Genomic DNA, 126,876 nt, shown 5'->3' with positions numbered 1-126,876 from the left:
GCTTGCTGGAGGTGTGCAGTCCCCACAGTCAGAGAAGAGGAGCAGAACTTCAGCACAGAGGAGATGGGGGAGTGAGAGGAGCAAGCAGGAGCATGAACCATACCACCCTGGGGGAGAAATGATGGACAGCAGCTTCCCCAGTACACAACCATCAATGAGCAGCTTGTTCTTTTTGTAGCAATGGGATGGCAGTGAGGAAAAGGTGTCCTAGGCTCTCACAGTGTGGTGTGTGCAGCCTTGGGTTTATTTATATATAAATATAAATGAATACTGCTCCTCAGCCCATCCTGCTGCAGCACAGCAGTGGCACATTGCAAGGGCAGAGGCCAATGCTGAACTCTGGTGCATCTGCCTGAGCCCCAGGCTTTCCCTTTGCATTATAAACTCTTGCAGAAATGGTTTCTGAGGCTCTGTCCCAATGTATTTCTTGGGCCTGGGGGATTCAGTGTGCAGCACCATACCTAAAAGCTGTGTTTTGCAGCTAAATCTGTGATCCTCTGTGTTTACTGTGGTGATGCCAATATGCATATTGGAACACAAGACTGAATCACACATGATAAGTCATTTCCCACACTATTGCTCTTCTGAAATATGGGGTATGTTTGCTATCTAGCAGGTAGGTTGTGTTTTTTCCTTAATGTAAATAGTGGGCTTTTTGTATATAAAATACCCAAAGTCATCATGGGAAAGGAGAGGTGAAGAAAGGTGGATGGGACATGAATACCAATGTTCTGCTTAACCTTCTTCCTCCTTCTGAAAAAAATATCAATGCATTTTTTTTCTCAGGAATGGTGCCATTTGCTTCTTTATACCAGGAGAGGCATTGTGTTAAATCCATTATGGAACAGGGCAGCATAATGGCAGCTTCCAAAGACCCTCTTTTTCATAGCTGCCAGGTTGATGCTGAATTAAAGTACCTTCAGAATGGCAGTATTATTTCTTTCTTACCTTTATATCTTTCCTTTTTTTTTTTTTTTTTCTTTTTTAATGCCCATCTCTTTGTGGCTGTTAATGGCCTTGGGAATGAAGACATTCAAAGTATTCCATAAGCCAAAATCAGAACTGGAAGTCAGAGTTGTTTATCCTGGCAAACACAGACCCTGAATTCTCTTCAGAACTTATCCAGAATCAGCTCTGAGCACTGTGACAAACCTCTCACCACAGATCTCCTGCTCAACAGGGTGACATTTACTTCTGACTGCAGAAGGTGTATCTGCCTCCACTCTCCTTCCAAAATATCCCCAAAATGCGAGTTTTTAAGGTAACTGGTATTACATTGTAAAATTCTTCATTGCTGGCAGCCTGAGAGACTGTCTTCCATCTCTGGTTTCTGCTGAGGGACACTGATGCATCTACAGCATTTCTGCAATCACCACTGATCCTGGGGGGCTGAGGGTGCACTGAACTGTGAAGAGACCCAATCCTTGGCATCTCTAATTTAGACTGTTCTATGCTTGGCTTCAGGATGTGTTTCTGTATAAACTGATCTGTGTAATAGCTACAGGTGAGAAGTCTTGTACAGTCCTCCTTGTGCTGTAGGTCACTGCAATATCTGTTCCAATACTGGTGTAAATTGTCCTGTGCTAGGTTGCTGCCATGTCTGACTGTGCTGTGAGACAGAGCAAACACAGAGCTGGTGCCATTTGCCCATCAGGGTTAAAAGGAGAAATTAACAAAAATTAATGTGCTGGAAAGGAGAGAAGGGATGTGTATGTATGAACCTGCAAAGGAAAAGCTCCTAATCTGTGATCAGATATGGTATGGTGTGAAGCTGATGTGTCAAGGGAGATAATGGAAAAATCTGGTAGAGGAAGCAAAAATCAAACTGTATTTGTCAAAATCGTCTGAAAACATGCAGGCTGCTGGGGCTCCATAAGCTTCTTTAATAAAACCAGTCACTACTTCCAAAATGCAGCCAGCTTGATTCCCATACTGAAAGGTGCTAGGTAGGATCCTGACAGCCTTTTGTCAGGCTGGGGTTTCCTCCAGAGAGCAGGAAATTCTGTTTCAATGCTAACTAAAAATAATTCTGTAGGAAGCCTAAAAGAAAATAATAGATAAAAATGAACAGGACTCTTTAAAAAGAGATTGATCTCCTGCAGTATATATAGATGTATGCTGCTTGAAACTACATTAGTGAGAAATTTGGCTCCACAGAACTGGCATTTGTCTTTTGAGCTTGAAAAATTGAGGACTTACTCTGAAGAACATTGAGTAGGAGGACCTACAGACCTCACCATTACTTTTGAAGCAAGACTGTGCCATAACACTCACTTTGAAATCCCTGGGTCTGTATTGCAGCAGAGAATCTGACCCACAGACTCATCCTCTGCCCAAGAAACATGTTCTGTGTCTCACATTAGCCAAGCAAGAGAAAATCTACTTATAGTGCTGAGCTGACAGCTCTGCTGGTAGAGCCAGAGGCAGGACAAAATCCAGCTCATTCCCCTCTGCTAGCTGCTTCATTAGTAAAGATAAGATTTACAAAAGTACATAGAACAGATAAACTGAGCAAGAATCCCTTCTGTAAACTCAGAATTCTGGCTTGCTTTTTAAGGTGTTTCCAGCAAACTTTGTTTCCAGAGTTCAGAGGAGATGCTGTCAAAACATTCTGTGTTTATTGTATTGCTCAGGCAGTGTGGAGAAGGTGAGGCCAGTGTTTTCCACAGCATTGTCATGGGCAGACTGGAGCTGCAGCATCATGACTGAATCTCTCAGTGAGGGTGAAAACTGGCTGGCAGCTGGTATTTGTATCAAGATGGAAATTATCCTCTCATTTCTTTTCATGTGTCACATTCTGAAATCTGAGCTCAGCCAGAAACACCTGGACAGTGTACAAGAGGTGTGAAGTGTAAAGGAGGTTCACTGCAAGGAGCACAAAGGTCTCTGTGCATTGACCCATTTCTGACTCAGCAGTGCTGCCTTGCTGGCAGGGGCTTGGTTTCCTCACTTGGGTGCACTGGAACAATTGAAGGTTTTTTGCCCACTGCCGTGCTAAACTGGGTTTGAGATTGAATTGGAACTCTGGATCATGCCTGTGTGCACTTAGAAGCTGAATTTGAGAATGAACTCTCAATCCAGGAACCTCCTCTAGGGCAGATTAATTATTCTAATGGCACAGAGTGAACTTCACAGGGTAAGAGCTCAGGAGAGTGTCTCTTCAAGAGCACAGGTGGTGCAGCCACTGTCCCTGGAGGCCTTCAAGGAAAGCACTCAGGGCCATGGTCCAATTGTATTTGGTCACAGGCTGGGCTCTGTCTCTGAGGTTTTCCCAACCTGAGTGATTCTGTGAAAGGCTCTTCACCCTGGCCATGAGAACTCAGGAGCCAGCAGGTCTCATTCTAACCTGACTCAAATGTGAGAATCCTTTGCACATCAGGTACCTCTTTGTTTGCATCAGTGACCAGCTATGCTGTCTCTGTCCCACTCCTGAGTTTTATTTACTGCCTCAAAATTCCATCCCTTCTAAATGACCAACTGAAGCACTTGAATTTTCTTCTCTTTCAAATCCAGCAGCTCCACTTGACCCTTTGAAGCACAGACACTGAACCAGTGTTTAAACTAAATGCCATTTCCAAGCAAACACCCACAAAGTTATTAGGCATTTGCTCAGCAGAGTACATCCAAGTTACATTAAAAGGACCAAGCTGAGACCCATCTGCTTTTTAAATATTAATTGGCTCAATCCTCAAAACCAAAAGTGCTATTTTTATTTTTTTTAAGTTGAGGGCTGTGATTGTCTTCTGAGAGATTTTACAAAAGAAGATAAATTAATCTCTCTAGCAGTACTTGGCATGACCCACAGCTGTTTCTAATGTGGCTGCCTGGCTAGGAGAATGTGTTTTTACAAGTACTCTAAAGTGCAGGTAGTAATAATACAGAGAGGATTATTTTGCTTTTACAGGATCAGGTTTGTTCTCCTAATAGAAGGAAAAAAAAGCTCTGCTCAAATTTGGGTAAACTTGGGAGATGATGTGGCTTTCTGTGGGAAGGACCTTACACAAAAGGTGAATAAAACTTAAAAATTAGTCAGTGTCTTTAAAGCAAAGAAGAAATTGAACAGCTTCAAAATGAAAACTGCCTTGTGGTATTTTCATATTATCAGGAGTTGTTTTAGAAATTGTGAGAATGGTTCATTTTTAACATTATCAAATGGAATTTCATTTTAAAAATGGTCATTATTAGCTTAAATTTTGGAGTTGGGAAAACAAATGCTTTTAGAAAAGCATCTTTACAAAATCCTCCTCCAAGTCACAACCCTGTAAAAATCTTTACATTTTGTTTTTCATGAATGAACTCTACTGAACAGTCCTGAGGAAAATGTTTGAGGAGCATCTGTGTGTAGGTGAAAAGAGCAGAGCTGAATTCAATAACTTAGTACCTGCATCTTTGTTAAGGAAAACAAAACTGCAATATTACAGAACAATACATTTTACTTGGACAATGAAATGTGATTCTCTTTAGAGCTAATGGTGGGTTTGCTGTTACTGCAGTAAATCCAGTATTCTTTTTAAGAGATGACAGGCATATGCAAGAACTTTTCAGACTCAAAAGTCCAGTAATTTGGTCTAAATGTGTATATTTTTAAATAGCCTTCCATTTTGGATGAACCTGTGACCCACCACATTCCTAAGGAGGTAATTCTTAGTCTGTTCTGAACTTGGATAGTTGTCCTTGTGAGGTACCTCTCATTCATTGCTTCTTTCCTTTCAAAGCAATAATGGGGATGTAACTTTGGAAGTTTTACCTCAAAAAAGTAACTTAAAAAATCCACAAAAATCCTGCAAAAGATGTCATAAAGATTGAAACTACCAGTGTTCAAGTGGCAGCTTTTAATTGTACAGGACTGTTCTAGGGAAAAAGACTCTACCAATATTTTTCAACCATTGTAGACATACTGCTCATTGGTTTGATACCCTCATGGAGTTCTCAGAGGAAGACAAATTATTCATGTTCCCAAGAAGATTGCACAATGCAAGGAAAGCAGCTGACCAGGCTGTTCTCCTAACTTTTCACAGAGATTTTCAGGAATTGTGCCACTTCATTGCAATATCAGATTAAAACCACAAGGAAAGGCAATCTCAAAAACTAGAAGAGAATCAGAAAATTTAGCAGCAACATCTGATGAAGGAGTTAGTAAATAGCCTGTCACTGAGTATTTTTGCTTTTACTGAGTATTGTATTCATTACAAAACAAGAAGCATGTACCAGGACTTTTAGGGGTGGAGATAATGGATATTAAACTGATGTTTTTGTCAGCAGTAAATTTAAAAATTTACTGCTTTTTCTAGGCACCAGTTTGTCATACTTCACACAGGAACATCAGAAAGGCCACATTTGCTCAGAGTAAAGGTCCATCTGGCTCTGGCATCCTGTCCCTGGGCAGTGGCCAAGAAATTATGCCTAGGGGTGAGCATGAGAACACAGAAAATCAGCAGTGATTCTTCAGGATATGTCTCCAGCCATGAGCTGCCAGTGACTTGTGAACTTCCAGTTTTCTCAGTGCATTTTCCAAGACTAACAGAATCCCATTTTGTGTCTGATGGAAAGAAAAAGTGGATTTTGTAGATCCTGAGACGTGTCCATGGGGTGCTCAAAGAAGAGGAGCTGCTTATGTTCCCCAGCCAGCCTGTGTAACTCAAGGACAGCAGTGGTTCCCATTCATTCTCCATCTTATCCCTTTCCACAGTTTCCTGGTCATATATGAGCTGCCTCTGTTCAGGAACAGGATACATTGCCAATTTTTTCTATTCTTCCCTCGCCATCCCTTGGCTCTCCCCTGTTCACTCGTCAGGCAAAAATAACCATTTCCCCACTGCACACACCTCCAGGTTGGCTGTAATGTGTGACAAGGGAGGATAAAACCAGCTCCCATCACAGGATTTCCAGCAAGAACAGGAGCAGGCTCCCCAGGGACCTCTGCACAGGCCTGATGATCTCCCCAAGGCTGGAAGACTGAAGCTGGGAGATTTATCTGCCTGCTGCTAAATTAGTCCAGGGAAAAGTATCAGTGTTTGTGAGCACATCTCTCAGCACAGAGTTTTCCTGTAAAGCCTTTGACTGTATAAAGTCTGTGCTGAAGTCTGAGCCAGTTTGATCCAGGACACTACATCAGCAAGATTAGTGGCAATCAAAACCTTGTAGGTGAGAAAAGCAAATGCTCAATCAAATATAAAGTAACTCATCTGGAAGGCATATCCTGTGGTGTAGTCTTAAATTAACAGCCTTTTTTTCAATTTGCTGTAGACAGCAGACTGTGAAGCTCTGAATGCAGACCCCTCTATAATCTAAGATTTGCAGGTGCACTGTCTTTCTAAAGACAAATTGAAATGTTTCAAAAGTTGATGCAGCTTACAGATGCAGCAAAGGAACATGTAACTGGAGTGAGAGAATGCATCCAGCAGAAAAATTCTCATCTGTGGTGTTAATGGGCTGTTAAAATGGGAATAATATATTAGAGAACTTTCCCTGTTAGTACCTTATCAGGGGCAAATTAAAGGGGTGTAGCACACACAGTGGGAGCCTGGAACAATCTGCAGTGTGGCTCGAGTTTGATCCAGATCACTGCAATGCTCTCCCTTGTGTCAGCAGGGCTTGAAATTTGAATTTGAAATTGAATTTGGGTTAGAAATTGAATTTTCCCCTCCAAAGACTTGTGCAAGAGCCATGTGTACCATGCTGGTGTAGGGTCTTGCTTCTCCACACAGCTGAGAGCACATGGGTGAGCACACCCTCAGAGGGCACTGGTGCTGCCCATAGACATCTGCCAAGAACTGGACTGAGATCCTACAACCTCTCCATATCAACTGCTGAACAGATGGTGAGTCATCCTCCTTGTTATTTTTCGTTCCAGACTCGTGGAGAGATGTGAGCTGGCAACTTCTTTTTCTCAGCTTGGGACCAACAGATCTTTAGAAGTCAAAACATTATTATTATCCTATTAATTTCTAGAGAACTGTTAAGATTTGGGTGCCTCATTCTAAGTACATAGACAGGATAGAGGCTAGGAATGATTCCCAAACAGTTTGAGTCAGTATGGATCAAATTTTGGCATAAACATGCAAGATATACCCAAATTTCCTTTTTGCCAATCCCAAGACCATGTTTTGCTGAAGGGGGCATTGTTTGGGTGTGATCATATGGATGAAAAGTTACTCTGCCTGCTCCCAGCTTCTTCTGGCAATAACTGTTCATGGCACACTCCTGATTTTTGTGGTGACCTGCTGCAAGTGCCTCACACATACTAATTTTCTGTCACAGTATGTGTGTGCTTGCACTGTGAGCATCTCTTTTAAAACCCTAAATGTGATATCAAGCATTCATCTGACAGCACCATTCAAGTCAGATGGGTACCAAAGTAAATAAAAATATTTTGGTGAGCAATTCATGGTGCCAAGGCTGAGCTGAGAAGCTAAAACCACAAGCATTGTCTCTGTTAGACAACGAGGCAACAGAAGCTACGACAAACCGTTCTTACATAACCAAGCAATTATGTTTTCTCAGTCTCACAAGTTTTTGACAACACAGCTTTCTCAGGCTTTTCACTGATAACACTTTGAGGCTCTTCAGGGAAAGTATGATAAATAAGCAGTCACTATTCCAAGTGTGGTTTTCATCACCAATTTTTGCTGAAGAAATATCTTACGTTTTACGTCTACGCCGATACATTCTCACACCTGGAAAAAGCCACGTGGCTGTCACTGAGGGAAGTAACAAGTCAATAAGGGAAGATTCCTTATGGAATAAAAACCAAAAGCAACCAAAACAAACAACAAAAAAAAACCCCCAACAACAAAAAAAGCAAAACCAAAAAGCCATTGCACCCATGGGAGGGAAGCAAGAAGCCTGGGTTAACTTTCATGCTTAGAAACAGAACTAAGTGATTAAACTGCCATAGAGTTCCTACAAGCCATTTTTTATCCTAATCTTCCTGAAATATTAAATTACATGAGCTGCAGTAGCAAACTCCCCAGATAAAACTGTACTACACATACAAATTAAAAATAAACTATAAATGGCTCTGTACATGAAAATGTAATTCTTCCCATCAAAGCATTGAATGGACCAGGGAGAACAGTCTCTTAGGGTTATAGAAACACTTAGAGGAGGCTACCATTTGTTGTTCCAAAGCAATAAAAATTAATATTTGTGGCTGAATTTTGCAACAAAGGCAACTGGGACTAGGCAACTAGGATTCAAACTAATAATGTGGAAAAATAAAGATGGTGCTTAAACCCAGATTCCAGGTGGGAAAAGGGTGTAGTGTGGGCGTTTTTGAGATGGAGACATAAAATTGCACATGTTAATTTGGCAGCTCAAGCATACCTCTGTGCTAAGAGCAGGGGCCCCAAGGACTCAGCCCATTTTCAGAATGCACCATAACTTCAAACCCTGGGAATGCCAGGAGAAACTGAGCACTGGATGCACCAGCAGCCCTTTAGGTGTGCAAGTGTGGATTTCTTTCTGAAGGCACATTCTCCTGGTCTTAATTGCTCTCAGAGGGGGAGAAGGAGCTCAGAGTGTCCTGCAGTGCTCAGCTGCTTCCAGAGCTCACACTCCTTTGGGGCCAGATTCAGAGGTGCATCAAGCACCTGCAGCTCTCTTCCACATTCTCTGGAGATTCCAGGAGGCTGCTGGGTGGGTCAGCAGTTGATTCTCTTGTAATAGCTGTTATTCCCAAGTGCCTGGGAAAAATAAAACCTTGTAGGTTTGGTATTGTTGCAGGCAGACAAAATTACTGAATCCAAGTGCAATTGCTGGCAGGATTTTCTAGGATAAAGTACTGTCTGCTACCTGTGAAAAATACCAATAGTTTTCTTCTTTGTGGAGTAATAATTTTGAGCTCTTTAATGACCACAGATGGTAAGGACTCTCTCTGAATGTATTTTGAATGGTAATAACTATAATAACTCTCAGCAAAGAGCCTCAGCCACCTAGCTGAACTCCTGCTGTAGGAATGACTCAGGGGCAAGACTGATGATTCAGAAGGTGAAATATAACTTCACATGGCATGTGGGTGCTCTTCTAAGGTTTCCATCCAAGGATCCACCTGGTTTGGTTTATGAGATCTGACAAGACCTCACAGCCATCACTGGCAGACTGTAATACTGCACTAATTCAGAGGTGTCAGGTCTGCCACCTGAGATAAAATACACAGGTACCATTCAAATTCCTTATTAAGCCCTCAGCCTTTTCTGTAGGAATAATTTAAATAGGTGAAGGAAGAATAAATTCAAGTTAGATATAGGAAATGCTGCTGAAAATAGCCTAGGAAAACCAATGTTAGTAAATAACCACGTGAAGTACTATGTGAAGGTCTATTAAAATAATCACATTTACACACATATCACATTTAGTCTCAAAGCACCTCATAAACATTAGGTTACCTCTTGTGCTGTAGAAGTACAGCACCAATTCCTCTGTTTTACAGAGTTACATAAGACTTCCAAGGAAGAGTTCATACATTCAGAAAGCACCAAAAATGACTTTGTTAATATTAAAAGGCCACTTGTTCATGGATATTTTTTAACATGATGGCCATATTCTAGTGTCTCAAAGAAATAATTCAGTGTTTCCACAGCAAGTTCTTCTGCAGGAGCAGCCAACACCCTGAGCTACCTGCCAGGCTCAGGCTGTGACCCTGGAGCCTTGATGACCTTTGTCCATCTGGAAAAGGTTAGGACTCCCTAGAAAACAGATAGTATCCTGGTTTGAAGGTGTCTGCCAATAAAGGCAGAAGCTTCTCTTTGAAATGGAGAATGTAAACCCCCTCCCTCCTAATTATTATTATAATTTTGAAATTAAGGGGCTCTCAGGCAAGGATATGGGAATTAGAAATAACAATTCTTTACTAGGAAAATTAAAATGGAAATACAGTATTACAAAGAACAAACCCAAAACACTGACAGAGTCAGAATACAACCTGACACCCCATCAGTCAGTCAGGGTGTTGGCAGCAGTCCCATTAAATGGTGGCTGCATCCTCCTGCAGTGGCAGATGTGGTTCAGCTGAAGCAGTGCTCCTGTAGAAGGTGCAGTTTTCCTCTGAAGGTCCAGGCATGATGTGGAAATGTCTGATGTTCCTCTGGAATCCAGTGGAAAGAAGGTACCTTGCTGTCCAAAATCTCAGTTTTTATCTAGGTAGGAAAGGTTTGGCTCCTCCCCCTGGCTGGAGCATCTCCCAGTGGGATGATGTAATTTTATCAGTCACACAGTGGGACTCAATGGGCCAGCAGCAGATGATATCTTCCTGGAGGGAGGATGGGCTGTGGAAAAGATAAAGATGATTGCCCCAGCTGGTTTAAAGATGGCCCATTAGCAGATGGTATGTGCCATGGAGATAAGGAATCACTGCCCCACCCGGCTTCACCAGACGGTGACAGAACACACATTTCTGGCCACATCAACCCAACATAGATAGAAAGATCCCTATCACAGCAGCTCTGCAGCAAATGTGGTTCTTGCTCCAGCTACATCCCATGATCACCACAGAGAATGAACAGACATTGCTGGGAAATCCCTCTTTCCCAAGAAAAGGAGGAGCAAGGCAGTTCTGGGCTCCTGTTTGCAGGTTGCTGTGGATTCCAGCCACGTGCCCATGGCAGTGCCACCTTGCAGTGTCACCCCTGGCAGGCTGTGGCTGTTCCCTGCCTGTGAAGTTGTCCCTCAAACAAGGGATGGGTGCCTGGATGAGGAGCCTGACAGGTAGCTCAGGGTGTTGGGTGCTCCTGCAGAAGAGCTTGCTGTGGAAACACTGAATAATTTCTTTGAGATGCTAGAATATGGCCCTCATCATGTTAGGAAATATCCATGAAATATAGGAGATGTGTTTTTAATATTAACAAACTCATCAGGCACAAGGGCATAAATTCAGGATTAGGGCTGAGTACATAAGGAACACAGGGAGATGGGCTTGGAAGAGCAGCATTATAGATCTCTAAGGGTAACTGGCTTTTTCAGGATCTGCTTGGAATCAGCTGAGCCCAGTTCCTGGCTAAGTTTGTTGAGTAGGGGGCTGGAGAAAGGGAAGGGTCAGAACATGTGGAGGGCACTTAGGAGGGCAGCTTCCCATCAATGATCTAACAGCTGCCAGATAGGGAAGGGAATGCTCTTCCCTCAACCCCTGCAGGGTCCTGTAGCTTTCCTTTTACCAGCTCTGGCATTTGTTTGGCCACAGAGAAATTAAGTTCAGGTAGCAAAGCCAGCAGAAACCAGCACCATGGAGGAGGAGGAAGAGATTTTCACTGATTAACAGTGGAAGCAGGCTGGGAAAAGGAATGGAGCAAGGCCAGCTCTGAGCTGAGACCAGTTGTGAGAGAGGCTGTGATTTCAGTTCCCATTTGGATTATCTTTGTATTTCACTTTATTTTGCTTTTGGAGTTTTCTTTCTTAATTTCTTTTTCTAATAAAAAATACTTTATGTCACTCAAATTGTCAAACACTTTGCTTTAACAGAAGTGAATGTCAGATCCTGTGAATAACTACTGACTTACCTGTGAAAGCCTTTTACTTCCCCTAGCAGCTCTGTATAAAGAGAGCTGTGCTGGAAATATGCTTTGAAAATTCATTTTCAGGAGAATAAAGTCTGATGGAAACATGCAGCTCCTGAATGAGTGTCCTTTTGTTATGCTAAGATTGCCTACAGAAATGCTCACAGAAAGCCTTCAACTGCCACTGTGTTTGTAGGGAAGGAACAATTTAATTGCAATAATAACAAGGTGATTCTGAAAGGATAAATCATGTCTGCAGCAAGCCATGCCTTAAGTGTGGATCACTGCTGCAGTGACATCTCCAAACAATTACTCATCACAGGAGAAGTCAGCATGGACTATGAAACTCAGTGACCCAGCAGTGGGAATGTGCTGGAACAGTTTTCCTCTTATGTTTCCTACCCTGACTTTTTCCCAGGAGTGAGGGAGGAATGATGCTATGGGAGCTGAGATTATTTGCATGAGGTTCTCACAAGCAAAATGGCCTTTTCTGGATGAGCTGGACAATTCCTGGGGAACGGGAAGAGCCTAATGAAAACAGCTGTTATGTGTGACTGGGAATGGGACTTGAGTTTTCCTGCTGACAGACTGCCAGCTTGGAGCAGCAGCCACTGTAACCCTTCATCTTCTGAGACCTAAGGGATAGCTCTGGCAAAGTGAGCCTGAGCCTCCTGAATCAGCATAATGGGAAAAGAAAATGGAGACATAGATATGGAAACATTCACTCTCTTCATAGTGCGCTGTGGGCAAGTGAAATGAGGCATTAATTTACCTTTTTTTTTTTTCTAATTGGATAGACAATTAAAATAAATAACTCAAACTGCACTTGAATGCAATGGTAACACATATTTCTGGAAAGAGTTAGTCACTTCTGGGAAGTACAGGTAAAAGCTGGAAAATCAGGAAAGATTTCATTATGTAGTTTGGTGTAATTATACAGTTGGTTTCTTAAGGCACATCTCACCTTCTACATAAGCCTAGCTTTTCCTTCCTGCCTATGATTGATTGATTGATTTTATTAATTTCTTTATTATTGGTGTATATTATGTGTGTGAATATTGTCCAGTATGATTTGTGAACACCAGGTAAATTGTCAGCTCTGAATTTCAGAGACCAGAGTTGATAGAACATGGTGGTCCAAGGGCAGAATCACAGAATTGGAAAGGTTGGAAAGGACCTCTAGGACCATCAGGTCCCAGCTGTTAACCCAGCACCACCAAACCATCTTCTCAAGTGCCATGGCCACACACACATTTTTAACACTTTCAGAGATGGTGAACTCAACTGCTTCTCTGGGTAGTCCATTTTAATGTTTTCTATGAATAATCTTTTCTTAATATCCAGTCTAAATCTCCCCTGGGACAATCTGAGGCTGTGTCCACTCATCCTGTCACTTGTCAGCTGGGAGAAGAGACTGACCCCACCTGGCTACACCCTCCTTTCAGGCAGCTGTGGAGAGTGACAAGGTCTCCCCTGAGCCTCCTTTTCTCCAGGCTAAACAACCTCACCTCCCTCAGACACTCCTCTTAAGGCTTCTTCTCTTCCATCAGCTTTGTTGCCCTTCTCTGGACATGCTCCAGCATCTCAATGTCTTTCTTGTAGTGAGCAGTCCAAAACGGAGCCAAATATTCTAGGTGTGGCCTCACCAGTGCTGAACACAGGGGTAATTCTGTTCCATTTTTGTTGATCATGGAATTCATGTATTTGGCCTGGGTCTGATTGACTTGGATGAGTTAATTTAAACCCTATTGTGCCTGTGCAAGCATATATCAAGAATTTCATTTGCTTGAACACCAAGAAGTGAATGAAAAATGAATGAACAGAGCCAAAACCATTCACTTCTTAATTCAGGCAAATACCCAGGTAATATAATTGGGCAAATGACTGAGCTAAGCATGTGTCTGGGGACTAATAATCATAGATTCTGCTCTTACTCTGCCAGGTGCATAGAGCACCATATATACTCTGAATAACCAACAGGGACATGTACTACATGCACTGAAATTAAATACAGTTGCAATCATGCTGCTTCCATCAGCTGCTGCAGCTTATTTACATAAAGTGAAAAAACCTTTGGAAACTATTTCCTTTCCTACAGAACTGAGAGAACCAGCCCCTCCAAAACATATATATATACATACATATATATCAGCCAGTCTAAATAAACCAAAGCAGACCTGAAATTCCTGAAATTCTGTGTTTGGATTCACATATGATCCTGACCTTGGGCCTGTCTTGGTTAAGTAAGCCAGTACAAAGTCACTGACTTGGAAAGCAGGAGAGTTCAACACTGAGTTATTACAGTAGAATGCAGACTAGACCTTGCTGTTTTCTTTCCTTATAGCAATGAGATTTTTTTTTTTTTTTTTTTTTTTTTTTTTTTTTTTTTTTTTTGTAGTTCTGAGTACTACTTTGCCATGACTTTAACCTGGTGGGAATCAGATCACAATGGGAAATGGAAAGAGCCCCTTGTCTCTCTGTGCCATGGCTCCTTGGGAGCCCCTGGGATGGAGAGCAGTGCAGACTGCCTTCACTAAGAAGTTGTGAGGATAATGGAATTAAGGCATGAAGGGATTAAGTTAATTGGTGACAGTTGCCTGAGACAGATATCAAAATATAACTTCCTTTTGTCTCACCTCTCCTTGTTACACGAAGCATTTGAAAGAACTTTATTATTCTGTGTATTACACTGGAATATAATTTATAGCATTTGTCAGTAGAAAATGACAGAAAAGCTACTGCAGCAACAGGCTGCTGAAGAAAAGTTTGATCCTTTACTTTCTCATATTAATTCCTGCTGATTTCCTTCTATGTTGAATCCAATGTTTGCCTTTTCACTCAGATATTATTTTGTCAGACATGCTTCAGTAAACAGACATCCAGGAAGATATCAGAGTGATTTAAAAGATATTCCTCCCCATGAACAATGCTAAAGCAAAGGTGCAGCAGAGGCTTCTGCATGCCCAGTATTCTGCAAGATGAAACATCTAAAACTCCACCTCCAATTTTATGCTTTCTTTTCCTCATACTTTGTAAAAACCACATTTTCTAATAAAACAAGGTGTTCTGCCCTGACAAGTCTTTCTGCTGCAGGATTTGGCTGAACTCTGGCACTGTGAGCTGGGGTACAGTGCCTTGGCCAGATGACAGTGCTGTCTCCAATAGACACCACTCTAATCTTCAGTCTCAATTCATTGTGTGATTACTTCTTGCTGCTCTGTGCTCTTGTTTTGATAATTCAGAAGGAAATATCTTCATCAAGCATAGTGTGGTCAAATGCTGGTGTAGGGGTTTTTGTGGCGGCTTTTTTTTCCCTTTCAATTCAAACTTAATTCTTCTCTTTTGTAAGATCAAGGGTGAAGATCTGCAATGGCCCAGGTCATTCCCTGTCACTTCACTAGGAGTGTGCCTGCTAATCAAATGTGGGTCTATCTTCACCTATTGCAATTCCTGCTGCTTTCTTTTCACACATACACACCTCCTTGCATCCCCTCAATTGCTCTGCAACTCCAATCACTTCTGATGCATTTCTGTGTTTTATGGCTCCTCCTGCTGCAGCCCCTGGGATCCAAGAACGAACTACAGGATTTGGGACCACAGGAGGCTGGATGGAAGCACTTTCCCTGGGGCAGGGGTGTTTTGTCCCTGCATCAGTGGTGTGAGAGGGCACTATAAAACACCAAGACTTTAGTTGTTGCTGTGAGGTTCACAGGAAGACTTTAGTCAGGTAAGCACCTAAAATTCAGTGCAGAAACTCCTTATGCAGCCCTTAGTCCATGTGCCAGCCTCTTCAGGGAGGGATGTGCCAGCCCTTTGCAGATCTTTGAGGTCTCTCCAGTCCTTCAGGGTGGCACAAATGTCCCACCTGGTCCCTTCCACAAAGACAAGTGAGTGAATGAGCTCTCAGGTTTAATCTGAGCCATCAGCTCTAATAAAAACCAATGTTAATGAAAGAAAACTCATCCTTGTTCAGGATGAGGCAAATGCTGGTTCATTTGCAGGATTAATCATTCCAGGGGCAGACTGGCATTTCCCTTTCTCTCTTGGCATGGGTGGAAACCACCTACTTGTTTGTAGCTTCCAGCTCCCTCCTGCTGCTTTATGGCACAAAGGGGCACATTTGTCACTCTCTGGGCACCAACCATATGAAACTGTTTTGTTTGCTCAGTCATTTCCAGAGGGTGGCTGGTTTGTGCTTGGGAAAGCCAGCTGGTATTGGGTGGCTGCTCTAACAATTAGGAGAGTGCTGTTACTGCTGTCTCTGTGGGTGGAGAGGGTTATCCATCAAATGCAGTAAACATCTTTTCACCCTCCAAAAATGACCATCCCCACGTGCAAGGAGCTAGGAACAACTTCTGTCCTGGTTTGGAGGGCAGGTGTCTGCCAATAAAGGCAGAAGCTTCTCCTTGAAATGGAGAATGTAAACCCCCTCCCTCCAAATTATTATTATAATTTTGAAATTAAGGGGCTCTCAGGCAAAGATATGGGAATTAGGAATAACAGTTCTTTACTAGGAAAATTAAAATAGAAATGCAGTATTACAAAGAAACCCAAAACACTGACAGAGTCAGAATACAACCTGACACCCTGTCAGTCAGTCAGGGTGTTGGTAGCAGTCCCATTAAATGGTGGCTGCATCCTCCTGCAGTGGCAGATGTGGTTCAGCTGAAGCAGTGCTCCTGTGGAAGGTGCAGTTTTCCTCTGAAGGTCCAGAGATGATGTGGAAAGGTCTGGTGTTCCTCTGGAATCCAGTGGAAAATGGCTGCTTTGGGGTTCCAAAATCTCATTTTTTATCAAGTTAGGAAAGGCTTGGCTCCTCCCCCTGGCTGGAGCATCTCCCAGTGGGATGATGTAATTTTATCAGTCACACAGTGGGACTGAATGGGCCAGCAGCAGATGATATCTTCCTGGAGGGAGGATGGGTTGTGGAAAAGATAAAGATGATTGCCCCAGCTGGTTTAAAGATGGCCCATTAGCAGATGGTATGTGCCACAGAGATAAGGAATCACTGCCCCACCCGGCTTCAACAGGTGGTGACAGAACACACATTTCTGGCCACATCCTGTACTGCAACCCAAAACACCTTCCCAGCTCACTACAAAGGAAGTTAGGGCCAGTGCAATGAGCTACAAAGAACCACAAACACTGAATCTCCTTGGGAGCACAAATGTGGAGGGGACAGAAACTGAAGCATGAAAGGGTTTTCCTTTCTCTTGTGATAAATTATTAAGTGCTAACCTTGATTACAAGATTAGTCTAAAATCCCTGTGTCCAGAAACCCTACAATTAGCAGTTCTCCAGCTTTTCCAGTGGTGCCATCTTTGAGCCTCAGGTCCCAGCAAAGATAGTTGTAGCCCCATTTTCCTCCTGTTCACCTCATCCCCTTGGGCTCAAATTTAATGTTCTCCAAGCCACTGCCAAAGAGAGCTTTTATCAAAAAAGAGAGAGAGGGAAGAGGTGAGAAAACAGGACCCAAGGTTGCTCCAGCCCTGATGGGACTTGATAAATTCCTGTGACACCTGTGAACAGCAATACCTAGTTGGGTAAAATTGGTTCCTATCCAAGAAAAAGAGCAGCTGGCAGCTGTGAGAGGAGCCCTTTGGGGAAGGAAGATTTGTCAGTCTCTACTGGCAAGTGGTGGAAAATAACTTAAAAGGGCAGGTGTTTTCAGGTACAGGGAATTTTGGGGCATTTTGTCAGCTAGTGAAGGGAAAGAGTAGTCAGCTGACAAAGCTTCAGCCCGAGGCTGCACTGCAAGGGACCCTAAAAAACACAAAAGGGAGAGTGAGGATTTTGTTTTCTGGTTGGGCTTGTCCATTGTTGGTTTTTAATGGCAAAATCTCTGATACATTTCACATGGACTCTTCCTTAGGGGAGTTAGATGGATATCTGGGTGGATCAGAGGCAGGGACTTCATTTGGACCATAAGTGGCTGTGATGGCTTTGAGGAGGTACCCCAGCTCCCAGGGAGCAAGCACTGGAGGTGCCTGAGGGATGGGGATGGGGCCAGGACAGCCAGGGCTGAGCAAACAGCCCTCTCTCCTGTTTTAAGAAATGTGCACTAAATCTGTTCTCTAGTGGGGACAAAGGGAGGCATTCTGGGGTAGAACAATAGTCAGGACTGCTGGAAACTGAAAGAAAAAGTGACTGAGGCACAGAGAGGCAGTAAATGCATTTGTCCTGTTAAGAGCATCTTCACAGCATGAGGACTAGGATTAAAAGAGTTGTCTGCTGTCTTCTGTCTGTCTTTCCACTGCCTCACCCCATACCCACCTGTTTTACCCCACCCTGATGTGGTGTGCTCATTGTCTGGGCACCAAGCTGAAATGTCACTGCCCTCCTGTAAAGAGGGAAGGGTGACACTGTTCAAGCTTTTCCCTGCAGTGCTTGAGCCCTGACCCCATCAGAGCCTTCCAGGAGGGCTTCAGGTGCATTCACCAAATGAAATTTTCCCCTTCCTGCAGAGATTGTAGCTTAATCAACACAGCCTAAACACAGAGCAGCCTACACTGCTTTCTGTGCTGCTGCTTTGGCCAGGAGCAGGACAGCCCTGTGTTGTAAACTCTGTGGTCCCACAAGCCTGGAAGGGGAAAGAAAATAAAATCCAAGTGTGGACATGATAGTGGATAGCTTTTTTCTTCTGCCTTCACTCAGAGTCAGGATTGAATGCTCAAGAGACAGATTTCTTGTTCAGACTTGGTTGTTCAATAAATCTTACCTAAAGTACAGAGAGTTCTGCAACACTTCTAGCTATCAAGCCAAAAGAGAGAAAATGGAGGTGAACCCAGCTCATTACAAGGTCTTTTAAAGACTCACTATCTAATTAAGAGCTAACATCTGTATTATTTATACTTGTGACCCAATAACTAAACACCTGTGACCTGCACTGTGGTACTGACTATTCAATCCAAAAACTACTACCTGAAATCATGAAAAAGGAACAAGAAGGAAGAGAAAACACCCAAGAACCTCCATCATGTCCCATATCTGTTACTATATTCTAAAACCCCAAATTCAAAACCCTTCACCATGTGATATTACACACTTTATTCAAACTGCACACTAGTGATTCTAAGTCCATCACTCAAATTTGGAAGCTTTCCCTAGGGCCTCAAGTCAAAAGCAGTGTTCTCCTGAGGGTCAGGGTCAGAAAGCACTGAAAGTTCAAAACTCCCAGGCTTCAGGGTTCCAACAGGGACACAGAAGGGAAGTGAGGCCTGCCATTAAAACCAAGTAAAAAACACTAGCAGTGCAATTGAAGGCACTCCAGGGCTTCCTTCTGATCCACTGGATAGTTTGGAACAGAATATATAATCTCCAGTTGGCTTCTTATCTAAGAGAGATTGATTACTGTGAGAGTGGTGGTGAGCCATGGGCATTTGAGAATCCCCATTTTAGAACTTCATGTTAGCCTTCAGCCAGTGCTAATCAGAATCTGATTTAAGCTTCAAGATTTTTTTAGGCTATGCCTGGTCATGCTCAAGTTTTATTTGATCTTTATGCATCCTTTTCCAAGTAACCAATGTGTCTTTGGCCATTTCTTACCAGCCCAAACACAAAAGGTCTCACCAGCTGGACAGAAGTGTCAGGATATTTTCTACATGTCTGACTTGCAGCCTCCTCTGTCTTGTAGCAAAGGCAACTCTCCCTTTTATGTTCCCTACAACAGATGGATAAATTAGACTTGCTTTCGCCCATTTGCCAGCAACTGTACTGCAAGATCTCAAGCACTTGATATTAACTGAATTATTATCAGTTAATAACAGCTTTCTGTGCAGTGTAAACTGATATGCTAAGGAAGAGTGGGCCTAATAGTCAAGCATCTTCCATTTACTAAAAGCAAGCAATTGCTGCTAAAAAAAAAAAAAAAAAAAGACAGATTTCATCTTGTTGTGCAAAACGTGCATTTCAACAGCTGCAGGTTTCTCAGAAGGCTTTTTGGAATTAATCAGCAAAAGGGCAAAGAGCAGGCAAAATCTGGGCCAGGAGATTTTCTTGGTGGATTTTCAAGTGCATTAATGACAGCTCAGTCACTGGCAGGGTGGGGGAGCAGATGAGATGTGGGGTAGAACCCCAAGTGCTGGGCTGCTGCAAGGAGTGCTGTGCATCACTCCTGTGATGGCTGAGAGGGCAGAGCAGTCCAACCCCCACACTGGCAAAACCACAGCACCAGGATGTGGCACAAAGCACTGAGCAGCCCCTGGAGAAGCACAAAATCAGGGCCTGTGATGTGTCCAGCCCCAGGGAGCTGCCCAAGGAGCCACTCTCTATCTCAGGACTGCTGTCTCCTTGCTGCCCTGGTTCTCACTCTGCCTTAGCATGGGCTGGGAGGTTTATCTAAATTGTTTTTACTTTGCTGCCTCTCAGAGAAAGGGCATTTGGACCTTCACTTCTCTCACCACACCTGGCTGGGGGGTCAATAGGAGGAGAGGTGCCTGTTGCTGCACAGGGCTCTTGGGAGAGGTTTCCTGAGATATTACCAGCACAGATGTGTCTGGGAATGGCACAGAGGGAAGCTCCTCTGTATCCCTGTGTCCTGGCACAACAGGAATGTGCTGGGACCAGCCCCTTGCAGCTCCCACTCCCTTCAGTCAGCTGCTGCTCTCAAGTTCTGTCACAGAGTCCTGACGTCTGTGCTTGGCTCTTGCTCTGCTGTTTGTGTTGTCAGAGGAATCTGGGAAGAATTTCTCATGCCAGAGTGTGTGCATGCACTCTGGATGTTGCTCCAGGCTGGCTCCTTTTCTCTTCCATAGGTCAGGAAGCCTCCCCTCTGCAGTTAGCAGGGCTGGCACTCACATGCCTGTGTTCCATCCCTCGCTGCTTCCCCTTTGCTCTGTGCTGTTGGCAGGGGCTGGGAGGATGTTCTCCTAATTTTGCAGCACCAAAGCACAGGGAGCAGATGGGCTGAGCTTGTGGTTGAGTCTGCTTCCTCCCCTGGCAGAATATTTGGCAAAGGGGAGGAGATGCTGGAAGCTTGGACTCTTGCTGGACTTCTGTTGGGACCAGACCCTGGCACAAGGTCCACAGCCCAGTCTGCAGGGTGGGCTCAGCCCCATGGATCCCACTGAGGAACAGGGTGAGAGCATGCAGAGTTACACAGATCTGGTTCTGGCTCCTGGGGATGTGTTTGTTAGTGTGAGATCCCTCCTTTCTTGCTCACACCACTGCCCACAGGGGTTATAGGCATAAACCAGCCATGCTACAGCAGCTCAGGTGAGCAAGCAGAATTTTCATGTACCCAGACAAAACTGCTCTCAGGGGTAAGTTGAGCCTTTCAACTGATGAGAAAAGGAGCCTAGTGATGCTAGTCTCCACCTGAAATACTTCAGCTGGATGTCTTGGATGGGATGAATCCCCATGGAGAACCTTACACCAGATGTGTGTTCTCCAAAGCATCTTTCCCCAGCAGTGTTTTCCATGGTGGCTCCTCCAGCACCCTGCAAGTGCTTGGTTTGCCCTACCCACAGCATCCTTGTTCACAAGGTTTATCTGACCCTACAGCATTCACTCTGGCTGCTGTTCAAGGAGTGTGTCCTCCCCTGGGCACTGTATCATTCCTGAGGGCCAGAATGGAGACAGAGGGTAAAATGAGCACCAAATTGCTCAGTGCCATAGCTAAGGTGCACTTCACCAGGCTCTTAGGGGATGAATTCCATAGAGAAATAATGTGCACCTCTGCAGGCAGTGAGGAGTGAGCTTCTGCAAATTTACAACCTGTAGCATCCCTGAACATCAGCTCTGCATCCCAATGGACTGAGCAGGGAGTGGAGTAGGCTGCAGCAAAGTGTCCAGGTTCAGGATCTGGGACAGGGTGGAGGGTCTGGATGCTTGTTAGGGTATTCCTTTCATTCTTATGGTTGTCCGATGTATAAGAAAAATTAAATACATTTTTGTGGTTCCACAGCCAGCCTGGATGTAATTATGTTCCATGCCTGTCAGATTCAGGCAGTCTGTTAAAACTAGAGATGATGGATTTATGGCCCAGAAGGGATTGCTGCAGCATGGAGCAGGCCAGACTTCCCTCTCTGATTCCAGCTTCTCCAGTCCTCTTCTACTCCCTCTGTGCTCTCCCCTGCAGGGACAGGGCTTTCAGGCACAGCCCTAACACAAACAAGGAGGAGCAGTAGCCCAAAGGCTGCTGGTCTGTGCAGACTTGGCCATGTCCACTGTGACAACAATAGTCCCCAGGTGCTATTCCCTTCTGGCCAGAGACAGAAAAACAAATATTTGAAGGTTTGAGAGGGAAGTGAGGACAGGGACAAAGATTTTCACTGTTCTTTTAAAGAAGACAGTGGCTCACAATTTTGACCTCTAGCACCAAGGGTTTTTTTGGAGGGTCAAACTGGGATCAGAACACCATTCCTACAGCCCATTTCCAGCACACTTCCTTTCTTCTTGGACAGAGTTGGGCTTTCCTCCCTTCCTTTAGCAAGATGTGTATCTCAGTATCTCATCTCCCCATGCCACAGCTCTTCCCCAGGCTTTTCTGCTCTACTTTGCACTAAAACTGCGCGTCTACATTTATTTATTTTTTTTTGAGCAGCGTTTCTGCCACAATTCCATGGGATAAGAAACTGATTAAAATGTATCAATGTTATCATCTTTAGTACTTTGAAAAATCCCTGCAGCTGGTGGGTGGCTGTGGGGGAGGGAGTGATTGATGCAAAATGTCCCCTCTCCCCAGGAGATCTTTCTCCCCCACAACCAAAATCCTGCTCCTTCGTACTTACATAACACTGTCATCTCCTACAGCACACATGCAGCTGATTTGTCACCAGGAGGAAGCTCAGCCAGGTGTTGGAGCAAGGGACAGAGGCCTGGGGGGCCCTTACTTCTGTCACTGGCATGCAGTGGGCTCGTGGCTTGTTTTCCTCTCTGCAAAGGAGATCCTGTTGATTTCTGCCTTGCTCAGCTAATGTGAGATGAAGTATGTGTTTACAGGGATGTTTTGAGATCCTTTGATGGAATGTGCTAATTTATTAATGGAATCCTCTCTAACCATCACATTTCTATTGACTAACTAAGGAGGATCCTCTGTGAGGGTGCAGGATGCTGCTCAAAGCCTGACCCTCAGCCAGCTCCCCCAGCCCAGAGAGAGGCAAGGCTGGAGTCCCAAAGGGTGGCAGGACCAGAGCTCTGACACACTGCCAGGCTGCACTGGGGCTCAGCAGCCTGCAGCACGTGGGGTGGCCCTGGAAAGGATGGGAGTTCTCAGGGAGAGGGAATCAGGCAATCTCAGCTGAGGGGAAACACTGAGAGATGCTCCGTGTGTGCATGCGTGATGCATGTGTGTTATTTTAGGAGAGAGCTCATCTGCCTGTCCCCTAAAGCACATGACAGTGTTCCTGAGCTCTGTCAGCCCCCATATGAACTGGGAGAGTTTTATTCAGTCCCAAATACCACAGATGTGCCTGTACTCTTGGCTCAAGGGGGCTGAGAGAGTTGGTCAGCCCAAACACATTTATAAAACGTTTTGCATCCATGTGGCAGAAGTGGGAGTGTTAAATTCCTGGCACCACTGCCATGTGCCTGGGATATGACCAGAAAAGGAAAGGCTGCTACCCTGCCAGAGTGTGGAAGGGGCAGTAGGGGAGGGGGAGAGAATGAGCAGTCACTGTGCAACAATGGGGAGGCAGAGTTAATTTTTGCCTGCTATACAGTTTCAGTGTACCACCACTGAATTATTCTCCCGAGCTTTAATATTTAAATAATGCTGTTTTTTGCATATTAAGTCAGGAGAAGCAGTCCTTGAGGCAGGAGCAGGGATTGTTTGTGTTCCTGCAGCACCCAGGCTGGGTTGTACTCAGCTGTTGTACTCAGCTAGAAACAACAACTATCATTAGGTTTAATTAGTGATCAATGTGTCATTTTAACTAATGTGAGAAAGTTTACCAGGCAGAGTGTAATGGATTTTCTGGGAACAAACAAGGAATATTTCAAGAATCTTTATAATGAGCAGATACTGCTGCTAGGCCAGGCTCATGTTCACTGTGTGGAAGAGTGATGTGTGCAGGGTCAGACTTCGGTCCCTCGCTCCCAAACCTCTTCTGCTACTGCTCAGCAAACTCCCCTGAGAGCTTCCAGACTTCCCTCCTCAATTATCAGGGTTTCTGGCTTTGAAATACATGCTGTTTGTCTGCTCCCTGAAGTTTAGCCCATCACTGCTAGAAACACGTCTCTACAACTTCAGCCAGCTTTTTAGCAGAAATTCCTCCCCAGTAATGCTTCCCCTGCTTTTTCAGAGCCATTTCTGCTGCAGTCCTGCACACAAGGCATGCACTGCATGTGACCCTCGTGGTGGGATGTCTGGGGGGGCAGCAGGAGCAGCTACAGCTGGTCACAGTCCCAGCACTGACAGCACATCCTTTACTCAAAAAGTTCTGACACAGAGAGTGGCTGTGCAGCAGTGTGTCACATCATCACTTCCAGTCTGAGCTTTAGTGAGCCTGGCTTCTTTCTGGCTTTAGGTTCATCAACAGCAGCCTTGTTTATTGCTTTCCCTCTATCCAAACATTGGATCTGCTCTTTATTTATAAGACAATATCTCTTAAAATGGCTTTTTTTTTTTTTTTTGTCCCATAAAACATGGGTGCTCAGCTGGAACTTGTACTGAGTAGAGATAATAATTCCTTTCTTGGTTTATGTAGCATAGATGTTTTGTAAATTGTTTCTTTCTTTTCTCCGAGAGCTTTACTTCTACTTAGATGTTGGGTTGTGATGATATCAAATTTACAAATACACCTGGCAGAAAGAATTATAGTTCATTTTTGAAGGCCACACTATTCATTTGGGCCACTGAGTTTTACTGGTCTGTCTGGAGCTTTTGCTCTTTGCTAGGTCCCACCAAGGACTTTCCAAGAACCTTTGGGAAATAGCACAAGCTGGGGAAACAGCTCCCAGCCTGTGCTTCACACAGAGAATCCAGAATCAATTACATCTTTCTGCCTATAATCCTGTATTTTCTGAGAGGCAGCAAAACAAAATTAAATCTAATTAACAGCCTCTGGGACCTGGTACATTTTGTGTCTCTGGCTGGCAAATTGGAGAAGCCAAGGATGACTTAGGAGTAACTTCAGAAACAGGATTCAGTACTGCAACAGAACTACAGAATGGGTCTGGATTAAAAAACACAGCACTTGCACTTTTTGCACAAGTTCCATCATCCTATGTAGCAGAAACCAGCTGTTTTCAAAGGCTTCCTGCTAATGTTGGTTGAAAATTGCATGCTTCTAACATTTCTAACATTCTACCAAAAAAACCCACAGGGCTGTTTTGATTTTAGATTGGAAATGGGGGTATCGTTAAGACAATTAAGTCTACCCTCTAAAATCCAAAGACTTTCCACATATTTATTAAACTTTATTAGAACCAAAATGTCCCCCACAAAATTTCAGTTGCTGCTTTCTCACAGCCTTTTTCCCTTGCCAATGGAGAATATCCAGCCTGGAGAGGCCAGTAGCTGGCTGCACTTCTCAGCATGTGGGACTTGCTGCTCTTCCTCATTAGCAGATGCCAGCAAGCCACCAGCTTGTCATTCTCCTGGCTTCAGATCCCCAGGCTTGCCAAAGGAACCCAAAGGTTCCCACCTAGTAAGCAACATCTTGCTCACTGTGGCTTAGAACCATGGAATGGTTTGGGCTGGAAGGGACCTTGAAGACCAACCCCTCTGCCATGGGCAGGGACACTACCCAATACAGCAGGGCTGCCCAGTGCTCCATCCAAGCTGGCCTAATAGCCAGACACATGTCCAGAAATTGGGAAACATGCAGATCTGCAAAGAGGAGGCACATGGCTGCCACTGCAGTCACCTTTGCAGACCTGGTGGCTCACCTGCCTCTGAGCTGGGGGACCCAGAGCCCTGTCCCCTGCTGGAGGAAATCCTGAGCAGGGACAAGGCAGTCCCACTCACTCCAGCAGCACACACAGGCAGCAGCATGTCTGCTGAAGTCATACTCAAGCAGTATTTTTAACGTGGCTTGAAAGAACTGCCAGCTCCTCTGCTGCTGAAAATGGGGCTATTTTTAGCGTTTAGCTGTATTCAAATGTTCCTTCCAATCTGCACAGGCAGTAAATGGTTTAGGAGATTACCAGAAAGGATCAGATATTCCCCTAGATAAGAGCAGTGTTTGCTGTGTTAAAAAATGTTAAGTCAGATGGAAATCTTCACACTTCACACCAGCAATTCACACTGAGGCAGGGCTGGGAAAGGGATATCACCTTGGGGCTTCCTGCTGATATTTGTGTGCCCCCATTCTGAGAAAAACTTGACTTTTCAGCTATGTTGCCTGGTTTGTGATAGTGCTTTGCATTACTACAGCTTCTTCCAGCTCAGAATCTGACCTTTCCCTCAATAACATGGAGGTGGACAAGATAATAGGTAGGTGAGTGGGATCTATTCCTACCTGGCAAACTCTTGCTGGTGAATGCAGTCCTCAATAAAATCCATTTGAGTTTCCTGGCATGTGGCAGTCTGTGCCTTCCTGTAAACCATATTGTGATGTTAATAATAACCCTAACAATGATTAAGAATAATGTTTCTCAAACAGGTCTTGCATCAGCCATTAGGCTGATGGGATAGCAGGACATGGCTGTGACCTGGAAATGACATGGACTCCTATGGAATAGGAACAGTGCCTCAGATGGTCCTGATTCTACAAACACTGTCATTGCTTTTTCCCAAAGCTTATTCTTACACTTGAAGTCTGCAGTAGAGCAGTTTAAGCAGAGACACAAAATTAGACAAGTGTTCAACAGATTTGTTATAATTTTAAGTCCTCTGTTTCAGAGGACCTGGCATTCAGTATTGCAATGCAATTTCAATGCCTCTTGCTTGATCTGTAAAGCTGGAGAATTATTTAGATGGGGAAAAGTGTGTAACATTGATTGCATGCAATTGGCAGCTTTCCCTGACTTCTGGACAGGGCAGAGCCACAGGCCTGGCAGATTCAGCATTTCTTTGATGGAGCATGAGGATGCTGGAGGTAGTGGGTGCTGGAGGCAGCTCTCCCATCACTCAGAGCCCCTCAGGAAGGACTGGATGGAAAAAGCTCCTTTTTATAAAATCACCTATGCAATAGGTTAGCAGAGCTACACCAAGACAAATCCTTTCTTCTGCATGGCAGGGAAGGGAGGCAAAGCCTGCATTTTATTTCTCTTGGTGAGACTCTGTGAGTCAAGATTTCCTTTGCAAGCCAGTATGGAAACTTTAATGCTTGACATTAAATATTCTTTTTAAAGCTGTGCTGAACTGGGAAAAAAAAAAAAAAAAAGAAAAAAAAAAAGAAAAAAAAAAAAGAAAAAAAAAAAAAAAAAGAAGTTAATTAGAGCTTCTTGCAAAGGAAATAAAAAAAGTGTATTAGTTAAAGTAGTGACATTTCCTTTTGATAGAAAGCTGGTGTTTCCAAGAGTCTGAGATAAAGGCTAACAGGCAGGCTAATCAAAGAACACAGGAACAAGTCCTTATGCAATACCTCTCCCGTCTGTTCAGTACAAATCCATTTCATCCTTACCATTAGGCAATAGAATTTAGCTTCACATCACAAAAAAAGAATATCTGAGACTACAAGAGAAGAATTGTGTCCAGGCCACAAGCTCTCTGTCTGGGCTCACAGGCATCTTTCTCCAGAGTCAAGTTGCAGTGAGATGTAGAGCTTTCTCTTGACCTGCTGTAAAACCAGCCACAAATGCAGGTCTCAGATCCTGAGGACCCCTCAGAACTCAAGGAGGTACTAGAGCCTGAGCCCCAGACTCAAATCTATTTCTTAGATGTGGGAAAGTGCTACTCTGCAGCCCAGCTCTGGATCTTATATAGTCCTTCATAGTTCTCTTTTCTCTGTGTTTGTCTTCTGTTCATTTTCACCCTCCTCCTGTTTATCCTCTTCCTTATCTGCTAATATATTTCTTTGTAGCATCTTGCTCTTTCACTGCTTCACATTGCCAGCCCCAAAACCCCTACTTCTAAAAGTCAGAAGTGACCATTTCTTACTCCCAAAAGCATTGCATCTAACATAGGAGGGATGCTGTACTAGAACTCAGTTTTGTGTGCAGGATTCACCAGGTGGAGAAGCAGGAGCTCCTGTTTTGATTACACACAGGGCACAGCATCCATAGGGAGAGCATCAGGGCAAGGGTCAGGCTCAGAAGGGCAGAACCATGCTTTCTGCAAGTGTGAGGACTTTTTGTATGTTCTTAAAAGATTAGAGTTCTGCTGTTTGTAAAGCAAGCTGAAGAAGCTGCTTTCAATTTGCTTTCCCCCTCACCCAAGAATGAGATGTCCAAACAAGCATTTGGAAACCTCTGGAGTTGTATCAGGCAGTCCAGTTCCTTCATGCAATGCTGCTCTGATTCTGAGTTCAGGCAATTTCTGCTTCAAATACCCTGTGGATTTTCTTTTCTAATTACACTAATTAGCCTCAATTGAGAATAAAGAACCTGATGCCTCTGGCACTGCATGTTCCTTGACAGAAAAGAGACAAGCTGGTGTTTGTGTCTTTCTCCATGAAGCTGAAAAGTTTGAGTGGGTTTTGAAACCTGGTGTGAAAGCAGGTTTTGCTGTGGAAGTCACTGGAAGTCAGAAAGCCATCCAGAGCAGGGAGGGAAGTGAAGGGAAATGGCTGCAATTTCAGCTTCCCTTCAAAAAGCCACAATGCCACCTTTCTGCAAGGGCTTGCTGGCTTTAGCTATGAAAAGGGAGGGGGTGAAGCACTTTGCACACATCTTTGTCAGGCTCCACCACAGTGCGTATGCTGAGCTGGAAAATTGAGGCATCTACCCCTGCTTGCATTCACTGAACCTGCTGGACATTTTGCCATGCACAGTAGTGTGAAGAGGATCTCATGATGATTCTCTTTCTTAAAAACTGGTTTTACAGAATGATGGACAGCCTCAAATTCCATTAAGCTCAATGTATGTGCTCAGCTACTGATAGGATTTGGTCTCTAGGCTCATATGTGCTTTATGTCTCTTTCTCCTTGGTGGCATATCAAATGCCATATTACCCCCTCAATTCTTCATCAGGAACACAAGAATTGCTGCTTCATAGGAAAAAAACAATAATAATGAAAAATGTGGAAATAATTACTTTTTTTCCCATGTGCTGCTAACAGGCTTCATAACAGAGTCACAGGCTGGGGTGAATGGGAAGGGACCACTGCTGGCCTCTGCTCAAATCTAGCCCAGCAAAAGCAGGATGTCAGGGCCTCATTCAGCTGAACTTTGAATTATCTCCAAGGATGGAGAGCCTCTCTGTTCAATTGCTTGATCACACTCATGATAGTCCTTTTTTCCTCCTGTCAAAACCACAACCTCTTTTTTGTTTCAAGTCTATTGCCTTTTATCCTTCTGCTGTACACCTCTCCAAAGAGTCTGGCTCCATCTTCTCTAAACACTCCCAATTAACAGAGTTTGTGCCACATGAAAAAAGATGGGCAGAGTCGCAGGATGCATATCCAGACTGAGACTTCAGACATTATGACTCCAGCTGGGCTAGTCTGAGCTGGTGGCTCAGATGATTGGTTCACTGAGGATCAAAAATGCCCCAAAATCCTGTTTGATCTGAGAGTCAAGCACTGCTCACAGCTCTGCACAGATCAAGGAATTCAGACCAGATTTGTCACTAGGAGGAGCCAAAGGAAAACCTCTCCTAACAAGTTTCCAAATCATTTATCCAAATTTCTTTTGAAAAACCCTGTAAGTGCCCCAACACTCTGTGGTGGTCAGGTCTGAGATGTCCCTTTGTCCTTCCATTTGATATGAGATGTTAAGTGCCAAGCCCCTCAGGAGTGCAGATCCCCTTTAAAATCGGCAGGTGTGGTTAGTCAAAGCCACATCCAGAGTAAAAGGCTGCAATTCTGTCTCTGTGCTCAGACTTCAAGGGCAGCTCTGAATTTGGCTGCCTGCACTGGTCACCTGATGGCAATGGCAGTAATGTGGGATCAGGAGAGTGATGTCTGTGGAACAGGAAACCCCAAGGAGCTGTGAGTAAGAGGTCTGTTGGGAACTGTGCTCGCCAGGATCTCGAGAGCTGCAGCCAGTGCTCACACTTTGGGTGCTAGAGCCACCTTGGTGAGCAGTGTGTCGTGCAAAGCTAGGAGGGAAATAAGTGCTGCCTGTCAGGTTTAAGGATCCAACAGACTTGTCAAGTGCATGTTTGACTCCAGACAGGCAGAGAAACTCATGCACTTGAGTGAACTCAGTGCTGCATCAGGACTAGGGCAGGCTGTTTCAGCAGCAGGGCCAGGAAGCTCTGACCTCTGAGGTGTCAGGAGGCCAAAAATTGAGATGCAGCATGAAAGCTGTGCTATATCAAAGCTGGTAGAAACCAAAGTGCTGCTACACAATTATTTTCCTTTTTTTTTTTTTTTTTTTCTACTTTGTCTTGAGAAGCAGACAGTGTCATACTCTGGCCTATTTTGATTCCTGGGGACATGAATAGAAATATTACTCATGATAATTCATTAACACTAGTTGCAGAATGACTAAGCTAAACAGGATTTTCCTTTGGGAGGACCACAACTATTTCATGCCCTAGATAATTGATTTTTATATGCTTTCCCTTGGCTAGGAAATGCAAGTTCCTTGCTACACATTCCCTGCTGGTTTTGGTCGCTGAATTCTTGATGTTTAAAAAGGAGATAATGAAAGTTATCACATCCCATTTATTCCTAGAAACTCTCAGTTCAGTGGGGGGTCTGAGCATTTCTTGCCATCAGCAGTAACAATAATGGGTCTCACTTAATGAGCAGCCTCTGAGATAGGCATGCACAGGACAACAAATTAGCAGCTACATGTGCAGCCTTGAGAGAGGGAAGACCACAGGACTCCAGGATCTCTCCCAGAGGTCATTGATTTGCTGGTCCTTTAGCAAGACTGATGGTTGCTGGTTCCTGCAGTTAGCTGATGCTGTGAAGGAGGACAGCTCTTCCCAAAAGCAGTTTGTGAAATGTAACTGCAGCCCATGGGATCAGCAGAGGAGAATGAGAATAGCAATGAGGCCTTGGCCAGAGCTGACCCTGGGGCAGGTGAGAATAACCCCCTTATCCAGGCAGAGCTAAAGCAGGGATGAGACAGCTCCTGTAGACCTGGTGAGCAAACCTGGAGCCTTTGCTTTAGGAAATGCTGAAGGTGGTTTCCCTGCCAAGGAAGGCAAGAGCTGCTTGTCCTCTGCATCACCCTCCACAGCACTGGAGCACAGCCAGCAGTGCTGGGGGGAGTCAGGGGCATTTAAGCTCCCTGTACCTCACTGAAAGTTGATTGTATCTAAAATTAGCTGCCAGCAGCTGAATGTGTGCTAAGCCCTCCCCAGGTGGGTATCAGGTCTCAGTCTCACAGGCAGGGATGTTCCAGCCCCCAGCACTCCTGGCACAGCAGCTCTGGCTGCTCTCAGCAGAGAGGTGCATCCCCTACCACCCCCAAGGGGAGGTCAGTGTGCCCAGAAATAAGATGTGTTAGTGGCAGCACTGGCCTTGTGCTGCCCTTGTGCAGTTTCTTCTCTGGGTGGAAAGAGGACTCCAGTTTCCAGCACTGCTAATCCTCTGTAAAGTTCACTTGGTAGCTGGAGAGACTGCTGCAGCTTTGCTGAAAACAAACATCTTCCTCTGAAATGTGTTGCCTTTGGCCAGGCTGATGTGTTTATCAAGCAGCCACTTTCATCATTGCTTGCTTTATTTTATGCCATCTATTACCAGTGCCCTGTCTGCTTTTGCTCTGTGGTGTGTTTTATGCACTCTCTGCCTACAAACTGTGCAAATACAGTTAATCCAATTGTAGCTGGGTTGCTGTAATTACAGCAAGACTGGAGTGTGGGTCCTTGGTGTTGACATTGTTCTCCAGGAAGAGGAGAGCAGACCCAGGGCTCCTGGGTTTTGCTGCCAGCCTTCCCTCTCTGTGCCATCCATTGTATAAACAGGGTCTTTAGAATTAGAAACCTGAGTAAATGAGAGCTACCTCCATTAGGGACTGAATATTTTGCATATTTGTGAATTCATCAGATGCCCTGAAAAACTGTATTTTTATTAGGACAAAGAAACAAATTACCCTTTAATCAGGATATCCCCTTACAGTAATTAGTCACAAAGGAAAACTAAGATTCCCTGTCATGAATATACAATTAAAAAGAAGACTGCCAGTATCAAATCCACACTCAGAGATACTTATTGTCATGAAGTTTTGTGATTGTAATAGAGCTGAGAAATACTTCAGAAATCAAATTTTATTAGATAAGTGGTCAGTGCTCCTCATTATGGCATTTACAAGCAGTTCAGAGTTTTTTGAAAGTGATGGGTTACAGAAGAGCTAGATGGATTTTTTTTTTGCAAATTATGACTCATTTAAAAATATACAGTACTTCCAAATAGTGCAACCACTGCTGAGCTCTTAGTTAAACCCAGAGGTCTATAGGCAAGAAGTACCTTGCAGATTTTTGGCAATTGGGGAAGGAGGGCATTCACAGCTTCTGGGGCTGGACACATTTCTGTCTGAAGGCAGCTGAGAATGAGAGAGCCTGTAAGGAGAGTGATGAGGACAGGACTGCCCAGTGTAACAGGAAACCTTCTCATCAAGAGGCCAGGGAGATGAATTATGGGGTAGTGTAGCCTCCACTGTCACCACTCACTTGTTGCACTTAATGAATTACTGGAATCAGTCACATAATGGATGCTCAACGACCAGAAAAAAAGTCCTGCTGCTCACCTGGGCAGAGATGCAGAGCAGCCAAACAAATGCCTCAGGCCTTTGCCTGACAAAAGGAGCCAGTGTGGGCACAAGCAAAGTCAAGACTGATTTCAGCTGTGCCAGGAAAGCAAGGTTGCAGCTGTCTGTGTCCATCAAGATCAGACTGGATTTAGATTTTGAATAAATTATGGGGACTAGCTGGGTCCCTAACAGGACATATTTCAATTCCCTGTGCAGTTTCACTGCTCTTTAACAGAATGCTGTAAGAAATCCCCATTTCAAAGGTGGGTTTGTTTCAGAGGCTGTGGTATCTCTGCAGAGGATCTGTACTGCCTCAGCATTGCACAGAGCACCACAGGACAGCAGAAATGTCATTTTCTTCTCTACCCCAATAGCGCAATGCTACTGAGAGTTTCACTGGCTACTCTGTCCCTTTTAGCCCTCTGGCTTTTCTTTATTCATTTTCAAAGACCCAGAGTGGGAACCATATGCAGACTCTCCAGTGGTATCTTGTGCTGCCCAATATGTATTTTGGCAGCTGTTCTGGGCCAGAGGATCCCCAGACTGCTGGCACAGGTAGGGCAGGTGTCTGACACCACAGGGATGTGGCTATCTGCCCTGGAGTGCTCTAGTCAGGAGTCACAGCTTGGCTCCAAGCCTGTGTGGAGACAACATGTATTTGGGATTACAACTTCAGATGGGGAAGCTGCCATCCTTAATTAATCTGCTCCATAAGGGTGTATTTTGGGATTGGCACACACAGATCTCTGAGCATGAACTTTCCAAATCTCTCTCTTTGTTTCTGTTCCTGAATATTTGCAGTTCAAGAAAACTAAAATTGGAGTTGGAAAAGCCTCCTTCCTTTGGCAGCAGAGCCTTTGACAAGTGGCATCCACACAGGCAGGATGATTAACAGCCCCACTGCACTACAAAGGGGAAAGAGAGTGCTTGGGGACACAGGTGGGAGAACGAGCTAATGGGCAGCATCCACACTAAAAAGGCAGCCAGGTAGCCCATGAGGGAGTTTGCCATCATTTCTCATTAATTCCTCCAAAGGCTGACTGAATGGCTGTGGGACTTGCTCAGGATTTTGGAGACTCTGGTTTTTCCTTGGGCATTATTTCTTTTTCTTGTTGGCAGGTAGGAGAAATCAAGAATGGACCACAGCTGCCCATTCAGCAAGTGCTCCTCTCTCCAGCTCACTGGGATGAGCATTTCAAATGAAGGACCCATGGGGAGACTGAAGATCCCCCTGTTATGTTATTGTCACCATAAACTAGGTATGGACTTTATCTCCAAAGCTCACAGTTTCATGTCCTTTTTAACTTGTGCAGTTGGGAGAACTCTAAGCAATTCCTTTCAGCATTACTTTGCCACAACATCTGCCTTTGGCTATAGATTCTAGTTTAATTAACCTGCCATGGAAACAAATTTCCTTTTGCTCTTTTTTAATTTCCCACTCTCTAATTTCATCACATAGTGATTTGTGTCTTGGTTGCCACATGGGGACAGTAAAACAGGGATAATGGCATGGTCTTTCCTACATGGGGATAATGTCAGGGTGAATAACCTCAAAGCCTGGCAAGCACCCAAGTACTAACTGTGGCAGGTACTGCGGCTACACTTAGCTCTGCCACTGGCTTTGGAATATTATCTTCCCCAGACTCAGGATATGTAGTCACACCACTGGATTTACTGAGAAAAGGCTACTCAGTCATGTTCCCAGGCAGCCTGAAATGTTTTTTCTCCTCTATCAAACCCTCCTCCCTTGCCTCTTCCTATATCTACTTTCCTGGGCATCTGGAAAGCTGAAACAGCAGGTTTATTTAAAGGACCTTTCTAAGGAACAGAGGAACCATCAGAGCTGCTTCACAGAGAGCTCTGTGCTGGTCTGTAATGCAAAATTATTTAGGGGGACTGAGAAAGAGGCCAGGTCTGGGCACCAAAACTTCACCTCTGCCCTGCAGAAACACTCTAAATTCAGCCAAAGAGATTGCATATATTAATGACCATTCAGGAGAGAGGAGCCATGGGAAGTCATTAAGTTCTTCAAAACATACCTTAGAACCCTCAGACAGGATGATAAGCCCTCTGATTTGTTCCATGGAAAGAAAAGACAGAAGATGCTCAGTTAGATGGTGGGTGCACGATCTCACATCCCTTTCCCACTGGTGTAGTCTCAGGGATGTCAAGGGGATAATCACTTGCACAAGGAAGAAGGCACAGCTGAGTCTCAGCAGGGGCTGCCTGGATGCAAACAGGGTCATCCCAGCCACACTGGTTATGTGCAGTGGCATGAAAAAAGTGGGTCATCAATTCAGACAGGATAACCTAGCACTGAAGAGGGTTTTGTTACAAAACCCTTGAGCTATCTGATATCAAAGATCAGATAAAATCTCCTGCAGCATCAAATCCAGGCTTGAGCAAGAAGAGTTCTGACTCCCTTATGGGCTGTAAGTGATCATGTTCCCTGTATATGTCCAGCATTTTCTCACCCTTTCTGAGATGCTTAGCAGGGTGGAAATCTTGCAGGGAGACATCTCAAGCATGTGTCAGAAATGGGGTCCAAAGAAAGTCTGGAAGATTTAGTGCTCAGAGTTCTGTCAGCACAATTTGAAGGGAAGCATTTGGTCCTGTGACACCAGAGAGATAATTTGTGTCTTCCAGGAGTTTGACCTACTTCCCTCTGCTTTTTAGAGGAATCGAACACAAAATGGCCCAAAAAAGAAAATATAATTCTTTGTGGTGCCCTGAAGCCACAAGCCAGGCACCTGAATGCTTGACACTGAATTTCCCAGCCTGAGACACTCAAAACTGCCAGAGTTGGGGTTTCTTGGGCCATTCTTTTCTTCTTTACTGTTTCTGTGCAGTTTGTCTCTGGAGAACAGAAATTGCTGAGGGCATCCTAGAGGTGAGATTGCAGAAACAGGGGCTTTAAGAAAATTCCAAACATCCTGACATTTATGACGAAGCCTGCAAATCAGACATTTTGAATACACCCCCTTCCTCACCTACACTCCTGTTGTAGCACAGTGAGTTACAGGATCCCATATGGGAGCCCTTGGGCATGTGTGGGAAATGGGTTGGTTCTCCTGGGAAGCACCACATTGTAAGGACACAGCCAGTTTGGCATCTCAGTGTCATTATATGGAGATAATCAGAACACCTCTAAGGATAGCCATGAGCTCTACTCTACTAACAGAGAGGAAAAACAAACCATTGGGCTCACATGTTGGTGCAGCACTTGTCCTCCAACAGGATCCCAAAGCCATCAGTCCCACAGAGATGGGAATGTTGTTAGAAAGGGATGTGAGGGATCATGAAGATCTTTCCCTCTTTAACTGCCCTTGCTCCTGCTGCATGCAGGCTCTGGCAAAACCCAGCAGCCAAATATGAGTGCTCTTGAAATCCTGTATTTACTTAAAGGGATGATTACCCAGAAAAGTGGCCTTGCAGATGCCACTTCTCTCAGCTCCTGCCAAAGCATTCCCTGTTCTGTAACAAAACTTGGTATCCTCAGTGCTGTTTGTGTTAGCACTGCTCTCCCACTGCCCCAGGAGAGAGGAAGGGATGTACTGTGATCCACATGTCACCCTTGGGAAGACAGAGAGCAAGGCAGCTCTGTTGAGATCAATAGATTTATGGAAGGGACTAATATGATTTGACAACTCTTGACACCACAAATCAGGATGACACTTTGCCTACAGAGGAAATTACACTGCAATAAGAAGAACCATAACAATGTAATTCCTGCCATTTAGACGTAACGGTTTCAAAGCAACACACTGACTGTAGCCAAACTCCTTTGGAACTCTCAAGGTAAAGTGCCCAGAGCTTTGAGCCTGATCCTTTCAAGCAGAACCACCTACCCCTTTCAAAAAACAAAAACCCACTAAACCCCATTTGGAACTAGTATTAATGTAGTATGTTTTCACAACTGAAAAAACAAAGGTTAAGCTTAAGCTTAGAACAGCCATTTGTTACAGTCACTTTCTTTGCTTGTTTTCATGCTTGCAAGCCTGTGAATGTCTGTGTACAGCTCTTCATGACATTTTACAGATCCTCTGCAAGTGTCTAGGCTGCAAGCTGCAGAGCAGCATTTTGGTGTTTGGACAGGGCTGCCTTTCTTAGCAGAGAAAGTGGCCCCAGCCAGAGGAAACACCAACAAGCAGTTATTTCTCTTGCTCAAACACTATAAATAAATAATGTATAAACAAAAGAGGTTTTTCAGAGAAACTGGACAAATTCTTGGAAGAAAAAATCCCCTGGGATGATGGCATGCAGGAAATCCCTGAGCCACAAATCTTGTGAGGCTGGGAAATATTTGGAAGATCAAGCAGTGCTTGTTTGGCCTTTCTTATGTCAGCCTCTGGCAGAGGCAGGATCAGGGTTAAACAGGCCATTGACTACACTTAGATAACTCTTCCAAGTCAACCCTTAATTGTTATTTGCTTTCTCTTGGATGCCCTTGGATGGAGCAGGGTGGTAGCAGTTTTGTTGAACTGGGTGAATAACACTCCACACCTCTCTGCTGGACATCCTCAAACAGGGCAAACCCCTTGGCAAATGTGTCAGGAAGCACCAGGTCAGTCACATGAATTCTTCTGGGATTTCTCCTCATTTTCCCCAGGGTGGGGCCAAATGCACTGATCTGCCTCTGAACCACTGATGTCTGGGCCAGGAGCTCCTGGAAGAAGTAACCAGCAAGAGCAAAGGTTCCGCTGTGTGGGGCAGCTGGCTTTCTGTGTGTTCGCAGCACCATCTAGTGCTTCCTAGAGATTTCTTGTCCTCCTTCCCCGCATCCTCAGCGATGTACCCGGGACCCATCCTCTCCTCCCGGGCTGTTGGGGGCTCGCTGTGATGGCAAACCCCAAACCCTGCCTTTGTTCCCAGCACACGCGTGACAGCCGGGAGAAGGGCAGCACAGGATAAAAGGGGGGTCAACATCTCAGGTGTGCACCTCTGAGTGGCACCTGCGAGCTGCCTGAAGCCCATCCGGGCTGCACATCCTGCCCCAGTGGAACCCTGTTCTCAGAATCTCTATAAAACAAATACTCGGCTACAGTCTGGAGTAACTTCAGAGCTCTCCTTTCCTCCAGGGAAGCTGCAGAGCCAATGCCCTCTGCTGATAATCATCTACTCCAGATTTTTATCGAAGGGCTCTTCTTTGATTTTGTCAGTAGTCCCAGGGGCTGGAGGGAACAGAATCACAGAACTGGGAGGGTTGGCAGGGATCTCCGGAGATCTGGAGCAGGTGACACAGGAACGTGTCCAGTGGGATCTGACTATCTCCAGAGAGGGACTCAAGGACCTCCCCGAGCAGCTGTTCCAGTGCTCTGCCACCCTCATGTGAAGAAGTTGTTCCTCATGTTGGGATGGAACTTCTCACGTTTTGGTGTACGGCCATCGCTCCTCGTCCTGTGGCCGGTCTGGAAGTGGCATCACGAGGCCGGTATTTGCTTGCGGGAGAGCTGCTGAGCTCGGGTTCTCCCCAGACGCGGGATCCCGCTCTGTGTGGGGAACGGGACAGGGATGCCGGGGGACGCGGGGCGGTGGCGGGACTCGAACCCGCGGCCACGGCCGCCCCCCGCTGAGGCGCGGCGCAGGCGCCAGGCGCGCGCAGCCGATCCCCGAGCGGCGGATCGGGCCGGCCGGCGGGCGGGGGCGCGCGCTCGGCGCTCGGCTGGCGCGGCCGCGGGCGGGGCGCGGCGGGCGCGCGGCGCGGCGCGGGGCGGGGGCGCGGCGGGGCGGCGGGAGCGGCGGCGATGGCGGAGGAGGCGGAGAAGCTGTACCGGGCCGAGTATGCCAAGAGCGGCCGCGCCTCCTGCAAGAAGTGCGGCGAGAGCATCGCCAAGGACTCGCTGCGCCTGGCGCTCATGGTGCAGGTACCGCGTGGCGGGGCCGCCGCGGGCGGGGGGCGGGCCGGTCCGCTCGGTACCGCCGGCGGCGGGGCTAGCCCGCGGCTCCGCTCGCTGCACCGTGCGCCGGAGCCGCTCGGCCGCGCCTTTCGCTACTGCGGGGGCGAGCGCAGCCTATTTTTAGCAGAGCCGCCTGCGCTCGGTGCCGTGTCCGCACAGCGCCGGTGCCCGGGGCAGCCCTGCCCGCAGCGCTCCCGGGCGGGGGAGCCGCTTCCCCCGCTCCCCCCGCTCCCCCCGCTGCAGGGACGCTGGGGCCGAGCGGTGCGGAGGTCGCCGTGCGGGGCGGGGGGCGCGCACACGGCGCTTTGTTGCCGTCCGGCGGGCGAGGCGAGCTCCGCGCATCGGCTTTTCCCTACCCCGGGAAGCGAGTGCGCTCGCAGCGCTCGGTCCGGGGACGAGGAGTCCGCGCTCGGGGCATGCTTTAAATACGAGACAGAGGAACTGCGGCCCGAAAGCTGCGAGAGGTGTGGGGCAGCCCCGGGATGGTCCCGCAGAGCTGCTGGCACATGGCAGCGTGCAGCAGCTGAACCGCGGTTGGCGAGCGAAGGCACCGTTCGCTCTGCGCCGCCCTCATGCTGTTATTATTTGTCTTCTGGGGAAGAGACTGCTCCGCTTCCTTTGGGAAGGAAGGGAAAAGCCCGGTCCTGTGCTGGGGGGCTGAGAGCTGTGCGCGGACCCGCATCCCTCCCGGATGCGGGGCAGTCGCTGCTGGCAGGGGAGGGGGTGCTCTGTCCCTCTGTCCCCGCTGGCTGCATCGGGGCAGAGGGGAGGGGGCGCCTGCAGCGTGCTGGGGGCGGGCTGAGCTTGGGGGTGTTGCTGTGAAAGGTAAGCAAAGGCAAGCGTGTGTCTGCGGAAGGCGAGCAAGGACGTGGCGGCGCAGAGCCCTGCGGATGGATGGATGGATGGATGGGTGGATGGATGGACCGAGGGATGCTGGGCACGGCTAGCCGGGGTTGGAGGCAAAGCTGCTGCCCCGGAGGGGAAATTCCTGCCTGTGCCTTTGTTGCCCAGAGCCTCCTTGCCCTGGGAAAGATGCGGGACCATGCGGTGCCGAGCTGCAGCGTTTGCTCGCACGTGTTTGTGCTGCCTCTCCTTTTGTCTGCCCGGCTGCTCTCAGCCGCTGCTGGAGCTGCTCCTCCTCCCCTGCTCCGACTTCCTCACGTTTGTTACCCCTTCCTGTCTTGCCCGGCACTTGAGGCTGATGCGAGGCAGGGTGCCCTTCATCAGCACGGGGACAGGGGTTGTGTTCTGGTTCTCCAGGGTTTGGTTTATGGAGTGAGCTCCTGGGGACCATGACATTCCTCACAGAGCCGCTGCATTTCATTGCCAGACATCTCTGCAGAACTGCCAGTCCTACACCAAGCGCTTGTATTTCATTTATTTTCCCCACAACCTCTTGTATTTGCTTGCTCTTTCCTCTGCCCTCTGCTAGTTCTCGTACCAGCAGAGCACCCTGCTGCTGAGCATCCCACTGTAAATGCTTGAATTTCACCAGAGCACGAGGGTCCCTTGCTTTTTCCTGGGGAAATCCCCTGCAGAGCAGCCTCTGTGTCAGCGTCAGGGCATCGAGCTCTTCTGCAAATTGTGCTGAAGATGTTAAAGGGAGACACAGACCAAGGCCTTACTCGTGTCTGCTGTAACCTCCCTTTTGTTGTGGTTCCTCAAGTGAAGAGCTCTGAGTGACAGTGGGATTCTGGGTGCTTGGCACAGGACAGGCACCCAGGCGCTGCAGGACCAGCACGGCTTTGCATTTTGCTTCCAGCTGGAACTGAGCAGTTTCTGTTATCTGAATGTGCACTATGAAAGTAAATCAGTCTCTTTTTTCCTTAGTTTGTTTAGGAAACTATGGTCTAGAGATAGGTGAGCTGAGAGAAGTTGTGTAAACAAGGCCCAGCTTGCCTAGAGGTTTCATTTTCCACTCAAAGAAAAGAATCTGAAACTCCATGTTGAGGAGATTACTCACTGCTTGTATGGTTGTCTTAAAGACTGAGCCAGCTCTGCTCTCTCTTGTGCACCCCAGTGCCCTGTCCCTCAAAGCCTTTGTGCTGGGAGCAGCCCTGAGGAGTCCTAGAAAACTCTAGATACAAACCCAGAGGTGTCCAAGTTGCAGTGCCAAAATTGCATGTGACTTACAGACACCTTGAGAGCAACTGCAGGGTATCCAATCCTGGCTTGTGGAAAGAGTCCATCTGCAAATAAAAGTGTCCTCTTACAGTTTGGGTAGATGATTGGTTGTAGTTTGGGCTCCCAGCTCTCCTGGTTCCATGTTGTGTTCTTTTAAGCCCTTTCCTTTTCCTTCCTGCTTGTGCACAAAGTCCTGCTGTTGTTTTTGGCTTGGGGATCTCCCTCCTGTTAGTGAATGACACATGGGAGGCTTTCCTAGGTGGTGAGTTCTTTATCATCAGTAATAATAGTTATACAGCCTGAGTATTATTAGTACAGCTGTTGTTTGTGTGTGTTGTTTGGAGCCAAACCACTGTAAGGTTACTTTGCCTGTGGGTAACTGGAGCAATGCCAGGATGGTACCTACTGTGTCTGAGTTTTTAACAGGTGGAGCACTTGCAGAACAAGTGCTTGGTGTGGGGCAGGACACTCTGGAGCTGCACTTCAAGGAGAGTTTGGGTGATGCTTCTGTCCTGATCACAGGATCATGGAATAGTTTGGTCTGAAAGGGACCCTGAAGATCGTCCCATTCCAACCCTCTGCCATGGGCAGGGATGTCCCCCACCAGTTCAGGTTGTGTGGAGCCTGATCCAACCTGGCCTTAAACACTTCCAGGGATGGGGCAGCCACAGCTTCTCTGGAAACTTTTCCTAGTGCCTCACCACCCTATCACTATAAGCCCTTGTGAATCCCTCTCTAGCTTTCTTGTAGGCCCACTTCAGGTATTGGAAAGTGCTATAAGAGATCCCTGGAGCCTTCTCCAGGCTGAACATCCCAAAATCTCTCAGCCTGTCTTCACAGGAGAGGTTCTTCAACCCTCTGATCATCCTGATAGCCTGCTGTCGACCTCTGATGCAGAACTTTGATTGGGCTCTGGTGTTTCCCTTGCATTTTGTCTCTGCCTCCTGCAGGCCACTCAGGAATTTCCTCAGGCCACAATCCTTGGAGCTGCCCTTCTTATCTTGTGCCTGACATGAGTTCTCCAGGATATGGACAGTTTGCTTGTGTCTCTCAAAGGCAGTGAGGCCAGCAGCCTCTTGTGCTGCACAGTCTCACAGGGGCTGGTGCAGCCATGTTGAGGCTGTGACCTTTTTTTTTTTTTTTTTTTTTTTTTTTTTTTCAGTAAAACAGATGGGCTGAGCAGCAGGGTGATGAACTAGTTAAGCTAGCTAAATGCTCCTTCCATGTCTATCCCCTTTGGGAACGTCTTTCCAGCAGCTTGTCTGTCTTACTGGATTTTCTTCTTAGGCTTTGTCCTGATTAATATCCATCTCTTGATATTAAAAAAATGAAAAGAAGAAATCACGTGTGTTTACCCAGATACGCCTTTTTATCTTGGACTTTTTGTTTTGTTTTTCCCCTTGAATTGTTTCATCTTGGCCTAATGTGTTTTTTTGCTAGTCCCCCATGTTTGATGGCAAAGTCCCTCACTGGCACCACTACAGCTGCTTCTGGAAGCGGGCTCGAATTGTGTCCCACACAGACATTGATGGCTTCCCTGAGCTGCGGTGGGAAGATCAGGAGAAAATCAAGAAAGCCATTGAAACTGGAGGTCCTGGAGGAGGTAGGCAGAAGCCTCGTGGTGTTTGGAGGTTCAGCTGGAACTGTGCTCTCTTTTGTTGTGCTGTTATTATGGTGATTTGATGTCCAATTGCTTCAGCAAGTGATGTCAGGAGAGTTGTTGAGGTGTCTCCACGCTCCAGGGTTGGGATGCTGACAGTATCAAGCAGCATCTTAAATCAGTGAGGGGAAAAAGCCAAGGCAGTTGGCAGATATATTGAAAAACATTTCTTGTTACCACGATTGGAGTATTTAATTTTTAGTTCTTTAACATTAAGAGATGCTGTTGCACTATGTTTTTAATGGTACCTTCAGTTCAGTGCGTGGTTATGGTGGCGTTTTGGTGCTTTTGAGCACTGACTGCTTGTCTTGCTCTGTATTCAAAATCTGGACAAATGAGTGGCTGGAGCCCAAGAGGTTTATTAATGCAGACTGCTAACAATCTGGGACAGAGAATAAGAAAATAAGGGAATGTGTATTAAAGCTGAACTTCTGTATTTGCTTTGTTCTCCAGGAAAAGGAGGGGAACAGGAAGGAGGTGGTAAGGCTGAGAAGAGCCTAAATGACTTTGCTGCAGAATATGCCAAGTCTAACAGAAGTACTTGCAAAGGCTGTGAGCAGAAAATAGAAAAGGTGAAAAAGTTCTCCATCTCATGTTTTTTCTCACCAGTTTTAATTCAAACAGTGGCTTTTATAATTGCTTCCTGTCTGTCCTGCATATGGAAAGCACTTGCAGAGCTGCATTTCTGTGTCTGAGGAGCAGCTGTGTCCTGGACAGCTGACAATAGAGGCATCCCTTAGGCATGGTAGCCTGGGCTTCAAGCCTGGTGATCCCTCCTTTCACTTGGAGCAGTCTGGGAACGCTGCTCACCAGCATTTCTGTGCCAGGACAGCCACCACTGACTGCAGCTTTTCCTGCTTGTTGCTGCACTGCAAACCAGCTGTGTGTTGGACATCTGAAAAATAATTTGCAGTAAGACAGGGTAAGATCGTATTAGCATTGATTTGAGTGGTATTGGTTTGAGTGGTAGGGACATAAAGTTAATTTTGAGATGTGCCTTTATGAGGCTTGTTTGTTTGAGTTTTACTTGAGTAAAGCTTACTGGAAGTTGGAGAAAAGACAACAAGGTTATCCAGTTTGAATGGATTTTGTACAGAAAACTACCTTAAAAAGGTGACTTTTTCAACCTAGCAAGAGTAGATGAAAAAGTGGTGGAACTGTAGTGAAAGGCTCTGAACAAAAGTTGCTGACTTTGATAGAGGAACTGTTACTATTTTACGGGTTTTTAGGAGGTATCACTTGGTAACTTGTTAACATCCTGCTCCTTCCAGATTGGCCTAACAATTGCTCTTGTGTCCCTTCAATCTGCCTCAGGGCCAGATCCGGATTTCCAAGAAAATGGTGCATCCCGAGAAGCCTCAGCTGGGAATGATAGATAACTGGTACCACCCGGAGTGCTTTGTGAGCCGCCGGGCAGAGCTGGGCTTCCTCCCAGCCTACGGGGCCACACAGCTCCTGGGCTTCAGCATCCTGAAAGCTGAGGATAAAGAAACTCTGAAGAAGCAGCTCCCAGCTACCAAAAGCGAAGGGTAGGTTGTAGTGTAAGAAATTGTGTTGTCTAAAGGAGCCTTTGGCTTTAAATATGTCTATGGTAAATGTTGTGTGATGTTGTTTCTGTTAAGAATGTTGGTCATAGGAAGGTTTGGTCCTTCCTATTACCTCAGGTGGATGACAACAGACATTCCCTGTCCCTAGGAACATGTAGTCCAGTTGCCTTGAGGAAATGCAGAGACCTGCAGCTGTGACATGGAGGGCTGATGTAGGGCTTTCAACCATAGAATAATGCCTGCATAATACAAATGGGTAGTGGGCTCTGTGCCTCCTTGTGTGATACTGTTATCAGAGATGGTTTCTCTGCTCAAACCACTTGTTAGAGAATTGGTTTGACATGTTTTATCTATGAGCTGCTGATCTGTGACAGGCACTGAATCTGATAATGGTGTTTATTGGCCATGTAGTGCTTACACTTGGATGCTTTTGTTTGCTGAATCTTTCATAGTATGTCTAAAATTCCATTGCCTTGCATTGAGATTTTCAGTGGAGGCTCTTGACGTAGCTTGTACTGACAGAGAAGTGTTTCCAGGTGACTTGTTAGCTTGGTGAATCTTTCTTTGTTAATGAAGGCTTTTGCTACTTGTTCTTGAAATGACTTTGCCTGGAGTCATGCTTCATAACACAAACCAGTGTTGTATTGTCCCTGTGAAGGAAGGTATTCTGGATCCTACAAATAAGAAAGATCTTGTCATTGGAAAACATTGGGTTTCTCTGTGTACATTTTAGACTAAATTCAACTTTGCTTTTGTGAGGATTCACCATTAAAATGTCCAGTGAGGCTGATGTCTCTTCTGAGAAGCTGTGGCCATGTCAAATCTGTGCAGTCTTTGTATTGGCCCTTCAGGTGTGCAGCTGATGTGTGTGGTGTGCAGTTTCTTGGCAAGCCACTGCTCCAGAAGCATTTGGCAGTGGTGTGGGAGCTGTGGGGAGAGTCCTGCAGCACCCCAGGATGGGGGCTTTGGCCAGAGCCATGTCAGGTTCTGTTCTGTTCACCTCACTCAGCTAAACTGGTAGAGACCAAGAGGAGATGTGTGCATCTGTTGTGCAGTCTGCTGTCACTCCATGCAGGGATTTAACCTATGTATGCATTGCTTGGTGTAAGCAGAAGTGCAATATTTTAATGTACTTACAGGTTTTCAAGTAGTCCTTTGCTTTTTGTGCTGACATGTGGGTTCTGCTTTGTCCTAGAACAGTGAGTTTAATAGGGTTATTTGTAGTTTTCTCCCATGTCCTTAGCAAAGCTCTAGAGATTTGCCTGTGTAAGTGCTTCTCTTGTCTGTCCTGACTCTGCTTTTCTGGGCCACTTCTGGAATGCTATGCAAAATATGAAGGCTTTGTAAAGAAAGGCCATGAAGTAGTTTGCCAAGTCACTGTGTAAATAAAGGCCTAGAATTGCAGTGGAAAAAAGTTTGCACTGGTGATGTAGGGTAATGTGAACCAGGACCTCACGCCAGAAAAGCAGCAGGATGTCTCATCTTTCCTGCTTTCTAAGCACTTCTTGAACAAGCCCCTCAGCAGTGATGTTGCTGGCTGGCTCTTATGCTCCACTACCTTCTGCTCTTTGGGCTGTGCTTGAGCCAAGGGTGGTAAGGGTCACTTGGAAAAGTAGTTGTCTGTCAAACAAACTGAATGGGTGTGAGTGTAGATCAGCAGCATCAGTGGAGGGGCGTGGAGTGCAAACTATCTGGTGGTTTTGCTGCCAAGAAAGCACAGGAGTTATGATAAAGCCAGAGGAAGAGCACTCCAGAAACCTGAATGAGATGCAGTTATCTTGGATAATTCACCTAAATAAATTAACAACAAAAATTACAGCCTCTTGCAGAAATTATGTTAAAATGTCTGTTGCAAGCGAGATTCTCAAAATTATCTTTAAAGGTATTCCTGGTTATGTTGTTTTCAAATTATATCTTGACTCAGAAGTCTGTGCAGTTCAGAAGTGACACATCCAAATTCAGGTGCTGCTGCTGCATGTCCAGCCCATACTTTGAGGAGAGTGTCAGACTTTGGGTCAGCCCTGTCAGCCCTTTGTGCAAGTGTGGCATTGAGACGTGCCTGTTCCAGATGGGAGAGATTAGGTATGGAGCAGGGTTACCAAGAATAAGTTGGAAAATCCTTTCATTGTGAAGGCAGAATATGAGAGGATTTACTGCTAGGATGCTGGCTCGTTTCCTCAGCCGGTTCTGGTTGAAACCTGCAATCCTCCCTTGGGCTGTGGGCTGTCCTGCCTAAGCACCAGCACTTTGCAGACCTGGGAAAGGAGGATCTTGTGTCCTTGTCTGCAGCTTCTCTGTGGGAAGAATGCCTGTATGCTGGTGTAGGAAATGCAGAAGCAGCTTGTGAGCTCCTTTTGACAGTATTTCTTTGGTAGTGTGTGTTTTGTCCTCCTGCTCTGAGCTGTAATACTTCCTGTATTTTCTGCCTCGCTTGTTTGGATGGAGTTGCTGCCCAGGACAGGAGCAAAGTGTAACTCTGGGGATGTCATGCAGCACTGGATTAGCTGCAGAGGTGATCTGAGGCAAGTGTTAAGTGCTCAGGTCACCCACAGTCTGGCAGTGCTTTACATGGAGGAGGTGAAAAGGGGAGTTCCTCCCTCCATAGGCTACTTGCTTTATCCAGGGTAGCTGTTACTATCCTTTCCACCTTTTCATTGTAGGGAGGGGAAGAGGTGAATGTGAAAAATAGAGTAGGTGGTTAGTAAGGGCCAGGCCACAGTGGGACAGTTCACTTCCCTCCTCATCTCTGAAGCTGGAATAAATCTTGTGTGTCCTCCATGAAGGTGAGAAGTGGTTTGCACTGCATGGGAAATAGCAGTTCTTCCAGGCAAACTATTGGGCTGCACCTGTCAGAGGTGGAAGGCTGTCCCTTCCCCAGCAGGAGAAAGGGTGTACACAGTAGCACATTGTGGCCCAAGGATGGAAGATCCTTGTGTGTGTCTTCTTAATGTGTGCCAGTGAGGGTGAAGTTTACAACCTCACTGTGATTGTTCTAAAATGTGCTGCTTTGGGAAGATGCAAGATGAATTCAGCTTTGCCATTCCCTTCTCCAGGCTATATAAAATGATTAGTGTTTGCTTTAGCCTTGGGCATGAGAGAGAAGGTGACCAATAGCTTTATGCCTTCCTGCAGTTGGGATGATCCCTCCCAGTCCGTGGTTTGTTCCAGTGGCTGGAGCAGGTACAGTAATTACTGTCTTGGAGAGCAACTGCTGTCCCTTTGACCGTGAGGAGAAGCTGCCAAAAGTGTGAGCTGCTGCTGGAATTCGGATGCATTCCTGGGTCACAGGGTCTCTCAGGAGGGTGATGCCTTCCAGCATCTGCTGTGCTGGATTTGCTCCCTTTGGAGACTAGCAGACAAGTTACATTGTGGGAGTGAGTGCTGGCTTGCTGGAGGCAGCCTGACTGTCAGCAGGCACTGCAGATACACAGGGCTGGGCTCCCCTCCTAAGCACTGGCATCATTAAAGCCCCAGTTTGGGAAGCTGCAGTAGAACACTTTGCACTCAGGCTGATACAGATTCTCTTGTGTACCCCTGACTGTTAAAACTTAGGGAACTCATTGTCCTCTTGGTGGGGCTCAGTGGATGCTCTGGTCTTGCTCCCTGCAGGGACTGCAGCCAAGGAGGAGAGAGGACTTGCTTGGCCTGGGAACTTTTGGAGGCTCTGCTCTGTGTGTGATGGAGCCAGTCCTGCCACGCTGGTTGCCACTTGCCTGATTTAGAGCACAGGATGAAGTTTTTCCCAAGCAGTTGCTGGCAGCACAGTTTGGCTGTTTCCCCCCACCATGAGGCAGGGAGATGTACAGCATAGCCCCTGCTCACTGATGGCACCTGGCAGGGGCACAGCTGGAAGATGAGAGCTGCAAAACCAGTCCCTCAAAGTGCTCTGAACCATGGGTTGGTCAGAGGTGCTAGTGGTGGTCACTGCAAATAAAGTGAGCACTTAGCCCGATTTTAGGACCAGGAGAGTTATTAGAACATGCAGGTCTCATGCAGGAGTCTCTGTGAGGGGAGTAGCTCCTGACATCCTCCTGCAGCAGCTTTATAGATGTCATACAGAGTTAGTCTTAATGGGAACAAAGTTTTAGAAAGCTAACTGTTTAAAATGGTGAGTAGGAGGGCAATCAAGAATGTCAACTTCATGACTTAACCCTCAGCCACAGCTTACAGAAATTGAGAGAGGCTTTCTTAAACAGAAGCCTGGCTGATGTTCCATAACAGAAAGGGGGGAAATGATGCCTTGGGTTTTAGCTTTTATATTTTTCAGATTCTCTGCTGCTTGGTGTGTAACTCTGAAGCTTTGTATTAGGTGTTAGACAAAACAATCCCTTCCCAGCTAGAGAATCAAGGACCCTGTTACCCAAAAAGCAGAAACAATATTGAAGGGAAGGGGGCAAGCCAGGGGGCTGAGACTTCATAGCCTGGGGCTGTGGTTGGACAATTGACCCCAATGTGTAGGTAAACCAAAACTTAAAAAAGTGTAAAGACTCGTGACCAAGATCCATCTTGGATTCAATCTGGGTGCAGCCCCAGCCAGGCTCTTGTACTGCCCAAGATGCATCTTTTCAATAAATATCTGTTTTATTCCTTTTGCTCTGTCTAGTTTCTGCTCCAGGTCAGCCTTTCCAGACATCAGCATCTCTGTCAAAATGGAGTGTGAGATCCAAGCTGTGCTTATGCTCTGCCTCGAGTTGCAGGCCCATCCTATCTCAGCTGGGATAGAACTTCCCTTGGCATCCTCACAAGGAGAACACACTCCAGGCAGACAAAGGGGATGACATGACTCTGGAAACATAAATGATCTTCTGAGGTCCCTTTGCACTCTGAAGTCTGCCAAAACCCCCCAGTTTTCATTTGGCTTTATTTTTCTAGTCTTTCTTGAGCAGTGTTTTCTGTAACTTCTCCCTTCAGCTTCAAGGCCTAGCAAATAGCAATAAATTTACACACACACAACTCCCAATAGTACATCACAAAACCACTGTGAGCCTGGAAGCTCATTTTCCAAGCAGAAACTTGCACCTGTTTGATTTCAGAGGCCTGACTTAATTCCAGAAGGGAAATACCGAGTTTCCCAGCGTGTTAACTCATTAAAGTTACCCTGTTAGCTGTCCATTATTTCAGTATGGACTGTCTAAGCTGATCAAGCTGTTGATTCAGCTGAAAGACATGGTGGTCTTTTAACTTGCATTGCAGCATCTCCCCAGATTTGGAGTGATCTTTAGGTATGCCTTTGGTGTATAGATTAATAGATGAGATGAATATAGATGAATATGCCTGAGAATGTTGCAGCCCTTCTACCACACCATAGAGTTACCCTGTGGAAAACCTCCAAGTGTAGCTGACCTGATTAAAGCAGCTCACATCACAGAGCCAAGTGCAGGTCTATAATCTTGCACTGAAGAATTTGAAAAATGGGTTTGCCTGCCAAAACTGAGGATATTCAAGCCACTGCAGATACTGGCAGTCAGTAATCTGAGCTCTGGTAACTGCTGGACAGCCATTGCAACAACTTCCTTTCATGTTGTGTGGCTTTGTTTTGTTTTATTTATTAGAAAGAGAAAAGGAGAAGAGGTAGATGGAAATGCGACAGCGAAAAAGAAGCCGAAAAAAGAGAAAGAGAAAGAATCAAAGCATCAAAAACAGCTGAAGGTGAGTTTTAGCTGCTCACAACCTAGGAACTGCTTTGTTGGAAGAGTGCAGTGTCAGGCACTAACTGAAGAGCTGTAGCCTCTAGAGAAGGCAGTACCTTGTACCCAGACAGAGCAGTGGCAGCACAGATGGTCCTTGTGCCCTGTCACTGAGGATTTGCTGAAGGCAATTCACCCTGCCCCTTTCTCTCAAAAGACAGGAAGGATGTTCTCTAGGACTTGGGCTTATTGGATTTAAAGAGATTAGGTTAAATGCCTTTTTTCTGAGTTCTGTGCTCCTTCTTGTATCATCTTGCTGTGGTGGCTGAAGCTTGGAGCCAGAGCACTATAGCAGAAGAGCTTGGAAAACAATAAATAGCTCATTGTAAAAATTAAACAGAGATAAAGTGTGCAACTAGATTAATGAATAATCAAATCTTTTTCACCCTCTGGGGAGATGTGCTCAGTTCTTGGGTACAAATTGTAATAAACCACAGCTTTTACCTGTCTCTTTTTAGAATACTGTGGGAAGAATTCCCAGTAGAGCTTCAGGAATTTTTTATTTATTAAAAGTTCCCAAGAAAAAAAATTAACAATCTGTCTTTGCTGCTACTGAAATCTTAATGGAGCTGTGGAAAACACTGACTCTGGCTTTGTACAAAAGTTTTTTTCTTTGTTGTGTGGCAGCACCATAATTTTTGAAAAAGATATTTTTAAGGTTTTGTGGCTGTAATGCAGATGTTTAGGACAAATGGAGGCACTTTTTGGATCAGGGTTAATTTTGGGTTCACATTTTTTTAACAACATTTTATTAAGCATGATCATTAACACTGAAAATTACACCACTTAACCCAGTAAACCATTTCTTCCAAGGCACACTACATTTTTTACTGTAGCCAGTGGATAACATTCAGAAACTAACAGAGATATTTTAGGATGCTTTTTTCCTCCCAACCCTTTCAAGTTCTGTAGAAAGGCCCAAAAGAATATGCATGCTCCTCCACACTGCTGCAGGTGTCTGATCTGGTAGAAATCCTCTGATGCATAGTTATCTTAAAAAAAGAACAGTGGCAATCAACATTTCTGATTTTTTTTTTTCTTTTTTTATGGAAAGCTCAAATTCTCAGCTACATTCCCACTTTTCTGTGTCAGCTGGGTAGGTGAAATTTGCTAAGAATGTTGAGAGCTTTCTACATAAAAAGACATTTTGAAGGATGTGACTTTAAGGATGTGTTTTAGGTAAAATGTGTGACTCTCCCTTTTGGTAGTTACTAGTTCTTGGAGCTCTTAATCTCACAATCTGTGTTTAAGATAACCTGGACTTGCTAAAACCTCCATACTGCAGTTTGAGGAGTGTTCTTAGCTACCTGCTGTCGATTGCTTTCTAAGCTGCTGGGTTTTGTCAACAGGAGCAGACAGAGCTGATCTGGGGCATCAAGGATGAGCTGAGGAAGGTCTGCTCCACCAATGACCTGAAAGAGCTGCTGATTGCCAACAAGCAGGAGGTCCCCTCAGGGGAGAATGCCGTGAGTTGGTTGTACTTGCTCTGTGTCTGTGCAGGGTCTTGGAATTGGTGAGGCTGCCCTGACCCAATATTGCTGCAAGGTCCACAAATCTGAAGAATGTTCCTAACATAACACTTAAGAAAGAATATTTGGTGCAAAGCCCAGTCCTTCTGTCCCAGGACTCTGGTATTGCTGTTACACTTGCTTGTGAAGGATGATGTGATGAGTGATGCTGAATTCAGCACCTTAGTCGTGGTTTAGTGCCTTTATTCTGCTATGCTCAAAGTGGTCTGTATTTTTTTTTTTTTTTTTGCTGGCTCTTCATGAGCAGGTTAGTTAAGGCACTTCACATTTCCTCCCTCAACTGTTAAGTTATGCAAAATGAAACAAAAATTGTACAAATTCTTTCCCAGTTTCTTTCCTAAAACCAGTCAGTTTTGGTCTATGTAACTTGTGAAAGTCTGCTCTCTTTCAGAACCACATACTGCTTTAAGTATTTGTATTTATCAAGACTCTTTGTAAGGAGTGTGGGCTGGAGTGTGGGAAGTGTCTAGACTCAAAATGGTCATGGAATACTCTTAGGCAGGAAAAGCTGGACTTGTCTGAGCCTACATTCCCACCTACCTACTCATGTGCTCAGATGCAGTAGCTTGTCTTCTCCCTGGCTGTTCTGGCATGGCAGCCTGGTCAGTGCTGTGTGGTAGGTGTGTTTTCCTGAACCAAAGGATTATAGAATGGGTTGGATTGGAAGGGACTCTAAAGATCATCTCTTTCCAACCCCCTGCCATGGGCAGGGATGCCACACCCCTCAATGCCCCATCCAACCCAGTCTTCAACACTTCTGAGGATGGACAATCCACAGCTCCTCTGGGCAACCTCTCCTAGTGCCTCATCACCCTCAGACTGAAGAATTTATTCCTAATATCCAATCTAAACATACCTTCTTTCAGTTTAAAGCCATTGTCCTGTCACTACATGGCCTTGTAAAGTGCCTCACCGCTCTCTTGTAGACTCCATTTAGGTTCTGGAAGGTCTTACAAGGAGACCTGGAGACCTTTTCTCCAGGTTGCACAATTCTGTATCTCTCAGATTGTCTTCACTGGAGAGATGTCAAACCCTCTTGTCATTTTGGTGGCCCTCCTCTGGCCTCACTTCTGCAGGTCCATGTCCATGTTCTGGTGGGAGCCCCAGATCTGAATGCAGCTCTCCAGGTGGGGTCTCATGAGAGCAGAGTGGAGGGGGAGAATCACCTCCTCCTTCCTGGAGAGGAGAGACTGAGCCAGGGATGTGAGCAGAAGGAATGTGTGCCATGCCCCTGAGGCATCATATATCCATCAGTGTGGCTGAGAGGCTTGGTTTATGTTCAGAGTGTGTGAGACATGCTGGAAATGTCTGTGCCAGCAGCCTGGCAGTTGTGTTCTTGTGCAGCCCAGGGCAGCACTGTGTGAGTGCTTCCAGCCTCCTCCTGCTGTGACCTGCTCTGTGTTCTTTGCTGCTTTAGATCTTGGACCGAGTGGCAGATGGGATGGCATTTGGAGCTCTGCTGCCCTGCCAGGAGTGCAAGGGGCAGTTTGTGTTCAAGAGTGACGCTTATTACTGTTCAGGGGATATCACTGCCTGGACCAAGTGCGTGGCTAAAACACAGACTCCCAACAGGAAAGACTGGGTAATCCCAAAGGTGAGTGTTTGCTGCATATTTGATGTTCTGAAGCACATTTCTAAACTGATTGAACAAGCAGCAGGCAGTGCAGGATGCCAGAGAGCAGTGTGCTGCAGTGCTGAGCAGCTGTGATAGCAGGCAAGTCCTGTCACATCACATCCCTTCAGGAGCAGGCAGCTAATGCATAAATAAATCATATTTTTTCAGTAACACTAAATTGAAAGAGACATTGTTGATTTGATTTGAAACTCATCATTCACCCTCTTCCAGCTTTGTTTTTTCAGTCAGTAAAGTGAGGTTTTGTCCACCTTAGTGTGAATGTCTCAAAAATAATTTCCAAGACATGCAATAAATGCCAACATCTGGCTAGCATTCAATTTATCCTTTAAATCTTACAGTAATATATGTTGGTTTTAAATTGTTTATGCTTCCATCCCCCAGGAGTTCCGGGAAATTCCTTACCTGAAGAAATTCAAATGTAAGAAGCAGGACAGAGTTTTCCCTCCAGATGCTGCAACTGTGAACTCGGCCCCTCCTCCCTCTGCATCTGCTCCTTTGTCAGAGGCTGTGTCTGCACCCAGAGGTAAGTGTCTGGCTGGGCATGGATTGGTGCAATTCAGGATCACGTCCAGGCTGACATTCCCAGCCAGACAAACGTGCCACCCTGAACAGTCCCACTGTTGTTCTGCTCTTGAGCAGGCAGAGCTCTCCTGGTAAAAAAAGTGTCTTGTGCTTCATCTTCCCAGCACAGGTAGGCTCTGATATGCTGGGTTGTCTGAGGTCATGGGCTTGAGATTCTGTTGTTTATTCACAGATAATTTTGGGTGTTTCTTAATTGTGAGAAAGTTATGTGAATCAGAAATGTAAAGGCTGATGTTGCAAATTGTGTCTCAGGGGAGACCTGCTTCAAAATGCTGCCTCAGCTGGTTTCTTGGGGATCATCCAGGGATGTCCATAATGCCAGATATTCCACATAAATCTAGGTTTTGAGGGCAAGAGGGTTTTGTTTTGTTTCTAAATCATCTACTGAGATTGGCTTTACTGATCACTGACTCCCCTTATGCAAAATACATGTGCTGTCTCCAACTGGCAAAAGGTTGGACTAAAGAAACTCCCTGTAGGTTGCTGGAATGAGTTGCATGCTTTAGTGGTAAAGCCTGTCTGTTAAGAACTATGCTGACTTCTTTCTTATTCAACCTTTTTAGTTCTGGCCATAATTTTGGGCGCTGTTGTTACTTGGTTAAAAAGGTGGGAGTAATTTTGTTAACTTTAGCCAGATCATGTTATTTTAGCAATGAAGACAAAGGTCTTGTTTTTGATTAGCAAATTGATTCCAGCCCCAGTGTCTCCTGAAAGTAAACTCAGTATGTTGACCAGATTTAAAGCCAGGTTGTTTTGTTTGCTAACAACCAAACTAATCTGAGTTGAGGGGAGAAGAGGAAGCAGAACCCTCAGTTGGTCAATCAAAGCTGATAGTGTTTATCTTTTAGCAGTGCAAATATGCTCATAGACACTTGCCATGTCCTGGACCAGCCAGAATTGTAATATTAACACAATGTCATGGAGCCTCAGTGGTTACCAGTTTGCTCCTGAGTTCTTATGGGATTTGCATGGTAGAACCTTGTACTGTCTATAAGATCAAGACTGGAGCAGTGTTGTTTGAGAGATAATTCTCTCTGCAGCTGCTCAAGAAGAGATTTCCTTTTGAAAAGGCAGGAGCTTTCATATGACAGTGAATTTCTCCCATGCTATCCAGACATCAAAAGAAAGGGGAAGCAGAGCACAGTCCCTAGCAGCACAGTGCTGAAAGAAGACTAATTCTTTTTACTTAACAGAACAAACCAAGAAAAGGGCAAATATGCCTACATACCATTTCCCTGTTTGTTGTCAGCTGCTGGGCTTTTCCCTTTCCTCTGGGAAAGAAAACTCCCTCCTGCTTGCTTAGCACAGGTCAGACCTGCTTGGCCTCTCATCTGCCTGCCAGCTGAGCTGATTGTACAGAGAGCAGGGGATGCTGTCCCTTTGTGCTTGCTGTTTGTCTGGGGGACTCTGTGCCTGTGGCTAATGTGCCATTTCCAAACCTTTAGATAAACCACTGACCAACATGAAGATCCTGGTTGTCGGGAAGCTGTCAAAGAACAAAGAGGAGGTGAAAAGCATTGTGGAGGACCTGGGAGGAAAGATGACAACAACAGCTAACAAGGCCACCCTTTGCATCAGCACCCAGAGTGAGCACCCATGCTGTGGTTACTGGTAGCAGTGGTAACAGAGCTGCAGATTACAGAGGACACTTTTCCTCAGGGCTGTCTAGGGATCAGTGTTTGCATTAGGGGGAGTGTTTTGTGTGCACACATGGCCTGAGTGTGCTTGGAAAAGTAGACAGATGTGTGCTGTTTGAGTTTTGCTGACCCAGCAAGTTAACCCAGCAGGCTGTGCCTTAAGGCTCTTGTGGGTCAGTGGCAGCTGGGGTTTGCGTGCTGACCATGGTGGTGTGCAAGCCACCTGTGTTGGGATGAAGGCTGCTGAGGGCTGTGGCCATGCTTGCCTTGGAGAATCCCCAGAGCTGACTGTGGGTGCCTGAGGGCACTTGTTTGCTCTGCTGGCAGCTTGCAGTCTGCTCTTGCTCTGTGTTGGAGTTGTGCAAACTCCCACTGCTGAGGTGGGAGATCTGCTTCCATCCATCAGAAAGTTCAGCTCTGGCTGAGGTCTGGGAAAGGGAGAACTGGACCAGCCAGGAAGGGCAGGAGTGTTCCTGCTCTAGCCCAGGCTGCATCTTTGAACCAAGGAGGAACTTGGCTCTCCAAAGAACGTGGTGAATCCAAAATGTAGTGGAATTGTGTTTTCACAGAGTTACAGAACCCTGAATCATGGCCAGAGGGAGAGGCTGAGATCTAAAACCTCATGAATGCATTTTTTTCTCCCCTTCCTATCCTGCTTCTGCAGAGGATGTGGAGAAAATGAGCAAGAAGATGGAAGAAGTGAAGGAGGCCAAAGTCCGTGTGGTCTCAGAGGCATTTCTTCAGGATGTGAAATCTTCCAGCAAGGGCTTCCAGGAGCTTGTGTCTCTCCATGCCCTGTCACCTTGGGGTGCAGAGGTGAAAATGGAGATCGAGGAAATGGCTGTGGATGGGAAGAGCAGCAAGCCCCCAAGCACAAAAAGCAGTGGGAAGGTCAAAGAAGAACAAGGTGAGGAGCAAAGTGCTTGTTTCTCCACAGGCCTGTTCAGTACTGTGCATGCAAAAAGCTAACCTGGGTATGGTCTGTCCTTACCCTTTCCTTGAATTTTCTGCCTTTCTTTTTTCTCATGATAAGTTTATGTAATGGACCTCAGGGCAAGACTAGCTTTAAGTAAACATGAAACTGTCTCTTGAGTTGGCACCTGTTCCCCCTCCTTCAGTCTGCCCAGGTTTCTTGCCATCAGTCCAGTCTTTTCCTCATAAAACATCAGCTTCTCTGCCAGATTGGGTTAGTGTTACAGCTCCAAGGAGGTTCTGGGACACCAAAATGATAGACACTACTCAGGGACTTTGGCAAGACAGAAAATACTGAGGTCCAGAGCAGAGTCTGTGCTACTTGATTTAGAACACAGTATTTTTGCAACAGAGGAGGAAAACTATTGGTGGCATTGCTTACCAATGCCACAGAGAGCTTGCATTGTTGACCTTGGATGGTGAATAAAACCATTGCATTTGCTCACTTCTCTTCAGAACTTGTTCTCTGTGTCCTCCAAGTGGAGGTTTCTGTCATACAGTTGGATGTGTTATTACCAGACTGTCTCATCACAGTAGCATTCCTGGGGAATCCAAACATTCCCCATGCCCTGTGAGGTTTTTAAATCCCACTTTCACATTTGTAGTTGTGTTTATCTGCAGTGCAGGTGAAAAAATGACATGGTCCACCCCATGGGGCCAGGAGAAAAGAAATAGACATATAGAATCTGGGGAAATGTAATTTCTTATTTACTTGGTGGGTTGGGGGCTGTGATTTGGCTGCTAGAGCTAAGTTGAAGCCACTGAAGTCAGTGTGCTCATATACTGGGAATCTGATTCACCTTAGGGTATAATTATGCAAACTGAGATTTTTAAGGTTGATTTAAGACAGACTGTGTTGCTCACCTAAGAAAAAAGTTAACTGTCTTTCACTGCAGGACCTAGCAAGTCTGAAAAGAAAATGAAGTTAACAGTGAAGGGTGGAGCAGCAGTAGACCCTGATTCTGGTGAGTGATAACAGTGCCTGTGCCTGTACCACCCACAGTCTTCAGGATGCATGATGGTCTGCAGAAGGGTTTTTCTGTGGAAGGATTAGGGTTCCATAAAGGAGCATGAATTTTTAAGCCTTTAATATTGCTCTCAAAGGAAGTATATTGGTTGACATCCAAGGCTGGACATTCCAGGATTTTCTAGTGCAGCTTTCTTCAGAAGGACCACTTAAACTAAGGCCTGCACCTTATTCAGCTTTAGGATCTCCTGTCAGTGGAGGAAGTAAAGACCCAGCCAGCAGAGGACACAGGTTTGGCATAAGAATCTACTGATACTACTCTCCAAACCTTTGGTGCATGGGTGTTCTGACAATTTGTACTGCATCCAAGGCCATCCTTTGGTTTTCAGTCCATGTGCTAATGTGACACCTGCAGAGCTGCATCTCTCCTGAGGATTCCTTCAGCTGCTCATGCAGCATTAGATCCTGGATTTTAGATCATCATCTATCAAAGGTTACAATTTTTTTTCCTCCAGTTTTTTTAAAGGTGTGTGCTCACAATTCATTAAAAGGAAAACATGCTCTGAGTAATTTTGAATGAGCTTCATGGTCACTGTTTTTGCAGTATTTTTGTTAAATCACACTGCTGCATGAAACATTTGGATGAGTGCAAATGCAGGAAGGAGAGCTAAAACAGTAACCTCCTCCTCTGTGTTCTAATTTTTTCTTCTCTGCAGGTTTGGAGGATTCTGCTCATGTCTTTGAAAAAGGTGGGAAAATTTTCAGTGCAACCCTGGGACTAGTAGATATTGTGAAAGGAACAAATTCCTATTATAAACTGCAGCTGCTAGAGGATGACAGAGAGAACAGGTGAGTTTAGTTTTCCCTTTAAATACTTTCATTCACTTTTTTCTAATAAATACTGGATTGTTGAACTCCAAAAGCCAAGTGTGAGTAAAATGTCTTTGGGGAGATAATGGATTGGTGTAGTTACTTGAAGAAAAAAATCACTACAACACAAATGAAAAAAGCCAAACCAAAACTCAAAGAATGCCTCCAAACCTACCAAACAAGCCACCCATGGAGAAATCTCTGTTCTGCATGGAGACATTCCTTGTGGTTGTTGACAAAACCTGAGGTGGGCTTTTTTCTCCATAGTCTCTAACTTAATTTTGTCTTCTAATTGCAGGGCTGTAACCTTGGGAAACAAAACCAGATTCTGGCTGTTCTGCCAGAGTGTTAGCCCGAATTTTGTGCTCTGAAGCATAACAAAATGGATGAAATAGTCAGAAGCTGATCATGTGTTTAGCTTTCCAATCTCATTGGGTGCATGGCAGAGCTGTCCAGTGGTTGCATTGCTAATTAGATGTCGAGATTGAGAAAATTCTGTAAAATAAAACTGCCCCTGCCAAACATATAAGTGGCACACAAATCCAGAATAGCAACGACTGTGGTTCAGCTCCAGATTTATTGCACTGTACTGTGTTTTTAATAAGCTTTTGTTGCTGTCTCATTTGTGTGAGGTTATATCAAGTCTGGGATTCAGTACATGGAGGGATTTCAGTGCCTGCATTTCATACCTGACATATTGGAAAGGCTGATTGATTGTATCCCCATAAATACTACATAAGCTCACCCAGGGTGTTGTCAAGTAGTACAAACAAATACTTGATTTACTTTTGGTTTCTCTAAAATACTGAACTCTGGGGCCTGAGGCTTAAAGATGCTTTGTCTTTGTTTTTCAAATATATGACCCCAATAGTCTGAAGATCTGTGTTTGTAAAACATTAAGACTGGAGAGATGTTAGCCTCTCTTTTCCTGCTGCACACCCATTTATCCTCAGGGCTGTAGTTCTGGTGCGTTAACACTGGGTATTTTTTCACACCAGTTCTTGGACACACAGTGATTCCTCTGTTGATTTCCCACAATCACTGGTGAGAGACTGTGTTCCATAAAACTGATGGCATGCAGATAGCACTGGAGTAGCTGATGCCTGTTCTTCTCCCATTCCATTTCTCCAGATACTGGGTGTTCCGATCCTGGGGCCGTGTGGGCACTGTGATCGGCAGTAACAAGCTGGAGCAGATGCCATCAAAAGAAGATGCCATTGAACACTTCCTGAATTTGTATGAAGAGAAAACTGGCAATTCTTGGCATTCAAAGAACTTCACTAAATATCCCAAAAAATTTTACCCACTGGAAATAGATTATGGACAGGTAACCCTGAAATGCCCCGTCCCAGGTGAAGCATTGCTGAGATTCCCTGCTGTCACTGTTCTGTTCTGTGCTTGCTCTTGGATCACTTGCACTTAACAAACCAGGGCAATTAAAATGCAGCTGTTGCATCTTCTCTCTGCTATAGGAGAAAGCTGAAGATCAAGGAGTACCATCCATTAAAAATAGACTTGTTGGGAAGCTAAGGAGTTTTTGTTATCAAATCTGATGTCCCTTCAATGCTTGTTCCTGTTTATTCTGTAACTTTAAGGGTATTAATCTGAACTTAATCCAGCAGTCAGTTCACATGCATCCTGTCTGAAAATTCGATTTTTTAAAATTTAAAATAGATGCTTCTCATCTGTCTGCTGCCTCCAAAATCCTCACAAATGCTGTAGAAGCTCCAATGCAATCTTCCACTTCGTGCACTGAGCAGGCTGAGAAAGAAATTATTCACTGCCAGTAAGATTTGGCTATTTAGACAGCTAAGCTAAATAAGAAGTCTCTTCTTTCTTTCCAGTGGGGGTTTGTGTATTTATTTAAGGGCATACCTGTTACCTGAACTATTTTCAGACTAAATAGTTGAATGATGTTAATAGCTATAAAGTTGCCAGAGCACATATTTTCAAGACATTGTGTTTTTCTGTGGCCAAATTAATGGACGTCATCTTTCAGTGCAAAGAACTTGAAGTTTGGCTTTAAGTCTGGAAATTTAAATATTGCAGTGGCAAAGTGTCTGTCTCTGTAATGTACAGTGTTACTTAAAGCATCTGGCTGATGATTTATTCGTGTAATGCTCTCTCTGTGAAGGCATCAAGATGGTACTATAGCTAATTGATGATTCCTGTAAACATCTATGGTAGTTTTTATTGCAGAAACTTGGTGAAACTAGTTATTACATCTGTTTTGTCATAAAAGCAGCCAACAGTCACTTTTTCATATGAAAGTCTATGCAGCAGAAAGCTTGCAGAAAAAGTAATTGATACTTGCTTGAGGTGAAGCAGTGATGCAGAGAGTTCCTATTCCCTTAATTCTACTTTCTGCTTATTTTTACAGTGCCATCTCTTGAAATAATATGTCAAATTACTGAATAGGTGGTTTTTTAAGCCCATTTTGTTCCAGAATGTCAGAGTAATGTCCCACGCTCCCCATGAACTTCAGGCTAGTCATAGTATGCACACACTAAATTGGTTTTGAGTTGTTGCCATGGCAGCCAGCCTGTTTCTTTTATCCTTTGTGATTTTGCTAATTTTGATACTATTTTTACCTTCCAGGATGAAGAAGCTGTCAGGAAACTGACAGTAGGTGCTGGGACAAAATCAAAACTCGCTAAGCCAATCCAAGATCTCATTAAGATGATCTTTGATGTGGAGAGCATGAAGAAAGCAATGGTGGAATTTGAGGTGACTACATACATTCATCTTTCTCCCTTCTAATCTACCATCATGCTTGCATAAACAGAAGCAAGTTCTTTGCAATCCAGAATGCTTCATACTTCCCAAAAGCCAAGTGTGAGTTTTAGATCTGTCTAAAAATAAAGGCAAGAGTCCGACTGGAATTTGCCAAGCCCTGGAAGTAGTAACTTAGTTATGATACATGCAGTTCTTAACACACAGGCACATTTTTTGTCTGTCAATATCTTCAATTTAACAAGCCTGTGAGAGAATTGTCTGCTAGTCCTGGGAGCAGTAATTATTCTGTAGTTTTGTTTGCTTGTGGTTTTTTCCCAATCACACCTGCTGTTTACGGAATGCTCTTAAAGTATTAATACAGATAATCAATGTGCTGTTCACGTGACACTGGTGACACTCCTTTTTTCTAAGCAGAGAACCACATTTGGTGGCTGGGAAGTGCAGGAGTACGATGGATTTAGGTAGCAAATGAGATGCACCTCAGACTAGAGAAATGCTGTCAGTTGATACATACACTAATGGAAGTCCAAAGTCCAGATCTTCTTCTGCACAGGGTGAACTTGAGATTGTTTTGGTTGTATTTCCCATTTGTTCTTATGAAACTCCATTTTCCTCCATACTTCTTGATCCATCCTGCTCACAAGCTTTTAGAGAGTGGTTTGGTAGCATGATGTGTCTCCTTGCACTGTTTTACTAGTGTGCAGAGATCCTGCTGTTTGTTTTTATGCAGCCATTTGAACTAATTCCAAATAACAAATTTCAGTTTTCTTCAGCCAGCTTAGTTATCCTGCCTAAGACTTGATATTTAAGCAGCTGCTCTTTGCCCTGTGTATTATTTGGTGTGCCTGCCTTTCACAGAACATTTTCAGCAGGTTACCTGAAAGTTTTCAGATGGCTTGCCCAACATTTTGTACTACTTTGGGTTAATTATGTTCTCTTATATCTCCAGTGGTACTTTACATCAAAATCTTACAAAATATGAATAATTTTTTGTAACTGTAACTGGCTAAAGACTCTGAACTGATCATCATCTCATATCATTTGGTTTTGTAGAACTCTCTTGAAACTATGCTAATTCATATCATCTGCAGATCTATAAAGCAGAACTGAGACTCCACATGAGCCAGTCTTCCTGTTAGATTAATCTTCCTGTACTGATGCTGCTGAACAGCTGTTTTCTGTTAGAGGAAATATTTTTCCTGGTTAAAAGTTTCTATGTGTCCTTCAGAAACAATGGCTTAGTTCCTTTAAGTAGCCTCATCTTGAGTATTTTGTTCCATACAGGCATCTCTTGCTTTACCAACAGTGTAGAAAATTCCTGGTCTTTCCATTGCATGTTAATGGATTTATCTGATGCATTTATCATCTTGCTTCTGATGTAGCTTTCAAGAATTTCACCTCACCAAGCATACAGGAGTTTATTACCACTGACTATGTCACTGCTTTAGGTGATGTGGCTTGTTAGAGGACTGAGTCAACTCTAGTGCTGTGTCCTCCCTTGTCTGGGTGGAAGGCAAACATCTTCCTTGCCTCTTGCAACAATTATAGTGCACACATCTGGGATGTGGAGCTAATTCTTCTCATTGCAGTCAGTGCACCTAGTAGTAATTTCAGTGCTGTTGTTTTAGGCACTTGGCTGCTGAGCTCTTTTGGCACATCTAATGATAAAACTTTGGATGCAGTTTAGCTTTAAACCAGAGCTTAGCTTTGCAGGATTCTCTCTACCTCCCATGGGTCATAGGAAACACAAATTCCAGCCCTTTGGCTGTTTGTGGGCTCTGTTGGAATTGTGCTTCTAAATCACATGACTGGGGGATATTTTGTTTTATAGGTGTCAGTGTTTGTGTTAGTGATTATATGTGTTACTTACATGTTTGTGTAACTATAGTTAGTATAGGTGTCTGCAGCTCTTCTGCACATCCAAGTTAAGTGACCTATTTTACTTTTACGTGTCCTGCATGATTTTTCAGCTAATAATGGCATCATACAGATTGGTACAGGTGGTACTCAGCAAGAGAGTACTGGCCCCAAAAGTTTGGGAGCTACAAATCTGTTGCAGATTGGTTTTCATTAGATTATTAATATTGTCTTTGTGCCTCTTTTATGTCCCCAAGACAACATCCATTTTGAAGCCTGTCTTCCCTCTTGCAGCCCATCTTGGCTTTTCTTGGTATCTGGCTTTATCTACATTTAGCTGTCACTAATGGTGGAAGTTCTCCTAAGCCCAGTACAGTGCATGCAATCTCCATGCAAAATCACTTCAGGGCTTTTCACCCCAGTCTCTGTGGCTTGGAAGAGCCTTCTGAATTCATCTTGCAGAGGAGATTTACATACAGCTGGGTTTCCTAGCTCCATAGTGGATAAGTAATGTGGGACTTAGCCAGACAGTATGTGATAGTCATGGTTTCATAGGATCTTCTATCCGTGAGCTGAATCTTATATCAATCAACTTCAATAAAAACTAGTTTGCCCTGAAGAGTGTATGGTGAGTACTGTCAGGAGTCTAGAAGGTGTATGTCTGTATGGTGTTTCTAAAAGACTGGACTGGGCTTGATTTTTGCTGAACCTTTTTGCATTCAGGTGGTCTTTTAACAATGTAATGATTTCCAATACTCTCCCAAGATCCATCAATACACAAAGAAAACCAATATTAAATTAAATCAGTGGATAAATGCAGGCAACCAAGACATTGCTTTTAACATAGTTGAGGGGTTTTGGCTCATTTTTCATGAATATGAAGCACCTTACAGCATCTTTGCATTCGACTCTTAATAATTGTAGGGTAAAGTTGGAAGAGGGTGTCTGGATTATGTCTAGAGACACAGATGATCTTGTGAACAAGAATTACTTCATTCAGTTTGCTTCTTTGCCAGCCTTAGGTGTATGATTACTTAACTGATGATAACTTAACAGAATGCATCTGACACCAGGTTAATACTAAATTTGATGCCAGATACTTAATATCCTATTTTTTGTGTTGCTCTAGTATGTATGCTTAGCTTCCTATTGCAATATTCCTTTGGTTATAGGATGTCTCCTCAATGGTGTATCCTTCTGACATAATTCCTCAATCCAGAGAGTCTAAAATGTTTCCATTCTTTGTTGGTCAGTCCTGTTAGCATGAAGAAATTAGTTCTCTAGAAACCAGAGAGGGAATGTTGCAGTGGTTTAAACGTAGTGAAATTTGGGTTTAATACTTATGTCTTTATCAGATCGACTTGCAGAAGATGCCGTTGGGAAAACTGAGCAAGCGACAGATCCAGAGTGCATACTCCATCCTGAATGAGGTTCAGCAGGTGAGCATAAAAGAGGTGTTAGAGCAAAAAGGGAATTCAGTAGTTGTTCTGGGCTCAGTGGGGTGAATGCTGAGCTGTGCATATGAAGAGCTGTGTTTTCTCTCTCTGGAGGAGAGGATGTGGCTTCCATAGGTAATCAGTTAGTTCTCTTCATTGTTGTACCAGTGTGGGCAGTACTTGTGTCTTCAGCATTTTTGTAGCACAAACTTCAGGCTGTGCCAAACATAAATGGCAGCTGAGCAAATGAAGCTGTTGCCTTGATCTAGTAGTGAGCTGGTGTTTCCACCCCGGAGAAGTCTGTCAGAGGATGAGAGTAAAGGTTAATTTAACACAGGAAAGGGTCTGATTTGATAACGTTACTGTATTTACACATTGTGATCTGAACCATTCCAGAATCACTGCATAGTATTGCGTTTACTGATTGCAAAAATGTACCAGCATAACCCTTTTTTTTTTGTGACAGACTCCCTGGCAAAGCATAGATACGGGAAGTTCTTCAGTTGCTAGAATAGACCAGAACCTTGACAAGGATATGCACCACTTATATATCCTGAAGACTTTATTTTGCCCTCCAGAAACATAATCCCCATTGAATTTTTCTCATATACAACTCTGTATACTTCTGTGCAAACACAGTGACTTGCTACACACAAGACAATTAAACAGAATTGCTCTTTTAAGTCCTGTGAGAGTTTCAGCATAAGCACTGTTTGCATTGCTGCTCCTGTGTTGCTCCTTAAATGTCTTGTGTGTTTTTATTGCAATGGAGACTTAGTCTTACTCAGTAATTTTCTTGGTGCTTGTTGTCTCATCTAGGCAGTTTCTGACAGTGGTTCAGAATCCCAGATTTTGGACCTCTCCAACCGCTTTTATACACTGATACCTCATGACTTTGGGATGAAGAAGCCACCTCTCCTAAATAACTTGGAATACATTCAGGTACTGACTAGAAACTGGTTTTTGCAAATGTTGGAAAATGTTGTTTGCAGGCAACAGGTCTTGATGTCAGACATCTAACAGAGAATATGTGAGGTTTAACACTTGCTTAACCTTGTAAAAGCAGAGGTAAAGTAAGTGTTAAAACCTCAGAAGCAAATAGATAATCTGAAGAAAAACAAGTTTAACCTCATGCTTTCATGAGGTTAAACTTGTTTTTCTTCAGAATATCTTTGTTTGTTTATGTGCATGTATGTGTGTAAATAATTATATGCATAAGGTATTTGAAGATAGAGATATTATGTAGATATATGTGTGTATATTTTAATATGCTTGGGTGTGTATATATATTTAAAGACAGTGTTGTTGCATTATTAGATGGCACCACGTGGCCAGTGATTGTCATACAGTTTTTTTAATTTGGGATATCCCAGACTTACTCTGAACATGTCAAAGGCCTAAGTAACATAACCTGTTTCAATTCTTCAGGCTAAAGTGCAGATGTTGGACAACTTGCTTGATATCGAGGTTGCTTACAGCCTTCTCAGAGGTGGAAATGAAGATGGAGATAAAGACCCAATTGACATCAACTATGAAAAACTTAAAACAGATATTAAGGTAAAGGAAGTAAACAGCAATGAGTGACTATGAATACGAGCTGATATCCTGTTAGTTTGGAGTAAAATAAATCACCCAAACTGTGACTGGACAGATGTATGGCACTGAGATGGCTTAAGGAACTGGAGCATGTGTTCAAGGAGATGGAGAAAGAGCTGACCTGTTTTTGACCTGGAGAAAAGAAAGCTCAAGGGATATTGTATCAATATCTAGGAATACCTAATGGGAGAAAGAAGGAAAGAAGACAGAGGCAGACTTTCCTCAGTGGTTTCCAGTGACAAGAGGCAATGGGCATAAATTGAAATACAGGAATTAGTGCTTAAACAAAAGAAAAAGCTTTTGTTTATGTTGTTTGTTTAGGTTTTTTAAATTTGTTTACTCTGACAGTGATCAAACACTGGAAAAGGTTGCCCAGAGAGGCCATGGAGGCTCTATTCTTGGGGGTGTTGAAAGCTGAACTGGATTCAGTCCTACCTTCTTTGAGTAGTGGAATTGAAAACCATCTCAATTTCCAGCATTGTCTCAGACATTCTGTGGCTGTCTGTATATCTGTGCATCTTCTCCAGCTAGGAATGTATTTCTACTTAAATGGTTGAGGAGGTTTAAAGGAGGCAGTTGCAGACATAGGGTGGGTGTTGTCATAAGTTGGCTGTTAGTGTGTGTGCTGAGGAAGCTTCTCATTTGCCTCTTTGCAGGTTGTTGACAAAGATTCAGAAGAAGCCAAGATTATCAAACAATATGTGAAGAACACTCATGCTGCTACACACAACGCATATGACCTCAAAGTCGTGGAAGTAAGCTGGGCAATGCTGGGGTTTATCTTTGGGAAGATGAACTCTCCTAAGCTGACTTGCCTGGTTGCAATTGCCTTATATTTTTGAGTAGCTTACCCAGTTTTCTCTGATGAAGGGATGATTTGATAGAACATTTTCTTCTAATTAGAATAGCAAAAGTCTAGGCAGAGATAAATCTAATGAGGTGTTTTTGCTTTGGTATTTTTATTTTAATTTAATTTGTCTCAAAGGGTAGGTGGAGGAGTAATCATCTGAAATTGAGCCTTAGTTCATTGAATGATTTTTTCAGAAAAATAGAGGCTCATGAAAATGCAGAAGAAAAGGTGGAGAAGTAATCAATAACAAGTACTGTGTGATTGCTGCTTCATCTTTTTTGCCAGCATGACACAGCCAATTACAAACACTGAAACCCATCCCAATCAATTTCCCTAGCAGATCAATGTGCATTGCAGATTGGATGATTTTTTTTTTTTTCTCCCCTCTGATGAGTTGCATGAAGGTAATGGTTTATTTGCTTGGTTATTCTTTTTGCCCTGTCGTCTCCTAAACTGCAGATCTTCAGGATTGAGCGTGAGGGGGAGAGCCAGCGTTACAAGCCCTTCAAGCAGCTCCACAACCGCCAGCTGCTGTGGCACGGCTCCCGCACCACCAACTTCGCCGGGATCCTCTCGCAGGGTCTGCGGATAGCTCCGCCTGAAGCTCCTGTGGTAGGTGAAGTAGCTTCTCTGGCTGCCTACAGTCCTGTGCCCACAGGTGGCCACAGTCAGGGACAGTCTAAACAAGGGAATTTCTGTGTGGGAAGGGCCCTGTGTTTTCTGCCACCATGTAGACAACATCGTGTCCCACAAGGGGGTTGCTCATTGGTGTCCACAAGAGCTTGAGTCGCAGCTTTGCTCTCCTGGGAGCCCAGACAGGTGGATTCAAGGCTGCCTTTGTGTTATTTTAATACCCCAATCTTATTTATTCATTTATTTATTTATTTCCTTCTTGCAGACCGGCTACATGTTCGGGAAGGGCATCTATTTTGCAGACATGGTGTCCAAGAGTGCAAACTACTGTCACACATCTCAAGCTGATCCCATAGGTTTAGTGCTTCTGGGAGAAGTTGCCCTTGGAAATATGTACGTAACTTATGAAGAGTATCTGCCAAATGTGCTTAATACATCCTCATAGAAGATGATGCTAAGATTGCAGGCCTTCTCCTCAGTGTGAAGAAAAAGCACAGTTTTTTTCTTCAGAAACAAGATCTGGTTTTTTTTTTTTAAATAAGAGCTATTGCAGGTTTAGCTGCATCTTCTACAAAAAGCTAGCATCATTAAAATTAGTAGCCAAGACAAAAAAGGGCTGTTGAGTTCCAGAAGACTAGAATTTAGATTAACTTTACATTAACTCATCATAAACCAAAACCTGAAAAATTCTTGATTTTCTTTTCATTAAGATAGTTTAAGACGAATGTAAAGTGCTATTGTGTGCTCTTTGTGCTGTCCAGGTATGAACTAAAGAATGCTTCCCACATCACAAAATTGCCCAAGGGAAAACATAGTGTCAAAGGTAAGCATTTGCAGTTGTCATTGGAAATCTGTAATTCATGGCAGACTTGGTTGTGGTGCTCTGCTTAGCAAAGACAGCTATAGTCACTTCTTATCTGTAATTCCATTAAGAAATTGGATGATGTTCCCTTTTAGTTGCATCAGGATGTATATGTGGTGTTTTAAGAAGCAAGTTAATATGCTCAGAGTGTTAAGACTGAAGGTGCTGAAGTTCAGGAGGAAACTTCTATTTGATTTTACACTGGAAAAAATATAAAGTACATTCTCCAACTTCTTACTCGCTTTCATCATAACAACCCTGTATTTTAGAAGAGAGGTGAATAGATCAGAAGGGTAATTGTTTAGATTTCAAATTGGCTTAGAAGCTTGGACAGAAGGGAAAAGCTAGGAATAAAAGTTCAGATGGAACAGCTGCTCTCATTACATTTCAATCTACAAAAAGTGTCATATATTGAAAAAGAAGGATGAGAGAAAAGACTTGGCTGTCTAATTCAAGCAAAAGAAATGGTAATCATGACTGTCTTTAGTACCAAGATAGGAGAGTGAAGAACAGTATCTTCAGTAATGAGTGACTTATCTGAAACTATTCATTTTGAGAGGTTTAAAAAATAGGTTGCCTAAAATAGAATAAAAAGTGATTTTGTACCTTTTTCTATACATACTACTCACGTTCTTAAGGATGTCAAATCATATTTATATTGAAAATTCTAATGGGAATAAGAATTGGTTTGTTGTACTTTCTGAAAATGCTGCAATGTGCATGCTTTCACTAATGGAGTTAGGATATGAGAGCTACAAATCTGTTCTGGTTTAGCTTTGATCCTACAGATTAGACAATTAACAGTTGAAAGTCTAAAATTCTCATTTTTAATGTAGCAGAGTGCAACTGCCATAAATATGGTGATGCTGAATTGAATAAACAGAGTGTATTCTTTGTGTTTTGTTGAAGATACCTCTATACTTGATTTGAAAGTATATGTGAAGTAGTATTTGGCTGGCTGGATTGTTTTTTTTTGTGCAAAGTCTGTGTTTGCCTCTTAGATTTGTAACTAATGTTGTTTTCCCTTTCTAGGCTTGGGCAAAACCGCGCCTGATCCCACAGCCACTACCACCCTTGGTGATGTAGAGGTTCCCTTAGGGAATGGGATCTCCACAGGAATCAATGATACCTGTCTTCTGTATAATGAGTATCCTTTGCTGTTACGTTGGCTGCACATGGTGTTTGAGTGTCACTGCATTTGCAGGACCTCACTAAGGCCACTTAGGAGTTTTGCCTCACTGTGTTTGGTTTGGTTTAAATCTGTTTTGGGGAATATTTGCAGACAATCTCTCCTGCAAGGGGGATGATTTTACAGTTGTTGCCCTTAAATTGTCATTCTGCAAAAAAAAGGACAATACATGTATCAATAGCTGTTCCCCAACAGGAACCATACCAAAAGTTACTGGAGTGGTCAGGCAAAACTGTAGTGTCTTGCCCAGGATGTGCCAGGACAGGAGGAGGGGAATGCAGCCTGTGGTTTCTCACCCTTCCAGTCTGGTTTCTCCCCCATGGTGCTATGGTAGGCCAGCTTGGCCAGGAGGAGGTGGAGGAGGCAGCTCTGTGCTCTTGTGGTCTCCCAGCACATCTTCTGTGTTCCCCAGACCTCTGCAAGTGTTGAGGTAAGCCTCAAATGCCCATCAGAGATGTTGCCATTAAGTCTCTCTTTGCAAATCAATTAGTGCTTTAAATCCACAAGAGGTCATGAGAATACCAAGTAAGTGATGACTAAGGTCCAGCTTACTCTCTTCACTGCCAGTGAAGTAGGTAACCCAGTAATGCAGTCTTTGGGTTTGTAGAAACTGCCTTTGGCCTTGGTTAGCTGTTTGCTTCCTACAAGGAGTCTAGGCAGCACAACTCATGGCAATACTGGTTTAATCTTGAGTATTCTTAAATACACCATCTGTCATATGATGAGCTATAATACAGTTGGTATTAGCTAGTTGAGGTAATATGATGTGTATTTTTTTTTTTTTTTTACACTTTGGGATTAGAGATAAGTTTGAGGCCTAAAGCACTGTGAAACAAATAGATGAGCTGGCACTGTCTCTGGAAAAAATAAGAATGTGCAAACACAATCATTGTAGAGCTCTTCTCTGTGATTCCAGTTTGGGTTTTTAAGTGAGAAATTAAGCGGGCATTAATGACTTTGTGCTGGAAGGTAGCAATAGAACTGCAATTATAATTGTAAATGCTGAAACTGTAGCTCTCAGTTTAAGCTACATGACTCCTCTGCTTAGATAACAAGAGAGATGTGTGTTACTCTGACAGAAAATAATTTTCAGGAGCCACAGCCCCGTATCTAAGTCAGTTCACCTGCCTGTCACTCAAGATTCCTGCTGCACTATTCTCCACGACTTAATTGCTTATTCCTAACTATTGGATAAACATTTTCAGCTTCATGGAAAAGTCAGATTTAAAGCTTCATGCTTTGAGCTCTTAGAACTGGTAAATCACACAGGCATCTGTGGGTAACTTAAGTCCAGAGATGAAGTTCACTGTGTTTTGAGGTTTTTCTGTGTCATTAGTATTGACTGCTGTTACTATTCCTTAACATTCTTCCCAGATATATTGTGTATGACGTTGCTCAGGTAAATCTGAAGTACCTGTTGAAACTGAAATTCAACTATAAGACATCACTCTGGTGAACTGAGTATTTAGAAGCCCTGTTAGAGTTATATTGTAGTTACACTATAGCGTTGACTTCTGACATGCTTATGCATTGACTTCTCTTACCAAGATATCAAGAGCTAAACTGCAGAAAAAATTACTAAATCCTATTTAGTACAACACTTAGTGAAAGTTTTATATAAAAAGTGTGGCAGTACATGGACCTGAATTCTGATGAGAATGAGTACCTGGTTTTGTTTTATACCACTTCTAATTCTGGTGCTTTTAAGTGTTTCTTTTCATTGACCAAACTGACAAGAAAGAAAAAAGGAAATTAATCTGGTGTTCTTAGCCAAACAGAGCTGGGCAAGAGCAGGAGAAGGAACTTGAGCACGTTTGTGATACTTGCTCTGTTAAGGTTTCCCCTTGTTTAAGGTACTCTTTCTCAGTTTTCACTTGATTAAACGATAAATGTGCATTTATTTTGAGGTAAAAAAAAATAAAAGCTAATTTCATACCAACAGCTTTGTTTCAAAACTTCCAAATTGTTTTGGGTTTGAGTCATAATTTAAATGTATTTGGTAGAATGTTCTTAAACATGGTATCTCTCTCAAGGATCGAATGCCAAATATTGAAATCTGTAGTCATGTTTCAGGAAGTTATGGTGAAATTAAAATTTGGACTTTACACTGAGATTTCATCTGTCAACAGTTGGTGTGGTAAACATGGAAAACAAGCTTGTGGCTGTTTGAATTTAGTATTAGCCCAAATAAACCTCCTTTAAATACCTACCTTTAACATGATGTAAGTTGGTTGTTGTAGACTCACGTCCTAAGAAAGCTGTAAGTTGAGTTAGGGCTCAAGATTCATTCATCAAGACCTGGAATGAGGTCAGTGGTCATGAAATCCCTGTCTCCAAACATCAATACAAACCAATAATTTCAGTGTTTCATGATGTTTGTTACTTCTCACTTTTAGTTAGTCACTGAGCAATATGGGAGTACTTAGCCACAGAGCAACATCAGATAGTGCTCTTCAAAAATTGCTGATTTCCTTGAGGTATTGGGGAAAGTGATGGCTGATTCCCAAGAAGGGGACAGTTCAAGCTCATTTTGATGATTGTGGCTTCAGTCTTCAGTAACCTGTGTGGAAACTGCAGACCTATTTCCTAAAATGTTGTGTCCCAGGCCCTTTTGTAAAAGGAGATAAAGCCAAAGTTGCTGATAATTGTGCAGGTCTTTCTAGGACCCCTGAAGGAGAGGAGGATGAAGAGTGATAGATGGAAAACAAAGCTACTGTCAGGGGAGAATGAAATGTAGTAGGACTGTGTAAGTTGTTTGGCTTGAGGACAGCTGAACAAAAAAAATTGAGGTTGGTGATAATGGATTTTAAGAGAAAGTGAAGAGAGTAGCCTGTCTTCTGCCTCTTAAGTAGCTTAACCAGTGGCTCATCATTGTTTTGCTTCCAAAAAACCCTTTTGGTCAGTCACATAAGTATAATCTTGTCAGTCTCTGATAGAGAACACAAGAACTTGTTCAATTTAGTTATGAGATAGATTATTTTGCCCCCTCTAAAAAAGCAGTTTACAGTTCATTTTGGGACCAGGAGTTGAAGGCAGCAGCTTTTGATGCTCCCTCTGTCACCTGTAGTAGAGGTGGCTGAAAGTTCCTGTTTCTCCAAGCCAAGCAGCACAAGGAGTGCTTTGTGCTGTGTATGTAGTGCTCAGTTATAATTGCAGCACAAGCAAGTACATTCCAAGCTGTCCCTAACCTCGCAAATGCAGCAGAAGAAGATACTTTCTGAAAAAGGACTTTCTGAAGAGGCAGCAGGTGCCCTTTGGGGACTGTAGGAGAGCCCTGTGACCGTGACCTGCAGTGAAATTTGATGTCAATCCAGGCGCTGCTTCTGCTGCCAGCTTGTCCAAGCACAGAGCAGATCCTCTCTCCTGGAAGCTGTGCTGCCAGACCCAGTGGATGGACAGCCTCTCCCCAGGGCCAGGTTGGGAAGAGCAGCATGGTGACAATCACTGAAGGCACTGCTTTGGGAGTAGGAGCACAGAGCACAGCTGGATGAATAGGCAGACCCATTTCTGTCAAAAGCACTTGAAAGGAACGACTTGTCAAGACTTTAGGTCCCATGACATCCTGTGCTTTTTTCAGGGGAGGCATGTTGAGGAATGGCTTCTGATCTAAACGTTAAACTACCAAAAGCATCAATTTATAAATATTTAACCATTTTATCTTTATTTAGCATGGCTGCAGGCTCTGTCGTACAATGGCTCACAGACATTAAGATAGTCCGTGCAGTTAATTGAAGGAAGCCAGCCTAGGCTTAATGATTGGCAGTCAGTGTAAATTCTTTGTGACTTGCCTGAGTTCATGCAGGAAAAAAATGTCTCAGAAAAAAGATCAGAGCACAAGTTGCCCATCCTGGTACTTTAGCCATAGAACAGTGATATTCTGCCCCTTCCCCCCGCTTCAGTTTTTGATCAAAGGAAAGCTGAAGGGGAACCCCCAAACAAATAATTTCTGTATGAAAAAGACTTCTGGACACGTGAAACTTTATCAATGCCATAAAGAATTGTACCCCTAGTCTTAAATGAGGCCTGCAGCATTTGTAACTACTGAGGTCTCTGCTTCAGCCTGCTTTCTGGGAGACTGTTAACAGACCTCACTGTGTGAATTCCTGGGACATAATGACATAATTGTCTGCTGAAGTGTTATTGCAGCCAATTTATATCCCACTCAGTGTTTTGCCTGAATTACTTTTATGTATGTGTTGAGGCCCCTAACTTAGTCCATTATACTCACACTCCTGTTATGCCCATAAAAATAGTTTCCACTGTTGTGGAAAATACTCCACTGTTGTGGAGTACATGCATCTAAACAAGACCTTGTGTGTGCTTCCACTTGAAAATTAATGCCAGGCTGCTTCTCCAGAAATGGTCATTTTGGAGATGAAGTGGTACTTGTGAGAAGAAATGCAGATGTAGATCCCAGCCAAGATGAGTTGCTGTGATGATTTTCATTTTTTCTGGTGTGAAAGTAGCATGTGAGCCTGTTGTGGGCATTGCAGATCACTTCCACAGAAGGCACAGGGACAGGAAGGTGAGAAGGAATGACTTCCCAGCAACTCAAAGGGGAAACTACTGCTTCCCCCACCCCCTTGTTAAAGAGTCTAATTTCGTAATGTGATTAATGCAGCAGGATTCAGACTTCACAAGAAGGTGGTTCAGTGACTAAAGAGCACTCTTCTGCCAGCTGTCTGTGCTTTTCTTCCTATGGCCAGGGCCTGCCTAGGGGAGATGAGAAGATGACAGCATGGCTGTTCCTGTCCCATGGACACAGCACTACCTGCTCTCTGCTGAGGAGACCCTGAATGCATTGCTCAGTAGGTGGAGTAACCATGTCTTAGTATCACCTGCAGCAGCTGAGGAGCAGTGGGAGCGTGGCAGTGCTCTCTGCTGCATTTCAGCACACGCCATTAGGAGCAGTTGCCTAACGTGACCCTGGGAGAGCGAATGGCAGCAGTGCAGCCAGTTTGAGACCTCCCTCCAGCTGTGCCAAGCAGGTGAGTCAGCAGCACCTAAGGCAGGTTGTTGGCAGCAAACGAGGATGTTTTCAGTCACCCTGCCCGTCTGTCAGAAGAGTTGTGTCATTTCCACTTTGCCCAAGTGCAAACTGTAAATTTGCCAGAATGGTAAAAGGATGCACTGAAAACATTGTGTGTTTGTGTGCTGCTGACAAATAGCCCTGGCTGGGGCTTTGTCCAATGGGGTCACATTTATGTAACGTGGAAACAGTGAGCACAGGACAAACTGAAAACCAGAACACAGAGATACTGCAGCATTCTTAAAGGCCAAGATGTAAAAGCTCCTTTATCCAGGAATCATAATACAGCGTTGATTGTTACCCTTTCAACATAGTGAATGGTAATGGCTTCTGTGAAATATTTTCCAAGTGCAGCTGTTGGAATGAAATGAAGGAATAATAATCATCCTGCTGTTGGGAGCTGAATTCTACCTTCACACCTGTGAATTTCTGAGGTGATTGGCAGGAGATGTTTAGGGAGGGGGAAAATCTCTCTCATCCTTTTCATCTAGTTTTTTTGCAGTCTACTAAAACTTCTTGAAAGACACTGAAGTTCTTTTATTCCTTTTACCTCTTTCCCTTGTAGAAATTCACACTCTTGAGGACTGTTGCGAACTGTGATTGTGTTGTAAAACACTTTTCATCCCTCCCTTGCAAAGCCCTGACTCAGGAAAAGCTGTAGCATCGGGGTGGCTCTGGGCAATGCTGGTTTCAGTGCAGCCAGGCCTGATGACAAGGTTTACAAAGCACAGCAGTAAAAACCTCCCTGGTGATCAGTGTCTTCTGTCAACTGAGGAAGTCTCACCAGTCTTAGCTGAGCATTACCACACAGCCCTTGGAACAAGGGAGGCACAGCTGAAATACAGAGAAATATTGGTGTCATTAACATGTTGTTTAACTGAGCCTGGAAGGTCTGGTCCACGTTAGGCATTTTGGGTGGTGGAAGTGTTTAATTAAAAGAGAAAAATTGTGTAGGGTTTTATGTTTTGGATGTGCCAGTGTTTGAAATAGCACAGATTATTATTCAGTTGTGTTTTATTACTAGTTTCTTTAGTTTTGTGCCCTTACAGGGCTTTGCAACTGTCTGCTGTAGCAGCTTTCTGTGGAGCTGTGCAGTACAGAAAGCTCTGACTACAGTGCCCTAGGCCCTTTGGGGGCTAGGGGAGGGAAGGCTGTTTAAACAACCTTTCAAAATGACCTGAAAAGGGGGCTGGAAATGCAAGCTAGGCTTTGTATTTTCTTTTTTTTTCCCCCTTCTTTTTTTTAGCTCTGCTACAATGTACATAGAAAGCCCTGGGGGGAACTTCTAAAGCATTTCAGTCAGTTTGTTTCTTTGCTTAAAAACTGGCTTTTTCCCCCTTGAGCACAAGGGCACCACTGATTGTATTTATTTATGAATTAAAATTGTTTAATAACATGACCTATATCCTGCCCCTCTCAACCTGCTAGAGTGCCTAGTCAGCTGAGTTCATTAGAAAATTAAGAACACAAACTCTATTCATGTCCCAAGATACAAAGTCTCTATTTTGTAGAATCTTTGGTTTCACCTAGGTGCTTTAAAAGAGCTGCATACAACTAGGCATAGCATCCATTTTGCATTATACCACTCTGCTCTTGGCAAGATGTTTAACATGTGACACAGACTTAGCCTTGACTAAGATATATGTTTATTTTGAGGCTCAATTTGCATGTTCATATTTATTTTATATATTTTAAAAAAGGAATTTTTGTTGCTATAAAAGCAGTAGATACTGTTGTCAAAGCTAAACCTATGTAAAGAGTTTGGTTCATGGGCAGTTAAGGTACTTGTTCATCATGGTATCTCCATGCTTATATTTCTTGATGCTGAAGCTTTAAAATTCACTGTGGTGCAGAGATCTAAGAAAACACAAAAAACCCCCACTGCTGCTGCTTGAAGAAAGCTTTCAGGGGTAAGATGGAAGAGGGCAGGGCACAATATAAGGTGCTTGTTAGGCAATCAGCACCCACTGTTTGGGATTTGTTGGCTTTCCCTGGCACTGGGTGAGAACAGGTGAGAACTTGAGACTCCCAGGAGGCAGAGTGTCACAGACCGTGACAGCGGGGCCAGGGCTGGCTGTGCTGGGGTTGTTGTGATCCCTTACCCCTCCCGGAGCCTCACCTCTGCAGTCCTTTATGAAAAGAGACAAGGAAAATAGGCACAGTTTGGCAAAAAGTTATTGCTCAGTGAAGGAGAATGAATATAATACAATGGGATTATTTCAAAGACTCAAAGTGAGCACACCAACTTTGGGGTGACCCTTTGTGATAGCAAACACCTCCACCCCCTTCCCCCCCATCCTGAGCTGCCAATCAGCCATTCCCCCTCACCCACAGCATAAGGACAGGGAACTGTTGGAGCAAGTCCAGAGGAGGACCATGGCGGTGATAAGAGCACCTACCATGACAACAGGATGAGAAAGTTGGGGCTCTTCAGGCCTGGAGAAGTTTGTGTGAAGATCTCATGGTAACCTTCCAGTATCTGAAGGGGAGCTGTAAGGAAGCCGGAGAGGGAGTCTGACAGGAACTCTGGTAGTGATAGGACAAGGAGTAATGGGTACAAACTGGAAGAGGGGACAATTAGGTTAGATATTAGGAAAATTCCTTACTGGGAGGGTGGTGAGACACTGGAACAGGTTCTCACCCAGAGCAGCTCTGGCTAGCCCAGCTCTGGAGGTGTTCAAAGCCAGTCTGGATGGGTCTCTGAGCAACTTGTTTTAGTGGAAGACACCTCAGCCAGCGGCAGGGAACTGGAACTAGACTGGAAATGGTATAATGTCCACTCCGACTCCTGAACTACGGCAGTGCGGTCCCACCGGGCTCCCGGACGGCGCCGCTCCCGTTCCTGCCCCCGGCAGCGCCGCCGCCCGTCCCCTCACGGCCCGCGGGCCGAGGCCCCGCCCCGCGCGCGCGCCCGCCGCGCGCCCGGCCCCGTCTCCTCCCCCAGAATGCCCCGCGCCAGGCAGCCTTTGAAAAAGCGGCGCGGCTCGTTCAAGATGGCGGAGCTGGATCAGCTGCCTGACGAGAGTGAGTAGGGACCGGTGCCCCCGCTCCCGCCGCCCCCTCGTCCCGGCGGGACACCCGCGCCGCGCCCCGCCGCCCGCCCGCCTCCCCGCTTCGCTTCTTCCCTCCCGCCGCGGGCGCTGTGCGGGGCCGGCGCTCGAGCCTCCTCCCTGGCAACCGGGCCGGCCCGGCCCCCCCCCACCCCCCCGCCGCCGCCGTCGCCGCCCCTCCCGGGCGAGGCCCCGGCCCGAGCGGCGGGCGGGGAGCTCCGTCCCGAGGGTGCGACCCCCGCTGCCCTCGGGGGTGCCGGGGCCGGGCCCCCGCCGCGCCCGGGCGGCACCTGCCGGGCGGGGCGCAGTGACAGCCCGCCCTGCCCGCGGGGGTCGGGGCAGTGCGGGGGAAGCGGCGTCCTGGCCCCGGGAAGGGTGAGCTGCCCGGCGCTCCGGACCCGGCTGGCGCCCGGGAGGGCAAGGAGGGCTCGTGGATTCGTAGCCCGTACCTTGCAAGGTGCGGGTAGCCCGGCAGGGCTGGGGGTCACGGTGTGCACACCCTGTGTCTAAGGGGCACTGATGAATGCGCAAGGAAGAGCTCCCAGTTGTGTGTCAGCAGCAGGAGCCTGGCTGTACAAGAAGACAGCATGTAAACATGTTTTCATGCATGCAGTTCTGTGTATCTGCACCTCGAGTGCTGTGCCCGTTCTGGGCCCCTCACTGCTAGAGGGACATTGAGGTGCTGGAAAGAGTCCAGAGAAGGGCAGTGGAACTGGGGATGGGGCTGGAGTGACTCTTTTGAAAAACAGGTGAGGGGGTTGCTGGTGTTTAGCCTAGAGAAAAGGAGACTCAGGAGTGGCCTTATCACACTCTGAAAGGAGCATGTAGCCAGGTGGGGATTGGCCTAATCTCAAACTTCAGCAAGGGAAGTTGAGATTGAACGTTAGGAGGAATTTCGTCGCTGAAAGGGTGATGGACATTGGAATGGACTTCCCAGGGGTGTGGTGGAGTCGCTGTCCCTGGGGTGTTTAAGGACTGGATGTGGCAATTAGTGCCATGGTCTGGTTGAGATGAAGGTGTTTGTTTAAAAGACTCGGTGGTATTAGATGTATTTTTTAACCTTATTGATTCTGTGATATCCATAGGGTTTGTGTTGTTGTGGTTTTCAAGGAGCACAAGGATTTAATAAAAACCTATTATAGCTAAAAAACAGACATGGAGCTGTATATGTGGATTCAGCACAAAGTACTTGACTGGTACAGAAGAGGAAATTATTCAGTGTAAAACATGTCTAGATGCCATCTTGATATGTCCTCTTAGAAAATGTGAACTCCTGCCAAGCACTAACTAGTTTCAATAGATGTGCACAGAGGGGCAGACATCTTTTGGTGGCACTGTTTAGTTCAGCACCATGCAAGTTCACCAAGATACCAACTCTTTCCATATCCAAAGATGCTCAAAAAGGGGTGACTTGGAATGGAAATCTTGCTTCTGGCTGCTCAGTGTGGGTCTTTGTTACAGCTCCAAAAACTGTCAGGAGGAAAATTGGTTAATGTGCCCACATGGCCGGTGTCACTGTGTTAACTGAACAGATTTATGGAGGATCATCATAAATTATGGATAGAGCTGACACTCTCAGCTTGGTGCAGCTCAGTCATGGAAGCTGTGCTGCGTTTAGAAACTGATTAATACAAGTCATGGACCAATTGACACGACTGTAATTAATAATTAGCAGCAGTTTATTGCTTATTAAATGAACTTTCCCTATTCACCAGAATGGGCAGTATGTAAGTTACTGTTCCTCCATTTGCCTTGCCCATTTTCCAGAGAAAGAAAATTTGTGTGTTTCAAGTAATTATTGTGAAGTATGGAAAATAACTTTTTCTCCTCTGTTGCTTTTATATTGCCTGCAGTGATATCAGGAAGGTTTGACAGGTCTGTCAATTCACGTGTAGCAGGTACCAGAGTAGAGTATGTGACTCAGGTTCCCTTAGGATTGGGCTATGCTGGTGCCCCTTGTCAGCAGTGCCTCTGCTTGGCAGGTGAAGCAGACACCATGTGGTTGGTTGTGAAGGCAGTAAGCTTCTGCTGTGCTGACCTTGACCTTAAAGTTTGTATTTATATAAGTTTGGTGCAAGTTGAGGGGGTTTTCATCAGACAGGGAGCTTCATGTTTTCTGTAGCATTGCTGAACTGCTAGAACTGTGTAAGGAGTGGCTACCTTGTGCTTCCATTCCTATTCTATCCAGTTTTGGATGTTTTCAAATTACACTAATTACTGCCACACATAGTTCTTTCATTTCCAGTTTTATGCTTAACATGAAAATGTAAACTTAGTCCTAAGTTAATGCTGACTTCATACAGCTCTCAGTCTGCAGCTTAATATATAAAGGATAATAGCAGTAAGCATTGCAAACTTGGTTTTGGAATACTCTTATGGTATAAAAATAAATTCCAAAAAAAGTTTGAATAGCTCATGACTAAGAGACTTTGAAACTAATGCATCACCCCTGTGAATTTTCTTCAACATAGTTTATAGTAAAGTAGCAGACCATACCTGAGTTTTCACATAAAAAGAATTATAGGTAAACACAGCACAATTGGTGACAAGAAAACTGATATTTTGCTGTATGGTAAGAACCACACAGTTTTACTTTCAGATTGGATATCTGATGAAGTGGAATTTGCCCCAGAGTATTCTAATAGCACCTACTTGCCCTCTGGCAGGTTCTGTAATGCAGCTGGGCAGTGACTGTTCCTTAACCCAGGAGTGAGGTGAATGTAATGCGCACAGTTGTCTCTCAGGATACGTGCTTGTTTTATCTGCTAAAGTTTATCTCTAAAGCTGTTATTCTATCCATATAAAACAGTGAGAGGGTTCACGCTGACAGCCTGAAATGGAGTGTGAGTTCACGTGCATTTCTTGTAGTTTGAGGCCTTTCCAGTGCTGCCAGGGGAGAGCCATATAATAATTTGGGATGCGGGTGAAGAATCCTCTAGCTGAGAAAGTCCAGAATATTAAAGGTCCCAATTGCAGAAATACTTCAAATACTAATAATTTGATTTATATTTTGAAGACAAAAATTTGTTTCTGCAGGCTGTTGGGTTGGTGCCCAATCAGTGACTAATTTTAGTCAATGCCTTTTTTTTCCCTCTTCTTATCTCCTGGTAACTTTGCAGTAGAGGTAAATGGTGGGCAGCCTTGGTGCTGCAGACCAGATGGCTTTTTCTCTGTGTCTCAGAAGAGGGATTGTATTGGAGCATACATAATGCTGCCCTGTCTCCTGCTCCTGGTAATAGCAATCTGATTTGTGGGCTGCATAGTTCTAAAGCTTGTACAGTGAAGCTGAGGGGAGGCTCTGATGTGAAATGAACTTTCTGCTGAGGTGAGGCTCTGCTAAAACAGGCAGCACGTGCAGATGTGACTAAAGATTGTCCTGGTCCTGCTGGAGGCAGAGCTCTGCTGAGAGCAGCACAGGCAAAGCCACATCTTGGTACATCCTTTGGCACAAGCAAATCTGAGGGATAAGGATGCTGGGATCTGCTCTGTTAGAGGGAGAGGGAGATGCCATTTCTAACAGGAGGGTGATAACTCAGGGATCAGGGCACTGGAGTGCAGTATTCCTGCCCTGTGTGTGGGCAAACTCCAGCAAGTGGCAGGTGAATTGGAGAAGGAAGGCAGACTCCACGGGTAATGGGTGCCAGGGTTCAACTTCTACAATACAAATTCTGAAGTAAATTTTTTGCCAAATACCATGTATTGGTAGACATGGTTGGTACTGTTCGTAGGGGCTTCTGTTTCAGACAGGCAGAAGGGAAGCAGGATAAAGATCTTTCTGCATGGGTTTTTATCACATGGGAGGAGGCTGCAGTATAAAGGCAGCAATTCAAGCAGAAATGGTTGTCTTTAGGCCCCAGCCAATCTTTTGCTGTGGTTCATGGGTCCTCTGCTCTGCTGCTTTCCTAGACAGCTGCAGCAGGTTGTGGCACACCTCTGATACTTCTGTTTTCCAGCCCCATGGGGTCATGAGCCCAGCACTGATGTGGCCTGGATGTTTGAGACAAAAAAATCAGCAGAACTGTGTGAGATTGCAGTATTTGGAAGAAGGCTCAAGGTTATCTTTGTGGCTGCTATGCAGTACTCACAACTAATAATTTTTTGGGATTATTTGCTCTACCTACCTTTAAAATTGTATGTTACCATGGTATCAGCATATTGTCCATTATGAGAACACAGTGTCAAGAAGAGAGCTTTGTTATTGTGGTTCTTGTCTACAAAAGTCCTGTAGATGGGCTCACATGACTGGAAAACCTACTTCGTCATCTAGTGGTTAAATTAGGATTTGGAAATAGACGTATGTCATTTTATTAGTGGGCTCATAGCATGAGAATACTGACTCATGCTTGAAGTGAAAAGTTAGTGTTTGTTTATTTATTTATTTACCTCTTCAGTGAGCCCATAGTTTGGGAGAAGCTTTAAAAACTGCCCAAAGCCCCTTTTCCCTCTGATGTGTGTTTTTTACTTTTGGAGTTCTCATGAATAAGCTTTCCTTGCAGTGGCCAATTGTTTGAGATGCTTCCTCTGCTGAAACAACTTGTGCCGTGCTTGTGTAGATGAATGATCTCTTGGAGGATTAATGACTCAGTCTATAATAAAGGCTCATGGTTTTTTTTCCCTTCTTCTCCGTGAGTTTCTTCTGTCACACCATTTTTAGTGCTGGCAATATAGATTAATTACAAAGGTTTTTGAGGTAGTCATGCAGCCAATGTTAAAATAACTGCTCACCTGTGCAAATTTAGACAAAATAGTGTAATGATCTGGAGAGGGAAGGCATTACATCATGTAATTGCTATCTGGATCCTAGAATTTTCTATATTGATTTGGATATGCCCCTTTGTCCCACCAATTAGTGAAATCAGTAGCTATAGAACATCCCTGTGGTTACTTGGAACATTTATTTTCAAAATTATCAGCTGTTACAGATTCATTATTAAAATGAAAACACTTTCACAAACATAATATGAGTGTGTGTGTGTTCCTGTTTACGTTTTCAAATCAGCAGTTGAGAAGCTGCATTTAAACTGCTTTACTTCACTTAGTACTGAGAATGTTCATCAGGGCATTCAACTGCCCATATTGAATTGTGGTCAAACTCCTCCCCTTTTGTTCAGATACAGTGTTTTCAAATGAGGGGAGGCAGTAGGTGCTTGTCTTTAAACTTAAACCTGTCTTTTATTTTTGAAAAGGGTAAAAGGTTTTGTACTTTTCTCCCATACCTCAAAGCCTATCTGCACCAGAAATGCTCTTTTGAGTTCATATGGCATCTAGAGGAGGTGAAGTTCTCTTTATTGCAATGCTCTGTGTGTCCTCCCCTGAGCTGGGAGCAGGAGGAAGGATTCCTGGGGACTGTGTGCTCAGAGGGAACAGCAGTTCAGGACTGGAGGAGCTGTCCATGTGCAGGGACCCACACTGACTGCTGCTGCAGCCTGTGGGTTCCTAAGCCAGCCAGACATGAAAATATCAGAGCCTTTGTCATGCCAGACTTGGCAGACCTGGGGTGATTTTAACTTTAGTAGCTTTTTATCAATTTGGTTTTTATCTGGACTTCCTGAAAATCATTTCTTGCAGGTGTTACAAAACACATAAATACACTTATTCCTGACTCTTACTTATAAGCTTCCTGTTATAACACTATTTAATACCTCATAATCTAGAACACAGTTATTTTTATTGTATATCTGTGGTGCACATATTTTACAGAATCATTGGGATGTTTTTTTTTTTTTTAGAGCCAGGTGTACTGGTTTGAAGAACAGGTATCTGCTAAGAAAGGCAGGAGCCTCTCTTTGAAATGGAGGATGTAAACCCCCTCCCTCCAAATTATTATAATTTTGAAATTAAGGTGCTCTCAGGAAAAGATATGGGAATTAGGGATAACAGTTCTTTACTCTGAAAATTAAAATAGAAATGCAGTATTACAAAGAGCAAACCCAAAACACTGACAGAGTCAGAATACAACCTGACACCCTGTCAGTCAGTCAGGGTGTTGGCAGCAGTCCCATTCAATGGTGGCTGCATCCTCCTGCAGTGGCAGATGTGGTTCAGCTGAAGCAGTGCTCCTGTAGAAGGTGCAGTTTTCCTCTGAAGGTCCAGGGATGATGTGGAAAGGTCCAGTTTTCCTCTGGAGTCCAGTGGAAAAAAGGCTGCCTTAGTGTTTTACCTAGTTAAAAGGTGCCGTAATTTTTATCTAGGTAGGAAAGGCTTGGCTCTTCCCCTGGCTGGAGCATCTCCCAGTGGGATGATGGAATTTTATCAGTCATGCAGTGGGACTGAATGGCCCAGGAGCAGGTGATATCTTCCTGGAGGGAGGATGAATTGTGGAAAAGATAAAGATGATTGCCCCAGCTGGTTTTAACAGATGGCCCATTAGCAGAGAATATCTCTCATGGAGATAAGGATCACTGCCCCACTCATCTTCAACAGATGGTGGTAGGTTGCATACTTTTGGTCATATCCTGTATTGCAACCTAAGACACCAGGAAAGGCCATTATAATCGTCCTAGATTCTTCGTTAAACATGCTGCTATACTTGTATTTGGAATTTCTGTGCATCAGTTTCAAGCTTACTTCTTAGCTACAGTTCGCTCTTTAAAAATGTATTGAACTTGAGATTTTGAGTTACAGGGAGCTCGACATGTTTTTTCTTGGTATAGTTACATAAAATCTGTTAAACTTTGCATTCATTGCTAACCTGAGTTATCCAGTGTAATCTTTCACAAAATAAGTCTAGTTATGCCTTTCCTTAAAAAAAAAAAAAAGCTGCAGAGCTGTTTACCCATCTGAATTAACTTCCTTTGTAGATACTTGTGGTGAATGCAGACCTTGACCTTCTTTGGGAAGAACAAGATTGGAGTGTCTTAACTTCCTCACAATAAGACATGTCTGTAGATCTTGAAATTTATCTCCTAGATCTCTGCTGAATCTTTTCCTAATTCAACAGACTTAGTCAAGTGTGAACACTGTGTTCAGGTAATTAATTTATTAACAACATACGTAGAGTGCTACTCAGTAGGATAGTAAGACAAAGCTAAGGTAATGTACAGTTTGCACTTGAGCAGTGTGCTAGTGTAGCCTCCTGAAAGGCCTTTGGATTCCTGAGCCACTGCTGTGCTGAGCTGCCTGTGCTTCCTCCCTAGGTTGAGGGCTTTTTTACTATCAGTATTAGGAAAGTCACCTTCAAGATCCTCTGAACCTGGAGGAGCTTGAAGTAGATTTTAATTGTAATAACCTGCATGATTCACAGGCCTTATTTCTTGCTTTCCACCCATTTGTTTTTTAAGTGTTTCTGGAAATTAAGTCTGTGTCATCATAATAGATATTTACATTCAAGTGTGTGCATGTGTATTCTACTTTAATCTCTGTTTATAATTAAAATGCAGGTTAAAAAGACTGCCGGTGATTCCATGTTTGTTATTCAGAATAGGAGTATGCAAGATTACTGGCATTTAGTGTGAGGCTACTATATTGTAAATCTAATCATTATTGTAAGTAAAGTTTTGTATAATTTTAATAAACTTAATCTATCCTGCATCACTTTGCCATTTTTACAGTTCTTGAAATGCTTCTATCTCTATTAAATGTTGGTTGATTTTTATTGTAACACAATATTGCTTAGATCGTGATTCTTGTTTCTGGTTTTGTGGCCCTGGTGGTATTGACAGTACTGCCCAATTGAATGGAAAAATTGGGGAGATGTACCATATTCCTTTGAGTTTGGTGTTGTTGCCAGTAGCCCCTAAAATCAATATAGAAGAGCTTGATAAGAAAAGCCCTGTTGTGTCATATTGTTTACTTTTGAGGTAAAATGAAGCTTATGGACATCTCCATTGTCATTTTGGTATCCTACATGAATTCTAAAGCTTTAAGGTACAGAAGTGTTGATGTTAATTTTCTGCACTTTGTTACAGTAAAATAGTTTAATTTAACTTTCGAACTTCCATAGATCAGGAATATTTTATTTGGACACTTATATTCCTAAATAAAGATGCCCTGGATACATTAATTACAGGTCAAGTGAAAACAAATGAGCAGCCCTATTCTAACATGCATTTATGGAAGATTAACTATCCCATGTGGAAAGCTCCTTGGCAACTAATGCTGTTTTGGAGTGCTAATCTTGTAAAGCTAGGAAATAGCACAGTAACCTTCTGCTGGCCCATCATCACTCTCACAGGTGAAGCATCCCATAGTTAACAAAGCATTTCAGGAATTCTGCTGTGAGATTGACACCGCCCCAGATAAAGCTTTGCTGCCTCTTGCTGAGTGTTTCTTTTCCATTGTTAACAGTGCTCATACTCACTGGCTTGATTGAACTTGATTCATATCAGCAAGAAAATGAGAAAAAGAGGGACATGCTTGTATGTTCAGATGAGATCTCTCAGAATAGTGATCTGTTCTGCAAAGGCAGCATCTCCTTCATTTGACAATCCTGATGACCCTGCTCCTGTGTCTCCATCCCCAGTGACATGTTCTTACCCGTGCACACATTTCCCACCATCCCTTACATAAATTTGGAACGCAGTAGTTCTTCACTGTTCTTAATGTTACCTTTCAGAGCTGTTCATTCTTGGCTGATAGCAGACTATCCATGGATTTATGCAATCACAGTGTGTGGTGTTGGATTTTTAGCATAAAATGCAAAAAAAAATAGTGATATCTTGAACATACAGTTTAGTTTTGAGAGCTGAATTCCCTGTGACTCAGATCATCACAGAATCGTGTTTCTGTACCAGTCACTGATAGGTCTCCAACCCAAGAAATGTGATACGTAGGAAATGTGCAAGAGGTGTGACCGTATCGCCCAGGTGTGGCACTGTGGCTTTGACATGTAATCCCAGATGTGGTTGCTGTTGTAGATTTGAACGACTTGGGAGATACTGGGGTGGAAGATTTCTAAACCCCCAGTGAGTCAAAGCTAGTTCTATTTCATATCTTAAACTGTTTTATTTAAGCTTTTGGGGGGAAAGAAATAAAACTTTGTTTCATTTTCCTTTTTTTTTTTTTTGTATTGAAATTTTGTTTTTTAACAGATGGCATATTAAGATGGCAGCAAACAAAATACTATGATGAAAACCTAAGGGATTAGGGATATTTTTGCTGTTGCTGCACCTGTATTCTCTTCTGTGGCCCAGCCCAGTCCTAAATGTTCAGTTTTCTGGAAAGGCACAATAATTCTTTTGGCTCTGTGATACTTCCTGGAATGTATTTTCTTAGAGGCAAGTATCTGGCACTGTGAGGTTAGTGAGGTAAGGAGCTAGATAAGTGGCAGCTGCAAGAAATTTCTGGAGCTTTGGTGTCAGAAAGCTCTTGGAGCAGCAGTTTCAAAGATGATGGAGAGAGCAGAGAAAGAAGGAAAAGTGGTTGTCACACAGGAACAGAGCTGGAAAGATAAAATTGATTTGGGAGAAAAGCATGAATCTGGGGAGGCATTGTCCTGCAGAAATATATTGCCCTATGCTAATGCAGTTGCTTCAAACAGCTTGTTCTTAGAGACACATTTGAGCAATTCCTGAGCATGAAGGCCCACTGTAGGCAGGCCCACTTTCGATTTTCCTGGCCCAGGAGCATTGCAGAGGTTCTAGAGATGCAGTGGAAGGGGAGCAGTGATTTTTTATTTTTTTTTAATGTGTTTATTACACTTTAACAGTTTGAGCAAAGTAACAATCCTGCCTGCATTTGAGGTCTGAATCTGCTGCCTTTCTGAACAGAGGTACCACCAGGGGGCAACTAGCTCTCCATATTCTTCCTTTTGAGCATAAACTGCTCCTTTCCTGGAAATCTTGGGCACTGAAGAGTTTTGAACTGGTAGGAAAAAAAAAAAAAAAAAAAGAAGTGTTTATTAGTTTTCTTGTCAGTTGTAAAATGCATTTGCAGCTGCATCAAACAAGCAGCCACATGGGAGAATGTAGTTTGGACATAAAGCCTGTTGAGAATTTGCTGTGTTAAACCCAAGTGTTTAACATCCAGAGTTGTTTTGTTGGCTTGAAATTAAAGGAAAAATCCAAAATGTGAATATGCTTTCAAGATTTATTGATAATAAACACATAATTCTATGCTTGGTGCCATGGAGGGTGTGCTGGGTTTGCTCATTCATCGGTGAAAGATTTTAATATTAAATTCCACTTTCTGCCTGAGAATTAATTAAGAATGAGTAGACTCTGCATAGGGTGTATGGTTTGAAATAGTTTGTGATTTATGTGGACTTTTTGCTATATTGCAGGTTCTTCAGCAAAAGCACTTGTGAGCTTGAAAGGTAAGAAATTAATATGTTATTTACTTGTACCCAATCTGACTTTCAGGTATATTTAGTTTCTGGCTTCAGAAAGTTCAAGAAAATCACAGGCTTTTTTGTTGAAATATGATTTGGTTTGTTGTAGGTATTTGTAGTTCTATAGAATAATAATCCTTGGCAGTTGAAACTACATATATTGTGGTATATTTAGACACTGCTCTTCTGGGTGAAATTCCTGAAGTGTGTTTTCTCTTCAAAAGCACTGCCTAGGCATCAAGTTTGATGAGAAGATTGGGGTACTCTTTAATCTCTTGAGGATGAGGTACAGGAAGGATTCTTAGTGAGACCTGTACATATGGTAAAATTTACATTAGGAAGGCATGTCACAATGGTGTTCTCTGTCAACAAGTTGGGCTAAATCAAAAACCTGCTGCTTGTATTTTTTTCTTTGAAATTATCTTCGTGAACATTCATACAAATTTTAAATACTTCTAATTTCCCCAGTAATTAAAGTTTCTTTATGTATTACAAGGCTTTTGTCAACAAAGAAGTGGGCATGGTCTGTTAGATATGTTGTAACTAATGCAGATTTGTTGTAATAAATTTTTATTTACTTGTTGGTGTACACCCACTTAATAATTTTCCAGAACTAGAAGGTGTTTATGTCTTGTCAAGCTTTGCTTTGTCCAGGTTTCAATTACAGCCACAGTTCAACTGTTGATTTGTGTCAATCTGACAGTGGAAGTAACTAATTCCAGCAAAGGAGGTTTCAAGAAACCTAAAAATTGTCTTAAGTAAAAAATACTTGTTAATGTTTCTCATTGTAGTGAAAATCTCCTTCCGTTTTTTCTTTTTTTAAATTAGTATTAAGAACTATTTAATAACAATACTGAAATCTAAAATCTGTTTGTTACTGAATTCAAAATTGTTGCAAGTAAAGATTTTAGTAGTTGATGATGTTATACTTGGTTTTAGATAGTAGTTATGTTGAAACATGCACATACACATATATATGTTAATGATGTGCTTTCTTCTCAACAGAGGGAAGTTTATCCAGTTCGTGGAATGAAAAATATAATTCTCTGCAGAAAACACACATATGGAAAAGCAAGAATGCTGGTTCTGCAGTGGAAATGGTAAGAAGCAATAAAAAGCTTCAGGATTCGTAAAATACCATACAGTGAATCATATGTAAGGATCACAAAAAAAGGCTGAGATTTATAGTTTTGTAAATGTGAAACTATATCCTTCACAAGCACTTTGTGCAGTTTGCATAAGAGATGAAAACATATTTTATAAATGAATAATGAAGCACATTAAATTGCTGACCATGTACACAATAGGTCAAAATAATTTCCTCTGTTTTGTTTTTATTTTTTTGTAAAGCAAGTGCTGTGTGTAGTATCTGTACTGTATCTACCACCTTGAGCTTAGGAATCACCAGTTCTGATCAACTATTTTTGTATCTCATGAAGTATCTCACTTTTAGTTACAGCTGAGAACTAAAGCATAAAGGAAGGGAAGGGAAAATGTCATAATGCACTTCCATCATTGTGCCTTCTGAGGGACAGATTTTAATAAAAGTAAAGCATAGTCAGTGAAAAATGTGTGTATTCTGAGAACTTTCATAGGAGGCATTACATTAAAGACCAGCCTTGGGGTGGGGGATATGAAGTGAACCTGCAGCTTCCAGTGCGTTGTCTGATGTTTGGATTGACCATTTCAGTCTTGTGGTTTGTTTTTGCTTAACTGTTTGTTTCTTGTCCTGTGATCTTCTCCCTGGTGTTTATTTTGGTAGGATTCATACAGGTGCATATATACACAGGTGTTGCTATGTGTTTATGCTAGAGAACATAAGGTCTATGAAATGCAGTTCCAGACAGAAACCAGAACTTTGTGAAAACCTTTAGTTCCTGCAGTTCATATCACAGTTTTCAGCTGCTTCCCAGGAATGCCCGTCATCTCACAGACACAAGCCATACTGATAACATAGAAGATCACATGTGCTAAAGACCCAAAGGGACTGGCTGTAACATGTGTATAAAAACATTGTCAATCTTTAGGTATGGTGGCTGTAGGTGGTAAAAACATGGAGTCAAACTTTGACTGTAGCCCACTGTCCTGTAGAAAACTGGGGGAAAGATCAGAGCATAGTCTGACATGCTGGCAGTGACCCGTGTTGCTAAGATGTAATGGAGTAGTTTGAGTTTACTGAATGCTTAAAGTTTTGAAGACATGTTTTACTGTTGGTTGAAAAATCTTTCCAAAAATGCTGATCTGTTTAGCTGCTGTGGATGATACCTCTCTGCAGCACTTGTTATTTTGCTCTAGTGTGAAGTACAGACAGTCCAGAGTGATGAAACACTCTTCTCATTTTGGACAGTCTTTGGAGCAGAGTTTGGCAGTTTCTCTTGAGGGTTGTATTGGTCTGGATCACGATGATTTGGTTGCCTTGTCAATATATAGTTCCTCTGTCCAGTGTGTGTCTTTCCTAGTTTGTAATATCTACCAGGAATTCATGTTTTCTTCTGTGTGCTGCATGTGCTTAGCTGTCTATCACATACAGAGCACTTCTGTTACTTAAATACACTTGTGTAGTTCTTTTTATAAAATACATGTAATTTAGAGTAAGAGAGGCACATTTCCTGGGAAAGCCCCATGTTCAGATGGCATGGGACAGACAGATTTTTTTTTTTAGCTACCACTGATTAATTTAATATAAAAGATCTCTTTTCAAGCAGTTAACCAGTTACAAACATATTAAATGTTTTTCTAAAGTGTAAATGCTTGTTAATGAAGTTTTATTTAATTGTGTTGATTTATTTTGTCTCTGGCTCTTGTGCTGGGCCACAAAACCTTCATGGAAGGAAAAGGAAAAGCTGATTCCCTTCAGTGCTAACAGCCAGTCACAGGTTGCTCTTTTGTCCTCAGTGAAAGGAGGAATCTTGTCATAGGGTCAGATGTTGAAGAATAACTAAATGAATTTTTTTCATGACACAACTGCAATATCATTTCTTGTTTTCAGTCAACCATCTAATTCTTTCTGAGCTATAGCAGTACACAAGTAACTTTCACTTAGCATAAGTTCTATATTCTTTTTTCTGAGATTGTCATGTAACTTACTCAAGATTTAGTTTTTTCAGACTCAATCTTCTTAGCATTTGGCTCTATAGATACTTTCAGTGAGTTAAAAAACCAACAAAAACACATCACTATAAAATTCTTCCTAAAGTTCTATGTAGCTGAGAACATATGAAACAAATACAGTGTTTGAATAATCCTTTTTTTGATCCAAAATTCAAAACAAATTGTTTAACAGATATACTGCTACTTATAACCAAAGCAAGCTAAGATACACAAGTGTTTAGACACCTAACTCTAATGGAAACAAGTGGGTGTTAGGCTCTAAATACTTCTGTGAAACTGGGCCAGCAGTGTAGTAATGGTTATAGTTAGCACTGGAAAAGCCTGGAATCTTGAGCTCCTTCTTCTCTCAGTCCTTAGATCTCTAAGTGCTAGGAGACACTCTTTGTTGTGTACTGTGTGCCTGAAAACCAACAAGTGAGAAGAGAAAAGACATTTCATTTCTCTCACTGTGAATTCTGTGTATGAACAGAGAAAGCAAATTTCTTGCTTGTAATTCTTAACTTTGTTCCATACAGCCCTTCAGAAATTCAAAACGGAGTCGACTCTTCAGTGAAGAAGATGACAGACAAATAAACACAAGGTCACCCAAAAGAAATCAGAAGGTTGCAATGGTTCCACAGGTACCTACATACATGTATGGAGATATTTTCACCAAAAAGGGCAACAATCCTATCTGTTTTAATTGAAAATCAGAATATATTTGCTTTTCAGGTTGCGTTTGGTTTATTAATCTTCTTGTGAGGAAAATTGTTGCTAGAAGTAAGCCACAATTCAAAACAAATTAATGTTTTTCTTTCTTATAACTGGTTTCCTCAATTTGTTTATGGGAATACCTGTTCTTTGTGATCTTGGACATGAACACACAGAGCTAGAAAGGATTCCAGACTAACTGCCCATCATGCCCCTGCAAACAGTCATCTCCTGTGGTCAGCATAAATTTATCCAGCTTCAGTTTAAAACTGCCTGACTTTCTTGCACTGATTATGTAATTGAGAAGGCTGCTATATAATTTAATGTATCCCAGCAAGTTAGGGACTTGCTCTAAATTTATAGCCTTTTTCATGGCCAGCTTTACCTTCTTGATCCTAAATACTAATTCTCAGTAATGCTAAAATTCTCAGCTCAAAGAGCTTGTAGTACCTTTGTCATCCACATCACTTCTCTATGGCATCACCTTACAAGGCTGAATTTACCTCACTGAAAAAGTATTGTTTGAATACTGCTCTGATTTGCCTTCTGAGCTGTGCTGTGCAGTATCTGATGTGAAAAGCTTGGCACTCGCTGTGTAGCTGTTCTGCCAGAGGTGAAAACATTGACATTTCTCTTCATTACCATGATTTCTTAAGAGTAGAAAGACTTGGTAATGTTCTAAACCTAGTTGTTTAGTTCTTAAATGTCTGATTCTGGAGGTCCAATGATTGCCTGATAAATATTTGCAAGGGATTGCAGCTGTTGTAGTTCACAGATCTTGCTGGGCTTGGTTTCCTAGAGTTCCAGTGGGAGAAAGGGGACCTGTACCTAGTGCAGCAGCAGCCAACAAGGTGCCTATCTTATGCTTTATCCTATTATTGCTGCTACTAAAGTCCAAAATACTTTCAATGTTTGGGGAAGGATAACAACTGATGATGGCATGGGGACCAGATTAAACCTATAGTCTCAAAAAGCTGTTATTTTTTGCAGAAAAGTCTTACTTTCTGTCAGCTAAGGCAGCCATCCTTGGATTAAAATTACAGAATTATTTTTATGGTCTTGTTTAAACATGGGTCTATCTATTATGCAAGACACATGTCTTTTCTATGATTTATCAAATAGCTTTCAAATGTAGTTAAAACTTGATTGCTCGTTTCTCTTGCAGTTTTCTAAGCAGACACTCTGCTCAAAGCTTTGGCTATGTTACATTCTTCAGCTTAAGAGTGAGCAAGAGTAGAAGCTCTAGTGCAAGTCAGGCAGGTGCTGTTGCTGGCATCTGACCTGCAACATCAATTATGCTCACCTGAGTCAGTCGTTGGGGCCTCAGAGATTTGAAGTCTGTATGTATTTTAGTACCTGTAGTTTTCAGTGCTGGAAAATGTTTCCATTAAAAGAGCTTTGTATGGAGATAATGGTATTGATCCTATTAAAATTTGCTGTTTTCTGTTTGATTGCACTGCTGATATAATGCTGTAAGAGTGTTATAGATCTGCAAGAAAAACATTGCCATTAAACAGTACGTGCAGACTTTCATCAGGAAAATCTGGTTTATTTGAATACTGAAAAATATTAGATCTTGTTTAACTGTTTCTTTTTTTTTTTTTACTACATAGAAGTTTAGTACAACAATGTCCACACCAGAAAAGAAAGTATCACAGAAGATTGGTTTACGGCTTCGCAACCTGCTCAAACTGCCCAAAGCTCACAAGTGGTGCATATACGAATGGTTCTATTCAAATATAGATAAGTATGTTTGGTTTGTATCATTATCTCTTATTAGTACAGAAACAAGTGATTTTCTGAAATTGATATTCCAATTTATTCTTAAATCATTAGTGAAATTTGTTTGGTGATGGTGGGTGTTTTTCTTTTTTCTAATGAGCGACATTATGTGCTCTTTGTTCTTTGCAACTACCAAATTTAGAAAGTCTTCTATGCAAGACCTTCCTTCATGGATGTAATTTTCCTTTTTATCACCTTTGCCTCTATGAAGTACCAGATTTTATTCATAATGCTTCTAGCATCTGAAACATGAAGATAACGGAACACTTAGACTTTTCTGAACCCTTGCATCAGTGCTAATGGAGATGGGAAGGACACTGCTTCTTCATAAAGAATTACTGCTGTTTTCCTAAAAGGTGTAAATGATGGTATTAAATATTTTTTCCCCATCATCCTGTCTTTATTGTGATTACTAAAAGATCACTTCAGGCTGTGACTGTTCAGCTCTTGTCCAGATATCAGCATCCTTCTTGGATCTCCTAATGTATTTCATGGACTGTTTCTGCAGTTTGTGTCCCAGAGTTTTTGGTACTTGTTCTCTTAATGCCACTAGCACAGTGGTGTGAATTGTTTAAGAGAAACAATTTAATTTCTAAAATGTAAAAAACGTTATTGATGAATAGAATCTTAAAATCTACACTGATTGACTAATAGATGCAACACCAGTATTTAATATTCTGAAGTATAGCTTCAGAGTTAACAAGCATTATTTTCCAGAATGTACAAACAAGATAATTACTGTTTTTCCTTCCTATTTTAATCACAATTGCTTTTTTTCTTAACGGAGAAGGCAGTCATAGCAACAGGAAAACATTTTGGCATATATTAATCAGAAGTGGAAAAATTTAATGTCCATTTTATTTAGTTTTAAATTAATCATATCTAGGATTTAATTCCTTTGAAAGACGCAGTCTTTTCATGCTTTCCCCCCCTCACTTGAAAAAAAATGTACAAAATAAAAAACCTCAACTCTACTTATTTCTAGGAGAAATTTTAATATGTGACATTTAAAATAATGATTTTTACAACAGACCAAGAACTTCTAGCTTATTCTTAAATAACTGTCTATGAAACTTCAGGTCTATCAGTAGACTAGAATTTGAGTTCAGCAGGTAATTCTGAAATCCTCTTTGATAGTTATCCATGTATACAGGTGTGGTGAGTTCTCCTTGACTAACCAGGTGCTCATCAAAGTTGCTCAATCACTCCTCAGCTGGACACAGGAGAGAAAATGTAACAAGAGAGTCAAAGGCTGACATAAGCACAGGGAGAAACCACAGCACTTACTGTCATGGTCAAAACAGACTCGACTTTGGGAAATTAGTTTTATTTATTACCAATCAAATCAAAGTAGGATAATAAGAAATGAAACCAAGTCTAAAAAACACCTCCCTTCTTCTTGAGCTTTATTACCAGTTCTCTCTTTTATGTCCAACCCCCATAAGCACAGGGGGACAGGAAATAAGGGTTGTGGTCGGTTCATCACCTGTTGTCTGTCTCTGCTGTTCCTTCCTCCGGGGAGGAATCCTCTGACTCCCATGGGAGCCAGTCCTTTACAAAGTTCTCCAACATGAGTCCTTCCCACAGGTTGCAGTTCTTCACAAACTGCTCCAGTGTGGGCCCCTTCCATGAGATACACTCCTTCAGGAATAGACTGCTCCAGTATGGGCTCTTCTCCATGGCTCTGCAGTTCTGCCAGGAGCCTGCTGCAGCAGGGGCCTCCCATGGGTTCACAGCCTCCTCTGGGCATCCACCTTGAACATGGGTCCCTCCATGGGCTGCAGGAACATAACTGCTTCACCGTGCTCTGCAGAGGAATCTCTGCTCAGGTGCTGGAGCACCTCTTTCCCTGAACTTGGCTTGGTGTCTGCAGAACTGCTTCTCTCAGATGCTCTTACATCTCTGTCGTGCTGCAATTGCACAAGGCTTTTTCCCCCTTCCTGTTATTTCAGAGGCATGACCACCATCACGAATTTGTTCAGCCTTGGGCAAGGGTGGATCCACCTTGGAGCCAATTGGCATTGGTTCTGTGGAATATAGAAGTTTCTAGCAGCTTTGCAAAGAAGCTACCTCTGCATCCCCCCTCTGCCAAAATCTTGCCTTGCAAATCAAACACAGCTTGTAATGCTTGTAAGATATGAGCATGTTAAGGTATTATAATATGGTTTACTAAGAGACTGCATATCTTTGGAAGGAAAACTTTGATAAATCTTATCTGGAGTGATATGGTCCAGACTTAATGAGAAGCTGTCTTGGTTTGAAAGACAGGTGTCTGCTAAGGAAGGCAGGAGCCTCTCTTTGAAATGGAGGATGTAAATCCCCTCCCTCCAGATTTTTATAATTTTGAAATTAAGAGGCTCTCAGGCAAAATATGGGAAATAGGAATAACAGCTTTTTATTAGGAAGATTAAAATATAAATACAGTATTACAAAGAGCAAACCCAAAACACTGTCAGAGTCAGAATACAACCTGACACCCTGTCAGTCAGTCAGGGTGCTGGCAGCAGTCCCATTAAATGGTGGCTGCATCCTCCTGCAGTGGCAGATGTGGTTCAGCTGAAGCAGTGCTCCTGTAGAAGGGTGCAGTTTTCCTCTGAAGGTCCAGGGATGATGTGGAAAGGTCTGTTTTTCCTCTGGAATTCAATGGAAAAAAAGGCTGCCTTGGTGTTCCAAATCTCAGATTTAATCTAGGTAGGAAAGGTTTGGCTCTTCCCCCTGGCTGGAGCATCTCCCAGTCGGATGATGTAATTTTATCAGTCATGCAGTGGGACTCAATGGCCTATTAACAGAAGATAACTCCCTGGAGGGAGGATGGGTTGTGGAAAAGATAAAGGTCACTGCCCCACCTGATTTCAACAGATCGTGATAGAATACATACTTTTGAGCACATCCTATATTGCAGCCTAAGACAGAAGCTTAAAAAAAGTTTAAATGGTAGAGCTGTCAACTGAAAAACTATGGCTCACTGTACAAGTCTCAGAATATTTTAATCAAATGTTTGCATCCAGAATTGAAATAAGCAAATAAAATTCCATGTCGGCTGTAGGTTTCTGAAATATTTTTATTTCTGCAACTGTCATCTGTGGTTATTAGATTGTTGAAGCTGTTTCACTTGGATTCTCTATATACTACTGCTGTGGACTGTTTTCTGTAAAGTCCTATTGTTTTTGGACATGCAGAGACTTCTGAAGTGCTGCTTACTACTACAGTGATCACAGGCCCTTGGAAGCAGATGCACCTGTAAACTTGCTTATACCATTCTCCTGTCTTGTGGATGCTGTGGGTTTAGGGTTTGCCTGCTTAAGGACAAGAGTTAGTAGGAACAATCAAATACAGATTATCTTTCTCAAAAAAGCCAAACCAAAACAAAAAAAACTAAACACAAAAACAACGCCATGCTAAATAGTTCTTCTTTATATAGATATCTTATGTTAGCAGTAGTAAATATGGGTAAAGTTATACTGTTGTATACTCTTCCATGTCTGTTTCCTGAGCCTCATTACTCATTCTTTTTGTTTTCCTTTTCACTTTATGCCACAGCTGTGGATCTTCCTACTGCAAAATTATTCTCTTCTATTCTTGCCTGAATCTCCTTATATATCTGTGTACCTTTCCTCTCTCCTGCCACCCCAGCCACTTGGTTGTAAGCAGTGTTGCTTCCAATGTCTTCTTTGTTCTGTGCTTGGGTATATTCCTCTCCAAACCCCAGTGCTCTGCAGAGAGTAGAGAAAAGCAGCTTTGTCTAGGATGCAGTTATCCTTTTGTTCTCGCCAGGAGGGATCTATTTCAGTTGCACGTAGTCCTTTATGATTAACCTTTATTAGATGGGCATATCTGTTGCTGCTCCCTTGTCTCCCCAGCCTAAGAAGGATGTGGTACAAAGAAAAAGGCAGTCATAGAACAGAGATAGAGATGGGTCATAGCATCAGAGAGAAATTCTGGAGTTGTGCACGTCTGTTCTCTGAACTGTCACTCTCTCCTGCTGATGCTGTGCTTCACCATGGAGTCATGGGATGATACAATAGAAGTCTCACCTGTAATGCTATAGAGAATGATGAGTTGGTTCAATTTCCTGTATTTTGGAACCCTCTGTTGAGTTATAGTTGAATGAATTGATGAGAAAAGGTACTGTCTGTTTCTCAGTTCCACTTTGTCCTTCCCTTTATGCTCAGTATTTCACTCTCTGGTTTTCTTCAGTGTGTTGCAGTATACTCATGACACTGAGCTGACTCTGCTGAAGTTTCATTTGGTGCCTTTATATGCATTCCAGACCAGGATGAATTACGTGTATTTCTCTGTAGTAACTGGAGAAAGGAGAATTTTTAAATGTCAGTGATAGTAAGAATCAAAGAACAATAGTCCTGGATGCTTCCTGATTTTATTTTTGGCTGAATTGAAATTTTTCTTTGAATAGTAGTGTCTTGTTCATGTGATTAATTTATATTAATTTTTTAATGTGTTTCTGATGGTAGATATTTTTTGGAATCCTGTGACAAAAGTGACTTAATATGGTTAACATAAGACTAATTATGTTTCAACAGGCCACTATTTGAAGGAGACAATGATTTCTGTATATGTCTGAAAGAATCTTTTCCAACTTTGAAAACCAGAAAATTGACAAGAGTGGAATGGGGGAAAATCAGACGATTAATGGGAAAACCACGGAGGTAATTTTTTCTTTCTTTTATTTTAGCAATTACTCACCCATAATTGATGTGACTGGAATTGTTCCTTCTAAAAAATTTTGCATTTGAATAGTAGAACAAAACAGTATCTTAAGAGTAGTAAAACTCATTTTATAGAGGTGTTCTCTGGGCACCTCTCTCCCTCATGCACCTCATTTCTTAACTGCCTGTGTCCATGTATTTTTCATAAGCCTATGCTTGAAATGTTCTCTTCCCACTCCAGATGACTGAATGTCCAAGCTAGGATGTGTTAAAGTTGTTATTGTATCTTCTATACTGCAGTGCTTCCTGACCCAGAAGAATTGGCCAGTTTTTCACTAAGTTTTCTTTTCTGGCTATAACTAACTCTTCATGGGGAAAACAAGCATACATTTTCACCTCATTTATTTTATTATTGTTTTTAAACCATTTTATAGATTCTGAACTTTTCCTAGATTGACTGTCAAGACAGATGAAAGATAAAGTCACACATAAAATATTGTCCATTTTAGAGAAGAAGACAGAATTTAATGAAGGACATAGAGTTTTTTTCATAATTTAGAATTTTTAATTCTTGAACCCTCTGATTCAACTCAGCCTTTTCACAAAATCTGCACAATTTAGCCTAGAGAAGGCTATGGGAGGATCCCATTTTTTTGTATAAATATTTGAAGAGAAGGCATAGAGAAGATAGGGCCAGGGTTTTTTCCAGCATTATCTGGAGACAGGAAAAGAGGGAATGGGCACAAGTGAGGTGGTAGAATCTCCATCCTTAGATGCACTCAGAGGTTCTCTGGACAAGATCCTGGGAAGCCTCCTGGAGGTGATTCTGCTGGAGGGGTTGGAGGAGATAACCTTGAGAGGTCCTTCCAAACTTGACCACCCTGTGTAAGTAGTGTTTCATAAATTAATCAGCCTTTTATTTCTGTAAATACAAACAGTAAAGCACTGAATCCATTTCTTCTTAGATCTTTGAGTCAGGTTATATTTTGCATGATGGAGACCATTCATCTTCTGTACCTACAAACAACATAAGTAAAAATTGTCAATCAAGAGAAGACAGCAGAGCCAGATTGAAAATAGCTCCTCTTGGAAAGATGTTCATTTAATTTGAGCTTAACTTAGCTTTTAGTCCTTTGTTGTCATGCTTCCTACTGGGAGAGAAGTGGTGCATTTGTATCATCAGTTTCTCATTTGACTTTTGTCAAAAGTGGTTGCCTCTCTAAAAGATCAGCTTGCCTCGTTCAGCAGTCTGGTGGACCATTGGTAAAACTTCAGTGTCCTAGAATGGTTTGGGTTGGAAGGGACCTTAAAGATTGTCTGGTTCCAGCAGGGGTTGGGGTCAGAGGATGCCCTGGGCAGAGAACTTTGTCTACATCAGAGTGCAAAGCTCCATCCAACCTGGTGGGTTGCAGACTTCCTTTTGTTTTTCAGGGGTTCTTTGGGTTGGCTTTTTACTTTTATTTTTTTTAAGCTGTGGGGAGAGTGGTTTTGAGTTTGATTTGGATTTTTTTTGTTCAGCTATCATAGAGTTATTTTTTTTTTTAAGAAGAGAGACTCATGCCAAAGGAACCAAAGGTCACAATAGGCAGGAAATTGGTTTATCTGAATTCTGAAGTAGAAGTATTTGACTGCATAAAGAATCTGATTGTTTGTTAATGCAAACTTTGAGTTACTGCTTTATAGCAACATAAAATAAGCATTCTTGTTTTCTTTTTATTTCTTTACTAGTATTTTTAAAATTACTGGTAGTCTCTTTCAAAATGTCAAGAGTCGTCTTTGGCCTTAGTTTTAAAAGACTTTTAATTACTCTAAATCATTTAAATTCTTTTTCAATGCAATTTTCATTATCTCTAGAGCAAAGATTTTTTTTATTTTACCATTCTTGAAGGAATTCTTCTGTCTGTCCTCATCATATGGAGGTAAGCTGTATACCATGTCAGCATTTATATCTCCCCATGAGGGATTTTAAAAAAAAAATTAAGAAATTTTGCACCCGCAGTGTTGATGGCAGAGGATAATAGTGTCTCTGCAATAGTTATGCACATGGTTGTAATTTTTTTTTTTTTTGTTTAAATATATGGTAGTATTTTCTTATGTCTGCTGCTACCTTAAATGTCCTATCACACATCAACAGTGTGTTTGATTGGCACAGCAATATTCTTCATGAGAGCCTGAAAAGCTTGTAAGATTCCTGCAGACTGTGGGGAAAGATATGCTCCAGAGAAAGGAAGAGGTAATAGTTAGTTTTGTGTACTCTATGTAAACTTAATTTGGCTTGTTAAATAGCAGTGGATATGAAGTAAGCTTAGGTCTGCTTGTCTTGCCACTACATGATGGTGGTGATTCCTGTTAATTCAAATTCTCACAAGGAAGGTAGAAACTGAGAAGAATGTTTAACCTCTTAAGAAGTCTCTACAGAAAACTAATGAGTTTGCAGTTTTGATCTGTACCATAGTTTTAATCTTCATTTTTTTCATAGGATGGCATGAAGATGGTATAACCTTTATTAAATGCATTTAGGAATGTTGGGGTGGAGGTTTCATTTAACAGAAGCCAAAATTATGTTGCAAAAACTTTCTACATCCATAGTTACAGCATTTGGGACTGAGACTTTTCAAGACCACCTGAGCTCTCAGTAAAACAGTAGTTGCTGTTGTAGGGACCTTCCAAGGTCAGTGACTAGCATATCAGCATTTGAATTTGTATTTTTAAGACCACAAATCAAAACACATTAAGAGATATTTACTGTTCCTGATGCAAGATCCTGGACATGATTAGAAGTACTAATATGAAGTCTATATTGCTTTTTTTTGCTTTTTTTTTTTTTTTTTGCCTATTTTGTTGTCTTGCTGTGGTTAGCCATCCTTCTCCTCAAAGCTCTGACCTGCATTTTGCAACTTGATATTCACAGCCCACTGTAAGCATCATTTCACACCTGTTCCTCCCCAGTAGTAAACATGAAGTCAATAGCATCAATAAATGAGAATATCCAAGTAAGCTCTTCATAAGATTTCCAACCACCATCCCTCTTTATGTCTGCCACATCCCTTTCCAGATATTTTAAATTCCTAATCAGGACACTGGAATACATAATTCCAGGTAAACACATTCTGCTCTTTGGTGGTAAACTGGTGAGTGGAACGCACAGCTACAGCTTCAATCTACAATATAATTTCTAGGCTCTACAAAGACTAGTGGTGATTTTTGTGCTGATAATGATTGGAAAGCCTCATATGGAAACCTTCAGAGTTGTGCATTTCTGTATTACCTGACACAAGTACCTCACAGCTTCAGTTCATTCTTGCTTATGTTTTTTTTCCCCATGTCTTGCTTAGGACTAGGATCTCATTGTGTTAACACTGGGAGAAAACAGGTAGCCTATGCCTCATATAGCTTAGAAAACATGTATAAATAAGATAAAAGGCAACTGATGTGTGCACAGAGTGTGAAACTGCTGATCAGAGTGAAAAAAAATGGTCTCACCATTCTGGCAGCTTAGTGCATACAGTCTTCTTGTACACAATGCCAGAAAGAGAAATTGTGGAGAAAAGTGAAAGGGCTTTGTGGAACTCTCCCAGTGAAGGGTATACAGAAGAAAACCTAAGAATGTTTGTTTCAGCATATAATAGGAGAGTAGGAGTAACAGACTTGGAGAAAGGAGCTGACTTCTTGGTACTGGGTTGGAGATGACTGAGGAACATCTTGAAGGGATTTAAATCAGAAAGTAATTTGTAGTGCAGTAGAGAGAACTAACAGCAGAGTTGATAATGTCTTCTAAAATAACTTTATAAAATAGAATTTATTATTGATCAGTAATCAATATATAACTAAATAAGTTCCACAGATTATGTTTAATCTGCATTTGACTGCAGTAAAGCAATTAACAAAGGTGGCAAATTATTTGATAAATAACCTTCTGCAATCAGGCAGACTTAAAATAGCATTTGTGCACCTTTTTAAAATTACTTCTTTCATTGACACAAGAATGAAGTAAGGAATTTTAGTAAGGAATGAAAGATAGGATTGAGTACCCAATGTCTTTGTGCTTGGTGCTTATCTCCTTCATGAATCTTTCCTATTCAGTAGGTTAGAAATGAAAATTAATAAAAAGTAAGCACTTTGGAAGTAAGCCTTCTGTCTTTTAGATTGCATTTTAAGAATAACCCTACCCCCCCAGAATGGGGAAGGGGACTACTACAGCTGATCTGATTTTACACAGTGGCCCAAGATCAAATAAACTTTTACTGTGAGCAATCTCAGAACAGTTCATCTGCATAACAGAGATTTTTGGGGATGAGCTGTGCTCTGCACAGGTGCAGGGAGATGAGACAGAGAAGTGCCCTTTTATGTGCTGAGTCTGGTGCCCTTTTATACTCAGTTAGTTTAACTGAGCTCATAAGCACATGTGAAAGGGATCTCCTGTGTTTCAGTAAGTCCTGGCAGGGCACTCACAGGCTGCTCCTCACGTGCATTGGACTGGCATCCAGAATAGACTGGGGCCAGCTTTACCTTTGTTGTGATCCTAGATGGATTATCAGCAGAAAAAATCCTAACTCTTTAGATGTACTAATGCAACAGCTAGTATTCCCAAGTATTATTTTAAAATAGACTCTTATTTTAAGGGTGAGAATTCTGAGGAGTAAGATTGTCTAAATGCGTTAAACAAAACTTTTTTTCTCTTCAGCACATTACCCCAAGCTTTTTCATTTTCTCTCACTGATCTTTTAAACTGTGCCTGTTTATTTTATGTACCTTCACATACATATATTTTCAGTGGTGAATTTAAGTATAATTTTATCTAAATGATATTGCAGGTGTTCCTCTGCATTCTTTGAGGAAGAGAGGTCAGCGTTAAAACAGAAACGGCAGAAAATCAGACTTCTGCAGCAGCGGAAAGTTGCAGATCTTTCACAGTTCAAAGATCTTCCAGAAGAGATTCCATTACCACTTGTAATAGGAACAAAAGTTACAGGTAATCTCTTAGAAACAAACAAAATAAGCAGCCAAGTGTATTTTGCAAAGATTTTAGTAGATCATAATACACTTAGTGCACATAATTATAATAAATGTAAGACATCAAAAATTGTATCAGTTTTTTGTTAGTTCATTGAGAAGGTGCTTGTGAAGATTAGGTGATATTTTAAAAATAGTAATAAGGTTTTGAGGTGCAAACTCAGTATGGCTTATTATTTCTGCTGTTTAAATTGTAGAGGTTTTTTCATGTCTAGTATACCTAACAAATTTTGGAGAGACGGAGATGCTTAATTTCAAAATATTGAGTGTTGTCTGAGTTTAAAATCTGACCTAATATAAGACTTGAACTTTATTTTTCCATATATATAAAACTACCTGTTTTGAAACAGATAAACAATTGATCTTGCAGCCTAGTTGGACATGTATGCTAAACATGACATTACTTTACTAAAAAATCTTACACATAACTGAGGAAGGAATATTGTTGAAAACATTCCACAGGTTTTGTATAGTTTTATGAATATTTGAATTCCTTCCTCCTGTCTGATTGTGGTCCAGGTGCTCTTCACTTCAACACCTCCTATTCAAGCCACTACTGCTCATTCCATTTTTTTGTGTTGAACACCACTGCCTTTAGCTCTTGCTGAAAAGCAGGCATGCACCATGCTGCTTCTCCTCACTCTCCTAGATGTGTATCCTTGAGCTGCCTTTCCCACTGTTTTTTGCTAAATATGCAGTCATCAGAGGAGATATTCAGAGAGAAATCCTATGCAAAATTACCTGGAAATTGGCTTTTGCCTGCAAAATCTGTCTGTCAGAAGGTATTGGGTATGAAATAGTGGGAGTTTCTTAGACATATGTGTAGTGCTGAGGATAAGATTTGGGAAATATTTGAACCTTCAAACTAAAATTTTGTAAAAAATTTTGGTAATATTTCTATTAAATATTGTTTCTGGGTTTGCTTTTTTTTCTCACATTTAATCTATGCCTTTAAGTATACATATAACAATTACTTGCAAAAGATGTAATCAGTCTGTTTTTGTTATTTCATTCATGGCATTGTAATGTTTGGTTTCTTGATTCTCCTGTTGTTTTTTTTTTCAGCTCGTTTGCGAGGTGTCCATGATGGTCTGTTCACTGGACAAATAGATGCTGTAGACACTCTTAATGCTACCTACAGAGTGACTTTTGATAGGGCAGGTCTTGGAACACACACAGTCCCAGATTATGAAGTTCTTGTAAGTATTAATGACACTTTCTAAAAGTAGCTGAAATAAAAAAATCGAATTTTTAAAATCCACAATGATATGCTTTAATCAAAAATAAGAAAATAAAACATATTACACCCACATGGTATTGTCATTAAGTAGAAACAAGCATAACAGATGCATGGGAAATTCCAGGATAATGAACTTTTACTGTTTATGGTTTTGCAGAACAGGATAATCCTCTATGATTAAAGCATAAAGGCTCAGGGTGGAATAATTTCCTAGACCAACTTGTAGGCTGTTACAATAGCCTGAGTTCAATATGAAGAAATACAATGAGTAGTACAAGATCCCAAACAGAATTCTGCAATGGAATCCTGCCAGGATTTACAGAAAATGTTCAAGAAAACCTGGCCTTTTGTGATTTGCCGAAGTCAGGAAAGGCTGTGGAAGTTGCAAACAAGTATTATGAGCTGACTAAACTTGATTTTGAAACTCCTTGTGCTAATGAAGCTCCCTGGGAGGATGTTGTTTTGGTCAAACAAGTGGAGATTATCTCCCAGCTTCTAGGCTTTTTTCCTGCCAGACAGTCCAGCCTAGACTGCCAAGATTCTGGAGGACCTCACTTTCTTTTGTGTCTTGTGTTGTGTTGGATCTACGTAATTCTTCTAGTCACTTCTTCAGTCATGTCTGAGTTTGGAGCCTCTGCTGACCTCCTGTTGTGATTTGTCTGCCAGTAGCATTTTTTGAAATGTTCATGCAGGTTTTATTTGATGTGATGCTGTAACTCTTTGAAAACTCCAGCAACACATTAGGATTTTTGAAGCTCCTGCTGGACTGAAAGCAAAATGTTAATCTTCTCATGCTGTTGGGTTGGAGTGTGGATAGGCACAGCTAGTTCAGATCCCAGAAATAATTCAAGTGTTCCAAAAGGGCAAAAATTAATCAGACACTGAAGTACATCCTTCCTTTTCCTTTCTCTGTGCCTGTCTGGCAGAGTAATGAGCCCCATGAAACCATGCCAATCTCTGCCTTTGGACAGAAACAACGGCCCTCGCGCTTCTTCATGACTCCTCCCCGATTGCCATACACACCTTCCCTCCAGTCTCCAATCACAGTAAGTTACTGTTCTCAAGTGGAATTAATCACTGAACTATTTTTGTTACATGTTGAAGCTGTTACCTTAAAAAGTTGTTGAGGTTAATTTTCTGATGTTATTTAGCAAGATCAAAATTTTAGCAAAACCCTCTAAAAACAAGCTGTTCATTTAGATGTTTTATCCTTTATAGGACAGTGATCCTTTATTAGGACAATCTTCATGGAAAAACAAAATTTCAGGCACAGATAGTGAAACATTAGGAGGCTTTCCAGTAGAATTCCTCATTCAAGTGGTAAGTACTAACTGCAGCTCTTAATTTTGTTGTTTATTGTAAGTTTGTGTTTATTCTGCCAATTCTACAGTTCAGTGACCTTCTGTTAATTTATGACAGATATGGTAATAGCCAAATGAACTTTTGAAGAGATGTTGATATTTGTTTTTATTCTCCCTTCTTAGTTTCCTCACTTGTTTATAACTTTGAAATATGCTGCTTTTCAGACCACAGAGGTCTTCAAAAGTGTCTTATTTTTCACAGCTCTATCATTTTATCTTTAAAAAAGTGTTATTTCTGTGGGCAAACTTTAAAGCTTCTTTTTTTATTTAAAATATTCTTGCATTGTGTAAAGAACATTTGTCATAATATGCATTATCATATATATTTTATGTTATAAAATCTTCTACCCACTTGGAGAAGCAAAGCAGCACTCATTTCCATGCAAGCAAACATTCCTTTTACAGGTAACACTACACAGAAAATACCTTTTTTGTCTTCAGCTTTATGAAATAGTTCCTCAGTGGTTTTTGTTCACCAGTTCAGAAGAGCACAGATAAGTAATGTTAGGAGGCTGAGGTTCACTGAATATTAAAACACATTGAAGACTTTTCCAGGATGATGGAAGAATGTAATTGCTCGTGTTGGCTTAGCTTAAGATCGGTGATTGAAGTCTTTAACAAGGAAAGCAGTTTTGAACATGCCAGAGGAGATTGGAATGATTCATTTTTAAAATATGAAGAACTGAGAAATAAAATGCCTCTCAGATTTTCAAGTCTATGTAATTGGTCGAAAAAATAAATTTGTGTCCGTAGCTCACATGGCACACTAACATTTGGGCCATTCAGCATAATAAATTTTATTTGACAGAGTAATTTATTCAGCTTTTTTTAGAGGAAACTTGTATGAAGCTGATTTTGAAAAAGGTGGCATGGCATCTAGCTTAGCTAAGAACATTTAAAATAGATGTAGTTGCACATATATGTGGTAAAATTGAAATACATAAAAGCTACAGTATTTATGCAGCTAAACTGTATCTGCAGCTGTTTGAGTCACAGAGTGACTAGGTAACTAATGTGAACTGAGCACTACAATTATTTAGTACATGAATTTGATCTGTTTATTTTATTGTTTCAGCATTTTAAATATGAAAATTTGTGATTTGTCAGTCATGTTTGGCTGTGTATTACTACTCAGTGTAAGGAAATCCGAGTTTTACAAGCAAGGCCTATTGCTTGTATTGCAAATGGTGGCATTTTGCAAAGATACCACATTAATATGTATTTTTGCTTGAAGATTTTCAAAATGCTTTGAGTAAAATCAATCCACAGATTTTTGGCATTCATCTATTTGAGCATCCACAAAGAATCACAGAGTTTAAACATTGATGGAAGGACTTGAAGCATTATTTTTAAGAATCAATTTTTTAATTAGAATTTTGAGGAGGTACTGAAATTTGGTGTTGTGAAATACATGAGACTGGTGAATGCTGATTATTGATTGTGCTGTATTCACCAGCCCAGATGTATTTTTATGTTAAGGGTTGCTGCTCAGGATGTTTTAGCCTTCTGATAGACTGGTATTTAAAAAAAGTAAAATCTCTTTTTCTGATTTAACGTTGGTTCAGGAAGTAAATGGTCAAAAACTGTCCAATTCAAAGAAAACTTTCTGGAAAACTATTCCCAGGCAGTTATTTATAAGAGGAAAAGAAATAATTTTATGGGAAGAATTTTGGACAAAACAGAAAATACAGAGCACACCTCGAATAAGATTTCAGCCCAGCCCCTTATTTCCCTTATCTGAAATTAATTTGGAAGAAGAGGAAGGGAATCCAAAATCACATGCATATAATGGCAAATAAATGTTAGGGATATTCTCTTTACATGTAAATTGAAACTGTAAGGCAAACACTGGGACTTGTAATGACTATTTTGTTCATTATTCTACATTGTCTTAGTTTTTCTAAATCCTTATATTTATTATAACTACATGTTACATTTTGACATCTGAGACTGTAGATTAATGTATTAGAAGACTGGCTCAAAAATTAACATGATAGAATAAATTCAGCAATAAATGAGTAATAAATTTTATTTTCAAGTCTTTCATGCTTAATTCATTATGTAATGTGTCCTTAAATATTTCATATGCTATTTGGCAGGCCAGTCAAAATCGATAGGTTGCATTTGAACATTATTGCCAATATTTAAATTTGAAGGATGATTTCCAACTACATGAAGGATGATTTTCAACTACAGGGTTTTTGTTTTTTCCTTCCTCCCTGCTTCCTTTTTTGTTTTTTTTTTTTTTGTATGATTGGAAGGCAGCACTGTAGGACAAAGCAGATGTTGGCAGGGTCGCTGCATGCCCGGTAGAGGGAGTGTGGTGATGCAGCACGGGCACAGCAGTGACCTGGTGTCTGCACGTAGGGAAAGGAGGGATCTTCCCAACTGAAGTGCAGGAGGAACAAGCTGAAAATGAATACTCGATTTTTGGCTGTTTTCTCCTTATGAAAATTTTTTAAATATTGCATAGTAAGGTATCACACACTGCAATTTGAAATGCTTGTATTTTGGGACTATCAAATGAAATCAGAAGTGAAGATCTAAACATGCTCATTGGGTTGTTCCTTCATTTCTTTTAATGTGGAAAAGCATTGTACTAAAAACTTGTTTCCAGTTTATTGAGAGCTATAAATTGCAACAGTAAACAGGATGAGTTGTGGTGAAAATAGAACTTTTAGGCAAGAATTTCTCAAGACAAATAGGGACTATTCAAATAGACTGAATTATAGCATTCACTGGCAAATGAAAATGGAGGTCTCTGTGATAAAATATACCCCTGAGAAAAAGTTGGTGGACATGATAGATACAGTGAAAATCCTTAGAATCAGATTATCCTGATCACTGGAATATATATTGGAATAGGATGAATATAATAGAACATCCAAGTTCATCAAATGGAGAGCTAGTGCTGTGCATCCTCACGTATGTCTGCACGTCAAAGTAGAAGTTAAGAATCAAATGCCTTGCAAATTCAGAGAACAAATTATATATTCTGCATTTATTTGGGGACTCATCAACTTCATGAAGGAGGAGAATGTGTTAGGCAGTTGTTGGATGGTGATGACAGCAGAGCTTGACAAGTAACTTTTTGGCAGCAGTGGCAGATGGTGTACAGTGCTTTTCTTCCTCCCAGGTGTTTTATTGGCAACATGAACACTTGTGTGATGTGTTAGAAACTAGATAAGAGAGACAGTCCAGCTCACAAGTACCAATTTTGATTTTCTTTCTTGCCCCTTCTGAACTTATTTTTTGACATTGTCTCTTCTGTGATTGGGTTCTTTATGCAAAATGCAAAGAGCAAAAATGCAAGTGCTGGCTCAGCATAGGCACTGGGGGACAGCAGAAGGACAGAAATGAGCAGCTGAAACTGGGAGGCTGATAACCCATGCAGTGTTGCCTCTGTGCCTCTGACCATGGCTCACCATCCGTTCGTAAGATGTATCTGGCAAAATATTTGGACTAGAAAGAAAGAAGTATTGATGCCATTTTACAGGCTTAGTCTCCAGGTGTGTAATTTAGAGTACTGTTACAGGCTTCCTGTGCTCACACACAGGAAAGATGGCAGTGAACAGAAAAAGATACTGAAAGGGCCACAAAAGTTTAGGAGATGAAGAGTCCTTTAAGGGAGTGGAGTCTGAAAAGGCTTGGGTTGTGATTAGTCTGGTGGAAGAACAGTGGAGAAGAGATGATTTATTGTCTCTGAATGAACAGAGATAAATACAAGGAGGCAACACTATATTTAGCTGAAAACCAGCTTTGGCTGTTTGGCAATTTCAAATAAATTGCTGTGAAGTGAAAAAGAATCCATTTCACATGGAAATTCCCAGAATATTCCTCATTAGCTGAAAGAGATCCTGGAACAATTTTCTAATTACAATTTGTGAGGGCAATCAACCTGGCTGCATTAAGACTGAACTCAAAAATCACAAAAGGGATTATGTATAAATCAGATGTGTGTTGAACTCGTAGCTCCTGTTTCTCCCAGTCATGTGTTTCACTGCTAGGATGCAGGTAACACCTCTGGGATTTATAAAATGTGAAATTTTTTCTCTGTTGACTCCACTAATAAAAGTGTTGCTGGTTGTAACGAAGCTAGGATTTCTCCATGGCCCTGGAGTATGAATACTTTTACAAGTGAGGACTGTGTTTAAAGTGCTCCCAGTGATTTCCACTTCAGCCTGCTAGGTCCCCAGGGCAGGAGACACGGTATTCCCATTACAAAAGAGGAAATGGAAAGCTCAGAGGTGTTCTGTATAAAATAGATCCAATCTCTATACCAGGTTTTACTGCAGGAGTTTACACAAAGGGCTGGTACTTGGTGGAGGGCACAGCTGAGAACTCTGTGGAAAAAAAGGTGTAGTAAGGTGAGTGATACTAATTGTAGTACCATGACCATAACACCCTTCACTCTCCTTCAGCTTGTAAAAGAAAAAGGTTCTTAGCCTCTAGCTGGCCATAAATCATACTAGTTTTCCTATAGGGAATTTCAGATGATGGATTTTAGCACTCTTCAATTTAGGGCACTTGGAATCGCTTTAAAAATCTCTGGAAAAATCCATCATTTAATTGTAATTAATTTTTATTTCTGCTTCTTCACTTGATCATCAACTGAGAAATACATTTTAAATTATGAAAGAAACAGGTATGGTTTCTATCTTGAATTTCTGTGGCATTTCAAAACTGCTTAAGGATCTATTCTTTCTAAAAACAGTTCCTTTGTTTTAGACCAGGTTATCGAAAATCCTTATGATCAAGAAGGAGCACATCAAACAATTGAGAGAGATGAATACGGAAGCAGAAAAGCTGGTGAGAATGTTCTCTTTTTGGTTATTAAAACAGGATATGCTTTAACAGCTAATGCAAATAAATTTAGTTAGGAGTATAGCCTAAATAATACGTGTATTTTATTGCTTTCTACGATATGAAGTGTCTTATTTTTAAAGAAAAGTCAGAGAGGTCAGTTGTTTCAAATAGGATTCTCCTTTGAAAGCACTGTCCTTTGGAAACTGATTCATGTTAATGTCAGGGTAGCACATGTCACTTAACACATCAAGTAAGGAAATACTATGTACCTCTAGAATTTGGTGTACAGGTTTATATGGGAAGATATTTATGCTAAAACTGTTTTGCAGATGGTAGATACTGATTTATTATCTCGGCTTTCTGGTTAAAACAATTACTCGTTTCAGAGATTTTTGTGTAAAGCTCTGAGTGCCCTTAACTGGCATTTAAAGTTACAGTACCAGAGCAGCTACAGCATAGTTAGCAGCAGAGTAGTTTTTCTTGCTAACTTTATCTAATCAGCAATGAGTAAATCAAAATTATAAGAGTGGCTCCTCTACCACCCCTGGCTATAAATTAACTTGAGAAAGCTCTCAGTCTTCTGCAAGCATCCATCCAGACTGTTGTCTCTGCAGTTTACAGAAGTCTAAAGGTTTGTGGAGAACAAGGGTCCCTTTTATTTCTTGAAACAAAACGGTTGATTTTTTTCCATGTAAAATATTTGAATGTTGAAACACGTGATTTATTGTGGTGAGATTTCTCTTTGTGCCTTCAGTGATCATGTGCATGTGTGCATTCTATTACTCTGCTTCCTACTGCCCCATCCCTGTGTCTCTGTCATTTTCTTCTTCTGTGCCATGGTGGTGTTCTTCAAAACCTTATCATTTCAGTTACTATATTATTTTTCCATACATCAAATGTTTTGTATTTTAATTTTGTGTGTTAGTAACTAAACCAGATGCCAAGAGAAGTAAGATTAAAACATGTCATTGCAACCTGCAAGTGTGATAATGAAAAATTACCAATTCTTCTTAAATTAGTTATTTTTCTGAGACATTCCTACTTTGCATAGATAAGGAGATCCATAGGAATGACAGCAAGAACCCGAATGTTAGCTCAGCGATTAAGTCATAAATTACCTGTATTGTTACTTTTCTTTGTCTCCTTAGTCCATGAAATTGGAAGTGCAAAAAAGCAACTGCCAAGGAAAGGAGAAATATATTCTAACTTTGATACATTTTAGCTGAATTGTAACCTGACTAAGGACTTTGAGATACTTTGGAATTCTTCCCCTGCTGTATTTCCTAGTACCTCGCTCATAACCTCACAGAAAACCAGCAATTGTAAAGCAACCCCCATTACTACTCAAGGCTGTCCTGACAAAAATAGAGGATGTGATACCTTCCTATTGGGCCATATTCTTAGCCCATCTTCTAATCCTCTTTGTCCCTTGGCAACCCCATCTATGTTTGTGCCACTAAGTATGTGTTGCTTCTCCTTTAGAATGTATTTTCTTTGAACAAGAATGTTTTTCTGATCTCAGTTTGCTTCAACATCAATAGCATAACTGAACATGAATAAATTGAATCCTTTGAGTTCATTCAGGTGTACTTTAATTGTCAGACTTTGCTAATAATTAATATACTTGTCATTTGATAATTGTTTGAGTACCACTGCTGTTTGGTTTAAAGTAATCCTTTTATGAAGACTTCTGTTTAATGACTGATTCAATATGGAAATATTGGAACTGACCAAAATCAGAAATGGTACTGAATGTAGGCCTTTATTATCTGGCAGTAATAATAAATTTACACAAATCAGGGGATGCCTTCAGAGAGGCTATTAATGTATACAACTGTACATTTTTGTCTAATTTTTCTTGACATCACTGTACTAGTCTGGGTTGCAGCCTAAAAACAAATTACTTTGTACATAAAACAGTAAACATTTGGATAAAGAAGTATAAATTGAAAGGACCTGTAATAAAAACAAGGAAAGATAATGCTGTTTGTCTCAGAGAAGCATCTAGATCCTTGGTGATAGAGGTGTTACCTGCTTCCATCTGCTGAAAGCCATCCATCTTTTGTCAGTTTAGCTGTTCATCAGTGTTTCCAGGTCTTGGGTTGTGCCCAGGTCAGAAATAGTGCTGGTGCTGAGAAATATTTCTTTTGCCTTTAGCCTCTCCTCTCCAACAGGGAATTCATAATTGTCTGCAGCTTTCACAGCTAAGCTGGAACAGTTCAGTTTGCTCTAAGGGAACTGGTCACTGGAGAAAGTCTGAAAGATTTTATTTTTTTATGTTCCAGAGCTGCAGAAAGTATGCCAAATTCATGCTACTTTCCAGTAGGAAATTCTGAAATTTCCAGTAGGAAATTTTGAAATTATGGTGATTGTTTAAAGCCCTGTTAAGTTGGTACTCAGATTTGTAAATCCCTGGAGATCATCTCAGTGATTAGGTTTCACGGGGAACTTTGAACTGAACTCATAACTGAAACCTTTTGCATTTTTGACCAGGATTATCCTGATGGAGGCTCTTGACTTTGCAATTTGCTTTATCTTATGTGTGAAATCTATAGCTACAAGTTTTGATTGTAGGAGATACCTAGATCTCAGTCCTATGGCTGGGACTGCCTCTAGCTTCTCATGCAAGAGGCAATTTGGAGAGGAAATTTTATAATATATTGTATGTTTTGTTTTAATTTCATAAATATTACCCAAAAATTGTCAAGCTTTATTCTGAAAAGAATATAAGAGAAAAGGTACTTACTTTGGTATTTATTCTTTTTGTGGGAAATCATGCTTACAAAATTCTGTCACCAAATAAGAGGTCTAGTAACTTTGGGTTTTGGCAGAACTGTTAGCTGTAACAGAAGGTGTGTAGCACTGAGTCATCCTCAAGTGACCAATAACTAAGTAGCCAAATGTGCCTCCCATCCTGCAGCAAAGGTGGTCGAGGCCATATTGTCCTGTATTGTTCCTCTGCTGGCAGGATAGTCTCTGCTCAACCAGCAGGGAGAAGCCATACCCAGCTACTGGAGGAATAAGCAGGTCAGACCACAGTCATCCTCTGTAGCATTTACCAGCACAGATTATTCAGGAAGGGAATAAAAACATGGTTGTTACCTACAGAGTTTCACTCAGAGTTACAAATAGTAATACCATATATTAATGTTAACATTTTTCTTTATGACACCAGGATTTCAAATAGCTCAGCATTTTCTTGAAGTGAAAACTCCTTTGGATGAGTTCAAAATCTGTAACTGCACAGAATCATATTAAATTTAATATGCCTTGTGTTTTCCACAGAAATCCTATTCCATGCCAATCAGCATTGAGTTTCAGAGGAGATATGCAACTATTGTTCTAGATCTAGAGCAACTAAACAAAGACTTAAATAAAGTTTTGCATAAAGTTCAACAGTATTGCTATGAGGTAAGATTTTGCTGAAATCTCTGTGAACTTGGTGGTTTTGCTCACCCTGAGTAGAAAGCAAAATTTCCAGGGAATAGGGGGTGGGTGGGGATCACTCTGAAATGAAACTATTGGTAGCTGTATTGGATTCCTTCTCTGGAATTTGAGCTGCCTTTGAGCAATACTCTTCCTGATACCAGTGGCCTATTCTTAAGCAGACATAAAGAAAAAGCACTGTGTACTATACACACACAAACTGTCTTTGAAATCATCTCATTTCACACATCCACCAAATGCAAATTATTCATGCATGTTATTCTCATATTTGCAAATCTATGCAAATAATTTCTCCTCTTCATATCTCTGCAGCTTGCTCCTGACCAGGGCCTCCAGCCTGCTGACCAGCCCACGGATCTGAGGCGCAGATGTGAAGAGGAAGCTCAGGAGGTCGTCAGACAAACAAATACCTTGTCAACAGGACAGCTCTGTGTGGAGAGTGAAAATTTAACTGATCTTATCTCTAGGCTTACAGCAATATTACTGCAAATTAAGGTAAAAAGTTTGCACAAAATAGCTTCTCCCATACAATACAGTGTTAAAGCTCTGCCAGTTTTTGTGCTGAACTGTGAGAACATTTTTGTTTTCTTCTACAGTGTCTAGCAGAAGGAGGTGATCTGAATTCCTTTGAATTTAAATCACTAACAGATTCATTAAATGACATCAAGAATTCATTAGACTCCTCAAATATCAGGTATTACTTTTTGAATATCTAATTCTTAATTATACACTTTGTGATAGTTATTACTGTATTTTAGAGGTGAACATTGATTATAATTAAGGGGTTTAATGTGGTAACTTCTACTTATAGGAAGGGTCCCATATAAAAAGTGGACTTCTTAAAGGGAATGTGAAATGAGCAGTTTTCTGTTTGAACCTATCAGTGAAGTAACATGTTTCAAAAAAAGTTTAAAAGTGCTAAATTGATGCAGCACCAACTAGGCTTTCTTGTTCTTTAGCAATTTATGACAACTAAAAACTTACTTTAGATAGAACATTGTCAGATTTTGAAATCTCACTAGTATTATAAGTTTTTTAAACCAGAGAACAGTACAATTTCAGTATTCTTTTAGCATATTTAAGCTCTTGTCTGTAAATGTCAAAAGGTGGCATATGAGAAAATTAGAGGTTCTGAGCAGCTTCTATTGCCAAGATTTTAAGCCAAGAACCAGGAGAACAGCCATATTGTGCCAGATCAAAGGCCAGTCTAGTCTAGATGGGCCATTTTTTCAACAGCTGTCACAAGCAGCTGCCTAAGGAGGTATCATAAAAATAGCAAGAATGTGGTAGCAAGAGCACAGTGATACTTGTCTGGAGTACCCTGCAGCCCCAGCAATTTGTAACCAGTATTTTATGCTGCTAAATTATGTCATTTAGAAAATAAACCTAAATGCTAAATATTTTTTTATATCCTTGGTACTGGTATTGCTACATAATAATGGGAGGCTGCACACATGAATTTTTAATTTTTTAAATTTTTTTTCTAAAGATAGTAGGATGGCCTTTTGATTTCAATATAGTAATTGAGAAATGCCACTTTATAGCATTTTTCATTAGGAAAAACAAGACCAAACCTCAGACATTAGTGAAACTTCTTTATAATCAAATTGCATATTGGAATTGATTCAAGTAAAGGTTGATGTGCCCAGCAAAGAAAGTGATGATGTTTCCATTTCATGGTACTTATTTTGGCCATGCACCTCTTTATATTTTAATTTCACTAGTTCTGGTCATGTTAAAACCTTACTTTAAGTGCCCAGGTCAGTGACTTTTGATTTCTTGCAGCTGTTTGTGCAAGTTGTGTTTATTTCTCTGTCAAGTTGCATTTTTAAGTACTGCTCTTCAATTCATCTGAATTTTTGTACGGGTTAGGTTCACATCTTGATTTTTCACTGTAGAGATATTCAGACATAACTCTTACATATGGGGTTCAACATTTCTTTCTTTTCTTCTTTTTTTCTTCCTGTAGTTGTTTTCAGAATAACGTTGAGATCCATGTTGCACATATTCAGAGTGGTCTGAGCCAGATGGGGAACCTACATGCTTTTGCAGCTAATAACACCAACAGAGACTGAAAGCTTCCTTTCAAGTGTACAGCAAGTACTTCTGGAAAATCTTCTTCCATCCTATAGGCTTCACCAAATACCCTACTGCCAGAAGATAAGGAAAGAGAAAACCTCTCAGAAAGGACCCTTTTAAATATACTCTATCTGCTTCTTAAGGAAACCAGCATTACTGGCCAGCATTACATTAGATTTCTCCATTTGTTATTCACATGTAGTAGTTTTGCTAACCGGTAATCTCTTAGTAATTGCATTGATTATAGGAAACTCGAAAGCATACTTTCATATAATTTGAACTTAGTTTTTGAAAGTTCAGATTAATTCTGCACACCTCTTGCTGTTGAATCTCCTGGTATGTTAGAAGTGCTGAAGAGGAAATGGCTTGAGTTAGTAGCCACATGGCAGGTCTTTGTTGTGTAAAGCTACGCCTCTGTGCAGCTCTTCAGAGCTGCCAGGTCAGCCCTTGGGAAGCCTGAGCGTTCCTGCTCTAAGGAAGCAGCAGCAGCATACAGCCAGCAAACATAAGCTGTAAACTGGAGGATGTTGGGCAGGTCTATCAATCAGTCAGTGTCTTGTTGGATCTCTTAATTTATCATAACTTATAGAAGGAGTCTAATGAAGGAATATAAAAATGTAACTGTTAACTTTCCAGAAAGAGATTGGTTATGGCTTTTTCCCTTCACAAAGGGCAAAAGAAGTGCTTTAGGTGGTATTTTATAGAAGTGACTGGTTAAACATTGTTTTTCCGAATTCTTGTTTGTTTTGCACAAGTTTTAAATTAGGTGACTGGTTATTCAACTATACCCACCATATATAAATATGAAGATTTTTATAATTAAAGATAACCAGTGATGTAAACTGCAAAAATAAGAAGTGATAACCTGCCTATACCTTTTGGAATGTTAATCTTGTAAAAAGTGTGTATTGGTTTGTTTAAATAGTCTTGTAAAGCTTCTGTGTAATGAATTGTTTCCAGATATGGATTTTCAGAGATAGCTGTAGAGATGTTTTTGATTCTTTTAGATGCCTCATTAAATAAGGTCTTTTATATGTTAATGTATAAAGAATATGTAAACAGGATTATTTTCAATTTTAAAATTTTGTATAGTTTAAAGATGCTTCTGTATTCTGTGTTGGTATTGTGCCACTGCAAAACTTTAGTGCAGAGTTTATATTTAGCTAAATTTGTTCTGTTAATTAAGAGAAATGCATAAATCTTTTATTCTCAATGAAATTTGTAACTTGAATAAATTGACCTATGAGAGTTGATATATTTCACAAAAATGCAAAATTTTTTGCAGACGGTCTCAGGTTATTTTTTTATGAGAAGCTAATTGCTGAAAATTAAATGTTATGAGGATGAGGTGAGTAGCTGTTTTAAAAGGTATTTTAAAATTTTGTGCACTGAATGTTTTTGAGGAGCAGGACTTCCCAGTACAAAACCAGGAGGGTTTATATGCCCTGTTCATAGCAAACATCCCAAACTGAGAGGGTGACAAGTTGTAGACACTAGTACATACCAGAGGATTTGGGAACCTGCTTTTCATGACAGCCTTTTGTCCTACAAGACACAGAATACATTGCAGTAACCACCACACTGCAATCTCAACTCTGATTCCTTAGGTATGATGATTTTTACATGTGGATATTTAAACGTGCTCTCCAGCATGTTTTCTGTTGATGTAGGTTTTTTTCTTTATTGCAGGGTAATATATCATAGAAAGATCTGTTGTTTGTGAGAAGCCATGTACTTCCACATGTCATTTGTCCCACTCACTTAGGTAATGTGAATATACATTGTTTCTTTTCTTTGAAAGGATACATTTGTCCTTGGGTCAGTTCTAATGTTTAATTCATTTTTTAATGTTTAATTCAAATACAGATGCTTTTGCTAAGTGTGCCCTAAGCATAGCAAGAGTCTCAAGAGCTCACTGCAACATACCTGAAGTCTGCAGGAGCAAAACAAGCAAAACAAGTACCCAGAGCAGTAAACTTGAATTTACCCTGAGCCCCCAAGAAACCATGGTCTCATTTTCTGTCTCTTCCTACAAGTGCTTCTCTTCTGGGGTTTTCCTGATCCCCAGCATAGCACCCAAGTCCACTTGGGACAGATGGTGTCTGAGGTTGGTTGGTTTTTGGTTCATTTTTTTTTCAAGGATAGTTCTGGGGTTTTTTTTGATGGATGATTAATCAGCAGCCCTGCTGATTAATGCTGCTTCACCTTGCAAGCTTATAGTCCAACCAGCATTCAGCTGTCCCAGATCTCACAAGCACAGTTATGGGGTAGCACTGAGGCATTTTGTGCATTGGTAACTTTATTCTGTGGGGCATGGCTCCTGATACAGGGTAATTCTACCAATTGAATGGGTCTTTTTTCCTGTGCTGCTGGCTTTTGGGTGCTTTTCCATAACTTACAACTTGCTCTGCTAGGCTCTGAAGTACTATTTTGTAAGCAGGAAGAATTGATCTTATCCTCAAAATACATACAGAGTTATGTATCCTTCCTCAGTAAATCGAATTAGAGGAGAGACTTCTGTTGTTATGGTTTTGCTGTTCTCAGTGCAGAGCCATTCAGCCCATGATCAGGTGAACAGTTTCTGTGTAGTCCCTGCCTACAGCTTATGGTGTCCACAAAATACTCCCATTTCTCTTAGTTTAACATTAACCTTGGCTTAAGTGGCAGACTGCAGGCTTTTGTCTGAGCACTTGAGATTTGAGGGTTTGTATTACTTAGGCCAGACATTTCAATTTTCACTTAGGGATGGGGGTGTTTGTTTAGGGCAGATTTAAGACAAATGCTGACAGAGAGGTTTAAGGCAGTTTCTGTAACCTCTTCTCTTCAGGCCCCTTAGGTCTCACCTACATCTAAACTGCAGCCATAGCTCTCCAGGCCTGGGAAGAGAATCTGCAGCTGGGATATCTACCGCTTCTCTACCCCACCATCAGCCGAGGTAAGAAACCTTGCCCCCCTGCACCAGGTACACACACAAGCAGATCAAAACTGTAAACCTTTATTTTATTTTTCTTGGTCAAAAAACCCCGACAGACCATCACTCTTTTCTAAGACCACCCCCCACTCCCAAAACACAGTGAATTTGGGTTAGCTTTTTGGCTAAAGAGGGTTAAATAGCTATACTAAACATGATAAAAGAAAGCTTTAAATACAGTGTAAAAAGATGCCCTCAGCTGATGGAGCCGACCCGTATCTTTCTTAAATAAATAGTTAAAATCAGTTACTACCGGATAAAGTGCAACAGTGGCAGAGCAGCAGAGGTGAGGTAGCGCGGTGTGTGGCTGCTCCCCGCCCGAGCAGCGCAGCGCGGGCCGGGGTCCGGCGGGTCTGCGCCTGGCCCCTGTCCCTGCCGGGCCGTCCCGCCGCGGCGGCGCTCAGAGGGCGCGGAAGGCGCCGAGCGCGTTCTCCTCCCACTCCGAGCCCGACTCCGAGTAGCCGCTGGTGTCCTCGGCGTCCGACACGGGCGAGTACTGCCCGCAGAAGGCGCGGGCCGGCGGGAAGGGGCCGGCGCCGCTCCCCGCGAACGGGCCGGGCTCGGCCCCGCCGGGCTGGCCGGCCGAGAAGCCCTCGAAGCCGGGGCCGGGCGGGAACCCGGCGGCCGGCGGCCACGCGTAGGGGGCCGAGCCGTCCTCCGTGCGGGGCAGCGCGGAGAGCGCGCAGCGGGGCCGCTCCGGGGCGCGCAGGGCGGCGAAGCGCGGCGGGCGCGGGCAGCCCGGCGGGGGCGCGGCGGGGCCGGGCCGGGGCGGACCTCGCTGGCGGCGGGACTTGGCGCGGCGGTTCTGGAACCACACCTGCGGAGAGAGGGCGGCGGTGAGCGCGGCGGGGCGGCCCCGGCGCGGCGGGCGCGGCACGGCCCGCGCCCCTCACCTGGATGCGGGATTCGGGGATCTGCGTGGCGTCGGCCAGCTTCTCCCGCAGGTAGATGTCGGGGTACATGGTGTCCTGGAAAACCAGCTCCAGCGTCTCCAGCTGCGCCGCCGTGAAGCTGGTCCGCTTTCTCCGCTGCGAGGCCGCCGGCACAGCCCCCTCCGACGGCTCGGCCGGGGGCAGCGCCCTGAGGGCGGGCGAGGCCGGGCCGGGCCCGCCGCCCCCCGCCCACCTGCCCGCGGGGAAGGCGGGCGGCTCCGCCGGCGGCTCCCCGAAGCGCAGCGCGGCCATGGCAGCGGCGAGGAGGGGCCCGGCCGGCCCGCCGCGCTTTATAGCCGGGGAGGGGGCTCGGCAGGGGCGGGGGTGCGAGGGGCGGCCCGGCCCCGCGGGAAGGTGAGCTCCGGGCCCCCCGCCGGGCCCCGGGCTGCCGGGGGGTGCCGGCTGCGGCGGCACTGCCGTGCTCAGCCCGGGGACTCGGTGATGCCCTAGGCTGGCAGCTCTCGGCTTCCCGTCCGAAATACGGACAGCAGGAGGGAGAGCGGGGCTTTGCATCCACGCGCTAAACAACTGGGTGTTGGGAGTTTGGCGCTCTGGAGAGAACCCAGAGCAGCGGCGGGGTTATTTCTGATACAACATCTGGGAGGGTTATGGAGTTCACTCCGTCCAGCTATTGATGTGGAGGTAGATGCTCTTAAGCTGTTGACTGCTTTGGCAAGTAATGGATCGTGCATGGTGTGAGACATAAAGCAAACAGAAGTTATCTCTTTCCCTGGCCGTGACTTGCTCCACTTGCAGTGCTTCGCTGCCAGCTGTGCGGGGGGTGTACGGCTTCCTGCTGTGCCTGCTGCTGCAAAAACATCCCTTTTTTTTCAAGATGCAAGCTCGATGCACCTGGAGAACCACAGCAGCTCAGGCAGGGCAGAGGCAGACATTGGTGTCATCACCTTTTCCACCACTTGCTAATGCCTTTACACATCACACTCGCACATCCCGTGTACTTCTGCCGTAGCTCATTCCCAGACGGAGAGGTCTCGTGCTGAAACGCTGCCTTACACACCCCAACAAAACCAAGGCACTTTAAATGGTTTGTCCTCATTTTACTTTTTACAACTCTCTCCCAAGAAAAGTTACTTTGTACAGAAAAGCATGTTAAAATTTTTGAAAGCTGTTTTGGAAGTTTTGTTCCTAAAGCGTTTGTACCTTTGTGCTTTTACATATGCAGCAGTCCAGGTGCTTTTGTGACTGAAGTTTATAGGTTGTTCCCAAAATCGTGGGCTGTAGTCTGCAGACAGCAGTCAGAGACATGGACTTGTACAGTGTTGTCAATTAGCAGTGTTAATGAGAGGTCATGGTGGTGAGAGAGGGCACAGGTAAGTGGTGATCCAGAAAGCACAAGACAGTATTATTTAAGGTTTTAGTGAAAAATTCATGGAGGGTTGAATCACCCTGCAGATTCTGTGCAGATATAGAAGATGCCACAGGTGGCAGCAAAAGAATAGTATTCCAGATTATATTTATATGATGAATGTTTTATTGTATTTTACATCAAATAATATTCCTGGGAAACATAGGAGAGGTTTCTTTTCTGAAGGATTTAATCCTGGTTGGAGTTATGCCATTATAAGAATATAGTTTCTAGGATTTGGTTAAGGTTGATTAAGTCTGCCAGACAGAGAGCAGGTTTTTGAGGAAATGTGTTTTTTCCCACACATGCTTGTGATTTTCTTTCAGCAGCAGCCCAGGCTTAAGGAGCTGCTGGCACCACAGGCCCCCCACTGTTCCCCCCTGTCCTGATGCCTTCCCTTTAGCTGAGCATGTCAGTTCACACTGTGTGATCAGGGAATTAACCCAAGTTAAAGCTGGGGCTTGTTGGTTGGGTTGTTTCAATCCAGATCTGGGATACCTACCTGTGGGTTACCAATACCCCTAGGGTGACTGTATAAGAGAGAGGACACTGCCAGATGGAGCAGGAGGGAAATTAGGGGATCTCATCTGGGATGCTTCTAGCATTGCCCCACCTGAATCTGAATCTGAACTAGCAGAGAACAAAACTGAGACAGACTGCCCAAGAGCATGGTGGTTTTCAGTGTCAGACTTCCCACTAAGGCAACTATCAATGTATATTGAACAGATACTCAGGAAAGAGTGAGTACTGGGAGCTAATAGACCTGTTCCCAACTCATAAATCTGGAAATGGGCTGGCTCTTTGATCTCTGACTGCTGTGACATCCTTCAGGAGGCCAAAAGCCTCCTCAGTTCCCTTGCCCTTTATGTTTCCAGAGGTGTTTCAATAGCTCTCCCATGACAGCAGACAACACGCTTCCCTTGGTGTGGAAAAGAACAGTGAGGCTTCCTGGGCCTGAAAACTTTCATTGGCAGACACAGATGTAACAATTATAGACTTTTTTAAAATTCTACATTGTTACAATGGAAGTAAAATTACTTCCACACACTACATTTTGTGGCATTCCAGATTGTCCATGGATGCAGTGTGACCAGTGGCCATGCTGTGTGGAATAGGAAACACTGTGTGACTGAGTTGTGGGCAAAGTGGTTGGTGCCTGTGGTGCAGCCCGGGGCCCCAGGGTGTGGGGCTCACACTCAGTCTCTTCATTACCTGGCTGCAGACAATTGTATTTTCTATCAGACATACCTGTGAGCAGGTCAGGCTGTGCTGTCTGTCTGCAGGTGCTGATTTCTGTTTAGTTCTAGTCTGCCTCAGTTTCCCTGTCTGGGCTGGCTGGCTGTTGCCAGCATGTTCCTATACCTTGGTGATGAGTTCTTTTCTGTTTACCGGTGGTATGTGCTTTTGCAAAAGCAAAGCAATTTTGGGGCAAGACCAGAGCCCAGGAATCATATTTTCCTTTTCCTATTGCTTAGACCATCACATACTAATTTTGTCCATGGCCACCCTTCTGTATTGGCTTGGTTTGAAACAGATCTAAGTTTGAATAAAAGCAAGGGGGCCAGTACTGATTGTAAAGGAGTGTGCTGTTAGGTGGGCATCAGAATAGGAGGCTTCTGCCTCCTCCCAGGGAAGCAGGATGGCATGAAAAGCAGCTCCTTGCTTCCTTCTGGCAGTTCTCTCCCCTTCAAGTGCTGGTACACTTCTCCACAGCTCCCACAGAGTACCATCCCACTGATGTCCTAAAAGCTGTGGTATAGTGCAGTGTGCCTCCTGCAGCAAGGAAAAAGTTCACTGTCTGGATTCAGTGGAGTTTCCCTGATAAGTAGTTTTCCATCCTGCTGTGCCCCTTGTAGTCTGACAAGGAAGTTTCTGATGCCTTGTAGGTGCCAGCATCTGCATGGAGTCATACCCAGGTAAGGGCTGGAAGCATTTAGAACATGTTCAATTATGTCTCTTCCTGTTTTGCAGCCTTGTTTTATTTGGGTCCCACCAAGGCACAAAGAGGGATTTTATGACTTCCCTTGAGAAGCAGAAACTGTGACAAAAGTCCAGAAGTGCCTTGCTCTTTGAAATTAAGATGGCTAAAACTGAGAGAGCTATCTCTAAGAGAAAAGCAGATTGCCTTGTGTTGATATCAAAAATTACAGGCTGCTTCAGAAGCTGTTTACATTGATCTTCACTCTATTTGTCAGGAGAGAAACTTGTTGTGCTTTTCTCTGTGTTGGGAGTGCCTCAGCACTGACGAATCTGTGCCAAGAGGACTCACAATACAAAATGTACCTGTACCTGCAATAAAATGGTTTTAAGCTTCAGCTGGAGAACGTGCTCTCACATCACTGCTGCCAGCTCTGAGCATCCAGGAAGGGTAAGACAGGCTGTGAAACACCAAGATTGTGGAGAAGCAGGGGGACATAGGTCCTGTGGTGAGTTTTCCAGCTAGCTGGCTCTTCAGCCTTTTGCATTTAAAGCTGGGGACATTCTCTCAGGCTCTTGGGGCTACAAAGTCATCTTTTAAATGTGCAGTTTAAGATCCTGCCTTATGTGACTTGAGGAACTGGAGCTTGGGAAGCATCCCAGAATGCATGGCAAGAGTAGGCAGTAGTGTGACACCCAGTTGTTGCTTTGCTGACAAGACAAACACCTCCCTTTAAGTAACTAACATGTTAGTTATTTAGTTAGCAGTTAGCTGTGCTGCTCAGTCCTGGAGGGAATGGGACCCCAGGGATTTTGCCACACAGTGATTTGTAACCAGCTGTGCAGTCTTGGCTGGGTTCAAACTCCTCTGGTTTCTCAGATGTTATATCACCCTCTTCCTTGAGACTCTACAAGGACACAGCTTGTGCACAGTCTTTTGTCATTCCAGCAAGGTTTATTGTTTTTTTCTTTTTGGTGGCTGTCTTCAACATGAATTCTCTGGTCACTAAACCCGAGACTGAGGTTTTTAGTAGTGGAGATTTAGCAGTCTCTTGTCAACCTGACTAAATTTGCAAAGATTTGGTATCTTGGAGATCTCAATTTCTACATCAGTTTTAATTGAAATTGGCCAAGAAGTTCAAATCTTATTACAGATTTGATAATATAAAGGTTTGTGTTGGGAAGGACCTTAAAAATGATCTAGCTCCAGCCCCACAGCCATGAGCAGGGACACCTTCCACCAGTCCAGACTGCTCAGAGCCTTGAACACTTCCAGGATGGGGCATCCACAGCTTCTCTGGGCAAGCTGTGCCAGGGCCTCACCACCCCCACAGTAAAGAATTTCTTCCTGATATCTAATCTAAATCTACTCTCTCTTTGAAGACATTTACCCTTGTCTGTCACAACAAGCCCTTGTAAAAAATCCCTCTCCATGTATTAGGAGATTGACCAGAAAAAGGGACAGTGGTCACACAAACCTGATTTCATTAATTCAGAGAAAGTTTAAGAAAAAATAAAACCACATTTTTGCTGTTAAGACTTAAGTTTGAGCTGTCCCTGGATAGCTTGACCCTGAAGAAGCAATCCCTGGATAATTATCTCACAAATTAAATTAATTGTAGTCCAGACACATTTTTATGGTTGCATGTATAACTACATTTGTTCCAGAGTTTCTGCTGGTAGGAAAATACCATATAATTTCCAGCTTCTCTAGAAGGGCCCTGATAGCAAAAATTGTTAATTCATGCTAGGCTTAGGTTTTGAGGGTTTTTCATTCTCCTAAGAGGAAATCTTTATAGGAATACTTAATTTCCCTTTGATTGCTTCTAGTCATTGTGACAAGGCTATTTACAACCTCCAAATGCTTTTAGAGGTTTACCAGGTCTTCCCAATGTACAGACAAAAAATCTATATATTGAGGCCCGTCCAGGCTTTTAGGTAGAGTTCTAAGATCTTACAATGATGTCATGTTTTTAATTTAGAGTTGTCATTTTTCTAGTCCTCACAGCTTTAACAAGGAAGAGCTTGAGCGGGGTGGGCTGTGTACAGTCCTCAGTCTGGCATGGTTTGAGGATGCCTTGAAATATATTCCTGAAAGGCCTAATCTGTCCATTGTGGATATTCAGCTGAGTCCCAGAGAGTCCCTCCTTGGCAGAGTCCTCTGGAGGGAAGAGAGGGCTTGCCTTGCAGGTCAGCCCAGGGAGTGTGTTCCCTCCAGCTGGAACACAGTGAGGTGGATACAGCCAGAGTCTTACTGCAAGGTCAGAAATGGGCCCTGGCCATGCTCCAGGCTGTCCCAGGGGCAGTGGCTGCCTGGGCACTGCAGAGTGAAAGGGAGATGGTGCTGTCACAGTGTCCTGAGTGTCACCTGTGACCAAGGGGCTGAGCCCCTTCCAGTGCTTTTGTACTGATAGGGATACGAAAGGTACTCGGGGTGCCTCTCCAGTGTGATGGAGCCCACAGCATTGGAGAACCAGAACGATGTCAGAGCCTGGGGACATCAATCCTCAGCACAGGTTATTTCCAAACACCAGGCTTGCCCAGCAGCTCTGTGCACAGATAGAGGGTTAAAATAAATGCAATGTGACAAGAGGTTATGTTCTCTCTGAAAGATGCCTACCTTGCTTGGCTCAGGCCTGATTACCTCTATATATGCACAGTTTATTTTCCTTTGAAAATTCAGCTGCTGTGTCTCCTTGGTTTTGGCCATGAGGAACTAATAGTATCTTGTGACTTTAGCCCTGTGCTTAGGAGGGGGATGTGACTTGGTGGGGTGAGCCATTTCCTGAGAGGTGTGAGACGTGACTTCAAGACCTGGTGGTGCCATTCGTGTATTCTGCTCCGAGGAGTTGATAAGAGCTTCAGACACACAGAGAGCCTTGAAGGAATCCGTGGGGGAGGCAGGGAGGCGTAAAATCCCAGCAAATGCATATGAAAAGATCAAGGGGCTGTATTTGCTAATTCCCAACAGGAACAGATCGGGGGCAAGATGCCCAGGTTCAGAGAGGACCCAGACACAGCAACAGGGCAAGAGCAGAGTATGTCTGATGGCTGGCAGCTGGCTCCCTACCATCTGAGGGAGAGGAAGATTCAGGATTTGGGAGTGGGAGGGAGATAAAGCAAATGGTTGGGGTGGGAAAAGGGAAAGGGCAGTAGGGAGGAAGCTACCTGGAGATAGGAGGGGCTGGTTGAAAGAGCAGGAGATATTTAGTGCTGAATTTAAATACACTTAAACCTCAGCTTACCTTTGGGTTTTGAGATACCCTGAGAATGACAGGGTGAGTGTATACCTAACCTTCACTGGTGCTTCTGCAGTGAGAGGGCAGTCCCACCAAGTTTGCTGTGGCAGCAAACCCTAGGCTTAAACAAATCCTTGTTGCAATTTCTCTCTGTGTCCTCTCTGATTTTATGTTTATATTTATATTGTGAGAGAACCTAAAGCTTCCATTTAATAGAATTTACTGTATTGCTTTGCTTACTTACATGCTCTGAACAGGGTCATACCCAACTCTTAGAAATATTTTCCTTAATGAAGATGTACTGAGAAGTGTTGGTGCCAATGGTTGTGTATACAAAATAAGTGTTATCCAAACTCCCAAAAATGGTTAATTAATTGACAGTGAAAGCAAAGGAATATATCTGCAGATGAACAAAAAAAGAAAGAAGGAAGAAGGTAAGTTTTTCCAAGAACTAAGGAAAAAGACAGGACTATGTTTACCTCCTTTTCATTCAGCACCTACTTAGGAGAGGCAGCCTGCCAGGGTGCAGCCAGAATATACACACAGAGTAGGGCAGTCAGGGGAAGGCAGGGTGATGGATAGCAGAGAGGCCACATCCTACTCTAACAGCACTGGATAACAGCAAGAAAAACTCCAAACAGTACCCTCTCTTCCCTTTACAGGCTCCTTAGCCTTAACAAGCAGTGTTAGGGTATTGTTTTCTACCTTTTCTTTGCAGGCTCTTAAAACCTTATCATCATCCCCTGCATGTGGTAAGTCCTTCCTTCTACTCCAACTTAAAAATGAGTCACAAGATCCTTTGTTTCTGTCTTGCAGTATCTGGTAACTGAGAGCATGAGTTGCTGAAATTAATGGATTTTTATGTAAATGTTACTTTTTTTGTTTGTTACAGCTTGTGTCTCATGGTTATTGAGAAAAGGACCCAAATGTGAAGCAAGTTTTGCTCCGATGGTTCAAAACCAGAAGACAACACATAGAACCAGAACTGTCCTGGTATGGTTGGATGCCTGTTACAATATGAACAAAACCCCATGATCTTTCTCTGCCCTTGGCTGCCCTGGTGCTATTAGAAGCCACCAAATCATCCCTCTCTTGAGTGGTACTGACTGGAGAATCCTTCATCTGGTTTCCTTATGCTTCCCTGCTTCTTCTCAGGCATGTGCCAATGTCAGTGCTCTGGGTTCAGTCTAATCATTCATTCTAAATATTTCCCACCCTCTTTTCTGATTAGTTTTGGAGAGGAGGGACTTTTAGTCTCATGTATCATAACATTTGTTCTTGCATTTTTTTCTGGGTTCTTTAATTTCAAAGGTTTTCAAGGCTCTGTAAAGTTTGGAAGATTTTCAGGTTCAACACGTGGATGGAACGTGGGAAGTTTCACCTGAGCTGGGGTTTGCAGTTGATCATTAAATCAGCAGTACCAGATGATCATAGCTGGGGAGTGCAGTGGTTACTGTGCCAT

At 42.8% G+C, this 126,876-nt stretch overlaps 3 protein-coding genes across 3 annotated transcripts; 2 read left to right on the top strand and 1 right to left on the bottom strand.

Moving 5' to 3' along the window:
• Window positions 1–37,875: 37,875 nt before the first annotated feature.
• On the top strand, window positions 37,876–70,388 carry PARP1 (poly(ADP-ribose) polymerase 1). The gene is made up of 23 exons (XM_056486213.1): window positions 37,876–38,044; window positions 41,642–41,804; window positions 42,315–42,433; window positions 43,176–43,390; window positions 48,961–49,057; window positions 50,445–50,561; window positions 52,042–52,218; window positions 52,642–52,783; window positions 54,288–54,428; window positions 55,144–55,386; window positions 56,348–56,416; window positions 57,135–57,267; window positions 58,420–58,615; window positions 59,887–60,015; window positions 63,237–63,320; window positions 64,137–64,259; window positions 64,746–64,874; window positions 65,570–65,668; window positions 66,223–66,375; window positions 66,662–66,789; window positions 67,158–67,219; window positions 68,291–68,405; window positions 69,822–70,388. The coding sequence occupies exons 1-23, from the start codon at window positions 37,925–37,927 to the stop codon at window positions 69,901–69,903; spliced, it is 3,036 nt and encodes a 1,011-aa protein (XP_056342188.1). The 5' UTR covers window positions 37,876–37,924; the 3' UTR covers window positions 69,904–70,388.
• Window positions 70,389–76,421: 6,033 nt separating this feature from the next.
• LIN9 (lin-9 DREAM MuvB core complex component) lies at window positions 76,422–116,242 on the top strand. The gene is made up of 15 exons (XM_056488494.1): window positions 76,422–76,500; window positions 86,746–86,778; window positions 87,799–87,893; window positions 90,420–90,524; window positions 92,208–92,341; window positions 96,918–97,043; window positions 101,858–102,015; window positions 103,122–103,255; window positions 104,223–104,342; window positions 104,515–104,616; window positions 109,386–109,466; window positions 112,749–112,874; window positions 113,223–113,405; window positions 113,507–113,604; window positions 114,880–116,242. The coding sequence occupies exons 1-15, from the start codon at window positions 76,422–76,424 to the stop codon at window positions 114,983–114,985; spliced, it is 1,680 nt and encodes a 559-aa protein (XP_056344469.1). The 3' UTR covers window positions 114,986–116,242.
• Window positions 116,243–118,360: 2,118 nt separating this feature from the next.
• MIXL1 (Mix paired-like homeobox) lies at window positions 118,361–119,144 on the bottom strand. The gene is made up of 2 exons (XM_056488631.1): window positions 118,854–119,144; window positions 118,361–118,777 (listed from the first exon to the last, which is right to left on the bottom strand). The coding sequence occupies exons 1-2, from the start codon at window positions 119,142–119,144 to the stop codon at window positions 118,361–118,363; spliced, it is 708 nt and encodes a 235-aa protein (XP_056344606.1).
• Between the last annotated feature and the right edge of the window lie 7,732 nt (window positions 119,145–126,876).

This window comes from Oenanthe melanoleuca, chromosome 3, assembly GCF_029582105.1.
Source record: "Oenanthe melanoleuca isolate GR-GAL-2019-014 chromosome 3, OMel1.0, whole genome shotgun sequence".
NCBI classification, from domain to species: domain Eukaryota; kingdom Metazoa; phylum Chordata; class Aves; order Passeriformes; family Muscicapidae; genus Oenanthe; species Oenanthe melanoleuca.
This window is presented reverse-complemented; position numbering and strand designations above follow the sequence as displayed.

Coding starts and splice junctions, on each gene's coding strand:
- PARP1 (XM_056486213.1), top strand. CDS start 37,925: ATGGCGGAGGAGGCGGAGAAGCTGTACCGGGCCGAGTATGCCAAGAGC. Junction 49,058..50,444: donor AGCATCAAAAACAGCTGAAG/GTGAGTTTTAGC, acceptor TTTTGTCAACAG/GAGCAGACAGAGCTGATCTG. Junction 58,616..59,886: donor TGGAAATAGATTATGGACAG/GTAACCCTGAAA, acceptor TTTACCTTCCAG/GATGAAGAAGCTGTCAGGAA.
- MIXL1 (XM_056488631.1), bottom strand. CDS start 119,144: ATGGCCGCGCTGCGCTTCGGGGAGCCGCCGGCGGAGCCGCCCGCCTTC. Junction 118,778..118,853: donor TCCCCGAATCCCGCATCCAG/GTGAGGGGCGCG, acceptor CTCTCTCCGCAG/GTGTGGTTCCAGAACCGCCG.
- LIN9 (XM_056488494.1), top strand. CDS start 76,422: ATGCCCCGCGCCAGGCAGCCTTTGAAAAAGCGGCGCGGCTCGTTCAAG. Junction 104,617..109,385: donor TAGAATTCCTCATTCAAGTG/GTAAGTACTAAC, acceptor CCTTTGTTTTAG/ACCAGGTTATCGAAAATCCT. Junction 113,406..113,506: donor CAATATTACTGCAAATTAAG/GTAAAAAGTTTG, acceptor TTTCTTCTACAG/TGTCTAGCAGAAGGAGGTGA.